At 43.7% G+C, this 144,179-nt stretch overlaps 2 protein-coding genes and 1 pseudogene across 3 annotated transcripts in view; 1 reads left to right on the forward strand and 2 right to left on the reverse strand.

The window, feature by feature from the left end:
- Positions 1 to 3: 3 nt before the first annotated feature.
- LOC311122977 (protein phosphatase 1 regulatory subunit 1A-like) lies at positions 4 to 70,602 on the forward strand (the record flags this gene model as incomplete). The annotated part of the gene is made up of 8 exons (XM_084197270.1): positions 4 to 60; positions 30,720 to 30,780; positions 54,796 to 54,833; positions 55,432 to 55,495; positions 58,377 to 58,421; positions 58,564 to 58,731; positions 69,279 to 69,419; positions 70,499 to 70,602. Coding segments are annotated over 8 exons (678 nt in total), but the record flags the coding sequence as incomplete, so codon positions are not given.
- Positions 70,603 to 77,360: 6,758 nt separating this feature from the next.
- LOC311122979 (dual specificity calcium/calmodulin-dependent 3',5'-cyclic nucleotide phosphodiesterase 1B-like) lies at positions 77,361 to 104,781 on the reverse strand (the record flags this gene model as incomplete). Its single annotated transcript, XM_084197272.1, has 14 exons — positions 77,361 to 77,461; positions 78,739 to 78,875; positions 79,104 to 79,221; positions 79,573 to 79,654; positions 79,841 to 79,961; positions 80,540 to 80,641; positions 80,891 to 81,016; positions 86,060 to 86,160; positions 86,552 to 86,692; positions 86,999 to 87,115; positions 89,268 to 89,334; positions 91,258 to 91,440; positions 93,451 to 93,564; positions 104,729 to 104,781. 14 exons carry the CDS (start codon positions 104,779 to 104,781, stop codon positions 77,361 to 77,363), a joined length of 1,563 nt encoding a protein of 520 aa, XP_084053398.1.
- Positions 104,782 to 119,364: 14,583 nt separating this feature from the next.
- The window catches only part of LOC311122980 (nck-associated protein 1-like), a 32,977-nt pseudogene continuing 8,162 nt past the window's right edge, over positions 119,365 to 144,179 (reverse strand). The window contains exons 5-22 of the transcript in view: positions 143,979 to 144,036; positions 141,657 to 141,781; positions 140,950 to 141,054; positions 140,267 to 140,376; positions 140,080 to 140,089; positions 139,752 to 139,833; positions 139,587 to 139,645; positions 138,867 to 139,012; positions 135,441 to 135,573; positions 135,001 to 135,112; positions 134,309 to 134,430; positions 127,961 to 128,131; positions 124,784 to 124,893; positions 123,879 to 123,972; positions 123,160 to 123,220; positions 122,753 to 122,812; positions 119,608 to 119,689; positions 119,365 to 119,372 (exon numbers count right to left, since the gene is read on the reverse strand). The product of the transcript in view is annotated as a nck-associated protein 1-like (transcript). The remainder of the gene's footprint in view (positions 119,373 to 119,607; positions 119,690 to 122,752; positions 122,813 to 123,159; positions 123,221 to 123,878; positions 123,973 to 124,783; positions 124,894 to 127,960; positions 128,132 to 134,308; positions 134,431 to 135,000; positions 135,113 to 135,440; positions 135,574 to 138,866; positions 139,013 to 139,586; positions 139,646 to 139,751; positions 139,834 to 140,079; positions 140,090 to 140,266; positions 140,377 to 140,949; positions 141,055 to 141,656; positions 141,782 to 143,978; positions 144,037 to 144,179) is intronic.

The raw sequence follows: 144,179 nt of genomic DNA on the forward strand, positions 1-144,179 counted from the left end.
AAGATCCAGTTCACAATGCCTCTCCTGGACTCACACCTGGACCCAGAGGCTGCTGAACAGGTGAGGAGTCGGGGGGGGGGGTCGCAGGGAGTGATGGTGCGGGACCTTACTCAAGCTGTTAGCTTTTCTAGGTGTTACTTACGGGATCAATGAGTTAAACTTTTACCGGTGCTATTGCAGCCAGTCTTCAATCTGAAAAGTCATAAGGGCAGGCTGGACAGGGGGCTAGGCTAGTGGGTCCCAGGGGGTTATGGCACAGGACCTCATAGTCTCTCAACAGTGTCCGTTCTGAGAGCATTCGGTGTGTCAGAACCAACGGGAGGTTATAGACTCCATGGTATTGGGAATTGTTGAGGTATTGTAGTTGCGCCCGTTGCCTTGAACAAGAAAGCCTACATAACCCTGTAGCTCTTCAAGGGAAATTGTGGCCATCCCTGAATTGTATGTACAAAGTTGACTATATCTGAGGAATCTGCTACGTATGTTTGATTATAAATTGTATATTTTGTAATAACTCACTATTGTTTACAGGTAATGCAGGACTAGCCCTTTCATCAGTAAATTTTTATGTACATTATTTATGTAAATAGTTCATGGGTACACGTTGATTATTTTGTGTATTTTCCATGAGCTTCTTAATTGTCTTGTTAAAAGAGATCAGGGATTTTTTTCCCCCAATTTACTCCATATTGGCTTAAATGGGTGTCTGTTTTTTTGCTTCCCTCTGGAAAATCCTCTCTTAATATTAAATAAATACTAATAACTACATTATTTCTGTTGCCATTTGTCATTATTGTGTACTTTTACTTTACTTTTATTGCTGTGTTATAATGTTGGATAATAATGTTGGATAATAATGTTGGATAATCATCTTTTGGTGTATCATGTGCATTAAAAAAAAATATAATAATAATATTAATAAATAAAAGTAAGCATTGGCCTGAAGCCGAAAAAGAAAGGAAATTCACATGAGCGTCACAATGCATACTTCACCCATGCTCTACCAAGGTTTCCCAGCACACAGCTTTGACCTTCTACAGTAGCTATGTTGGTTTATTGTACTTCAAACAATGTGTATGCAGGTTGCTTAGAATTCAAACCTTCTCAAACAGCCTACTTCATACTCTTCAGTTCTTAATGTTTTATACACTACCGTTCAAACGTTTGGAGTCACTTAGAAATGTCCTTGTTTTCTAAAGAAAATAACATCAAATTGATCAGAAATACAGTGTAGACATTGTTAATGTTGTAAATGGCTATTGTAGCTGGAAACTGCTGATTTTTAATGGAATATCTACATAGGCGTACAGAGGCCCATTATCAGCAACCATCAGTCCTGTGTTCCAATGGGACATTGTGTTTGCTAATCCAAGTTTATCATTTTAAAAGGCTAATTGATCATTAGAAAACCCTTTTGCAATTATGTTAGCACAGCTGAAAACTGTTGTGCTGATGAAAGAAGCAATAAAACTGGCCTTCTTGAGACTAGTTGAGTATCTGGAGCATCAGCAATTGTGGGTTCGATTACTGTTGAAGACTGTTGGAAAAGCATTCCTCATGAAGCTGGTTGAGAGAATGCCAAGAGTGTGCAAAGCTGTCATCAAGGCAAAGGGTGGCTACTTTGAAGAATCTCAAATACAAAATATATATTGATTTGTTTAACACGTTTTGGTTACTACATGATTCCTTATGTGTTATTCCATAGTGTTGATGTCTTCACTATTATTCTACAATGTAGAAAATAGTAAAAATAAAGAAAACCCTTGAATTAGTAGATGTGTCCAAACTTTTGACTGGTACTGTAAATACAATGAGGCTGTATGTATTTTTTAGATATAAGCCTATTGTAAATGTGTATTTTTGTAGCGTCATTGTCTTTATTGCAAAAATAAATACAAATACACACACACAACTTTAAGCAACATACTCATTTGACAGAGGTAATGAACTGTCCATTGTTCAGTACAGCAATTGATAAAACAGGACCATGTTTGAAAAAGCAAGTGGTTCTGAGCTTACGTCAAGGTAAGCTAACATCATTCTGCCACAGCTTCCCATGTTGATAGGGGTATTGCAAATAGTAATTTTGTGTCAGTTAATTTAATTTCCATTGAAAGCTCTGTTAGTTACCATACGGAACCCACTGTTGTTAGCGCCACCTGTGCAATTAATAGTCACATCAAGCTATCAGATTGCTAAATGTGCTCATAAGCATAGGGATATTATCAATAGTCATCTTGTGCACATTTACCTGAATTCTATTATTAGCTCTCCCACTTTGTATCCAATCAGGAAGCCCATTGTGGCTAGCTCATCCAGTTCTATTAACTCTTGTGTCACCATGGATACTCCTGCTGTTTTCAAATGGGCTTGGTCTGTTACATATAAATGTGCAAAGTCTGATGTTTCCTGACTTTCTGGATGTCTGGGTGCATGACACTAGCCCAGACGTTCTGGTCATCTCAGAGACCTGGCTGAATAATTTGATTATGGATAAGGACGTTGCCATTGCGGACTACAAGATTTTCAGATGTGAATGACAAAAAAGGGGGGATGGGGTGACTCGTTATGTACAATCTACTGTTATGGCATCATGCTCTCTTAGCATCTTTGTCCCCAAAATGTGTGAGCTGTTGGTTGTAAAAGTGGCCATAAGCCAAAATGTGTATTTATTGCTGAGGCTGTTGGTATTATTTCTGATTATTATTATTATTATTATTTAAAACCCTTTCTGGTATCTGAACTGGTTGTGTTAGGAGATCTAATTATTGATTGGCTTACCTTATCCTGACTAACCGTCCCCATAAGTATTTGGCTAGTGGTGTTTTTGCAAATGATATCACCGACCACTGGCCTATTGCTTGTATTAGAGATACCAAATGATATCAGCGACCACTGGCCTATTGCTTGTATTAGAGATAGCAAATGATATCAGCGACCACTGGCCTATTGCTTGTATTAGAGAAACCAAATTGAAAAATCTGACCCTCGTATAATTGTGAAGATATCTTTTTTTTCCCGCCCCAGGCATTCCTTCATGATCTATATTATTCAGAGCTTTTTTTTCTACTAGACCCTGTGTTGGCACTTACATTTTTCTCATCCATTTTTTATCTCTCTAGCTGAGCAACTCAGAGTCAAAAAACGGACTAATCCATGGTACTCTCCTGTACTCTCAGACCTCTTCTTGATAAGAAATCAACAAATATTATGCCTAAACTCAAATATACTAATTGATTAAAGAAATGTAATTTTTTTGGAAAAAATGTTTAAAAATGGTATAATCCTTGTAAATTATATCATAAATAGGACTGGTGGAGTTATGTCACACATGCAGCTAACAAAAATATTTGAAAATGTCTGCTCTACCCAAAATTACAACTAACTAATTGCAGCATTACTGTAAAAATGGAAGAGGCAAGCGGAAGGGGCAGAAGGTAAGGAACTTGTCTGTCAGCCCTGCATTAAAGACCAAAATTGGTTTAAAAAAATTGTGTTGAATAAAAAAGTATACCAGTTTCATTTAAGAACCAAGAAATTGACAGCTGTGCCTTATAAGTTGTAAAATAGTTGGGAAGAGATTTTCGATGTACAGATTCAATGGCACATGGTTTATTTAACGACGGCGATTTCAAAACTTAGAGTTTTTCTATTTAAATTATTCTACAACATTCTTACAACCAATAGAATGTTACATACAGTACCAGTCAAAAGTTTGGACACACCTACTCATTCCAGGCTTTTTCTTTATTTTTACTATTTTCTACATTGTACAATAATAGTGAAGACATCAACATTATGAAATAACACATATGGAATAATGTAGTAACCAAAAAAGTGTTAAACAAATCAAAATATATTTGAGATTCTTCAAATAGCCAACTTGATGACAGCTTTGCACACTCTTGGCATTCTCTCAACCAGCAGTCTTGAAGGAGTTCCCACATATGCTGAGCACTTGTTGGCTGCTTTTCCTTCACTCTGCCGTCCAACTCATTCCAAACCATCTCAATTGGGTTGAGGTCGGGGATTGTGGAGGCCAGGTCATCTGATGCAGCACTCCATCACTCTCCTTCTTGGTAAAATAGCCCTTACACAGCCTGGAGGTGTATTGGGTCATTGTCCTGTTGAAAAACAAATGATAGTCCAACTAAGCCCAAACCAGATGGTATGGCGTATCTCTGCAGAATGCTGTGGTAGCCATGCTGGTTAAGTATGCCTTGAATTCTAAATAAATCACAGACAGTGTCACCAGCAAAGCACCCCCACACCATAACACCTCCTCATCCATGCTTTACGGTGGGAAATACACATGCGGAGATCAGCCGTTCACCCACACCGCATCTCACAAAGACACGGCAGTTGGAACCAAACATCTCCAATTTGGACACCAGACATTTCCACCGGTCTAATAGCTAATGTTTCTTGGCCCAAGCAGGTCTCTTCTTCTTATTGGTGTCCTTTAGTAGTGGTTTCTTTGCAGCAATTCGACCACGAAGGCCTGATTCACACATTCTCCTCTGAACAGTTGATGTTGAGATGTGTCTGTGACTTGAACTCAGTGAAGCATTTATTTTAGGCTGCAATTTCTGAGGCTGGTAACTCTAATGAACGTATCCTCTGCAGCAGAGGTAACTCTGGGTAACCATTCCTGTGGCAGTCCTCATAAGAGCCAATTTCGTCATAGCGTTTGATGGTTTTTGCGACTGCACTTGAAGAAACTTTCAAAGTTCTTGAAATGTTCCGTATTGACTGACCTTCATGTCTTAAAGTAATGATGGACTGTCATTTCTCTTTGCTTATTTGAGCTGTTCCTGCCATAATATGGACTTGTTCTTTTACCAAATAGGGCTTTCTTCTGTATACCCTCCCTACCTTGTCAAAACACAACTGATTGGTTCAAACGCATTAAGAAGGAAATACATTTCATAAATTAACTTTTAAGAAGGCACACCTGTTAATTGAAATGCATTCCAGGTGACTACCTCATAAAGCTGGTTGAGAGAATGCCAAGAGTTTGCAAAGCTGTCATCAAGGCAAAGGGTGGCTATTTGAAGAATCTCAAATATAAAATATATTTAGATTTGTTTAACACTTTTTTGGTTACTACATGATTCCATATATGTTATTTCATAGTTTTGATTTCTTCACTATTATTGTACAATGTAGAACATATTCAATATAAAGAAAAACCCTTGAATGAGTAGGTGTGTCCAAAGTTTTGACTGGTAATGTATATAATCATTTTTATGCAGATACAGCGTTGTATTCCATTTCTCCATCAGTTGACCAAGCCTTTTCAAATTTGAAGTCAGATTTTCTAGCATTGCAGATGTCATTATTGAATCTAAAGTTAGTGCTAAATGCAAACAAAACAAAATGCATGCTTTTTTTCTAGATCCCATAAACCATATTTAAATAAATGTGAAAAGTACACAGATTTAGTGAGTTCCTTCCTACAATTATCGTGGTATCTGGCTTGATGACAAACTGTCATTTAAAAAACATGTCACTGTTGAAGAAGTTGAATTTCAAGGTTGGTTTCTTTGACAGAAACAAAGTATGTCTGACTTTAGTTAATAGGAAGGAAATTGTCCAGGCCTCTTGTACAGTGGGGAAAAAAAGTATTTAGTCAGCCACCAATTGTGCAAGTTCTCCCACTTAAAAAGATGAGAGAGGCCTGTAATTTTCATCATAGGTACACGTCAACTATGACAGACAAAATAAGAAAAAAAAATCCAGAAAATCACATTGTAGGATTTTTAATGAATTTATTTGCAAATAATTGTGGAAAATAAGTATTTGGTCAATAACAAAAGTTTCTCAATACTTTGTTATATACCCTTTGTTGGCAATGACACAGGTCAAACGTTTTCTGTAAGTCTTCACAAGGTTTTCACACACTGTTGCTGGTATTTTGGCCCATTCCTCCATGCAGATCTCCTCTAGAGCAGTGATGTTTTGGGGCTGTCGCTGGGCAACACGGACTTTCAACTCCCTCCAAAGATGTTCTATGGGGTTGAGATCTGGAGACTGGCTAGGCCACTCCAGGACCTTGAAATGCTTCTTACGAAGCCACTCCTTCGTTGCTCGGGCGGTGTGTTTGGGATCATTGTCATGCTGAAAGACCCAGCCACGTTTCATCTTCAATGCCCTTGCTGATGGAAGGAGGTTTTCACTCAAAATCTCACGATACATGGCCCCATACATTCTTTCCTTTACACGGATCAGTCGTCCTGGTCCCTTTGCAGAAAAACAGCCCCAAAGCATGATGTTTCCACCCCCATGCTTCACAGTAGGTATGGTGTTCTTTGGATGCAACTCAGCATTCTTTGTCCTCCAAACACGACGAGTTGAGTTTTTACCAAAAAGTTATATTTTGGTTTCATCTGACCATATGACATTCTCCCAATCCTCTTCTGGATCATCCAAATGCACTCTAGCAAACTTCAGATGGGCCTGGACATGTACTGGCTTAAGCAGGGGGACACGTCTGGCACTGCAGGATTTGAGTCCCTGGCGGCCTAGTGTGTTACTGATGGTAGGCTTTGTTACTTTGGTCCCAGCTCTCTGCAGGTCATTCACTAGGTCCCCCCGTGTGGTTCTGGGATTTTTGCTCACCGTTCTTGTGATCATTTTGACCCCACGGGGTGAGATCTTGCGTGGAGCCCCAGATCGAGGGAGATTATCAGTGGTCTTGTATGTCTTCCATTTCCTAATAATTGCTCCCACAGTTGATTTCTTCAAACCAAGCTGCTTACCTATTGCAGATTCAGTCTTCCCAGCCTGGTGCAGGTCTACAATTTTGTTTCTGGTGTCCTTTGACAGCTCTTTGGTCTTGGCCATAGTGGAGTTTGGAGTGTGACTGTTTGAGGTTGTGGACAGGTGTCTTTTATACTGATAACAAGTTCAAACAGGTGCCATTAATACAGGTAATGAGTGGAGGACAGAGGAGCCTCTTAAAGAAGAAGTTACAGGTCTGTGAGAGCCAGAAATCGTGCTTGTTTGTAGGTGACCAAATACTTATTTTCCACCATAATTTGCAAATAAATTCATTAAAAATCCTACAATGGGATTTTCTTGAATTTTTTTTTCTCTATTTGTCTGTCATAGTTGACGTGTACCTATGATGAAAATTACAGGCCTCTTTCATCTTTTTAAGTGGGAGAACTTGCACAATTGGTGGCTGACTAAATATTTTTTTTCCCTCACTGTATGTCTATTTTAGATTATGGGGATATTATCTATATGCATGCAGCAGCATCTACACTTAAACCACTAGATGCTGTTTTCCATTGTGCCCTTGGGTTTATTACTGGGGATGGTTATAGAACTCACCATTGTGTCTTGTGTTAAAAAGTGGGTTGAGCCTCTTTGTATGTAAGGAGAGAGCAGCATTGTCTTGTGTTTATTTACAAAGCACTCATGCAGGAACTTCCTATCTATCATCATAAATTCAATTTAGACTTACACGTTACCACACCCGGTCACAGGCTTGGATAACACTGGGTTATAGCTGCTTTGACATTTTGTTTGCAGCCTTTACATGGAACAACTCACAGAGATCTCTGAAATGAGATGTTCTGGTCCCCCTGGGTCAGTTCAGAGTAATGATGATCAGGGACCTCTTTGTTGAAAATGTGTCTGTTTTTCTTAATATGTTTTGTAATTTTGTATGTTGTTTATAGATTTGATGTATTTATGCAGGGCTCATCTGAAAAAGAGACCCTAGTATGACTTCCCTGTCCAAATAAAACTTTAATAATAATAGACCAAACTAGCTACTGTAATTGGTCAAAGCTGTGTGGTGGAAAACCTTGCTATAGCATGGGTGGAGTAGGCATTGTGGAATCATGAATTTCCTTTATTTTCTACTTCAGACCAATGCCTACTTCTCACTTAAAACTTTTTTGTTGTTGTTGTTTTTAATAGATTAATTAGTAGTGTTGGGATATATTAATAGTACTGTTATAAAACATTAGGGTTATGGTCATGGGAAGGGGCTCTTCATTTGTCCAATATTCATTTTACATTTGGCTTTTTGACAAATCAGGTGCACTGCCCTTTCTACCTGTGATTTATTTGTATGTAACTTTAGGATAAGTGTGTGTGTGAGAGTGTATGATGAGAGAGCTGTTGCTCAGGGATCACAGAGCGGTGAGCCTCTGGCTATGTCTCTGCCTGATGTACTGAGAGAGCGATCAGCCTGGCTATGTCTCTGCCTGATGTACTGAGAGAGTGGTCAGCCTGGCTATGTGTCTGCCTGATGTACTGAGAGAGCGGTCAGCCTGGCTATGTCTCTGCCTGATGTACTGAGAGAGCGGTCAGCCTGGCTATGTGTCTGCCTGATGTACTGAGTGAGCGGTCAGCCTGGCTATGTGTCTGCCTGATGTACTGAGAGAGCGGTCAGCCTGGCTATGTCTCTGCCTGATGTACTGAGAGAGCGGTCAGCCTGGCTATGTGTCTGCCTGATGTACTGAGAGAGCGGTCAGCCTGGCTATGTCTCTGCCTGATTTACTGAGAGAGCGGTCAGCCTGGCTATGTGTCTGCCTGATGTACTGAGAGAGCGGTCAGCCTGGCTATGTGTCTGCCTGATGTACTGAGAGAGCGGTCTGCCTGGCTATGTGTCTGCCTGATGTACTGAGAGAGCGGTCAGCCTGGCTATGTGTCTGCCTGATGTACTGAGAGAGCGGTCAGCCTGGCTATGTGTCTGCCTGATGTACTGAGAGAGTGGTCTGCCTGGCTATGTGTCTGCCTGATGTACTGAGAGAGTGGTCTGCCTGGCTATGTCTCTGCCTGATGTACTGAGAGAGCGGTCAGCCTGGCTATGTGTCTGCCTGATGTACTGAGAGAGCGGTCAGCCTGGCTATGTGTCTGCCTGATGTACTGAGAGAGTGGTCTGCCTGGCTATGTGTCTGCCTGATGTACTGAGAGAGCGGTCAGCCTGGCTATGTGTCTGCCTGATGTACTGAGAGAGCGGTCAGCCTGGCTATGTGTCTGCCTGATGTACTGAGAGAGTGGTCTGCCTGGCTATGTGTCTGCCTGATGAACTGAGAGAGTGGTCAGCCTGGCTATGTGACTGCCTGATTTACTGAGATAGTGGTCAGCCTGGCTATGTGTCAGCCTGATGTACTGAGAGAGCGGTCAGCCTGGCTATGTGTCTGCCTGATGTACTGAGAGAGTGGTCTGCCTGGCTATGTGTCTGCCTGATGTACTGAGAGAGCGGTCAGCCTGGTTATGTGTCTGCCTGATGTACTGAGAGAGTGGTCTGCCTGGCTATGTGTTTGCCTGATGTACTGAGAGAGCGGTCAGCCTGGCTATGTGTCTGCCTGATGTACTGAGAGAGTGGTCTGCCTGGCTATGTGTCTGCCTGATGTACTGAGAGAGTGGTCTGCCTGGCTATGTGTCAGCCTGATGTACTGAGAGAGTGGTCAGCCTGGCTATGTGTCTGCCTGATGTACTGAGAGAGTGGTCAGCCTGGCTATGTGTCTGTCTGATGTACTAAGAGAGTGGTCAGCCTGGCTATGTGTCTGCCTGATGAACTGAGAGAGTGGTCAGCCTGGCTATGTGACTGCCTGATTTACTGAGATAGTGGTCAGCCTGGCTATGTGACTGCCTGATTTACTGAGATAGTGGTCAGCCTGGCTATGTGTCAGCCTGTTGTACTGAGAGAGTGGTCTGCCTGGCTATGTGTCTGCCTGATGTACTGAGAGAGTGGTCTGCCTGGCTATGTGTCTACCTGATGTACTGAGAGAGTGGTCAGCCTGGCTATGTGTCTGTCTGATGTACTAAGAGAGTGGTCAGCCTGGCTTTGTGTCTGCCTGATGAACTGAGAGAGTGGTCAGCCTGGCTATGTGACTGCCTGATTTACTGAGACAGTGGTCAGCCTGGCTATGTGACTGCCTGATTTACTGAGATAGTGGTCAGCCTGGCTATGTGTCAGCCTGATGTACTGAGAGAGTGGACAGCCTGGCTATGTGTCTGCCTGATGTACTGAGAGAGTGGTCAGCCTGGCTATGTCTCTGCTTGATGTACTGAGAGAGTGGTCAGCCTGGCTATGTCTCTGCCTGATGTACTGAGAGAGTGGTCAGCCTGGCTATGTGTCTGCCTGATGTACTGAGAGAGTGGTCAGCCTGGCTATGTGTCTGCCTGATGTCCTGAGAGAGTGGTCAGCCTGGCTATGTGTCAGCCTGATGTACTGAGAGAGTGGTCAGCCTGGCTATGTGTCTGCCTGATGTCCTGAGAGAGTGGTCAGCTCTCTGTGAGCTTTACTGGTGAGCATGGTGGTCAATTAATTAGATTGTTATTTTAGCTGGTAGTGAATCGCTATTTAGATGTAATTACTGAGGAGTAAGTGAACCATGAATCACACTGTCCTCTTGTTAAGATATCAATATAAACTTTCTCTGTTCCAACTCTCTGTGGTGCTGTATGTGTGTGTTTGCGTGTGTGTGCTATTTTGCCCGTGCATACAGCTAGTGTGTCCACACATACAGCAGTAGTATGTTTTACTCTCCTACATTTACCTCTACTGCAATGATATAAGTTGTGGAAATCTCCTTCTCTCTCTGTAACAGTCAGACAGCACTGAGCACTGATCATGTAGCTCTCAGCAGCCCTGCAGAGAGAGCCTTGGCTGGGTGCCACTCAGAGATGACACTCTTATGAATCCCGAGATGCTGAGACCTGCATGGCTGGCATGGTGTGGTCTACCACAGAGCCTATCAGAGCAGAGCTGGCTGACTGACGTGGTGTGGTCGACCACAGAGCCTATCAGAGCAGAGCTGGCTGACTGACGTGGTGTGGGCATCACAGTATGACGACAAGAGGTTAGCTGATATGCTTCAGCGTGTCGTTGTTTGGGCATTTTAGTATTTTAGTGTTTAATTGTTAAAGTATTTCAGTGTCTCACTATTTCGGAGTCTCAGTGTGGGGCAGCAATGGAATTACTGTGTTTCAGTGTCGGTTTCGGTGTTTCAATGCTTAGGTGTTTCAGTGCTTAGGTGTTTCAGTGCTTAGGTGTTTCAGTGCTTAGATGTTTCAGTGCTTAGATGTTTCAGTGCTTAGATGTTTCAGTGCTTAGATGTTTCAGTGCTTAGATGTTTCAGTGCTTACGTAATTTAAGTGGTTTGTGTTTCAACGTTTCAGTGTTGTCTTGTTTCAGTGTTTCACAGTGTTAATTACTTTTTTTGTCATGTAGCAGTGTAGCTAACTACTGGAACTGCCCACTGGGCACACACTAGTTGAATCAACTTTGTTTCCACGTCATTTCAATGAAATTACGTTGAACCAATGTGGAAAAGACGTTGAGTTGACGTCTGTGCCCAGTGGATAAAATAAAATAAAATAAAATATGGTTGAAGTAGGTAAGAATTTCCTTTCTTTATTAGCATCAGACCACCCTAATTCTCACTTGAAACATATTTTTGGGGTTTAATAGGCTAACTTACACATTCTGTTAACATATGACCCCAAAGTAATCTGTTCTTGCGATTTGTAGTCTATGACATTTCAGATTTATATATGATAATTATTCATGAAGTAGTTTGGATGTAGTGAACAACTTTTTCAAAGTAACTTTAGTTTAGTAAACTATATTTTTCTTAAGGTTAGTTTTAGTTTAGCTGAACTTCTTCCAGTGTCAAGTAATTGGTAGCTTGATAAACTATATTTTCAGAGTAGCTTCCCCAACACTGGAGTTTCAGTATTTTCAGGGATTCGGCATAAAACATCCATGGCATCACAGTGTCTCAGTGTGCCTGTGTTGGTATCACAGGCCTTCCTCCATGCCTCAGTCATCCCTGTTGTGCCTGGACACCTCATAGTGTGTAGATCAGGCTCTGGAGAGAAACAGCATTCACTATCCATCAAACTATCTCTCTGGGGGATGGAATCCTGCGGGATGGAGTCCTGGGGGATGGAGTCCTGGGAGATGGAGTCCTGGGGTGGTGGAGTCCTGGGGTGGTGGAGTCCTGGGAGATGGAGTCCTGGGGGATGGAGTCCTGGGAGATGGAGTCCTGGGGTGGTGGAGTCCTGGGGTGGTGGAGTCCTGGGAGATCAATCAATCAATCAATTTTATTTTATATAGCCCTTCTTACATCAGCTAATATCTCGAAGTGCTGTACAGAAACCCAGCCTAAAACCCCAAACAGCTAGTAATGCAGGTGTAGAAGCACGGTGGCTAGGAAAAACTCCCTAGAAAGGCGAAAACCTAGGAAGAAACCTAGAGAGGAACCAGGCTATGAGGGGTGGCCAGTCCTCTTCTGGCTGTGCCGGGTGGAGATTATAACAGAACCATGCCAAGATGTTCAAAAATGTTCATAAGTGACAAGCATGGTCAAATAATAATCAGGAATAAATCTCAGTTGGCTTTTCATAGCCGATCATTAAGAGTTGAAAACAGCAGGTCTGGGACAGGTAGGGGTTCCATAACCGCAGGCAGAACAGTTTAAACTGGAATAGCAGCAAGGCCAGGCGGACTGGGGACAGCAAGGAGTCACCACGGCCGGTAGTCCCGACGTATGGTCCTAGGGCTCAGGTCTCTCAGTTGGCTTTTCATAGCCGATCATTAAGAGTTGAAAACAGCAGGTCTGGGACAGGTAGGGGTTTCGTAGCCGCAGGCAGAACAGTTGAAACTGGAATAGCAGCAAGGCCAGGCGGACTGGGGACAGCAAGGTGTCATCATGCCCGGTAGTCCTGACGTATGGTCCTAGGGCTCAGGTTCTCAGAGAGAAAGAGAGAACGAGAGAATTAGAGAGAGCATACTTAAATTCACACAGGACACTGGATAAGACAGGAGAAGTACTCCAGGTATAACCAACTAACCCCAGCCCCCCGACACATAAACTACTGCAGCATAAATACTGGAGGCTGAGACAGGAGCGGTCCGGAGACACTGTGGCCCCATCCGAAGAAAACCCCCGGACAGGGCCAAACAGGAAGGATATAACCCCACCCACTCCGCCAAAGCACAGCCCCCGCACCACTAGAGGGATATCCCCAACCACCAACTTACAATCCTGAGACAAGGCCGAGTATAGCCCACAGAGGTCTCCACCACAGCACAAACCAAGGGGGGGGCGCCAACCCAGACAGGAAGATCACGTCAGTAACTCAACCCACTCAAGTGACGCACCCCTCCCAGGGACGGCATGAAAGAGCACCAGCAAGCCAGTGACTCAGCCCCTGCAACAGGGTTAGAGGCAGAGAACCCCAGTGGAGAGGGGAACCGGCCTGGCAGAGACAGCAAGGGCTGTTCGTTGCTCCAGCCTTTCCGTTCACCTTCACACTCCTGGGCCAGACTACACTCAATCATATGACCTACTGAAGAGATAAGTCTTCAGTAAAGACTTAAAGGTTGAGACCGAGTCTGCGTCTCTCACATGGGTAGGCAGACTGTTCCATAAAAATGGAGATCTATAGGAGAAAGCCCTGCCTCCCGCTGTTTGCTTAGAAATTCTAGGGACAATTAGGAGGCCTGCGTCTTGTGACCGTAGCGTACGTATTGGTATGTACGGCAGGACCAACTCGGAAAGATAGGTAGGAGCAAGCCCATGTAACGCTTTATAGGTTAACAGTAAAACCTTGAAATCAGCCCTTGCCTTAACAGGAAGCCAGTGCAGGGAAGCTAGCACTGGAGTAATATGATCAAATTTCTTGGTTCTAGTCAGGATTCTAGCAGCCGTATTTAGCACTAACTGAAGTTTATTTAGTGCTTTATCCGGGTAGCCGGAAAATAGAGCATTGCAGTAGTCTAACCTAGAAGTAACAAATGCATGGATTAATTTTTCTGCATCATTTTTGGACAGAAAATTTCTGATTTTTGCAATGTTACGTAGATGGAAAAAAGCTGTCCTTGAAACAGTCTTGATATGTTCGTCAAAAGAGAGATCAGGGTCAAGAGTAACGCCTAGGTCCTTCACAGTTTTATTTGAGACGACTTTACAACCATCAAGATGAATTGTCAGATTTAACAGAAGATCTCTTTGTTTCTTGGGACCTAGAACAAGCATCTCTGTTTTGTCCGAGTTTAAAAGTAAAAAGTTTTCAGCCATCCACTTCCTTATGTCTGAAACACAGGCTTCTAGCGAGGGCAATTTTGGGGCTTCACCATGCTTCATTGAAATGTACAGCTGTGTGTCATCCGCATAGCAGTGAAAGTTAACATTATGTTTTCGAATAACATCCCCAAGAGGTAAAATATATAGTGAAAACAATAGTGGTCCTAAAACGGAACCTTGAGGAACACCGAAATGTACAGTTGATTTGTCGGAGGACAGACCATTCACAGAGACAAACTGATATCTTTCCGACAGGTAGGATCTAAACCAGGCCAGAACTTGTCCGTGTAGACCAATTTGGGTTTCCAGTCTCTCCAAAAGAATGTGGTGATCGATGGTGTCAAAGGCAGCACTAAGGTCTAGTAGCACGAGGACAGATGCAGAGCCTCGGTCTGACGCCATTAAAAGGTCATTTACCACCTTCACAAGTGCAGTCTCAGTGCTATGATGGGGTCTAAAACCAGACTGAAGCATTTCGTATACATTGTTTGTCTTCAGAAAGGCAGTGAGTTGCTGCGCAACAGCTTTTTCTAAAATTTTTGAGAGGAATGGAAGATTCGATATAGGCCGATAGTTTTTTATATTTTCCGGGTCAAGGTTTGGCTTTTTCAAGAGAGGCTTTATCACTGCCACTTTTAGTGAGTTTGGTACACATCCGGTGGATAGAGAGCTGTTTATTATGTTCAACATAGGAGGGCCAAGCACAGGAAGCAGCTCCTTCAGCAGTTTAGTAGGAATAGGATCCAGTATGCAGCTTGAAGGTTTAGAGGCCATGATTATTTTCATCATTGTGTCAAGAGATATAGTACTAAAACACTTAAGTGTCTCTCCCGATCCCAGGCCCTCGCAGAGCTGTGCAGATCCAGGACAGCTAAGCCCTGGAGGAATACGCAGATTCAAAGAGGAGTCCGTAATTTGCTTTCTAATGGTCATGATCTTTTCCTCAAAGAAGTTCATGAATTTATCACTGCTGAAGTGAAAGCCATCCTCTCTTGGGGAATGCTGCTTTTTAGTTAGCTTTGCAACAGTATCAAAAAGAAATTTTGGATTGTTCTTATTTTCCTCGATTAAGTTGGAAAAGTAGGATGATCGAGCAGCAGTGAGGGCTCTTCGGTACTGCACGGTACTGTCTTTCCAAGCTAGTCGGAAGACTTCCAGTTTGGTGTGGCGCCATTTCCGTTCCAATTTCCTGGAAGCTTGCTTCAAAGCTCGGGTATTTTCTGTATACCAGGGAGCTAGTTTCTTATGACAAATGTTTTTCGTTTTTAGGGGTGCAACTGCATCTAGGGTATTGCGCAAGGTTAAATTGAGTTCCTCAGTTAAGTGGTTAACTGATTTTTGTCCTCTGACGTCCTTGGGTAGGCAGAAGGAGTCTGGAAGGGCATCAATGAATTTTTGTGTTGTCTGAGAATTTATAGCACGACTTTTGATGCTCCTTGGTTGGGGTCTGAGCAGATTATTTGTTGCGATTGCAAACGTAATAAAATGGTGGTCCGATAGTCCAGGATTTTGTGGAAAAACATTAAGATCTACAACATTTATTCCATGGGACAAAACTAGGTCCAGAGTATGACTGTGGCAGTGAGTAGGTCCAGAGACATGTTGGACAAAACCCACTGAGTCGATAATGGCTCCGAAAGACTTTTGGAGTGGGTCTGTGGACTTCTCCATGTGAATATTAAAATCACCAAAAATTAGAATATGATCTGCTATGACTACAAGGTCTGATAGGAATTCAGGAAACTCAGAGAGGAACGCTGTATATGGCCCAGGAGGCCTGTAAACAGTAGCTATAAAAAGTGATTGAGTAGGCTGCATAGATTTCATGACTAGAAGCTCAAAAGATGAAAACGCCATTATTTTTTTTGTAAATTGAAATTTGCTATCGTAAATGTTAGCAACACCTCCGCCTTTGCGGGATGCACGGGGAATATGGTCACTAGTGTAACCAGGAGGTGAGGCCTCATTTAACACAGCAAATTCATCAGGCTTAAGCCATGTTTCAGTCAGGCCAATCACATCAAGATTATGATCAGTGATTAGTTCATTGACTATGACTGCCTTTGAAGTGAGGGATCTAACATTAAGTAACCCTATTTTGAGATGTGAGGTATCACGATCTCTTTCAATAATGGCAGGAATGGAGGAGGTCTTTATCCTAATAAGATTGCTAGGGTGAACACCGCCATGTTTAGTTTTGCCCAACCTAGGTCGAGGCACAGACACAGTCTCAATGGGTATGGCTGAGCTGACTACACTGACTGTGCTATTGGCAGACTCCACTAAACTGGCAGGTTGGCTAACAGCCTGCTGCCTGGCCTGCACCCTATTTCACTGTGGGGCTAGAGGAGTTAGAGCCCTATCTATGTTGGTAGATAAGAGGAGAGCACCCCTCCAGCTAGGATGGAGTCCGTCACTCCTCAGCAGGTCAGGCTTGGTCCTGTTTGTGGGTGAGTCCCAGAAAGAGGGCCAATTATCCACAAATGTTATCTTTTGGGAGGGGCAGAAAACAGTTTTCAACCAGCGATTAAGTGCTGAGACTCTGCTGTAGAGCTCGTCACTTCCCCTAACTGGGAGGGGGCCAGAGACAATTACTCGATGCCGACACATCTTTCTAGCTGATTTACACGCTGAAGCTATGTTGCACTTGGTGACCTCTGACTGTTTCATCCTAACATCGTTGGTGCCGACGTGGATAACAATATCTCTATACTCTCTACACTCGCCAGTTTTAGCTTTAGCCAGCACCATCTTTAGATTAGCCTTAACGTCGGTAGCCCTGCCCCCTGGTAAACAGTGTATGATCGCTGGGTGATTCGTTTTAAGTCTAATACTGCGGGTAATGGAGTCGCCAATGACTAGGGTTTTCAATTTGTCAGAGCTAATGGTGGGAGCCTTCGGAGTCTCAGACCCCGTAACGGGAGGAGTAGAGACTAGAGAAGACTCAGACTCAGACTCCGACTCGCTACATAATGGGGAAAACCGGTTGAAGGTTTCTGTCGGCTGAATGAGCGACACCGGTTGAGCATTCCAACAGTATTTCCCTCCAGAAGCCATGAGAAAGTTGTCCGGCTGCGGGGACTGTGCGGGGGGATTTATACTAACGTTACTGTCTGTACTTACTGGTGGCACAGACGCTGTTTCTTCCTTTCCTACACTGATATTACCCTTGCCTAACGATTGCGTCTGAAGCTGGGCTTGTAGCACAGCTATTCTCGCCGTAAGGCGAGAATTCTCCTGTATATTATGAGTACAGCGACTGCAATTAGAAGACATCATGTTAATGTTACTACTTAGCTTCGGCTGTTGAAGATGTTGATGAACCATGTCCAGATAAAGCGTCCGGAGTGAAAAAGTTGAATAAGGGAAAAAAGTTGCGATGGAAAAAAGGAAAATAACGTAAAGTTGGCAGCTAAAACGCACAGGAAAATGACTCTTCTGTCTCGGGATAAACGTCCGGGGTGAAAAAGTTTAACGAAGTCCTGGGGGATGGAGTCCTGGGAGATGGAGTCCTGGGGTGGTGGAGTCCTGGGGTGGTGGAGTCCTGGGGTGGTGGAGTCCTGGGGTGGTGGAGTCCTGGGGGATGGAGTCCTGGGGGATGTAGTGGACCCCCCACTCAGGAAGTACACTCATCCATGTACAGATATTAATGCTTTATCCTTGTGTTAGGCACCACGGTGTGCCAAGGCAGTTGCATACTGTATGTAATTTTGTAGATACAGCTCAAATATTATAATATGCTGCTGACTAACAACTGTAATCAGTTTCAAGGAACTAAGTATTTGTTTGGATCTCTATCCCCCCAGTGTTAGAATGACAGTCTGTCAATTTCTACTTCCCTAATCTCTATCCCCACAGTGTTAGAATGACAGTCTGTCAATTTCTACTTCCCTAATCTCTATCCCCCCAGTGTTAGAATGACAGTCTGTCAATTTCTACTTCCCTAATCTCTATCCCCCCAGTGTTAGAATGACAGTCTGTCAATTTCTACTTCCCTAATCTCTATCCCCCCAGTGTTAGAATGACAGTCTGTCAATTTCTACTTCCCTAATCTCTATCCCCCCAGTGTTAGAATGACAGTCTGTCAATTTCTACTTCCCTAATCTCTATCCCCACAGTGTTAGAATGACAGTCTGTCAATTTCTACTTCCCTAATCTCTATCCCCCCAGTGTTAGAATGACAGTCTGTCAATTTCTACTTCCCTAATCTCTATCCCCCCAGTGTTAGAATGACAGTCTGTCAATTTCTACTTCCCTAATCTCTATCCCCCCAGTGTTAGAATGACAGTCTGTCAATTTCTACTTCCCTAATCTCTATCCCCACAGTGTTAGAATGACAGTCTGTCAATTTCTACTTCCCTAATCTCTATCCCCACAATGTTAGAATGACAATCTGTCAATTTCTACTTCCCTAATCTCTATCCCCACAATGTTAGAATGACAATCTGTCAATTTCTACTTCCCTAATCTCTATCCCCACAATGTTAGAATGACAATCTGTCAATTTCTACTTCCCTAATCTCTATCCCCACAATGTTAGAATGACAATCTGTCAATTTCTACTTCCCTAATCTCTATCCCCACAATGTTAGAATGACAATCTGTCAATTTCTACTTCCCTAATCTCTATCCCCACAATGTTAGAATGACAGTCTGTCAATTTCTACTTCCCTAATCTCTATCCCCACAATGTTAGAATGACAATTTGTCAATTTCTACCTCCCTAATCTCTATCCCCACAGTGTTAGAATGACAGTCTGTCAATTTCTACTTCCCTAATCTCTATCCCCACAATGTTAGAATGACAATCTGTCAATTTCTACTTCCCTAATCTCTATCCCCACAATGTTAGAATGACAATCTGTCAATTTCTACTTCCCTAGTCTCTATCCCCACAGTGTTAGAATGACAATCTGTCAATTTCTGAGACATTCCCTTCCTCTTGAATTTGAGCAACCCAAATTCTTTAGATAAGTGCTTCTCTGTGCATAATAAAACCATTCTGTCCCTGGTTAAAATGAGGAATCGTGGCATTTCAAGGTAATATAACTCCATTATGGACTTTGGTAGGCTTGAGTTAACATCTTGTATAAGCTGATGTCTTGACATATCTTTGTCCTTCACTGTGTCACCACTGTTAATTCCTAGTGCTTCTGAGAGTCCATTTCTGAGAGGCAGTCCAGAGATAATGTATTAGCTATCCCACCACTCATCTGTCCTAGATTTAAAAAGGTTCTGGAAGCAAATCTGTTTTAATAAATGTCTGAGATTACTGTAACTGAAATAAGTACATGCTCCAGGCCGATTCTATTCTTAGTAACTGTAATACTGAGAGAAGTCAGTACTGTATTTCATAATAACCTTGTTACTTTTAGACTAAAATGTATATATCTATATCTCCTATGACTGAAATTGCATTACAACTGCACTTCCTGGTGCCCAGTACAGTATGATTCTTGTTCATTTTAGGATACAGAAAATATAAAGGTGTAATGTTTTTTGTTGTTGCTATCTGTACAGATAGGAATGAAGGTAAACAACAGTAGTGATAGTGGAGTATCTGCCAGTAGATGTACAGCCTTGTCCTCTCCTTAATACAATTGTCCTCCCATTAGGTTATTTCATTCATCATCCACCTCAAAGTTTTTGGTCACCAGCCACCACTGACTTACACAGACACCAGAAGGAAGGAGAGTAGTTATAGTGGTGTATCCCTTGTCCTCTGAATTACTTCCTTCCTGATTCAGCTTCAGTTGTTTTTTTTAAATGAGTTTGAACAGCATCCATAACACCATAAAATGAAATTACAGGCTACTGTAAGTGTACTATGCTGTGACTGCTACTAAACCAGCTCTCTGCTACTGTTCATTTGTATAACACCACTGAGCCTCATATAGAAGAAGAATGAAGACTTATGACATGCTATAAAAGCAGATGGAGGCAGCAGGAGAAAGACTCAGGTTGGCGTCCCAAACAGCGCCGTGTTCCTTATACAGTGAGGGGAAAAAAGTATTTGATCCCCTGCTGATTTTGTACATTTGCCCACTGACAAAGAAATGATCAGTCTATAATTTTAATGGTAGGTTTATTTGAACAGTGAGAGACAGAATAACAACAAAAAAATCCAGAAAAACCGCATGTTAAAAATGTTATAAATTGATTTGCATTTTAATGAGGGAAATAAGTATTTGACCCCTCTGCAAAACATGACTTAATACTTGGTGGCAAAACCCTTGTTGGCAATCACAGAGGTCAGACGTTTCTTGTAGTTGGCCACCAGGTTTGCACACATCTCAGGAGGGATTTTGTCCCACTCCTCTTTGCAGATCTTCTCCAAGTCAACAAACAACAAAATCCAGAAAAACGCATGTCAAAAATGTAATAAATTGATTTGCATTTCAATGAGGGAAATAAGTATTTGACCCCCTCTCAATCAGAAAGATTTCTGGCTCCCAGGTGTCTTTTATACAGGTAACGAGCTGAGATTAGGAGCACACTCTTAAAGGGAGTGCTCCTAATCTCAGTTTGTTACCTGTATAAAAGACACCTGTCCACAGAAGCAATCAATCAATCAGATTCCAAACTCTCCACCATGGCCAAGACCAAAGAGCTCTCCAAGGATGTCAGGGACAAGATTGTAGACCTACACAAGGCTGGAATGGGCTACAAGACCATCGCCAAGCAGCTTGGTGAGAAGGTGACGACAGTTGGTGCGATTATTCGCAAATGGAAGAAACACAAAGTAACTGTCAATCTCCCTCGGCCTGGGGCTCCATGAAAGATCTCACCTCGTGGAGTTGCAATGATCATGAGAACGGTGAGGAATCAGCCCAGAACTACACGGGAGGATCTTGTCTATGATCTCAAGGCAGCTGGGACCATAGTCACCAAGAAAACAATTGGTAGCACACTACGCCGTGAAGGACTGAAATCCTGCAGCGCCCGCAAGGTCCCCCTGCTCAAGAAAGCACATGTTCATGCCCGTCTGAAGTTTGCCAATGAACATCTGAATGATTCAGAGGAGAACTGGGTGAAAGTGTTGTGGTCAGATGAGACCAAAATGGAGCTCTTTGGCATCAACTCAACTCGCCGTGTGTGGAGGAGGAGGAATGCTGCTTATGACCCCAAGGACACCATCCCCACCGTCAAACATGGAGGTGGAAACATTATGCTTTGGGGGTGTTTTTCTGCTAAGGGGACAGGACAACTTCACCGCATCAAAGGGACGATGGACGGGGCCATGTACCGTCAAATCTTGGGTGAGAACCTCCTTCCCTCAGCCAGGGCATTGAAAATGGTTTGTGGATGGGTATTCCAGCATGACAATGACCCAAAACACACGGCCAAGGCAACAAAGGAGTGGCTCAAGAAGAAGCACATTAAGGTCCTGGAGTGGCCTAGCCAGTCTCCAGACCTTAATCCCATAGAAAATCTGTGGAGGGAGCTGAAGGTTCGAGTTGCCAAACGTCAGCCTCGAAAGCTTAATGACTTGGAGAAGATCTGCAAAGTGGGACAAAATCCCTCCTGAGATGTGTGCAAACCTGGTGGCCAACTACAAGAAACGTCTGACCTCTGTGATTGCCAACGGGGGTTTTGCCACCAAGTATTAAGTCATGTTTTGCAGAGGGGTCAAATACTTATTTCCCTCATTAAAATGCAAATCAATTCATAACATTTTTGACATGCGGTTTTCTGGATTTTTTTTGTGTTATTCTGTCTCTCACTGTTCAAATAAACCTACCATTAAAATTATAGACTGATCATTTCTTTGTCAGTGGGCAAATGTACAAAATCTGCAGGGGATCAAATACTTTTTTCCCCTCACTGTATAGGCCCATAGTGCTCTGTTCAAAAGTAGTGCGCTATATAGGGAATACGGTGCCATTTGGGAGGCATCCTCAGACTCACTACTCTCACTGCTCAAAAGCTCATGAATAATTCTGATAATACAAAGTTGAACAGGGCTGCTGTTATAAGGACAGGGCTATGAATAGATGATGTGATGGATGTGGAAAGATACGCAATCCCTGTCTTGAATGTCATACAATATGCATCAACAGATGGAAAAACGTCAGGACATAGATGGATGGTGTTTTGTGATACGGGGAGCCATATTGTGTATAGCCCGTTGTATGAATCCGAGAGAGGAGTATGGACTTCGATGTGAATCAGCCTATTCTATTCATTTCAATGTGTTACTCTGGTCCCATCCATCAGAAGAGTTGAACTTCACTTCATATTGGACATGGGAATTATTTTACAGAAGCAACAATTACAGAATCTATAGCTTTCTCTCTTTTTCTTCTCAATTTGTAAGTTATGCAGTGTTGAATGTGAAGGAGAAGGAGCTGAAAGGAAAGTGGGATGGATTAAGGCTCTGGGGGCTGTGTGTGTGTGTGTGTGTGTGTGTGTGTGTGTATGTGTGTGTGTGTGTGTGTGTGTGTGTGTGTGTGTGTGTGTGTGTCAATGAGAGCAGCTACTGGGGGCTTGGTATGGTATTAATACAGTGTTTCCCAAACTCGGTCCTGGGGCCCCCCCTGGGTGCACGTTTTGGTTTTTGCCCTAGCACTACACAGCTGATTCAAATAATCAAAGCTTGATGATGTGTAGTGCTTGGCCAAAAACCAAAATGTGCACCCCTTGCGGTACCCAGGACTGAATTTGGGAAACCCTGTATTAAGGTATGGTATGGTAAGATATGGTATGGTATTAAGGTTATGGTATGGTAAGATATGGTATGGTATTAAGGTATGGTAAGATATGGTATTATGGTATGGTATGGTAAGATATGGTATGGTATGGTATTAAGGTATGGTAAGATATGGTATTATGGTATGGTATGGTAAGATATGGTATGGTATTATGGTATGGTATGGTAAGATATGGTATGGTATTAAGGTTATGGTATGGTAAGATATGGTATGGTATTAAGTTTATGGTATGGTAAAATATGGTATGGTATTATGGTATGGTATGGTAAGATATGGTATGGTATTATGGTATGGTATGGTAAGATATGGTATGGTATTAAGTTTATGGTATGGTAAAATATGGTACGGTATTATGGTATGGTATGGTAAGATATGGTATGGTATTAAGGTTATGGTATGGTAAGATATGATATGGTATTATGGTATGGTATGGTAAGATATGGTATGGTATTAAGGTTATGGTATGGTAAGATATGGTATGGTATTAAGTTTATAATATGGTAAAATATGGTACGGTATTATGGTATGGTATGGTAAGATATGGTATGGTATTAAGGTTATGGTATGGTAAGATATGGTATGGTATTAAGTTTATGGTATGGTAAGATATGGTATGGTATTATGGTTATGGTATGGTAAGATATGGTATGGTATTAAGGTTATGGTATGGTAAGATATGGTATGGTATGGTATTAAGGTATGGTAAGATATGGTATTATGGTATGGTATGGTAAGATATGGTATGGTATTATGGTATGGTATGGTAAGATATGGTATGGTATTAAGGTTATGGTATGGTAAGATATGGTATGGTATTAAGTTTATGGTATGGTAAATTATATGGTATGGTATTATGGTATGGTATGGTAAGATATGGTACGGTATTATGGTATGGTATGGTAAGATATGGTATGGTATTACGTTTATGGTATGGTAAAATATGGTACGGTATTATGGTATGGTATGGTATGGTAAGATATGGTATGGTATTAAGGTTATGGTATGGTAAGATATGGTATGGTATTATGGTATGGTATGGTAAGATATGGTATGGTATTAAGGTTATGGTATGGTAAGATATGGTATGGTTTTAAGTTTATAATATGGTAAAATATGGTACGGTATTATGGTATGGTATGGTAAGATATGGTATGGTATTAAGGTTATGGTATGGTAAGATATGGTATGGTATTAAGTTTATGGTATGGTAAGATATGGTATGGTATTATGGTTATGGTATGGTAAGATATGGTATGGTATTAAGGTATGGTAAGATATGGTATTATGGTATGGTATGGTAAGATATGGTATGGTATGGTATTAAGGTATGGTAAGATATGGTATTATGGTATGGTATGGTAAGATATGGTATGCGTGTGTGAGCGGAGTGATCAGTGAAGGCTTCATCAGTCCTGCACAGACTCATTGTGTTTGTGAGCCAACTCCATGGTGCACACACACACACACACACATACACACACACACACACACACACACACACACACACACACACACACACACACACACACACACACACACACACACACACACACACACACACACACACACACACACACACACACACACACACACACACACACACACACAAGCACAGGTTAATGTAATCACTCAGCACACACACTATAAACATACACAAATTGACACACACACATGCTGGATGAATATCAATGGAATGAGTAGGAGTAGGGGAGGGCTGGAGGGAATCTTGAGGAGAGAGGTACTGGAGTGGCTCTTAAGATGTGAGGTGGGTGAACATGAAAAGGTATTGACACAAACACACAAAAGAGAGAAACCTTTTAATATCCTCGACAGACAGGATATGAGGTGAGCAATGTTCCTGTATACATGAAAACAACACTGACCTCACTGGACACAGACGTCAATTCAACGTCTATTCCACGTTGGTTCCATGTCATTTTATTGAAATTACGTGGAAACAACGTTGATTCAACCAGTGTGTGCCCAGTGGGACACTTCTAATAGCAATAAAAATACATGGGTTTTATACAGTGCTTTTCACTGACCCAAATATGCTTTCCTAGTCTCTGCATCTGGTATGAAAGATAGACCGAAAGAAAGAGAGAGAGAAGTTGCTTCTTATACACAGTCTTTCTCTGGCTGTGTGTGAAAGGAAATTAAGCCTCTTTAGGTCTGAATACCCAATTAGCAGTGTGTCATCAAGGAGATAACATTGACTACTGAACAGCAGTGTGTCATCAAGGAGATAACATTGACTACTCAGTAATCTCCTCCATACAGCCTAACTCTCACCCACTCACATGCACAAATGCACACACACATAAAGCAAATGAATAATAATAATTTCTACATTTATAATTAGTAGGTTTTGTTATCTGTTTTAACAAACCTTTTTTATTTTTGTACTCATGTATTGTATATTGTTTTTTTGTGGTGTGGTTTTCATGTCAGCCCTTGGGCTTCCAACCTGCACACCATTTCTTTAAAAATCTGTATTGTTGTTTATCACTTGTTTTCTTTGGTGCAAGTAATAAATAAATAAAATGACTAGTGAGCAGCAGTGTGTCATCAAGGAGATAACATTGACTAGTGAGCAGGGTGTCATCAAGGAGATAACATTGACTAGTGAGCAGGGTGTCATCAAGGAGATACCATTGACTAGTGAGCAGCAATGTGTCTTCAAGGAGCTAACATTGACTAGGAAGCAGTGTGTCATCAAGGAGATAACATTGACTAGTGAGCTAGCAGTGTGTCATCAAGGAGATAACATTGACTAATGAGCAGTGTGTCATCAAGGAGATACCATTGACTAGTGAGCAGCAGTGTGTCATCAAGGAGCTAACATTGACTAATGATCAGCAGTGTGTCATCAAGGAGCTAACATTGACTAGTGAGCAGGGTGTCATCAAGGAGCTAACATTGACTAGTGAGCAGGGTGTCATCAAGGAGATAACATTGACTAGTGAGCAGCAGTGTGTCATCAAGGAGATAACATTGACTAGTGAGCAGGGTGTCATCAAGGAGCTAACATTGACTAGTGAGCAGCAGTGTGTCATCAAGGAGATAACATTGACTAGTGAGCTAGCAGTGTGTCATCAAGGAGATAACATTGACTAGTGAGCTAGCAGTGTGTCATCAAGGAGATAACATTGACTAGTGAGCAGCAGTGTGTCATCAAGGAGCTAACATTGACTAATGATCAGCAGTGTGTCATCAAGGAGCTAACATTGACTAGTGAGCAGGGTGTCATCAAGGAGCTAACATTGACTAGTGAGCAGGGTGTCATCAAGGAGATAACATTGACTAGTGAGCAGCAGTGTGTCATCAAGGAGACAACATTGACTAGTGAGCAGCAGTGTGTCATCAAGGAGACAACATTGACTAGTGAGCAGCAGTGTGTCATCAAGGAGACAACATTGACTAGTGAGCAGTGTGTCATCAAGGAGCTAACATTGACTAGTAAGCAGTGTGTCATCAAGGAGATGACATCGAAAGCAGAGCAAGACTATTTGAAGTCAAAAATATTTGAAGATAAATACACAAAGCAGAGGACTAGAGGTCAAGAGGGAATTAACGATCAATGGAAATAGTTGTTTTTCAGTTCAACATCTGTTTGGAATCTGTGTAGGGGTTCCAACCAGGGACTCATAGCTACATGTGGCAAGTTCTCATTGGTCCAAATTGTCTATACGTTGAGCCTGAAATGGGATACTTGGTATTTGGCCATTTGCCCAATTTTATTACAAGGAATTATAATTGGTCAGCCACATGCTAGGCTTGAGGCTATAAACTAAATCCTGTCTCTTTGTTCAGTGGAGAAACATTGAGGACAGGGAAGAATTAACATACAGTGGGGAAAAAAAGTATTTAGTCAGCCACCAATTGTGCAAGTTCTCCCACTTAAAAAGATGAGAGAGGCCTGTAATTTTCATCATAGGTACACGTCAACTATGACAGACAAATTGAGGAATAAAAATCCAGAAAATCACATTGTAGGATTTTTAATGAATTTATTTGCAAATTATGGTGGAAAATAAGTATTTGGTCACCTACAAACAAGCAAGATTTCTGGCTCTCACAGACCTGTAGCTTCTTCTTTAAGATGCTCCTCTGTCCTCCACTAGTTACCTGTATTAATGGCACCTGTTTGAACTTGTTATCAGTATAAAAGACACCTGTCCACAACCTCAAACAGTCACACTCCAAACTCCACTATGGCCAAGACCAAAGAGCTGTCAAAGGACATCAGAAACAAAATTGTAGACCTGCACCAGGCTGGGAAGACTGAATCTGCAATAGGTAAGCAGCTTGGTTTGAAGAAATCAACTGTGGGAGCAATTATTAGGAAATGGAAGACATACAAGACCACTGATAATCTCCCTCGATCTGGGACTCCACGCAAGATCTCACCCCGTGGGGTCAAAATGATCACAAGAACGGTGAGCAAAAATCCCAGAACCACACGGGGGGACCTAGTGAATGACCTGCAGAGAGCTGGGACCAAAGTAACAAAGCCTACCATCAGTAACACACTACGTCGCCAGGGACTCAAATCCTGCAGTGCCAGACGTGTCCCCCTGCTTAAGCCAGTACATGTCCAGGCCCATCTGAAGTTTGCTAGAGTGCATTTGGATGATCCAGAAGAGGATTGGGAGAATGTCATATGGTCAGATGAAACCAAAATAGAACTTTTTGGTAAAATCTCAACTCGTCGTGTTTGGAGGACAAAGAATGCTGAGTTGCATCCATAGAACACCATACCTACTGTGAAGCATGGGGGTGGAAACATCATGCTTTGGGGCTGTTTTTCTGCAAAGGGACCAGGACGACTGATCCGTGTAAAGGAAAGAATGAATGGGGCCATGTATCGTGAGATTTTGAATGAAAACCTCCTTCCATCAGCAAGGGCATTGAAGATGAAACGTGGCTGGGTCTTTCAGAATGACAATGATCCCAAACACACCGCCCGGGCAAATGAAGGAGTGGCTTCGTAAGAAGCATTTCAAGGTCCTGGAGTGGCCTAGCCAGTCTCCAGATCTCAACCCCATAGAAAATCTTTGGAGGGAGTTGAAAGTCTGTTTTGCCCAGCGACAGCCCCAAAACATCACTGCTCTAGAGGAGATCTGCTTGGAGGAATGGGCCAAAATACCAGCAACAGTGTGTGAAAACCTTGTGAAGACTTACAGAAAACGTTTGACCTGTGTCATTGCCAACAAAGGGTATATAACAAATTATTGAGAAACTTTTGTTATTGACCAAATACTTATTTTACACCATAATTTGCAAATAAATTCATTAAAAATCCTACAATGTGATTCTCTGGATTTTTTTTTCTAATTTTGTCTGTCATAGTTGACGTGTACCTATGATGAAAATTACAGGCCTCTCTCATCTTTTTAAGTGGGAGAACTTGCACAATTGGTGGCTGACTAAATACTTTTTTCCCCCACTGTATACAGTGAGGGAAAAAAGTATTTGATCCCCTGTTGATTTTGTGCATTTGCCCACTGACAAAGACATGATCGGTCTATACTTTTAATAGTAGGTTTATTTGAACAGTGAGAGACAGAATAACAACAAAAAAATCCAGAAAAACCGCATGTCAAAAATGTTATAAATTGATTTGCATTTTAATGAGGGAAATAAGTATTTGACCCCTCTGCAAAACATGACTTAGTACTTGGTGGCAAAACCCTTGTTGGCAATCACAGAGGTCAGACGTTTCTTGTAGTTGGCCACCAGGTTTGCACACATCTCAGGAGGGATTTTGTCCCACTCCTCTTTGCAGATCTTCTCCAAGTCATTAAGGTTTTGAGGCTGACGTTTGGCAACTCGAACCTTCAGCTCCCTCCACAGATTTTCTATGGGATTAAGGTCTGGAGACTCGCTAGGCTGAAGTGCTTCTTCTTGAGCCACTCCTTTGTTGCCTTGGCCGTGTGTTTTGGGTCATTGTCATGCTGGAATACCCATCCACGACCCATTTTCAATGCCCTGGCTGAGGGAAGGAGGTTCTCACCCATGATTTGACGGTACATGGCCCCGTCTATCGTCCCTTTGATGCGGTGAAGTTGTCCTGTCCCCTTAGCAGAAAAACACCCCCAAAGCATAATGTTTCCACCTCCATGTTTGAAGGTGGGGATGGTGTTCTTGGGGTCATAGGCTGCATTCCTCCTCCTCCAAACATGGCGAGTTGAGTTGATGCCAAAGAGCTCCATTTTGGTCTCATCTGACCACAACACTTTCACCCAGTTCTCCTCTGAATCATTCAGATGTTCATTGGCAAACTTCAGACGGGCCTGTATATGTGCTTTCTTGAGCAGGGGGACCTTGCGGGCGCTGCAGGATTTCAGTCCTTCACGGCGTAGTGTGTTACCAATTGTGTTCTTGGTGACCATGGTCCCAGCTGCCTTGAGATCATTGACAAGATCCTCCCGTGTAGTTCTGGGCTGATTCCTGACTGTTCTCATGATCATTGCAACTCCACGAGGTGAGATCTTGCATGGAGCCCCAGGCTGAGGGAGATTGACAGTTCTTTTTTGTTTCTTCCATTTGCGAATAATCGCACCAACTGTTGTCACCTTCTCACCAAGCTGCTTGGTGATGGTCTTGTAGCCCATTCCAGCCTTGTGTAGGTCTACAATCTTGTCCCTGACATCCTTGGAGAGCTCTTTGGTCTTGGCCATGGTGGAGAGTTTGGAATCTGATTGATTGATTGCTTCTGTGGACAGGTGTCTTTTATACAGGTAACGAGCTGAGATTAGGAGCACTCCTAATCTCAGCTCGTTACCTGTATAAAAAACACCTGGGAGCCAGAAATCTTTCTGATTGAGAGGGGGTCAAATACTTATTTCCCTCATTAAAATGCAAATCAATTTATAACATTTTTGACATGCGTTTTTCTGGATTATTTTGTTGATATTCTGTCTCTCTGTTTAAATAAACCTACCATTAAAATTATAGACTGATAATTTCTTTGTCAGTGGGCAAACGTACAAAATCAGCAGGGGCTCAAATACTTTTTTCCCTCACTTTACAATCTACTTTCCAGCATAACAACTATGATTTGTTCTCTTTGAATACATATATTTTTCTCCCCTTGATTTGCTTTGGGGTCTGTGTTATTGAAGAATAACATCAACTGCCAACAACTCTTATTAGGGAAGCATTTTCTTTAGTGGTAACATATGCATTTCAAAGATCACAAAGGCTGCGTTTACACTGGTTTCCCAATTATGATATTTTGACCAATCGGATCAGCTCTTTTGCCAATAAAAACATCAGAATTTGGCTGCCTGTGTAAACGCAGCCTCAATTGCTTGTTTCTGTGTGTAGGCTGTTTTGCAACTCAACCTCGGTTGGGTTAGGAGTTTTGCAACTGTGTTGTTTTGTGAATGCCATCTTGTCTTCCTTCTTACCTGTAGGCTATATTTAATAGTGATAACAGGGGAAGAAGCCTACTAAGTCTGGCTGTAAAACTATCATCAAGGTGCTGACTGTCTTTGTCACTCCAGTACAGGATACGCATAAATAACACTGTGTGGGATACTGGCTGTGAACAGAAAGCAGACTAGACTGTTTTGTAATTGCAGATTTCAGCATTTAGAAACAGTAGGATTGGACCTCACATGTCTTTCGTCCTTACTCAGCAAGGCTGGCAGCTACAGCTCAGAACTGCTGCTGCTGTGTGTGTGCGTGTGTGTGTGTGTGTGTGCGTGTGTGTGTGTGTGTGTGTGTGTGTGTGTGTGTGTGAAACTGAGGGAGTTGAGGATGAGGTGAGCTGTTCGTGTGGGTGCAATACGGTTGTTGGAGTCTTCTTGAACCTCACAACACATCTTAATTCAAAGCAAACACCACCAGCACAAAATCTTATTGTGTTTTTCTTGGTTTCTTACTTTACTTTTTCTTGATTTCTTGAATACTGATGGCAGTTCCGTCTGTTTCTCTTCAGATCAGAAGACGTCGGCCCACCCCTGCTACCCTGGTAGCATCTAGTGACCAGTCTTCTCCAGGTAACTGAATAGTATCGCATTCACTTTAATACATAGGACTATTATAGTGTCCATTAATACATAGGACTACTATAGTGTCCTTTAATACATAGGACTATTATAGTGTCCATTAATACATAGGACTATTATAGTGTCCATTAATACATAGGACTACTATAGTGTCCATTAATACATAGGACTACTATAGTGTCCTTTAATACATAGGACTACTATAGTGTCCTTTAATACATAGGACTACTATAGTGTCCATTAATACATAGGCCTACTATAGTGTCCATTAATACATAGGACTACTATAGTGTCCATTAATAAATAGGCCTACTATAGTGTCTTCTGCCCGTCTTCCGTCTACTGGTCCACTGGCAGCGGATCAATCAATCAAATGTATTTAGAAAGCCCTTTAATATCAGCAGTCATCACAAAGTAAAAAGTACTCAGCGTAAAACTCCAAAGAGCAGCAATGCAGAGGCAGATGCACAGTGAAGCAATTTATTATGTATTATAATCTAGTTATATTATACATCCCCTAACCTCCTACCTTTATATTATACATCCCCTAGCCTCCTACCTTTATATTATACATCCCCTAACCTCCTACCTTTATATTATACATCCCCTAACCTCCTACCTTTATATTATACATCCCCTAACCTCCTACCTTTATATTATACATCCCCTAACCTCCTACCTCTATATTATACATCCCCTAACCTCCTACCTTTATATTATACATCCCCTAGCCTCCTACCTTTATATTATACATCCCCTAACCTCCTACCTTTATATTATACATCCCCTAACCTCCTACCTTTATATTATACACCCCCTAACCTCCTACCTTTATATTATACATCCCCTAACCTCCTACCTTTATATTATACATCCCCTAACCTCCTACCTTTATATTATACATCCCCTAACCTCCTACCTTTATATTATACACCCCCTAACCTCCTACCTTTATATTATACATCCCCTAACCTCCTACCTTTATATTATACATCCCCTAACCTCCTACCTTTATATTATACATCCCCTAACCTCCTACCTTTATATTATACATCCCCTAACCTCCTACCTTTATATTATACATCCCCTAACCTCCTACCTTTATATTATACATCCCCTAACCTCCTACCTTTATATTATACATCCCCTAACCTCCTACCTTTATATTATACATCCCCTAACCTCCTACCTTTATATTATACACTCCTACCTTTTTACTCCTACTGAGTGACATAAGATGTCCAGGTTGCCATGGTTAGATCTGCATCATACATACAGCATGTACAGCATGTCATTTCCATATCCATAATGTAGTGTGTCCGTACTCCCACTTGGTGCTTCCTATCCTCACTGACTACTGAATCTAGGTTCCCCAGCCCCTTCTGGCTCTAGTCTATCTGTCCTTCTGTCCTTTCTTACCATAGGAACTAACCCCCTAATCCTCATATGGCTCTATTATTGCTGTCCTTCCTGACATTAGGAACCAAACGTATCCCTCTCTTCTCCCAGTGGGATATCTCCTCTCCTCTCCTCTCCTCTCCTCTCCTCTCCTCTCCTCTCCTCTCCTCTCCTCTCCTCTCCTCTCCTCTCCTCTCCTCTCCTCTCCTCTCCTCTCCTCTCCTCTCCTCTCCTCTCCTCTCCTCTCCTCTCCTCTCCTCTCCTCTCCTCTCCTCTCCTCTCCCCTGTCTCTCTCTGTCTCTCTCTTCCCCCTGGTGTGCCAAGAGAGTGGGACACCTCTGGCCTGATTCCTGTTGTTGACATTCAGAGCCTATTCTGCATGAACAAATAAATTATTGTTTATTTTTGTGTGAAATCGTCAATTGGCAACCCATCCCCCAATGGGATGATTGACACATAAACAAACATTACAATAATTCACTGTGGTAATTCAGTGATAATTCTTCTTCTGGTGTTCTCTGCATTGCACATTGCATAAAGAGTGAACAAATGTAAGGTAAAAATCAATACATAATAATTATTAAGGTTATTCAAACAATAATTATATCCCTCGAGTAGTAAGATAATATACATACATACATACATACATACATACATACATACATACATACATACATACATACATACATACATACATACATACATAACATATACAGATAGATAAAAACAGAAAAATGAACCCAGCCTGGCACAAAGAGAAGATTCATATGGGAGACAAGCCTATACACAATCTATGTACACACGTACCATTTACCACATAGAAGCTAAATATTTTTACAATTTAATGATAGGAAGACCTTTTTCTTTTATTCCAGGCTTTATCTAAATATTCCGCAAACGGAAATACACAATGGACAAAAAAACAGTTCAGTTTCTCCTCAACGCTCAGCCACATAATGTCAGGGTATATGTGGTGTCCTTTCTGGTGTAAGAGCAAGTGTATATCGTGGTAGAAGGGACACAATGAGTTTCATTCTCTATTTCTTCAAGGTCACAATAGTTACATAGTCTTTCCTCCTCCATTTCACCACAATACCAACCTGTTTCAATACGCAGAGGCAATATCCCTGATCTTACCTGTGCACATAGTGATCTCTTGCTTTTAGGTAGGTTATACATAATACATCTCTCACACACAAATTCACCCTTAATCAAACAAAAGGTTCTCAATTTGGGTTTATGATTCATCTCCTTCACCCATTTTTTTTTCATATTGCATCAACAGTTGTTTTTTAATAATATCTATGTTGTGATGAGTGTGATAGAAGGAGTCAGGCGCAGGAGGGTAATCACCGAATGCAGAGTTTATTCCGTCGTACACAAATAGCGCTGGATAGCGACAAACGAAACAGGCACAGGGGAAAATCTACCCTGGCAATACAAGGTAAAGGTAGCTCCAACAATAACAGGCACATGGGAAATATCTACCCCGGCAATAACAAGGTACGAGTAGCTCCACCGAGCTACACTACTCTCACAAATAAACAATCACCCACAAGGACAAGGGGGCAGAGGGAACACTTATACATGTACTAATGAGGGGATATGAACCAGGTGTGTGTAATTGACAAGACAAGACAAATGGAATGATGAGATATGGAGCGGCAGTGGCTAGAAGGCCGGGGACGACGAACGGCAAAGCCTGCCCGAACAAGGAGAGGAGGCAGCCTCGGAGGAAGTAGTGACATAAGACTCCCTTAATTCAATCAATCAATCAATTTTATTTTATATAGCCCTTCTTACATCAGCTAATATCTCGAAGTGCTGTACAGAAACCCAGCCTAAAACCCCAAACAGCTAGTAATGCAGGTGTAGAAGCACGGTGGCTAGGAAAAACTCCCTAGAAAGGCAAAACCTAGGAAGAAACCTAGAGAGGAACCAGGCTATGAGGGGTGGCCAGTCCTCTTCTGGCTGTGCCGGGTGGAGATTATAACAGAACCATGCCAAGATGTTCAAAAATGTTCATAAGTGACAAGCATGGTCAAATAATAATCAGGAATAAATCTCAGTTGGCTTTTCATAGCCGATCATTAGAGTTTAAAACAGCAGGTCTGGGACAGGTAGGGGTTCCATAACCGCAGGCAGAACAGTTTAAACTGGAATAGCAGCAAGGCCAGGCGGACTGGGGATAGCAAGGAGTCACCACGGCCGGTAGTCCCGACGTATGGTCCTAGGGCTCAGGTCTCTCAGTTGGCTTTTCATAGCCGATCATTTAGAGTTGAAAACAGCAGGTCTGGGACAGGTAGGGGTTTCGTAGCCGCAGGCAGAACAGTTGAAACTGGAATAGCAGCAAGGCCAGGCGGACTGGGGGCAGCAGGGTGTCATCATGCCCGGTAGTCCTGACGTATGGTCCTAGGGCTCAGGTTCTCAGAGAGAAAGAGAGAACGAGAGAATTAGAGAGAGCATACTTAAATTCACACAGGACACTGGATAAGACAGGAGAAGTACTCCAGGTATAACCAACTAACCCCAGCCCCCCGACACATAAACTACTGCAGCATAAATACTGGAGGCTGAGACAGGAGCGGTCCGGAGACACTGTGGCCCCATCCGAAGAAACCCCCGGACAGGGCCAAACAGGAAGGATATAACCCCACCCACTCCGCCAAAGCACAGCCCCCGCACCACTAGAGGGATATCCCCAACCACCAACTTACAATCCTGAGACAAGGCCGAGTATAGCCCACAGAGGTCTCCACCACAGCACAAACCAAGGGGGGGGGGGGCGCCAACCCAGACAGGAAGATCACGTCAGTAACTCAACCCACTCAAGTGACGCACCCCTCCCAGGGACGGCATGAAAGAGCACCAGCAGGCCAGTGACTCAGCCCCTGCAACAGGGTTAGAGGCAGAGAACCCCAGTGGAGAGGGGAACCGGCCTGGCAGAGACAGCAAGGGCTGTTCGTTGCTCCAGCCTTTCCGTTCACCTTCACACTCCTGGGCCAGACTACACTCAATCATATGACCTACTGAAGAGATAAGTCTTCAGTAAAGACTTAAAGGTTGAGACCGAGTCTGCGTCTCTCACATGGGTAGGCAGACTGTTCCATAAAATTGGAGATCTATAGGAGAAAGCCCTGCCTCCCGCTGTTTGCTTAGAAATTCTAGGGACAATTAGGAGGCCTGCGTCTTGTGACCGTAGCGTACGTATTGGTATGTACGGCAGGACCAACTCGGAAAGATAGGTAGGAGCAAGCCCATGTAACGCTTTATAGGTTAACAGTAAAACCTTGAAATCAGCCCTTGCCTTAACAGGAAGCCAGTGTAGGGAAGCTAGCACTGGAGTAATATGATCAAATTTCTTGGTTCTAGTCAGGATTCTAGCAGCCGTATTTAGCACTAACTGAAGTTTATTTAGTGCTTTATCCGGGTAGCCGGAAAATAGAGCATTGCAGTAGTCTAATCTAGAAGTAACAAATGCATGGATTAATTTTTCTGCATCATTTTTGGACAGAAAATTTCTGATTTTTGCAATGTTACGTAGATGGAAAAAAGCTGTCCTTGAAACAGTCTTGATATGTTCGTCAAAAGAGAGATCAGGGTCAAGAGTAACGCCTAGGTCCTTCACAGTTTTATTTGAGACGACTTTACAACCATCAAGATGAATTGTCAGATTTAACAGAAGATCTCTTTGTTTCTTGGGACCTAGAACAAGCATCTCTGTTTTGTCCGAGTTTAAAAGTAAAAAGTTTTCAGCCATCCACTTCCTTATGTCTGAAACACAGGCTTCTAGCGAGGGCAATTTTGGGGCTTCACCATGCTTCATTGAAATGTACAGCTGTGTGTCATCCGCATAGCAGTGAAAGTTAACATTATGTTTTCGAATAACATCCCCAAGAGGTAAAATATATAGTGAAAACAATAGTGGTCCTAAAACGGAACCTTGAGGAACACCGAAATGTACAGTTGATTTGTCGGAGGACAGACCATTCACAGAGACAAACTGATATCTTTCCGACAGGTAGGATCTAAACCAGGCCAGAACTTGTCCGTGTAGACCAATTTGGGTTTCCAGTCTCTCCAAAAGAATGTGGTGATCGATGGTGTCAAAGGCAGCACTAAGGTCTAGTAGCACGAGGACAGATGCAGAGCCTCGGTCTGACGCCATTAAAAGGTCATTTACCACCTTCACAAGTGCAGTCTCAGTGCTATGATGGGGTCTAAAACCAGACTGAAGCATTTCGTATACATTGTTTGTCTTCAGAAAGGCAGTGAGTTGCTGCGCAACAGCTTTTTCTAAAATTTTTGAGAGGAATGGAAGATTCGATATTGGCCGATAGTTTTTTATATTTTCCGGGTCAAGGTTTGGCTTTTTCAAGAGAGGCTTTATCACTGCCACTTTTAGTGAGTTTGGTACACATCCGGTGGATAGAGAGCTGTTTATTATGTTCAACATAGGAGGGCCAAGCACAGGAAGCAGCTCCTTCAGCAGTTTAGTAGGAATAGGATCCAGTATGCAGCTTGAAGGTTTAGAGGCCATGATTATTTTCATCATTGTGTCAAGAGATATAGTACTAAAACACTTAAGTGTCTCTCCCGATCCCAGGCCCTCGCAGAGCTGTGCAGATCCAGGACAGCTAAGCCCTGGAGGAATACGCAGATTCAAAGAGGAGTCCGTAATTTGCTTTCTAATGGTCATGATCTTTTCCTCAAAGAAGTTCATGAATTTATCACTGCTGAAGTGAAAACCATCCTCTCTTGGGGAATGCTGCTTTTTAGTTAGCTTTGCAACAGTATCAAAAAGAAATTTTGGATTGTTCTTATTTTCCTCGATTAATTTGGAAAAGTAGGATGATCGAGCAGCAGTGAGGGCTCTTCGGTACTGCACGGTACTGTCTTTCCAAGCTAGTCGGAAGACTTCCAGTTTGGTGTGGCGCCATTTCCGTTCCAATTTCCTGGAAGCTTGCTTCAAAGCTCGGGTATTTTCTGTATACCAGGGAGCTAGTTTCTTATGACAAATGTTTTTCGTTTTTAGGGGTGCAACTGCATCTAGGGTATTGTGCAAGGTTAAATTTAGTTCCTCAGTTAAGTGGTTAACTGATTTTTGTCCTCTGACGTCCTTGGGTAGGCAGAAGGGGTCTGGAAGGGCATCAATGAATTTTTGTGTTGTCTGAGAATTTATAGCACGACTTTTGATGCTCCTTGGTTGGGGTCTGAGCAGATTATTTGTTGCGATTGCAAACGTAATAAAATGGTGGTCCGATAGTCCAGGATTTTGTGGAAAAACATTAAGATCTACAACATTTATTCCATGGGACAAAACTAGGTCCAGAGTATGACTGTGGCAGTGAGTAGGTCCAGAGACATGTTGGACAAAACCCACTGAGTCGATAATGGCTCCGAAGGACTTTTGGAGTGGGTCTGTGGACTTCTCCATGTGAATATTAAAATCACCAAAAATTAGAATATGATCTGCTATGACTACAAGGTCTGATAGGAATTCAGGAAACTCAGAGAGGAACGCTGTATATGGCCCAGGAGGCCTGTAAACAGTAGCTATAAAAAGTGATTGAGTAGGCTGCATAGATTTCATGACTAGAAGCTCGAAAGATGAAAACGTCATTTTTTTTTTTGTAAATTGAAATTTGCTATCGTAAATGTTAGCAACACCTCCGCCTTTGCGGGATGCACGGGGAATATGGTCACTAGTGTAACCAGGAGGTGAGGCCTCATTTAACACAGCAAATTCATCAGGCTTAAGCCATGTTTCAGTCAGGCCAATCACATCAAGATTATGATCAGTGATTAGTTCATTGACTATGACTGCCTTTGAAGTGAGGGATCTAACATTAAGTAACCCTATTTTGAGATGTGAGGTATCACGATCTCTTTCAATAATGGCAGGAATGGAGGAGGTCTTTATCCTAATAAGATTGCTAGGGTGGACACCACCATGTTTAGTTTTGCCCAACCTAGGTCGAGGCACAGACACAGTCTCAATGGGTATGGCTGAGCTGACTACACTGACTATGCTATTGGCAGACTCCACTAAGCTGGCAGGTTGGCTAACAGCCTGCTGCCTGGCCTGCACCCTATTTCACTGTGGGGCTAAAGGAGTTAGAGCCCTATCTATGTTGGTAGATAAGAGGAGAGCACCCCTCCAGCTAGGATGGAGTCCGTCACTCCTCAGCAGGTCAGGCTTGATCCTGTTTGTGGGTGAGTCCCAGAAAGAGGGCCAATTATCCACAAATGTTATCTTTTGGGAGGGGCAGAAAACAGTTTTCAACCAGCGATTAAGTGCTGAGACTCTGCTGTAGAGCTCGTCACTTCCCCTAACTGGGAGGGGGCCAGAGACAATTACTCGATGCCGACACATCTTTCTAGCTGATTTACACGCTGAAGCTATGTTGCACTTGGTGACCTCTGACTGTTTCATCCTAACATCGTTGGTGCCGACGTGGATAACAATATCTCTATACTCTCTACACTCGCCAGTTTTAGCTTTAGCCAGCACCATCTTTAGATTAGCCTTAACGTCGGTAGCCCTGCCCCCTGGTAAACAGTGTATGATCGCTGGGTGATTCGTTTTAAGTCTAATACTGCGGGTAATGGAGTCGCCAATGACTAGGGTTTTCAATTTGTCAGAGCTAATGGTGGGAGCCTTCGGCGTCTCAGACCCCGTAACGGGAGGAGTAGAGACTAGAGAAGACTCAGACTCAGACTCCGACTCGCTACATAATGGGGAAAACCGGTTGAAGGTTTCTGTCGGCTGAATGAGCGACACCGGTTGAGCATTCCAACAGTATTTCCCTCCAGAAGCCATGAGAAAGTTGTCCGGCTGCAGGGACTGTGCGGGGGGAGTTATACTAACGTTACTGTCTGTACTTACTGGTGGCACAGACGCTGTTTCTTCCTTTCCTACACTGATAATACTCTTGCCTAACGATTGCGTCTGAAGCTGGGCTTGTAGCACAGCTATTCTCGCCGTAAGGCGAGAATTCTCCTGTATATTATGAGTACAGCGACTGCAATTAAAAGACATCATGTTAATGTTACTACTTAGCTTCGGCTGTTGAAGATGTTGATGAGCCATGTCCAGATAAAGCGTCCGGAGTGAAAAAGTTGAATAAGGGAAAAAAAGTTGCGATGGAAAAACGGAAAATAACGTAAAGTTGGCAGCTAAAACGCACAGGAAAATGACTCTTCAGAGGCTGCCGTTCTATCCTGCCGATTACCAGAGGCTTGTCTTACCAGAGGCTGCCGTTCTATCCTGCCGATAATTTGGTTTTCGTACAGATGTTCACAGTCAGACTGTTGAAAAAGGTCAGACATAACAGTTGCCCAGGATCCCCCTATGGATAGATCCCATTTAAAAACTTTACTAGCTATTCTGGCAGTTGGCATATCCAACAGTCTATTCCAAAGTCTCACCATACACGCATTCCATCTATCCCCGCAGGGTTCCCAGCCCATGTCCCCAGATATTGCAAGTATAGGCGCAAACTTGTGGACACCTAAAAAGTAACATACTGCTCTGTTATGGACATGTTCATTTTTGAGATACCTCTTAAGACCCCATTCCTGCTGAATAGTCCAGAAAAGGACACCCGCATGTCTGATACAGTTTAGAATACGTAGCATAACCAATATCTTTGAGTGTTTTTGATTTTCCTATAACTCACCCAAGAGCTCTTCTTGCTGAGTCGGCCAGGGCAGATGTTCCGTATGGAAAGGTAATATGTTAATCAATAAAAATACCCAAATATTTATAATCGCTAGTAAACTCAAGAATGTCTTCACCAAAACAAAACCGAAAAACACTTCTCTTAGTACCTGGTTTTCTAAAATGCATTATCTGTGTTTTTGTCTGGTTGATCATGAGTCTCCATCTTTTACACCAATTGACTGCACATAATAACAGGACTGCACATAATATCAGGAAGCACACTGTTCAGCCGATACCTGGGTGACCAGAGGAGTGGGACGTGTGTGCCCAATAGATCAGACGATCACGGACAAGAAATGGCATGTACTGCAGCCCAGCTGGGCACTGAGGTGGAGATGGCTCTGTGCGTAACGCCCGCTCTATGTCCGCGTCCACCGCCCACACTACCGGCGCCCCAATGCAGGAGGCCGGGAGTATGGGGGTGTTGTCTATGGGCCTCTCCTCTGTGTCGTACAGCCGTGCCTTCACGTTCTTCGTACCTGGTATGTATGACAACGTGAAATCAAACTGGGTGAAGAACAAGGCCCACCTGGCCTGGCGAGGGTTCCAGTCCAGATGAGGAAAGGGTGTTTCGTCCCCTCGAGCCAGTGCCTCCACATGGTCAGGGCTCTGACAACAGCCAACAGCTCCCAATCACCAACGTCGTAGTTCTGTTCCGTCGGGCTGAGCGTCTTAGAGAAGAAGGCACAGGGGCGGAGCTTGGGTGGAGTGCCCGAGCATTGAGATAGGACAGCGCTTATCCCTACCTCGGACACATCCACCTCCACTACGAACAGTAATGATGGATCGGGATGGGGCAGTACCGGGGCTGTGGTGAACAGAGCCCTCAGGTTACTGAAAGCCCTGTCAGCCTCAGCAGACCAGCGGAGCCGGGATGGCCCACCCTTCAACAGAGAGGTGATGGGAGCTGCGACCTTGCCAAAGCACCGGACAAACCTCTGATAGTTATTGGCAAAGCCAATAAAGCACTGCACCTCCTTTACCGTGGTTGGAGTCAGCCAATTACGCACGGCTGAAATGCAGTCGCCCTCCATCTCCACACCTGAGGTGATAATGCGTATCCGAGGAAGGAGACGTACTGTTGGAAAAACAGACACTTTTCTGCCTTGGCATAAAGGTCATGTTCCAACAGTCGGCCCAGCACTCTGCGAACCAGTGACACACGGTCGGCGCACGTAGTGGAATACACCAGAATGTCATCGATGTAGACCACCACACCGTGACCAAGCATGTCCCGAAACACCTCGTTCACAAAGGACTGGAAGACGAGCATTCATCAACCTGTACGGCATCACCAGATATTCGTAATGTTCCATGGTTGTGCTGAATGCTGTCTTCCACTCGTCCCCCTCCCAGACACGCACCAGGTTGTACGCACTCCGGAGATCTAATTTCGTGAAGAAGCGCGCCCCATGCATTGATTCTATAACAGAGGAGATGAGGGGTAGAGGGTAACTATAGCGAATGATAGTTTGATTAAGTTCCCAGTAATCAATGCAAGGGTGCAGACCTCCGTCCTTCTTCTTCACAAAAAAAAATAAACTAGAGGAGGCAGGTGAAGTGGAGGGACGTATGAACCCCTGGCGCAGGGACTCGGAGACGTATGTCTCAATTGCCTCCGTTTCAGCCTGCGACAGGGGATAGACATGACTCTTTGGAGGCACAGCATCTTACCAGAGGTTTATCACGCAATCCCCCGCCCGATGAGGTGGTTATTTGATCGCCTGCATTTTGGAAAACGTGTGCACTAAGTCTAAGTATTCAAGGGGGAATGCGCACAGTGGAGGTAGTGTCTGGACTTTCCACTGTGGTTGCACCAACGGAAACAGCTAGACACCTACCCTGACACTCTCATGACCATTCCGTGAGAACCCTCTGCGGCCATGAAAAGGTGGGGTCGTGTAGTGAGAGTCAGGGATGACCCAACACAACAGGGAAATTAGGGGATTCAATAATATAAAAAGTGATTTGCTCCCTATGGGTTTCCTACATAATCATTGTGACTGGTGCTGTAACCTCCCTAACAAAACCTGACCCTAATGGTTGACTGTCAAGTGCTTTGATGGGAAATGGAATGGGTAGGGGAACCAATAAGATACATAACCTATTAGCTAAAGACCTGTCCATAAAGTTCCCAGCTGCGCCTGAATCGACCAGTGCCTTACACTGGGGAACTATCTTGTGCTCAGGGAAGTTGACGTGTATGGTGAAGTACGCAGCAGAGGGCTCTGAACGAGTGTGGGTTTGCGCTACCTAGGGTGACACGAGAGTGCCCTGCCTGCCGCCTCCAAACCCAGAACAATGCTGACGACAGCGTGCAGCAGAATGTCCTCTCTTGCCAGAAGAGTGACACTGGATCTGTTGTCCTCCGTTCTCCCGGATCGCTGCACCACCCAGCTCCTTCGGCACGTGATCCGGGTGGCAGGGGGGTGAAACTGGCAGGCCCCTTCCAGAACGTCCTCTGGAAGCCAAAAGGTTGTCCAACTGGATGGCCATGTCCACTAGCTGGTTGAAGGTCAACGTGGTATCCCAGCAGGCTAGCTCCCTTCGGAAGTCCTCCCGCAGGCTGCACCGGAAGTGGTCGATGAGGGCCTGCTCGTTCCACCCAGACCCCGCCACTAGAGTTCTAAACTCCAGGGCAAAGTCTTGCACGGTCCTCGTCCCCTGCCTAAGATGGACCAGGCACTTGCCGGCCTCTCTTACTTCGGGGGGATGATCGAAGACTGCCCGGAAGAGGCGAGCGAACACCCCGTAGTTGTCCAACGCATCTCCTCCTTCACTCCAGACCGCGTTGACCCACTCCAGGGCTTTCCCCGAGAAGCAGGAGACGAGTGCGGACACCTTCTCCCGCTCCGAGGGAGCTGGGTTGATGGTGGAAAAATAGAGGTCCAGCTGCAGGAGGAATCCCTCGGTCGGGATAGGTGAATCCCTCTGGGTGCTGGAGTGTGGGTGGCTGGATCCGGTCGCTCAGCTGTTCCCGAAGGGTCGGGTCCTCTCCTATCCAGGCGTTGGATGACCTGGAGAACCCGATCCATCGCTTTGCCCAAGCTGGCTAGCATGTTGGAATGCTCCCGGACCTGCTCCACGACTCCAGGCATATTCCCGTTTCCTGCTGACTCCATGCTGTTGGGTGTGTGATTCTGTGGCGGGTGATTTAGACGGAGTCAGGCACAGGAGGGTAAATCACAGAATAATTGGTTTATTCGGTAAAACAGCGGTACGCAGCAATGTGTAAAACACTCCAGTGTGGTAAATACGGCACAATGGAGAAAACAAGGCACATGGGTGAATATCCCGGCGAGACAAAATACAATAGCTCCACCGAGCTATAATAAACTCCACAATAAACAATCACACACAAAGACAAGGGGGGCAGAAGGAATACTTATACATGTACTGATGAGGGGATATGAACCAGGTGTGTGTAATAAACAAGACAAAACAAATGCAATGATGAGATGAGGAGCGGCAGTGGCTAGAAGGCCGGTGACGATGAACGCCGAAGCCTGCCCGAACAAGGAGAGGAGGCAGCGTCAATCACCTTCTTAACTTCTGCCACAGACAGCTCCTCGTTTGAGTACAGGTTACATATATAAGAGGGTTCTAACATTGTATTTTCCATTTTAGTTCTCAGGGAACTTATGTCTTTATAAAATTATTCCTAAAAATATGCCACATTTTCGTTACATGAGAACAAACTAGCAAACCCCTTCTCCTACTCCTTAAGTACCTGTGTAATATCAGAGTTCAGAGAGAGAGAGATTGTGTGTGTGTGTGTGTGTTTGTGTGGTGGTTGTGTGGTGGTTGTGTGGTGGTTGTGTGGTGGTTGTGTGGTGGTTGTGTGGTGGTTGTGTGGTGGTTGTGTGGTGGTTGTGTGGTGGTTGTGTGGTGGTTGTGTGGTGGTTGTGTGGTGGTTGTGTGGTGGTTGTGTGGTGGTTGTGTGGTGGTTGTGTGGTGGTTGTGTGGTGGTTGTGTGGTGGTTGTGTGGTGGTTGTGTGGTGGTTGTGTGGTGGTTGTGTGGTGGTTGTGTTATAGTAAATGTTGCTTAGTCATTGTAATAGTTATTTATACAATTCTCTCTTTTCTGTCTTTGTTCTTATGGATTTTTCTCCCAAGAGATTCACAGGAGATTAACTGAGTCTTTGATTTTCTCCTGAAGACAAAGAACAGTTCCGTACTACACACACACACACACACACAGGCACATACACACACACACACACACACAGGCACATACACACACACACACACCACTCCTCTGATGTCTGTATTACAGTGAGCTGTAGCTGGATGCCTGTCAGTCGAGAGAGAGAGAGAGAGAGAGAGAGAGAGAGAGAGAGAGAGAGAGAGAGAGAGAGAGAGAGAGAGAGAGAGAGAGAGAGAGAGAGAGAGAGAGAGAGAGAGAGAGAGAGAGAGAGAGAGAGAGAGAGAGAGAGAGAGAGAGAGAGAGAGAGAGAGAGAGAGAGAGAGAAGAGAGAGAGAGAGAGAGAGAGAGAGAGAGAGAGACAGAGAGACAGAGAGAGAGAGAGAGAGAGAGAAGAGAGAGAGAGAGAGAGAGATAGAGGAGAGAGAGAGAGACAGAGAGACGAAGAGAAGAGAAGAGAGAAGAAGAGAGAGAGAGAGAGAGAGAGAGACAAAGAGAGAGAGACAAAGAGAGAGAGAGAGAGACAGAGAGAGAGACAAAGAGAGAGAGACAAAGAGAGAGAGAGAGAGAGAGATCTGAGAGACAAGGCAAGAAGGGCTATAATAATAAAGATAAGTCTCTATTGGCTATAATAATAAAGATAAGACTATTGGCTTTAATAATAAAGATAAGACCCTATCGGCTATATTAATAAAGATAAGACCCTATGGGCTATAATAATACAGATAAGACTCTATTGGCTATAATAATAAAGATAAGACCCAATGGGCTATAATAATAAAGACAACACCCTATTGGCTATAATAATACAGATAAGACTCTATTTGCTATAATAATAAAGACAACGGTTCAACAGACTTTTAGCCATAACTGGCTATGAGACTATTGCAGCTCTGTGGGTTTAACATTTATGGACAATTTTGATACCTTCTGGAAACAAAGCTAATATTATAAGGAGGATGGGATCCACCCAAATCCTTTTGGGTTCCTGGATCCTTTCACATCATTATAAGGCTGCGTTGAGACAATGACTTATCAATGACCCAAGTCCAGCTCATTTAATCCCTGCCATTGTGTCGCTGAGTTATCATAATGCTTAAGCAAATGTACATTATCCTAGGGGCGTTGGAAGACACATAGTAAATAACCTAATTGATGTCCCTCTTACTGCCCGGAATGCCTCCTTTAGCTATTGTATGCAGTAATCATATGCCTATGAACCAGAGTAATAGTGTTAGCACTGAGGTGGTGTCCACTGTGTGCAGCTCACTCTGCACTAATAAAAATAACCTGAGTATGTTTACCTCTGCTAAGCTTCCCAATAAAGCAAGACAAATAATCAACCATCCCAGAAAAGTGCTAAAAATAGCCCACGTTTACATATGTAGCTTTAGAAACAAGGTTCATGAAATCAATAATTTGCTAGTAACAGATGACATTCATATTCTGACAATCTCTGAAACTCACTTCGATAATACCTTTGATGATACAGTGGTAGCAATACAAGTTTATAACGTTTACAAAAAAAAGACAGAAATGCCAACGTGGGCAGTGTTGCAGTCTATATTCAGAACCACATCCCTGTCAAGCTTAGAGAGGATCTCATGTTAAATACTGTTGAAGTAATATGGCAACAGGTTCATTTGCCTCACCTAAAGCCCATTCTGGTGGGAAGCTGCTATAGACCACCAAGTGCTAACAGTTAGTATCTGGATAACGTGTGAAATGCTTGATAATATATGTGATATCAATAGAGAGGTATACTTTATGGGTGATTTAAATATTGACTGGCTTTCATCAGGCTGCCCACTCAAGAGAAAGCTTCAAACTGTAACTACTGCCTGTCTGTCAGCGTTGATGTGGATGCGGTTGAGGAGTCAGACGCAGGACGCATAGGCTGAGTCAAACAAGACTTTACTAACTGTATAACAATACAAAATAAAGGACCTCAACAACAAGGAGGCGAGCGACAACGCAAACACTGTGCGTCACTATACACAAAGTCCAGAGTACAGCACAAGCAACACCAACTGACAGGCGGAAAATAACACACAAACTAACAAACACAAAGCAGGAAACATATAGGACACATAATCAGACACAAACGGAAACAGGTGCAACAGACAGACCAAACCAATCAAACATCGAAACATCTAACGGTGGTAGCTAGTACTCCGGGGACGACGAACGCCGAAGCCTGCCCGAGCAAGGAGGAGGAGCAGCCTCGGCAGAATCCGTGACACTGTCTTTACTTATGCTACAGAAATGTGTTTGAAAGCAGTATCCAAATCCATCAGATGTAGTGACCACAATATAGTAACCATATCTAGGAAAACCAAAATTCCAAAGGATGGGCCTAATATTGTGTATAAGAGGTAATACAATACGTTTTGTAGTGATTCCTATGTTGTTGATGTGAAGAATATTTGTTGGGCCGTGGTGTGTAATGACGAGCAACCAGACGCTGCACTTGACACATTTCTGAAATTGCTTATCCCATTTACTAATAAGCATGCACCAATTAAGAAAATGACTGTAAAAATGGTTAAATCCCCATGGATTGAGGAGGAATTGAAAAAGGGATGAGGCAAAAGAGATGGTAAATAGGTCTGGCTGTTCAACCGATTGGCAAACGTACTGCAAATTGAGAAATCATGAGACTAAACTGAATCAAAAGAAGAAGAAACTACACTATGAAACAAAGATAAATTACATAAACTTTGGAGCACCTTAAATGAAATTTTGGGCAAAAAGGCAAACTCCGCTCCATCATTCATTGAATCAGATGGCTCATTCATCACAAAACCCACTGATATTGCCAACTATTTAAATAATGTTTTAATTGGCAAGATTAGCAAATTTAGGCATGAAATGCCAGCAACAAACGCTGACACTACACATCTGTTATGATGATTTTCTCCTGTATCAAGTAATTCAGCATGCAAGAGAATAGTTAAACACTTACATGGAGAGTTGATTCAAAGTATTTCATATTGCGGTACCGGGTTCACGTAGCAAACGGCACGTGGGTGGCCCATTGCTATATGAACTAACTGAACAAAGGAAATCTCTTAGCTTATACAGTTGAAGTCGGAAGTTTACATACACTTACATAAAACTCGTTTTTCAAACACTCCACAAATTTCTTGTTAACAAACTATAGTTTTGGCAAGTCAATTGTTTACACACAGATTATTTCACTTATTATTCACTGTATCACAATTCCAGTGGGTCAGAAGTTTACATACACTAAGTTGACGGTGCCTTTAAACAGCTTGGAAAATTCCAGAAAATGATATCATGGCTTTAGAAGCTTCTGATAGGCTAATTGACATCATTTGAGTCAATTGGAGGTGTACCTAGGGATGTATTTCAAGGCCTAACTTCAAACTCAGTGCCTCTTTGCTTGACATCATGGGAAAATCAAAAGAAATCAGCCAAGACCTCAGAAATAAATTTGTAGACCTCCACAAGTCTGGTTCATCCTTGGGAGCAATTTCCAAATGCCTGAAGGTACCACGTTCATCTGTACAAACAATAGTACGCAAGTATAAACACCATGGGACCATGCAGCCGTCATACCGCTCAGGAAGGAGACGCATTCTGTCTCCTAGAGATGAACGTTCTTTGGTGCGAAAAGTGCAAATCAATCCCAGAACAACAGCAAAGGACCTTGTGAAGATGCTGGAGGAAACAGGTACAAAAGTATCTATATCCACAGGAAAACGAGTCCTATATCGACATAACCTGAAAGGCCGCTCAGCAAGGAAGAAGCCACTGCTCCAAAACCGCCATAAAAAAGACAGACTACGGTTTGCTGTCACGATCGTTGAGAGACGGGTCAGACCAAGGTGCAGCGTGATATGCGTACATGTTTATTAATACGAATAAACACTTGACAAAATAACAAAAACAACGAAAACGTGAAGTCCTATGGGCTATACACACAACAAGCCTAACAGGAACACAAACAAGATCCCACAACTAAGGTAGGCAACATGGCTGCCTAAGTATGATCCCCAATCAGAGACAACGAGCGACAGCTGCCTCTGATTGGGAATCACACCCAGCCAAACATAGAAATGCAGTGACATAGAATGTCCACATAAAAATTCCCACACATAGAATATTCACACCCTGACTCACCAACTAGCCCTGTCTGGACCCTGGTGTGGGAGACCCCGAACCTGGAGAGGGGCTGACGTCTGGGCCTGGATCGGCAATCCTCCCGCGATGCACCAAGCCCTGTCTGGACCCTGGTGTGAGAGGCCCCGACCCTGGAGTGGGGCTGACTTCTGGGTCTGGAGTGGAGCCGCTGACTGGAGCTGAACTGGACCCCGGTGGAGTGGACTGCTCTGGCTCCGGAGTGGAACGGCTGACCGGAGCTGGGCTAGGCACCGGTGGAGCGGACTACTCTGGCTCCGGATTGGATCCACTGACCGGAGCTGGACTGGGCACCGGTGGAGCGGACTGCTCTGGCTCCGGAGTGGAGCGCTGACCGGGACTGAACTGGACCCCGGTGGAGAGGACTGCCCTGGCTCCGGAGTGGTGCAGTGGTCTAAGGCACTGCATCGCAATGCTAGCTGTGCCACTAGAGATCCTGGTTCGAATCCAGGCTCTGTCGTAGCCGGCCGTGACCGGGAGACCCATGGGGCGGCACACAAGTGGCCCAGCGTCGTCCAGGGTAGGGGAGGGAATGGCTGGCAGGGATGTAGCTCAGTTGGTAGAGCGTTCGATTCCCACGGGGGTTTAGTATGAAAAAAATTTAAACAATACAAAAATAATGTATGCACTCACTAACTGTAAGTCGCTCTGGATAAGAGCGTCTGCTAAATGACTAAAATGTAAATGTAAATGTAAAACCGCTGGCCGGAGCTGGACTGGGCACCGGTGGAGCGGACTGCTCTGGCTCTGGAGTGGAGCCGCTGACCAGAGCTGGACTTAACACCGGAGGAGCGGAATGCTCTGGCTCCGGAGTGGAACCGCTGACCGGAGGGGGACTGGGCACCGGTGGAGTAGCCTGCTCTGGCTCCGGAGTGGAACCGCTGACCGGAGCTGGACTGGGAACACGCACCACTGGTCTGGTGCGAGGAGCAGGTACGGGGCGTACTGGACTGGATACACGCACCACTGGTTTGGTGCGGGGAGCAGGTACGGGGCGTACCGGGCTGGCGACACGCACCACTGGTTTGGTGCGGGGAGCAGGTACGGGGCGTACCGGCCTGGCGACAGGCACCACTGGTTTGGTGCGGGGATAGGTATGGGCCGTACTGGACTGGATACACGCACCACTGGTTTGGTGCGGGAATCAGGTACGGGGCGTACCAGGCTGGCGACAGGCACCACTGGTTTGCTGCGGGAAGCAGGTACGGGGCGTACCGGGCTGGCGACAGGCACCACTGGTTTGGTGCAGGGAGCAGGTACGGGCGTACCGGGCTGGCGACAGGCACCACTGGTTTGGTGCAGGGAGCAGGTACGGGGCGTACCGGGCTGGATACACGCACCACTGGTTTGGTGCAGGCCGTACCGGGCTGGCGACAGGCACCACTGGAGGTCTGGATCTTAGAGCTGGCACAACCCATTCCTGGCTGGATGCCCACTTTCGCACGACACGTGCGGAGCGCTGGCACAGGACGCACCTGGCTGTGAATGCGCACTGGCGACAGTGCGTATCTCCGCATACCTAGGTTCCTCAATGAACACACGCTCCTTTTGTTGCCTGACCAGCTCCTCTCTCCGTGCCTCCACTACTTCCTTCTCCCTACGGGCCTCCTGCAGCGCCTCCTCTTTAAGGGAGCTCTCCTGCTCTATTCTCCCTATCAGCCCCCGTAATGTGGTGGCCTCCTCTCTTAAACTCTCGATCCGCAGGTCTTGGAGGACCTCTAAAATAGCGGCCTCTTCCTCTACAGTCAGCCCTTTCACGGCCTCCTGCTGCCTCGTCGTCCACCCCGTGCCCCCCCCCCCCCAAAAAAAAAAAATGTTTTATTGGGGCTGCTTCTCGGGCTTTCTTCTTGACGAGTCCTTTTAAGTCGCCGTTTCTCCTCCCTTGCTGCCTCTGTCTGCTCCCAAGGAAGGCGATCCATCCCAGCCTGGATCTCTTCCCATGTCCATGATCCCTTACCATTTAATATCTCCTCCCAAGTCCATGATTTCTGCTCCTCCTGGCCACGCTGCTTGGTCCTTGTTTGGTGGGATCTTCTGTCACGATCGCTGAGAGACGGGTCAGACCAAGGTGCAGCGTGATATGCGTACATGTTTATTAATACGAATAAACACTTGACAAAATAACAAAACACAACGAAAACGTGAAGTCCTATGGGCTGTATACACAACAAGCCAAACAGGAACACAAACAAGATCCCACAACTAAGGTAAGCAACATGGCTACCTAAGTATGATCCCCAATCAGAGACAACGAGCGACAGCTGCCTCTGATTGGGAATCACACCTGGCCAAACATAGAAATGCAATGACATAGAATGTCCACATAGAAATTCCCACACATAGAATATTCACACCCTGACTCACCAACTAGCCAACTCAATTTCAGGGCGTGACATTTGCAAATGCACATGGGGACAAATATCGTACCTTTTGAAGAAATGTCCTCTGGTCTGATGAAACAAAAATAGAACTGTTTGCCCATAATGACCATCATTATGTTTGGAGGAAAAAGGGGGTCGCTTTAAACAATTTAAAGACAATGCTACCAAATACTAATTTAGTGTATGTAAACTTCTGACCCAATGGGAATGTGATGACAGAAATAAAAGCTGAAATAAATCATTCTCTCTACTATTATTCCAACATTTCACATTCTTAAAATAAAGTGGTGATCCTAACTGACTTAAGACAGGGAATTTCTTTGTGAAAAACTGAGTTTAAATGTATTTGGCTAAGGTGTTTGTAAACTTTCGAATTCAACTGTATACTTGTTTGCAAGCTAATTCTATCCAACAGCTGCCAACCATTATTGAGTGTCACTCCTCGCCACATATAGGATCACACTATATGGTATCGTGTTGCACCCTAGTCAGGATATTCCATCACATACTCCTTCTAAGATTAGCACCAGTGGCCCCCCAGCTATCTTGGCCCGCATACCTTCTGGCACCCACCAGTGACATAAATAAATACATGGAATGTCCTCATCCTCCAAATCCTTATGCAGCACTCAATTATCAAACATGAACTAATCCTTTATAAAATACGTACTATCAATCCCCCCCATTTTCATTCTTTTTTTGATGTAAGTATTCCACAGATATAACATTACTTGAACCAAACAAACCAAACATACAAATGAATTCCTAACCTCATGACATCATCCCAGAAAATACATTGATTCATGTCAATTTCTAAGTTACATGTAGACTACAATATAGGAAGATGAATATATCCCAATAAAAATAACTTCAAATACATTCTCAATTTCTTCATTCAGAGGACCCGCCAAGCTTTCCTCTGGCCACTTGGGGCGCTATCTGATCGACTGAGGTCCACATTTCCAATCCTGTAAACCTTATATCCACCGTTATACAGTTCCAACATCACATTCCCCACTCCTCAATCAACATTATCAATGGACTCTACACTCATGATATAGATGAAGATTTTGTACTTTCCCTCCTTGCATTAATATTGACTGATACATCTCTAGCTGTAATCACTAATCGCATCCTGTATTTCTCTAATATTTCCCATAGCTTTAGCTAAATTTCCAAAACCTTCCTATTCTGATGTACAACATGCATCTCCCCCTATAATCGCAAATAGCATAAACATTCCTATGTCACACACACCAAACCCCACGATAGGAACCAATTAAGTTTTTGCCTAGCAACAGAGATATGGACCACTCTAAAAATCCACATCAATCACCCCCTTTGGGAATTAATAGTCCCATATCAACAACTCCAAATACTTCAAATGTATATAGTGACTAATATGTGAATACGGTAACCTAATAATTAGCATGTTCATGATATCAGGCACAATCCTTGCATTAACCTTATATGTTTCAAACAGTAAGATTCAAAAATGTCTACCTGAAATAAATAATATAAGTGTATCCTAACACATTAAAATAATGTATCGCTGTTTTAACCATAATATCTATTTAAGACAGTTATCTCGCAATTGTACAAGCAATACCAGGCATGTGAAAAATACATATTGATACAACAGTAGCTAGGATGGGGAGAAGTCTGTCTATAATAAGGCACTGCTCTGCCTTCTTAACAGCACTATCAACAAGGCAGGTCCTACAGGCCCTAGTTTTGTCGCACCTGGACTATTGTTCAGTCGTGTGGTCAGGTGCCACAAAGAGGGACTTTGCAACTGGCTCAGAACAGGGCAGCAAGGCTGGCCCTTGGATGTACACAGAGAGCTAACATTAATAATATGCATGTCAATCTCTCCTGCCTCAAAGTGGAGGAGAGATTGACTTCATCACTACTTGTATTTGTGAGAGGTACATGTTGAATGCCGGACACCCATGCATACCCCACAAGACATGCCACCAGAGGTCTCTTCACAGTCCCCAAGTCAAGAACAGACTATGGGAGTTGCACAGTACTACATAGACCCATGACTACATGGAAATCTATTCCACATCAAGTAACTCATGCCAGCAGTAAAATTAGATTTAAAAAACAGATAAAAATACACCTTATGGAACAGCGGGGACTGTGAAGCAACACAAACATAGACACATGTATACAAACACACGATAACATACGCACTATACACATGTATACATGGATTTTGTGTTATAGATATGTGGTAGTAGAGTAGAGGCCTGAGGGCACACTATGTTGTGAAATCTGTTATGAATGTATTGTAATGTTTTTAAAATGTATAACTGCCTTAATTTTGCTGGACTCCAGGAAGCGTAGCTGCTGCCTTGGCAGGAAGTAATGGGGATCCATAATAAATACAAATACAAATACACCCTATGGGCTATAATAATAAAGTAACACCCTTTTTTTGGGTGTACGGCAGCTCCTGTTTTTCACTAAATAACACCCTATCCCCTACAATGTACTCCACTACTTTTGAACCATAGCCCCACAGGAGAAAGTGCATTACTTTTGAGCATAGGCTCTTTGCAGTAGGGTTCCATTTGAGATTCACTCCTAGTCAGTTTGGAGAACATGGATTTGAAACAAAAAACGTGACGGCCAGACCCTTGGGATTTGCTAAAAATATGAATGTTTGATGCATCATCACAAACACACTTTAATAAAAATGAAAATGGGCTGGCTTGTTGCCTGCTGTGTTTTTATGAGACAAGTTGTTTCTTATTTTCATTCAGTTGATGTAGCTGTTAAACCCTGCTGAGTTGGTATTTGGTGCAGAGAGGAGTGATGAAACAGATACAGGCTCATCACAGTTATGTTGAAGAGCTGTTCACATTTCATATGCAGACACACACTCAGACATAGACACACATGTACACACAAACACGCAAGTGTACTCACACATGAAGGTCGCATGGACACACACACAGACACACACACACACACACACACACACACACTGAACTGTAGTGGTGTCTGGGGATGTTTAGGTTGCTAGGCAACAAGGTGGTGGTGTCCTAGAAAAATACTGTGTGTGTGTGTGTGTGTGTGTGTATGTGTGATGGTTGTATTATAGTACATGTTGGCTCAGTCCAGTGGTTGTTGTTGTAGTTATTGTCAGCATCGTGACTACCCCGTGCCACTTGTTCTGCTGACGTCAGGCAGAGGTCTGAGGGGGGTCATTAGACCATCTGGACTGACTGGAACAAGGTCACACACACACACACACACACACACTGGCACACACACACACACACTGGCACACACACACACACTGGCACAAGGTCATCTTAGTCACCATTCATCTTCAGGTCCCTCTGGGGTCTGGGAACACAGCTGTAGTCTGGAAGAGCTATAGGACTATATACTGCTATAGGACTATAGGACTATATACTGGAACACAGCTGTAGTCTGGCAGAGCTATAGGACTATATACTGGAACACAGCTGTAGTCTGGCAGAGCTATAGGACTATATACTGGAACACAGCTGTAGTCTGGCAGAGCTATAGGACTATATACTGGAACACAGCTGTAGTGTGGCAGAGCTATAGGACTAAATACTGGAACACAGCTGTAGTGTGGCAGAGCTATAGGATGATATACAGGAACACAGCTGTATTCTGGCAGAGCTATAGGACTATATACTGGAACACAGCTGTAGTGTGGCAGAGCTATAGGACTATATACTGGAACACAGCTGTAGTGTGGCAGAGCTATAGGATGATATACTGGAACACAGCTGTAGTGTGGCAGAGCTATAGGACTAAATACTGGAACACAGCTGTAGTGTGGCAGAGCTATAGGACTATATACTGGAACACAGCTATAGGACTACATACTGGCACACAGCTATAGGACTACATTCTGTCCTGTTAAGTCTGTTTGTGGGTTTATCATTTATTTACTTTTTAATTTGAGTAATTTAGCAGACACTCTTATACAGAGCGATTTACAGGAGGAATTAGGATTAAGTGCCTTGCTCAAGGGCACATCGACAGGTTATTCACCTAGTTGGCTTGGGGATTCGAATCAGCAACCTTTCGGTTCATGGCCCAACGCTCTTAACCACTAGGCTACCTGCCACCCAGGACATTTCATCACTGTTGTTTATCTTACAGTTTAATTCACAACCCATCTCTTATTTTCCCTCCTACAGAAATAGACGAAGACCGTCTTCCAAACCAGTTATACAAGGTAATCAACTGTGTCCTTCATATGGAATGTATATATAGAGAATTCATTAGTAACTAGAACCAATAGACGAATGAACTGCAAAAATCTCTGAAGCTGGAGACTCTTATCTCCCTCACTAACTTTAAGCATCAGTTGTCAGAGCACCTTACCGATCACTGCACCTGTACACAGCCCATCTGAAATTAGCCCATCCAACTACCTCATCCCCATATTGTTATTTATTTTGCTCATTTGCACCCCAGAATCTCTATTTGCACATCATCTCTTGCACATCTATCATTCCAGTGTTAATACTAAATTGTAATTATTTTGCACTATGGCCTATTTATTGCCTTAACTCCATAACTTGCTACATTTGCACACACTGTATATATATTTTCTGTTGTATTTATGACTTTATGTTTTGTTTACCCCATATGTAACTCTGTGTTGTTGTTTTTTATCGCACTGCTTTGCTTTATCTTGGTCAGGTCGCAGTTCTAAATGAGAACTTGTTCTCAACTGGCTTACCTGGTTAAATAAAGGTTACATTTTTTATTTTATTTTTTATCTTCTGGCCGGCTTACCTTTTTTAACTTCTGCTGACATGTTGTTGCAGGCAGCCCTGTTGAACTCTCCCAGGCAGAGGAGGAAGGCAGCAAGAGGCACGCCCACCATGAAAGGTGAGGTCCTATGGCTTAAAATTGTAGAGAAGGTAACGCATGAGCATCAAGTGTGCATCAACATAGTCATTTAAGATAGGCTCCTTTATTTAAATTGCGGTGTGACTTTCTTCAGTTTAATAATATGTTAGTCCGCCCAAAGTTTTGATTGTGTCCTCAGTTTGCACACTCTTCACTTCCAAAACAGAACACATATGAGAGTGAGGTAAGTTGAGCAACCCTTGTTTCTAGGAAACCATACATAGAAAATAATAATTTTACCAAATATTTAAGAAGAGGTCATAATTTCATGGAGTCTGTGAAGGAAGACACAACATGGAAAAAGTGGTAAGCAAGTTAGGTCCAAAAAACAGATATTCACCAAGTCAAATGAGTTTATTGTGTTAGAGGTTTCATGATGCTCTAAACCAAAGTAGATCATTTTAAGATTGTTCTATACATCAGTTGGGGTCTCTATAAGCTTCAATATGAAAGTGCATCATTTTAGCTGTGTGGGCTAATATAGTCAAAATGTTTGCCTTGGGGTAAGTTTAGCCAATGGCCATAAGGTAAGTTGAGCCAATGGTTGAGCCAATGGTAAGTTGAGCAAATCGTGTAATTTTTTGCATTACGCCTGGGAAGTGTTTTCTTCCCAGGAGTAATGTAAGGCATTATCTCTGGGAAATGAGTTAACACCAGGGCCTGGCTTATGTTAAAATTGTTACAAAAAGTACAAAGTGTTTGTAAGGTGTTAAGCCTTAGACAAAAAAAGCGATTGTGATTGTGTTGAATTTTGTTTGGGAAATAAAGATGGACATGGTTTGAAAACGGTAGTGGTGATTTTTAATTCAGTAAAGACATTTGTAGACGGCTTAATTTACCATGTCCCATGGCTCAACTTACCCCATACCCGGGGTAATTTGTGCCAAGAGACCACTTTTTTTGGACAAGCTATATTTTCAAATCTGTAATGTTTACATGAATTCGGATTATTTCCAGGGATACACAACATCCTGAAATATATCTAGATTTCTTTGGTAGAAAAAATACTATATTTCCCTTGACGGAGTGATGCTGAATGTAAAAAATGGCTCAACTTACCTTACTCTTCCCTACTGTTAGTTTCTCTGATTCACACCCCTTGACTTGTTCCACATTTTGTTGTGTTACAGCCTGAACCCCTTTGTTATGGCAAGTTTAAATAAGTTCAGGAGTAAAAATGTGCTTAACAAGTCACATAATAAGTTGTATGGATGCAATAAGAGTGTTTAACATGATTTTTGAATGACTACTTCATCTCTGTACCCTACACATACAATTATCTGTAAGGTCCCTCAGTCGAGCAAGTGATTTCAAACACAGATTCAACCACAAAGACCAGGGAGGTTTTCCAATGGCTTGCAAAGAAGGGCACCTATTGGTAGATGGGTGAAAATATAAAAAGCAGATATTGAATATTCCTTTGAGGATGGTGAAGTTAGTAATTGCACTTTGGATGGTGTATCAATACACGCAGTCACTACAAAGATACAGGCGTCCTTCTTAACTCAGTTGCCGGAGAGGAAGGAAACCGCTCAGTGATTTCACCATGAGGCCAATGGTGACTTTAAAACAGTTACAAAGTTTAATGGCTGTGATAGGAGAAAACTAATGATGGATCAACAACATTGTAGTTACTCCACAATACTAACCTAAATTAGTGAAAAGAAGGAAGCTTGTACAGAATAAAAATATTCCAAAACATGCATCCTGTTTGCAATAAGGCAATAAAGTAAAACTGAAAAAATGTGGCAAAGAAATTCACTTTATGTCCTGAATACAAAGTGGTAAGTTTGGGGCAAATACATCATTGAGAACCACTATTCATATTTTCAAGCATAGTGGTGGCTGCATTATGTTTTGGGTAATCGTTAAGGACTGGGGAGTTTTTCAGAATAAAAAATAAACGGAATGGAGCTAAGCACAGGCAAAATCCTAGAGGAAAACCTGGTTCAGTCTGCTTTCCACCAGACACTGGGAGATGAATTCACCTTTCAGCAGGACAATAAACTAAAACACAATACCAAATATACAATGGAATTGCTTACCAAGAAGACAGTGAATGTTCCTGAGTGGCCATGTTACAGTTTTTGACTTAAATCTATTTGACAATCTATGGTAAGATCTGAAAATGGTTGTCTAGCAATGATCAAAACCAATTTGACAAAGCTTGAATAATTTTGAAAAGAATAATGGGAAAATGTTGCACAATCAAGGTGTGGAAAGCTTTTAAAAACATACCCAGAAAGACTCAAAGCTGCAATCGCTGCCAAAGGTGCTTCTACAGTATTGATTGAATACTTATGTAAATGAGATCCTTTTGTATTTCATTTTCAATAAATGTGCAAAAATGTCTAAAAACATGTTTTCACTTGATCATTATGGGGTATTGTGTGTAGATGGGTGAGAAAAAAAAAAGATTTAATTAATTTTGAATTCAGGCTGTAACACAACAAAATGTGGAAAAAGTCACGGGGTGTGAATACTTTCTGAAGGCGCTGTAGGTATATTCAACACATTCATCGCCCACATAATAATATGGGATAAGTCACTTCTATTACATTACAAGCAGCTTCAACTCTAATGAATCTGCTTAAGAAGGCTGTGTTGGTAGATTAGAGCTAATGATGGCTGGATAAAAGCACTAATTGTGTTCTTCATCTACCTAATCAGTTTGTTCTGGTCTTTATAAATGGATATGTTATACACTTAGAGCAAGACGGTGAAGATGTCATGAGTTCATAATGGCATACAGTGTATTACAACTATGACGTTTGATTTGTTAACACTGACATTGACCCCTACACCTTTAATTATGTATTTTTCCCTCTACCTCGCTCGCATTCTCCCTCCCTCCCTGCAGAGTTGCAGTTCATGGTAGAACACCACCTGTACAAGCAGCAGCACGGTATGAGAGGAGTTTATACCTTATTGTCTGCTTGCACAGACGCTGTGACAACAGAATACAATACACTGCAACTTTATTGTCCATAAGCTATAGTGAACAACATACATTAGTCTTCTGCATATTATCTCAACACAATATATAGGTGGAGATGATGAGTGTTCCTCAGAGAGCTGTCTGTCAGACAGACCCAGCCCGGACGCTCTGCCCACCGGGGAGGAGGATCTGGGGCTACCAGAGGACGAGGAGGCCTGGGGAACCGACGACAAGGTTACTGCGGAGGACTTCGAGAAGCTGCGCTGCCAGATGGAGGGTAAGGATGGAGGGAGGGAAAAAGGGAGAGGGGTGAGAGAGAGAGGGGTGGAAGAGAGAGAGCGGGGTGGGAGAGAGAGAGGGGTGGGAGAGAGAGAGGGGTGGGAGAGAGAGGGGTGGGAGAGAGAGAGGGTGGGAGAGAGAGGGTTGGAAGAGAGAGAGGGGTGGGGGAGAGAGGGGTGGGAGAGAGAGAGGGGTGGGAGAGAGAGAGGGTGGGAGAGAGAGGGGTGGAAGAGAGAGAGAGGGGTGGGAGAGAGAGGGGTGGAAGAGAGAGGGGTGGAAGAGAGAGAGAGGGGTGGGAGAGCGAGAGGGGTGGTAGAGAGAGAGGGTGGGAGAGAGAGGGGTGGGAGAGAGAGAGGGGTGGAAGAGAGAGAGGGGTGGGAGAGAGAGAGGGGTGGGCGAGAGAGAGGGGTGGGAGAGAGAGGGGTGGAAGAGAGAGAGGGGTGGGAGAGAGAGGGGTGGAAGAGAGAGGGTGGGAGAGAGAGGGGTGGGAGAGAGAGGGTGGGAGAGAGAGGGGTGGTAGAGAGAGGGGTGGGAGAGAGAGGGGTGGGAGAGAGAGGGGTTGGAAGAGAGAGGGGTAGGAGAGAGAGGGTGGGAGAGAGAGGAGAGGGAGAGAGAGGGGTGGGAGAGAGAGGGGTGGGAGAGATAGGGGTGGGAGAGAGAGCGGTGGGAGAGAGAGGGAGAGGGAGAGGGGTGGGAGAGAGAGGGAGAGAGAGAGAGGGGTGGGAGAGAGGGGTGGGAGAGAGAGGGGTGGTAGAGAGAGAGGGGTGGGAGAGAGTGGGAGAGAGAGAGAGAGAGAGAGCGAGAGAGAGAGAGAGAGAGAGAGAGAGATGGGGAAGAGGCATTGGGAGAAAAAGAGGGAGAGTGAAAGGTAGATCATAATGGGAAAAGAAAATACAGTCCTGGCAGCAGTCCTGGCGTGGCAGCAGTGTTCACCTCTTACCGTGCCAACTGCTTTAAATTCAGTAGTAAAATAGACCCTAGAGCTGTGCTCAGAGTCCCTGCTGTGGCTGGATGGAGCCAGGTTTACTGGATATGTAGGTTACAATATGGACTCAATATTGGTGCCTTTGATACTCTATGCTGGGTAACATTTTCCTCTCACAAAGACACACTATTTTTTTGTCCCATAGTCCCATTTTAGTATAGAGTATTGAAAATCAGAACGGAAAAATAGATTAAACCACAACGTCTAGAAAAAACATTAGAAAACCAGTGGTTGAAAATAATCAATTGGAAAGGGAAAGGGGGATACCTAGTCATGCATTCAACTGAAATGTGTCTTCCACATTTAACCCAACCCCTCTGAATCATTACCATAAATAGTCAATCTTGGACTTTTAAAAATATCAGCCTTTAAAACTCACTCAGCATCAGTAATAACATGCAACTACAGTGGGGAGAACAAGTATTTGATACACTGCCGATTTTGCAGGTTTTCCTACTTACAAAGCATGTAGAGGTCTGTAATTTTTATCATAGGTACACTTCAACTGTGAGAGACGGAATCTAAAACTAAAATCCAGAAAATCACATTGTATGATTTGTAAGTAATTAATTTGCATTTTATTGCATGACATAAGTATTTGATACATCAGAAAAGCAGAACTTAATATTTGGTACATAAACCTTTGTTTGCAATTACAGAGATCATACGTTTCCTGTAGGTCTTGACCAGGTTTGCACACACTGCAGCAGGGATTTTGGCCCACTCCTCCATACAGACCTTCTCCAGATCCTTCAGGTTTCGGGGCTGTCGCTGGGCAATACAGACTTTCAGCTCCCTCCAAAGATGTTCTATTGGGTTCAGGTCTGGAGACTGGCTAGGCTACTCCAGGACCTTGAGATGCTTCTTACAGAGCCACTCCTTAGTTGCCCTGGCTGTGTGTTTCGGGTCGTTGTCATGCTGGAAGACCCAGTCACGACCCATCTTCAATGCTCTTACTGAGGGAAGGAGGTTGTTGGCCAAGATCTCGCGATACATGGCCCCATCCATCCTCCCTTCAATACGGTGCAGTCATCCTGTCCCCTTTGCAGAAAAGCATCCCCAAAGAATGATGTTTCCACCTCCATGCTTCACGGTTGGGATGGTGTTCTTGGTGTTGTACTCATCCTTCTTCTTCCTCCAAACACGGCGAGTGGAGTTTACACCAAAAAGCTCTATTTTCGTCTCACCAGACCACATGACCTTCTCCCATTCCTCCTATGGATCATCCAGATGGTCATTGGCTAACTTCAGACGGGCCTGGACATGCGCTGGCTTGAGCAGGGGGACCTTGCGTGCGCTGCAGGATTTTAATCCATGACGGCATAGTGTGTTCCTAATGGTTTTCTTTGAGACTGTGGTCCCAGCTCTCTTCAGGTCATTGACCAGGTCCTGCCATGTAGTTCTGGGCTGATCCCTCACCTTCCTCATTATCATTGATGCCCCACAAGGTGAGATATTGCATGGAGCCCCAGACCGAGGGTGATTGACCGTCATCTTGAACTTTCTAATAATTGCGCCAACAGTTGTTGCCTTCTCACCAAGCTGCTTGCCTATTGTCCTGTAGCCCATCCCAGCCTTGTGCAGGTCTACAATTTTATCTCTGATGTCCTTACACAGCTCTCTGGTCTTGGCCATTGTGGAGAGGTTGGAGTCTGTTTGATTGAGTGTGTGGACAGGTGTCTTTTATACAGGTAACGAGTTCAAACAGGTGCAGTTAATACAGGTATTGAGTGGTGAACAGGAGGGCTTCTTAAAGGAATACTAACAGGTCTGTGAGAGCCGGAATTCTTAATGGTTGGTAGGTGATCAAATACTTATGTCATGTAATAAAATGCAAATTAATTACTTAAAAATCATACAATGTGATTTTCTGGATTTTTGTTTTAGATTCCGTCTCTCACAGTTGAAGTGTACCTATGATAAAAATTACAGACCTCTACATGCTTTGTAAGTAGGAAAACCTGCAAAATCGGCAGTGTATCAAATACTTGTTCTCCCCACTGTAAATGCCAAGCCAAATCGACTGATGAGACGAAGAGGTGCTTCTCTCCTCAATACAATAAAAACAGGAATGGAACTGGAACAATGGAATTGGAATTAGAACATTCCAAAGAACATTTGGAATATAGAAATTGGAACATTTTAACAGTCAGTGCCATTCTATTCTTGGGTTGCACCTCCGTCACTCGATCGTGTCGTTGCCATTGTTATCAATGTCCTACAGATACCGCAGCATATTGATGTCTGACTGATGGTTAATGCCAATTCTTTCTGAACTGGGGCTAATGACAATAGTGGCCTGGAAATAGGATGGCAATGCTAAAGTAGACAAATAATTTGTAGAAAACAACTGCCATTATTGTGTTGTCATCAAGTTTACTTTAGAGAGATGGCAAAGCAAAGTTTGTCAGAAATAGCTAGCCATGCTAACGTTAGCTAGCTAAAATGTCTGTGCTCTCCCCTCAATCTTAGCTAGCTAGCTAAAGTTAAACTGCATCTATAGTCAATCTGGAGACATCACAATGATAACAAAAGCTTGTCCTACAAATTTTTTGCCTCCTTTTGAAATGTAATTGTGTTTCCAAGCCACAGTAATGCACTTTAGACAATCTTCATTAGCACCAATTGAGACTGCATTGAGTAGAATGTTCAGTTGGCATCAGTCCTAAAATTGAACCAAAACAATATTGTGTCAAAACGTGCAACCCATGAATAGATATGGTAAAGAGATCAATGGAACTCAACCAAAACAATGTAAATGCCATGGAAACGTGTGGGGGAATGATGCTTTTGTTTATGTGCATTTCACACTATGTTGATGTAAACATCTGATTATAATGCTTGTATGGAAGTGAACCCCAAGACATGTTCCTGTCATCATCAACAATCAATTCCATTACAGTTAAAAACAACTTTCACTACCACCAACAATTTCTCTATGCTAGCTATGCTACCAATTTATACAAACAGGAGTTAGCATTTAGGAGTCACTTCTTCTAAACCTGAAAAGGGACTACTTCTAAAACAGCCAAATACAGTGCATTCTGAAAGTATTCAGACCCCTTGACCTTTTGCACATTTTGTTATGTTACAGCTTTATTCTAAAATTGATTAAATTGTACCCCATAGTGACAAAGCAACAACTTGTTTTTAAAAATGCTTGCACATTTATAAAAAATAAAAAACGGAAATATAACATTTACATATGTATTTAGACCCTTTACTCAGTATTTTGTTGAAGCACCTTTGGCAGCGATTACAGCCTCAAGTCATCTTAGGTATGACGCTACAAGCTTGGCACACCTGTATTTGGGGAGTTTCTCCCATTCTTCTCTGCAGATCCTCTCAAGCTCTGTCAGGTTGCACAGCTATTTTCAGGTCTCTCCAGAGATGTTCGATTGGGTTCAAGTCCGGGCTCTGGCTGGGCCACTCAAGGACATTCAGAGACTTGTCCCGAAGCCACTCCTGCGTTGTCTTGGCTGTGTGCTTAGAGTCGTTGTCCTGTTGGAAGTTGAACCTTTGCCACAGAGGAACTCTGGAGCTCTGTCAGAGTGACCATCAGGTTCTTGGTCACCTTCCTGACCAAGGCCCTTCTCCCCAGATTGCTCAGTTTGGCCGGGCGGCCAGCTCTAGGAAGAGTCTTGGTGGTGCCAAACTTCTTCCATTTAAGAATGATGGAGGCCACTGTGTTCTTGGGGACCTTCAATGTTGTAGCCATTTTTTGGTACCCTTCCGCAGATCTGTGCCTTGACACAATCCTGTCTCTGAACTTTACGGACAATTCCTTCGACCTCATGGCTTGGTTTTTGCTCTGACATGCACTGTCAACTGTGAGACCTTATATAGACAGGTGTGTGCCTTTACACATCATGTCCAATCAATTGAATTTACCACAGGTGGACTCCAATCAAATTCTAGAAACATCTCAAGGATGATCAATGGAAACAGGATGTACCTGAGCTCAATTTCGAGTCTCATAGCAAAGGGTCTGAATACTTCTGTAAATAAGGTATTTCTGTTTTTTATTTTTAATACATTTGCAAAAATTTCTAAAAACCTGTTTTTGCTTTGTCATTGTGGGGTATTGTGTGTAGATTAATGAGGAACATGTTTTATTTAATCCATTTTAGAATAAGGCCGTAACGTAACAGAATGAGGAAAAAGGGAAGGGGTCTGAATACGTTCCGAATGCACTGTATATCCAATACATTGTTGTATTATTTGTTCTGTCTTTTCTGGTGGATTAAACTGAAATTGCAACCAACTTTCTATGGCTTGTTATAAAAATAGCAATATTTTTGGAGATTATTTCATTTTCAAATAACCGAAGGTGAGAGGTTGTAATCTGAATAAAAGGAAAAAGGCCATTCTTGAACACGGGGTCAGACATTCTTACTAATCTGCTAGAGAACCAATTTGGATTTGAGTAGAACTTTTGTATAACTGAAGCCTTTAGTGAGAGGTATAATACTTTAATATTTAATAATTTCTGCCCTCTGAATTCATATTCATTATATAAATAGGCACGTTTAATTTTGTCTGGCTTGACGTTCCAAATAAAATTGAAACATATTTGCTCATATATTTTAAAAAACAGGTCGCTAGGTGTAGGCAAGACCATAAGGAAACAGGTAAACTGGGATATTACTAAAGAGTTAATCAGGGTGATTTTTCCACAAATAGACAGATATTTTCCTTTCCATGGTAGCAAGATCTTATCTATTTTTGTTAACTTTCTATTAAAATGTATTGTATTGAGATCATTTCTTTCTGACGGGATATGTATACCGAGTATGTCCACCAGTGGAGGCTCCTCAGAGGAGGAAGGGGAGGACCATCCTCCTCACTGAATTTCATAAAAATTAAAATTTTAAAACATTTAAAAAGTGTTCCTTTTTAGATAAAACTATATTAAATATAATCACGTCACCAAATAATTGATTAAAACACACTATTTTGAAAATAAGGTCTACAGTAGCCTCAACAGCACTCTGTAGGGTAGCACCACTGTGTAGCCGGAAGACAGCTAGCTTCCCTCCTCCTCTGAGTACATTGACTTCAATACAAAACCTAGGAGGCTCACTGTTCTCACCCCCTTCCATAGACTTACACAATAATTATGACAACTTCCGGAGGACGTCCTCCAACCTATCAGAGCTCTTGCAGCATGAACTGACATGTTGTCCACCCAATCAAAGGATCAGATAATTAATCTAGTACTGAAAGCATAAGCTACAGCTAGCTAGCACTGCAGTGCATCAAATGTGGTGAGTAGTTGACAAATGAATGTATTCTTAAATGAAGGAGAAGCAAGAAAGAAATATATAGAGAGAGAGAGAGAGAGAGAGAGAGAGATTTCGTCAATTTCTTTAACTTTCAGTTTCATTTACTTAGGTAGCAAATGCAGCTAGCTAGTTTACTGAAGCCTCTAGCTCAAACAGAGGGATGATATGTTAGCTAGCTGGCTATGACTATCCAACACAACACTGGAAGTCTTCCTAGTCAAGGTAAGCTTTTGGTTTGACTAAGTTATTGTCACTGAGGCCCACCGGTGTAACTGCTTACTGACTGTACACTCTAACGTTACTGCATGATTGTAGTGGGTTTACTAACGCTTTAGTTATATTAGCTATGTTGACTATGACGTTACTTTAGTTAATATATTGACAACGATGTAGGCTGTGTGTAGCGGTTTGGTTTCGGAAGGTTTTTTCGCTTGGTCACATACAGTTGATGTGTTGTGCATTGAAGTCCACAAGCGAAGGGAAGTGGTGAAAGGAGGAGACCACATAACGTAGATACGAGAAGGAATACAACGTGGCTGCTATGAAACTGTGAACTGTGTTTACGCGTGATCAGGGGTGTATTCATTCCGCCGATTCTGTTGAAAAACGTTTCTTAAACAGAAGCAAACGGAACAAAATGGGGATAAACATACCTGAATTTGTCCAATAGAAACTATTGTTTGCAACTGTTGGACTAATGATTACACCCAATATCAGCTACATGCAGGCAAGAGTGTGCAAGGTGGTATTGAATGTCACTGTCTGTCCATGTGTTACTGTCTGTCACATCAAATTTGTCTCTTGACCTGTGTGCACCTACGTTGTAAACTTTCATTCATAGGCTAGGTTGTAGCAACCTCATGATGGGTATAGGGAAAATTCGAGTATCATGTAGTAGCCTAAATCTATTGCTGTTACATTTAACTGGGTGAATGGAATATGAATGACAGTCATCCAAAATGCTGTAATGGAAATTAGGCCAGGCTCATTATTTTATTTTTTGTCGTCCCTCATCTGAAACGGCACTGACCACCACTGATGTCCACATCACCGTCAGACCATTATAAGTTCCAGTCGTACTTTATCAAAAGCCTTTTCAAAGTCAGCTATGAATAACAGGCCTGGTTTCCCAGATTTTTCATAGTGTTCTGTTGTTTTTAGTACTTGTCTTATATTTTCTCCAATGTATAGTCCATATAAAAAACCTGTCTGATTAGGATGAATAATATCCGACAACTTCTTTTTAATTCTATACGCGATGCATTTTGCATTTTGCATTACAACACTGAAGTATAAGTGGCCTCCAATGTTTTTAATGGACTGGACCTTTATATTTACTACTTGGGTCCTGTTTCAGAAATAATGAAATCAGACCTTCTTGTTGAGTATCTGATAATCTACAATTTTTATAGGAATGGTTCAAACATGCTAGTAACGGTCCTCTGAGTATATAAAAACATGTTTGGTATACCTCCACTTGTAAGCCATCCAGCCCTGAATTTTTCCCAGACTTAAAGGCTTTAATTGCATCAATAAGTTCCTCCTCTGCAATTTGGCCTTCACATGAGTCTTTCTGTATGGCTGTTAATTTTACATTATTAATAGAAAAAGAATCCATATAATTATCTTTGGTTATGGAGGAGACTGAAACGAAAACATATGCTTAAAGTACGTTGCTTCTTCTTTCAAAATATAGTTTGGTGAATCATGGGTGAACTTATTACAATCATGGGTGACATGATAAATTCCTCCATTTCTTTTTGTTTTTCCTCTAACTTATTTTGTACCTCTATGTTAGTCCCTCTATTTCCTTTGTTAATATTAACTATTTTGACCTAAATAGTTTTGTTTTAAAGATGAGTATTGAATTGCATGGCCCCTAAAGGCACATTTAAAGTGTCCCATACGATAAGGAGATCTGCTGTACCTACTGTATGTTATGTCGGAAAAAGTCAGTTATAAATTATTCTGTCCTAGTTAAAAACAAGTTATCATCAAATAGGCATTGATTAAATGTAAAATATCCTCGCCCACATGGAAATTCTGTAAGAGTAATGTATATGCCAATTATTTGATGGTCCGACCGCATTCTGTCCCCTATCAACACTTTTTAAACTTTTGGTGCCAGTGAGAATGCCATAAGAAGGTAGTCAAGATGACTAGCTTGATTGAGCCTCCGCCATATATATCTGACTAGGTCAGGATATTTAAGCCTCCATATATACACTAGTTCCAATATATCCATTATATTCGTGATTCCTTAAGTGCATGAGGGTGATAGTTTGTAGTGTGATTTCCTTTACGGTCCATTGAGGTTTTTAAAACAGTATTATAATCTCCCACCATAATAATAGAGTATTGTATTGCTTGTAGGTTTGATAAATTATTATATATATTTTCAAAGAAGTGTGGATCATCATTATTTGGACAGTATAGATTAATGAGCCATATCTGTTTATGGTCCAATAACATATTTAAAATCATCCATTCACCTTGCAGATCTGTTTGGACAATTTGCACATTCGGATCAAAATTATTGTTAATTAATATCATCACCCCTTTTGAGTTTCTTTGCCCATGGGAGAAGTATATTTCACCCCCCCCCCCCCCCCCCCCAGTCCTTTCTCCACACAACTTCATCTAAAATTGTTGAATGAGTTTCCTGTAAACAATATATATTATATTCCTTCTCTTTTAGCCAGGTAAATACTGATAGTATTTTCTTATTATCTGTTAAGCCATCACAATTACAACTGTCTATACTTATTTCACAATTTACCATAATGAGAAACAAGTTTCAATTCAATTCATCATAATATATGTTTGTAAACGTACCATTGTTGGGTTGTCATCCCAGTGACCGGCAGACCACCCCCGTCCCCCCAGATCCCAGGGCCCCTGAGAGACCGGGACCCATCCTTCAAAAAGAACACACAATGCCACCCACAGAACAGAAGCAGATCAACTGCCAAAAGCCTTTCCAACGCCCTCACCTCGATTTGTATTATATATAGTTATAAAAATATATATATACAGTGAATTCGGAAAGTATTCAGGCCCCTTGACTTGTATATGGACTGTATATACTGTAAACAAATCGTGCATATATTAATTTCCACAATTAACTAATAATATGCGTAATAAGGAATGCAGTTAATGTGAAGGATTGTTACCTATAACCAGGATTGCCATTACAAAAATTTTTTTTTTTGCAAGTAAACAATTATTGTGATTCATCCTATGTTGTCCCTAACATCATTACCCCATAGCAACAGATGTGGGATACATTCACACACACACACACATACTCATACAAACTCGATCCCTATCCCCCACAAAAAAACACAAGCTCAGATGTTCAACACTTGTTCCATCCCGAGCCCAACTCAAGAAATAACTTGATGTGCCAATGCATATACAGTTGCATCTGTTTGAGAAGGTAGTCAAAATTTAGCAAAAAAATACACCCCCTTCCCCTGAAACACACCCACGCTGGTCCTCCGTTGTGACCATTTTCCCAAGCATCTCTGTCAGACCTTTGATTATTTTGTGCCACCAGGGCCACAATAATTTGTCCCCTGTCTGATTGTTCGAGTGTGACCCCCTCCACATGGGTTACTGAAGCTAGTGTTGCCAGCACTGCCACTACCTGGGTAGGGGCACCCCACCGGAATCTCCACCAGCTAGGTACAAGGTCGTCAAGGTTCTCATTAGCAGCTTTGAGAATTTCCTTGTATATTATGCACCCATCAGGGGGCTTTGGCTTTGTAGGACCAACCCTGCTTGGCAGGCTCTGAATCTTGAGGGGGCAGGGCTGCTTTAGTGGGTCTCTGACCGTATTTATCTTTCTGTCTTGGCTGCATATAGGCTACTTACAATAGGCCTATAAAACACATAAGGACTTCTCCTTAGTGTGTGGGTCACTCAGGTTGGTGTCTAGGGTACAGGGTTGGGGACCGTTCCATCATGATAAGACAATAAATAAATAAACAATATTTATAATTTATTTTAAAATGTATATCCCATATCTGCACAAATTGAAAGCTCTCTCTCACAACCCCTGCTCGCAGACACACATATCCAATGAATTAGTAACCACATTGTGGGCCTGTTACAATCATAGCAATCATGACGGATTTGAAGAATATCCACTTTGTTAGATCAGATTGGTTGAATGTGCATCAATCCGGCATCATTCTTCTATCTCCCACGGTCTGCATTCCATTGACCTGTTTACCACATCTATTCTATAAAGGACACTTTCTGTGTTTCCAGCAGAGTTTTCACAGGACAGTCTATCAGAAGCCGCAGGGGGATATGAGTGCTCCGTCTCCAAGGAGGAAGTAGGATGTTCCACCGTTCCCATGGCAGCAACATCATCACCACAACAACAACAACAACAACACACAGAAGCAGGTAGGTCGAGTCCCTGCAACCATGGCAGACAGTAGTATCACACTATCCTAATCCCTTTGATATCATCAATGGGAATCTTTAGAATTCAGCCAGACAGTGTTTATTTTCATCTGTTAAACTATTTGGCTTCATTTTGGATAATAATGAAGCAAACATCTGTGATAGTGCTTTGGAACACAGCAACTTTCTACAATATGCCTGCAATAGTTTGAATTTTTTGCCAACATTGGAATATAAAATAAAGAAAATACTGCATACTAACTCTAAAATTGAACGTAGATCAATATTTTTGAAATACTGTAGGAATAAGATCACAAGCTCTGAAATATATAGCCTTATCTCACTGATTGATCTCTCTATCTTCCTTTCTTTCTCTCTCTCCCTCTTTCTCTCCCTGTGTGTGTGTGTGCGTACGTGTCCAATATTTCAGCCGCAGACACAAAAGCTGCACCCACAGCGAGTCCACTGGCAGAGGAGAAAACAAAGAAACCCAGCCAGGAAAAACAAGACAAGTAGAACCATGGAACAGTCTCCATACCAACCTGTCTTGCGTCCCAAATGGCAACCTATTCTCTACATAGGGCTCTGGTCAAAAGTAGTGCACTATGTAGGGAATAGGGTGCCATTTAGGACCTTACGTTCAGTCAATAACTACAGTCAACAGACAGACAGCAACTGATCATCCTTTCGATAGACAGACACACTGTAGATATGGAGACATCAGGGTGTCTGTCTGGCCAGGCATTACACCGTGCAGGTGGAGAGATGACTAGGCCTTTATTTACGTTAGTCCAAATCCTATATAAAGGGATAACAATGAGTTTATTATACAGTTTATTGTTTCTATTGCTTTATTCATTTGATTGCCCCCACTAACATGTAACCCATTGTCTGATGTGAAGTTCCAAACCAGGACAGGAAATATTTGGCTATTTTTCATGAAAAGTTTTTATTTTTTTTGTATACACAAACTGTAACAGCTTAGCACTCAAATGTCTAATATGCATAATACTCATAAATCTAAATATTGTTTCAAGGTTATTCTAAGATTGATTTGATGTTTTACACATTCCGTCCAGGACTCTTGAAGAGACTAGACCTTGGTGGGCTAAAAGAGACTCTCATTAACTACAACAACAACAACAACAACAGCATGCAGTCCTTATTGATATTGGTGCCATGATGCCTGGAATATTGTTCCATTGAGACGCAATAACATTGTCTATTTTTAGTCACAGGGCAGTCAGAGTCTGCATCACTATTCCTCATACAGTGCACTACGTTTGACCAGAGACAAATGGGGTAGTGTACTACTGTATTTTGGGGGACATGGTGCTATTTGGGATGCATCCTTGGAATCATCAATGATCAAATCTGGAGCAGAGATCAGAGTGTTTGAGTCCAAATTAACAGCCATACAGAAAGACGCATGTGAAGGCCAGGTTACAGAGGAGGAACTTCTTGATGCAATTACAGCCTTTAAGTCCGGGAAAAATCCAGGGCTGGATGGCTTACAAGTGGAGGTATACCAAACATTTATTTATATACTCAGAGGACCGTCCATTTGAGTCCCTGAAGTCCCCATGACAGATCTGATGAAGGGACCTTTCATTGGACAGGACTCTGGCTAAACTTTGACCTTTTAAATTAAAACAACATTTATTTACGTGTCTACTGACAGACCACTCATGGCATGACTTTAGCACTACCCACCCCTTAGTTCTGTACTCCCCCCACTACATACAGTGAGGGAAAAAAGTATTTGATCCCCTGCTGATTTTGTACGTTTGCCCACTGACAAAGAAATGATCCGTCTATAATTTTAATGGTAGGTTTATTTGAACAGTGAGAGACAGAATAACAACAAAAAAATCCAGAAAAACAAATGTTATAAATTGATTTCCATTTTAATGAGGGAAATAAGTATTTAACCCCCTCTCAATCAGAAAGATTTCTGGCTCCAAGGTGTCTTTTATACAGGTAACGAGCTGAGATTAGGAGCACACTCTTAAAGGGAGTGCTCCTAATCTCAGCTTGTTACCTGTATAAAAGACACCTGTCCACAGAAGCAATCAATCAATCAGATTCCAAACTCTCCACCATGGCCAAGACCAAAGAGCTCTCCAAGGATGTCAGGGACAAGACTGTAGACCTACACAAGGCTGGAATGGGCTACAAGACCATCGCCAAGCAGCTTGGTGAGAAGGTAACAACAGTTGGTGCGATTATTCGCAAATGGAAGAAACACAAAAGAACTGTCAATCTCCCTCGGCCTGGGTCTCCATGCAAGATCTCACCTCGTGGAGTTGCAATGATCATGAGAACGGTGAGGAATCAGCCCAGAACTACACGGGAGGATCTTGTCAATGATCTCAAGGCAGCTGGGACCATAGTCACCAAGAAAACAATTGGTAACACACTACGCCGTGAAGGACTGAAATCCTGCAGCGCCCACAAGGTCCCCCTGCTCAAGAAAGCACATATACAGGCCCATCTGAAGTTTGCCAATGAACATCTGAATGATTCAGAGGAGAACTGGGTGAAAGTGTTGGAGCTCTTTGGCATCAACTCAACTCGCCGTGTTTGGAGGAGGAGGAATGCTGCCTATGACCCTAAGAACAACATCCCCACCGTCAAACATGGAGGTGGAAACATTATGCTTTGGGGGTGTTTATCTGCTAAGGGGACAGGACAACTTCACCGCATCAAAGGGACGATGGCCGGGGCCATGTACCGTCAAATCATGGGTGAGAACCTCCTTCCCTCAGCCAGGGCATTGAAAATGGGTCGTGGATGGGTATTCCAGCATGACAATGACCCAAAACACACGGCCAAGGCAACAAAGGAGTGGCTCAAGAAGAAGCACATTAAGGTCCTGGAGTGGCATAGCCAGTCTCCAGACCTTAATCCCATAGAAAATCTGTGGAGGGAGCTGAAGGTTCGAGTTGCCATACGTCAGCCTCGAAACCTTAATGACTTGGAGAAGATCTGCAAAGGGGAGTGGGACAAAATCCCTCCTGAAATGTGTGCAAACCTGGTGGCCAACTACAAGAAACGTCTGACCTCTGTGATTGCCAACAAGGGTTTTGCCACCAAGTACTAAGTCATGTTTTGCAGAGGGGTCAAATACGTATTTCCCTCAATAAAATGCAAATCCATTTATAAAAATGTTGACATGCGTTTTTCTGCATTTTTTTGTTGTTATTCTGTCTCTCACTGTTCAAATAATCCTACCATTAAAATTATAGACGGATCATTTCTTTGTCAGTGGGTAAACGTACAAAATCAGCAGGGGATCAAATACTTTTTTTCCTCACTGTACATCTAACCAGAGTTTTTATTTCACTACCAGTATATAACTATATCATATTGTTTTCTGTACCATAACAACGTCCAGAAACATACGTAATTTATTTTATCTTTAGTCATTGTATTTATTTTCCACAGGATCGATCCCATACTCTGGTTCACTGATGTGACATTAGGGTCCTGATTGGGTGACATTTTAGACAAAATACTCTTCAGTGTCATCATGTCATTTTGATGACAGATTAGGCCTGTTACGTCAGTGATGACAGATTAGTCCTGTTACGTCAGTAATGACAGATTAGGCCTGTTACGTCAGTGATGACAGATTAGGCCCTTTACGTCAGTGATGACAGATTAGTCCTGTTACGTCAGTGATGACAGATTAGGCCTGTTACGTCAGTGATGACAGATTAGGCCTGTTACGTCAGTGATGACAGATTAGGCCTGTTACGTCAGTGATGACAGATTAGTCCTGTTACGTCAGTGATGACAGATTAGGCCTGTTACGTCAGTGATGACAGATTAGGCCTGTTACGTCAGTGATGACAGATTAGGCCTGTTATGTCAGTGTACTGTATGTATAGTACACAGCAAATGAACGACATTATGTAAAGTAAAGAGGTGTACTGAATTTGACAGGTGTAATGATTTCAACATAATAATAATATACTTACAGTCATGTGTTCATACATTTTATGTATGTGTGGTCCCGGGAATCAAACCTGCTTTTAGAACGTTTCCAGTTATTTAGCAATGAACACTCTACATTTGAAAAAACATTAACTTGTAATTCATTTTCAATGTATGAACACCATAAATTATTGTGTATTTATTTTATTAGTTATAAATTACTGTACATCAAATCCATCTATATCTGCATCTTGGTTAAACTTTGTTTGACTTGATAATGATTACAAATGTAATCCAAAAAAACATGTTTGATACAATAAAGTGTTGAAATTGGACAAGTGTTTGTGTTTACTTGTTTAAGCAAAATATCTTATTCCAATCACAATCCATGCTATAATTAAGCAATAAGGCCCAAGGGTGTGTGGTATGTATGGTAAGGGCTGTTCTTATGCACTACGCAACGCGGAGTGCATTGGACACAGCCGTTAGCTGTGGTATATTGGCCATATACCACAACCCCCCGAGGTGCATTATTGCTATTATAAACTGGTTACCAATGTGATTAGAGCAGTAAAAAAAATGTTTTGTCATACCCATGGTATAAGGTCTGATATACCACGGCTGTCAGCCAATCAGCATTCAGGGCTGAACCGCCCAATTTATATTCCATTATAATTCATGCCAAGAACCACCAATAGTAGGCCAACAATATGGCTCTGACATTAGTGTTGCATCACTGACCTATAGTGTTGAGTAAGTAAGGTTGACTCATAATAAAACCCTAAAATAGACCATAAATTATCAATTATTCAATAGACGTGGAGCTGCGAGCATAAAACACATAAATATTTCAAAACGTGACCAGTTTTCACCAATGCATTTCTGAATACCACTTTAGCCCTGTTGTCTTCCTCCTCAGAGGACCAGTGAACAGGGCTATGCTGAAGGATTAGACTGATATCTCAGTCTGTCCCAGATCCGCAGTGCTTCAACCAACTCCTCTGACTATTACTGTCTGTCATGCCTTTAATGTACAGTGTCCACATCAGGACGGCCTCAGAATCACAACATTAAAGACACAAGACTTGTACAGTATGGCAGTTCTGGGTTGCCTGATGTCATTATTCTGCTCTGTGACCGTGCCATCCTGAAACCTGAAACTGCCATCCTATAAGTAATTTGTGCTGATGTCAAAATGAGGGGCATTGTACAAAACAAATTAATCAGTGATTGGATCGTCTCTAACCAATCTAACCAATCAGAGTATCAAAATTGATAAGGTCATCATGTAGGCCGGCTCTGGCCCAACCCACCGGTTTTAGGAACCAATCAGAACGGTCAGAATGTGTCCGCATTCTACAAAACTTCAGGGAGGCAAGCAACTCCAGACTCATTGTGGAGAAGAATCGCTAGTTTGCCTGTGGTTGGGATGCCAGGCTAAGTTCCCGGCTGATAGTCAGAAGAGTTGGCTAATGATCCAGGAAAATGGCAACTGATATCCTGTATGTTCAGTATAGTTCATGCTTCCAATTCTTTGGATTCAAAGAAAGCAGATGAAGAAATAGATAAAGAATCACTCTTCGTGGTTTAGATATCATGTGAGTATTTAGAACATCAACATATCCTCAACAATCTGTACAATCTGTAGAAACAATGAGAATAGTAGGGTTCAGAACCTTTGTGAAACATCACAGTACAGTTGAAAAATATATGGCAAATAGAAATCCAATATGGATGGTGTTAAGAGATAGATGGGAGGTGTTGAATGGAGCTGAAGGATGGGACTAATAACAACTAACAACAACTAATAACAACAAGATAACTAATGTAAAGCATACTGTGTCCATAATAAGTATATAGGTTATAGGTTGAGAGCTTTTGTGAAAGAGCACAGTTAGAAATATATGGCATATAGAAGCAAACCGGATGGTCATCATGAAAATTATCAGAGAGGTTGAGGGTAGAGGAAGTTCAGGAGTAAAAACAAACAAAATAGAATTGTTGTAAAATTGACAGTGTCCATAAAATGTATATTTACATTTTTTACATTTTAGTCATTTAGCAGACGCTCTTATCCAGAGCGACTTACAGTTAGTGAGTGCATACATAATTGTTTTCATACTGCCCCCCTGTGGGAAACTAACCCACAACCCTGGCGTTGCAAACACCATGCTCTACCAACATCCCTGCCGGCCATTCCCTCCCCTACCCTGGACGACGCTGGGCCAATTGTGCGCCGCCCCATGGGTCTCCCGGTCGCGGCCGGCTACGACAGAGACTGGATAAATTACTGTACATCAAATCCATCTATATCTGCATCTTGGTTAAACTTTGTTTGACTTGATAATGATTACAAATGTAATCCAAAAAAAATGTTTGATACAATAAAGTGTTGAAATTGGACAAGTGTTTGTGTTTACTTGTTTAAGCAAAACATCTTATTCCAATCACAATCCATGCTAAAATTAAGCAATAAGGCCCAAGGGTGTGTGGTATGTATGGTAAGGGCTGTTCTTATGCACTGCGCAACGCGTAGTATATATATATATATATATATATATAGATATATATATATATATATATATATATATATATAGTATGTATAATCTGGAAGTAGAGGCCTAAGCGTTGTTGTTCACTAGTTTACTCCAATTAGGGAAGGGGTGGTAGGGTTGGAAAGTAATAAAGGGAAATATATTTTTGAAAAGGATATGTATATATATGTATGTATATGTATTTATATATATGTATGTGTATATGTATGTGAATGTATGTATATGTATATATATATATACATATACATATATATATATATTTGCGAGAACAAAAAACATATGGGGGATTGGAAGTGATGCAGACACTTACATTGATGTAAGTTACAATCTATCTGCAATATTAAAGCTGATCTACCCCCCCCCCCCCCCAAAAAAAAACAAAATACATTAAAATAAAATTTAAAAAACAACAACAAAAAAACAACAAAAAACATCTCCTCGGTGGTAAGGTAGAATATAAAGCAGTAGAAACTCTTCGTCTTGTTGTACTTTACATCAACAACAACAGTCACATGATTACATCGCACATCTGCCACATGTTAAGGCCAGCCTTTCACTGCTGGAACCTCTGACATCACCCATGTATTCCATTTAACATACAGTACATGCTCCCCATGTTACCCATGATTCATGTTGTTTGCTAAGTTTCTCCATGAAAGTTTTCCTATCTGGTTAAACAATGCGATTGCTAGCAAACCATTGTAAAAACATGTTTGGTAATTAGCATGTAACATGAACAGCATGTTTTGGTAATCTTCATTAAATTACTATAATTTACACAGGGTTGGAGAGATTACAGTTACTAGTTACCTGTCCAAAATTGTAACCAGTAACTTAACTTTTGGATACCCAAACTCAGTAACGTAATCTGATTACTTTCTGTTACTTTTGGATTACTTTCTCCTTAAGAGGCATTAGAAGAAGGCGAAACGGATCCATCAAACACATTTGGTGTGTCATCATAGTGGTCTCTGATTGGTGGTCATCATTTGGTGTGTCATCATAGTGGTCTCTGATTGGTGGTAATCATTTGGTGTGTCATCATAGTGGTTTCTGATTGGTGGTCATCATTTGGTGTGTCATCATAGTGGTCTCTGATTGGTGGTCATCATTTGGTGTGTCATCATAATGGTCTCTGACTTGTGGTCAGACTCGCTCAGGTGGAACAAACTTAAATTGGCACCTTTTTTCAATGCTGAATTGAACGTCATTGAGAAAACAGAAAGGTGGCATAATGTATTTTTTTCACAAACATCCTTTCTGAATTTAAATGTAATTGATGAAGTAATCATCTAGTTTTTCAAAAGTATCTGTAATCCATTTACACTATTTTTGCTGGTAATGTAACTGATTACAGTTACAGTTTTTTGGGGTAATCAGATTACATGTAAACAGTTACTCCCCAACCCTGCATTTACATAGGCATCATACTACATGAGAGGCCTCTCTACTGTTTAGTATCATTAGAAGGGGACTGCAGCTGTCGTTCAGAGAGCTCAGCATCTTCACCAGCCGACACCTCCTTCGACGCGATCTGATCCAAGAGCCCTGAGAGGGGAAAAGGATTAAAATATATTTAGTATGATTATAGTATGATAGTATGATAGCATGATAGTGTGATGGTATGATAGCATGATGGTATGACAGTATGATGGTATGATAGCATGATGGTGTGATAGCATGATGGTATGATAGCATGATAGCATGATGGTATGATAGCATGATTGTACGATAGCATGATGGTATGATGGTATGATATCATGATGTATGATAGCATAATGGTATGATATCATGATGGTATGATAGCATGATGGTATGATAGCACAATGGTATGATAGTATGATGGTATGATGGTATGATATCATGATGGTATGATAGCATGATAGCATGATGGTATGATATCATGATGGTATGATAGCATGATGGTATGATAGCATGATTGAATGATAGCACGATGGTATGATACAATGATGGTATGTTAGCATGATAGTATGATAGCATGATGGCATGATAGCATGATGTATGATAGCATGATAGCATGATGGTATGATAGCATGATTGTATGATATCATGATGGTATGATAGCATTATGGTATGATAGCATGATGGTATGATAGCACGATGGTATGATAGCATGATGGAATGATAGCACGTTGGTATGATAGCATGATGGTATGATAGCACGTTGGTATGATAGCATGATAGTATGATAGCATGATGGTATGATAGCATGATATCATGATAGTATGATAGCATGATGGTATGATAGTATGATTGAAATACAATAGGTTGGAAAGGAAATCATATCTATATTCTTCCTGATCTTACTCGTTTACACTTATAAGATCTGATCGAAATCAGTTCAAAATGCTTATTTTATTCATCTAAACCTGGCTGAAAATGTGGGCACAATCAGAATGTGAACATGATCCAGACACAGGATGGATGTTAGCACCAGGTATAAATGGGGCTTACTGTATGTCTGTTCATCTCCCTGGTATCTCCTAAAGCTTTTATGAGATCAAAGAGAGACACTGGCTGCGTCCCAAATGGTACCGTATTCCCAACATAGTGCACTACTTTCAACCAGAGCCCTATGGGTCTAAAGTAGTGTACTACATAGCGAATAGGTTGTCATTTGGGATGCAACCACTGATTATTCATAGAGCCAAGCCAAGGGGTGGGCAATCAATAATACACTGCGACAGCTGGTGTCGGGCTTCCAGCCAAGCGTCAACACACCACCCCAACCAGCCCTGCCTGGCAAGGTAAGATTGCCCACCCCTGAGCTACAACAAGGTGTTAATAGAAGTCTGTCACATTACCGTTGGAGCCTCTCTCCTTCCATTTGAACTTGTTGTCTTCTGTGTGTCGTGTCCAGGTGGATCTGAAGCTGACCAATTCTGAGCTGATGTGAGACAAGCTCCACTGTAGTCCTCTGGAACTCTCCTTCCACAGATTACTGGAGGGAGATAAAAAAAATTAATCAGACCTGAGTCAAACACATATGTCAAACGTAATTGGGGTGTGCTTGATTTAGATTTGGGTTTGTGCTTTTGGAACTATTCCATTGGTTCCATTGGACAGCAGCCCACGTGTTCGAAAGTATTTGTCGTGTGTAGGTACAAGTGTTAAGAAACCAACTAGCTAACTAATGTCTAGGCTGGGGTTCTCATAAACAAAATGTCACCTGTGTTGATTGCAGGGTTCTGGAGGTTTTGGGTTGTCTCCCACCAGGGGAATGACTATCTTCTCAGCCACGTCAGTCAGTAGGGAAAACGTAGGGTCCACTATGAAGTCTATGAAACCTGCATACAACAAAAGTATTGTTAGCTATATAATACAAAAAAATTGCTACATAGTACAAAAAAATATGAAAATGTATGCACTTACTACTGCAAGTGGCTCTGGAGAAGGAAGTCTACTAATTGACTAACATGTATATCTAATAATATTAATATTGTACATTACGTAACAACCCTGTTTTTTTACATGTTAAAGATCACATCTTCATACACAACCTGCATGTGTACTTTAGACAGTAGGTTTTGTGTACACACTGTCCAAAGTATTTAGAATGAGAGCTTATGTATTGATTGTTGATGATGACTCAGTGATGACTCAGTGATGACCATGTGCAGTAATGTCTTATAATTTGCCTATTTGTGACTCTGCGACCAGGGTGCTGTTCCGATCACACAGTGGAGAGAAGGGAAGGCCAAGCTCTGCCTCTCTGTCACCCTCAGAGAGACAGAAAGAGAGAAAATATGTTTTAACAGGCTTTCAAAGACAATCAACAACAATGAGCAAGATAATCCAGGTATAGTCATATGACGATCCAGGACTGACACAGTACACAAGACTATCCAAGACTGACACAGTCAGGAAAACCCTGTACCTAGTTGTAAGTTCCTCCGGGGGTCCTACCTGTCTGAAGAACTCGTCCATGAGGGCTTTGGTCCAGCGAGAGTGTAGACCCCAGGGCTTGCAGGGGTGACTGATGTCTGCAGTGTGCAGTAGTAGGGACAGCGCTTTGGGTTTGTCTATGCTGTTAACCACAGGAAACAAACGACCAAGAGATATGGACCAGAACAAAACTTAAGCTTCTTTGGCTTTCATGTTAATAATACATTGGCGTCAATGGGAGAGTTACATAGCACATTCATTTTAAGTTATGAAAAATTGCTCTTCAAGTAATAACAGGAATGAAATCCATCAACATAACAAACAACATAAATAAATTATGATGACATTTCAAATAGTACCTTTCTCATAGTACCTTTCTCACAATGTGCTATCTAGTAGGCCTACAGTTAATTTGATCACTCTTTTGTTGCTGAGAATGTTCCTGCACAGCAGGAAATGCAAACTTGTAATGTATTTGAGGTTTAAAAAGACTTCTAAAGTTTGTAATTTCCACTTTAAAATGTCAGACTTGATTTGCCCTAACGAAAAAAAAATGTATCAATCCCTACAAAAAATGTCCATTCATTATAATCCACATAATAATTCACATCTCCTGTTGCTGCAGGATTATTTACCTGCTGTAGCAAATTGCCTCAAATTAAGATCCTAGCATAATCTACATCTCTGATGATGGGACGTGGGTAAAATGTGGAGCTGTACCCTTCCTGCTGCTGCAGACACCCCTTCATGGCTTTGACCTGGACGAGGTGAGACGACATGTCTGTAGCCAACACCATCTCTATCACCAGGGCTCGCACCTCCCTGTCACACACACAGAAACACACCCATGTAACCTTTCCAGACTGTCCTGATGGGTTTCCCTGTTCCCATGGTAACATAGATTTGTGCTGCTCAAAGCAGAGTTGTTGTTGGGTTTGCTTGTGTCTGTCTGTCTGTCTGTCTGTCTGTCTGTCTGTCTGTCTGTCTGTCTGTCTGTCTGTCTGTCTGTCTGTCTGTCTGTCTGTCTGTCTGTCTGTCTCACAGCATATTGATATAGTACATCACTCCTACATCCACTGTTCTCTGGAGAGGTTCATGAAGATGTTGGACTCGTCGTCCTGTAGAAGTTGGAACGCAGCACTGATGTGATGGCTTTCCTGGACTGACCGGTCGTTGTAGATCATAGCAATGTCTGACCTACACAAAACACACACACAGATGGATTGGTCCTAGTACAATGATCGGTGTGTGCTTTAGCTAAATCATCTGACTACTGTTGTCATGCCTTAGCTTTAACCCTAACCCTACAGATCTGGGACCAGGGTATAATGTGTCCTTTGTCTGTCTTACAGAAACACGTATGGCATGACAATGACAGTCAGAGGGGTTGGCAAAGCACATTCATAGCAGGCTCATATCAATAGAGACAGCACCATATACTGAGATTCTGGGTGGTGGAACTATATAGCAATAAAGAGATGTGGTAATGAGAGAAGAGAACAGATGGATATAAATTACTCAGGAGAAAGGAGCAGGAGTTAATTGAGTCACTTCCCTTATCAAGCCCCCTGTCTAAATTAATTTGCATACATGTTTACTAGGCACTTAGGAATGGATAATAAACAGATATCAGCGCTACACTGTGAATGGGAATCCCCTCGGGCTAAACACCGTATAGAAAACCTAGGCAACGGCAAAAAAAGGAGACATTTTATTCTCAATGTTTTGGCAACCCTTTTACAACCCTTTTACAACCCTTTTACAACCATTTTTCAAGACTGCAGCAAGAGCTTAGTATGTGTTTTTAGAATGAATCTGCTTCCATTTACAAGCAGAAGAAAAAGATCAGAATGCTAATATATGTAATTAGTCAGAACAGTATAATGAAGCACTGCAATGCAACTGAATAATCCCAATGGAGGAGTAAAAATAACATTTTACTGTGGAGTAAAACTGTCTGAAATCAAATTAAAACATGAATCTTTGCACGCACACACACACACACATCAAAATCAAGTCAACGTTTATTGGTCGCATACACAGATTTGCAGATGTTATCGCAGGTGCAGTGATATGCAGTACAAAACCATACACATATCATCCACAAGTTAAAAAATATCTGAAATATTAGAACAAGCAATGTCAGAGTCCGGAATAGAAATAAATGGTGTGTATAGACAGTATGGACAGCATGTGAATAGAAAGGTATGTACAGCAGTAGTTATCTAGGATAAGCCATGTCTAGAATACAGTATATACATATGAAGTGGGTAAAACAGTATGTAGATATTATTAAAGTGACCAGTGTTCAATTACTATTTACATAGGGCAGCAGTCTCTAAGGTGCAGGGTAGAGCACCGGGTGGTAGCCGGCTAGTGACAGTGTCTGAGGTTCAGGGCAGGGTGCTGGGCGATGGCTGTTCAACAGTCTGATGACCTGGGGTGAACAGGCCGTGGCTCGGGTGGCTGAGGTCCTTGTTGATCTTCTTGGCCTTCCTCCGGGTGCTGTAGATGTCCTGGAGGGCAAGCAGAGTGCCCCCGGTGATGCGTTGGACTGACCACACCACCCTCTGGAGACCAATGCGGTTGCGGGCGGTGCAGTTGCCTCACCAGGCGGGGATGCAGCCCGACAGAATGTTGTTGATGGTGCATCTGCCAAATTTATTCAGCCTCCTGAGGTTGAAGAGGTGCTGTTGTGCCTTCTTCGCCACAGTGTTGGTGTGGTGGTACCATTTCAGGTCGTCAGTGATGTGCACGCCAAGGAACTTGAAGCTTTTCACCTTCTCCACTGTGGCCCCCTCGATGTGGATGGGGGTGTGCTTTCTCTGCTGTCTCCTGTAGTCCAGGGAGAGGTTATTTCCCCGGCACCACTCTGCCAGGGCACTAACCTCCTCCCTGTAGGCTGTCTCATCGTTGTTGGTAATCACTGTTGGTAATCACCACTGTTGTGTCGTCAGCAAACTTGATGATAGAGTTGGAGTAATGCGTAGCCACGCAGTCATGGGTGAACAGGGAGTGCAGGAGGGGGCTGAGCACACACCCCTGAGGGGCTCCGTGTTGAGGGTCAGCGTGGCAGAGGTGTTGTTTCCTACCCTCACCACATGGGGCCGACCCGTCAGGAAGTCTAGGACCCTGTTGCACAGGGAGGGGTTCATTCCCAGGGCCATGAGCTTAGTGATGAGCTTGGTGGGCACCATGGTGTTGAAAGCCGAGCTGTAGTTGATGAACAGCTTTCTCACATAGGTGTTCCTCTTGTCCAGGCGGGATAGGGTGGTGTGCAGTACAGTACACACACACACACACACACAATTTATTGTATATTATGCCTACTAACATCTAAAAAAAAATGTCTGTCTATAATGTCCCAGTTAAAACAAATAAACCAGTCAAGTTAATTTAATGAGATGAACAGCTAGGTCACACTCTATAGAGAACAATGGGGGAAAACACTGGAAATCTGTGTCCCAAATGACACCCTATTCTCAATATAGTACACTACTTGTGACCAGGGCCAATAGGGTGCTATTTGGGACACAGTTGAATTCCTGTGTTATGGTTTTACGTGGTTTTGTCACATGACCTCACAATAGCTGTGGGGTGTTTCATCATTTCGTGTCAAAAGTTTATTTGTCTAAAATGCAAACAATAGATCTGAACAGACTCTTCCGAACAAATAATATTTTCTGATTGAATAGGCATGTCCGTGGCAGCCTGCTTTTCAAGCTCTGAAGATGGCAGTGAGGTGCGGGCCCCCTTAGTTCAAACTTTAGCCCCCTCAGTTTTAGTTTCACGTCCCTATATAAAAATATAAAAAAGGTTTCAATGATTGAGTGACAGGTTGGCGCAAAAAAGATCTGTATTTCCGCTGCGCTGTGTCAGCACAATGGAGTGTAGGAGGGCTTTGGAAAGCCACTGGGGTGGTTAGGTAGGACACCTTTGGGTTTCTATAAAAGCGGGAAAAAAACGCATGCGTTCCTACAACGCAGAAGTAAGACTCGAGTCTACAGGGCTGCTGAAGGCAGTGATGGACCACAGCTTTAACTTTACAGCCACCATGGTGCACATAATCCTCAGTCTTCTCAATCATTCCAAAGAAATGACTGCAGGCAAAAGCAACGGAGCTTGACACTGGAGTCAAAGTGGTCCGCACTGCGTTGGAGAGCGCCGAGAAGCTGAGGTGCGACAGCGAGTTCGAAGCCATTTGGTCACAGTACTGACGCACCACCACCACCAGCTCCAAGCAAACAATGACGTTATGTACGTACACGTCTCCAGAAATACCTGGTGGACAGTACAGCAGGCCAGAGGAGAAGAGACTGAGTGTGAGACTGTTCTTCAGCACGTTGGATGCTGTCATTGGTGAAATGTCAGAACGATTCAGCGAACGCAACAGCCAACTGGTGGAGGCCCTGAGTGCCCTTTGACCCACAGGGACATGATTTTCTAGATGTGAAAAAGGTGAAACCACTGTTGGATCTAAGCAAAACAGATTAGATGGAAGCTGAGTTTAGTGTCGCTCGCCAGTTTTTGCAGACTGAAATCGCTCGCTCTGGCTCCAATGAGGACAAATGGATCCCACCTGATATCCTGCAATGATTCTCTGGGCCGCTCTCTGCTTACTTCACTTAAACATGGACTGACTTTTGGGACGTCCACAGCTACATGCGATAACTCATTTTCCACTTTGACAAACACGTTCAGTCAGCACAGAAGAGGCAATGCTACACCCGAGGAAAGCTCAACTAATCCAACTGGCATTTGAGGGGGATCTTACAAGAAGATTTAGGAGAGAATGGAGTAATCAATTACTCAGGAAGTTCCACAGAGAGTCAAGGAAGCTGCAACTCTTTGAAAAGGTAAGATTGAAACAAACTACCTATATGGCACAATGCAGAAGTGTATTGTGCCATATCACAACGTGTTGCTGAAGTAATGAGCGAGCGGCATGATTCTCCATGTTTGAAGCGGGCCTGTATAGGCCTATTTATTAGGCAAGACACCTGTACATGGCTGCATCTCACTGTAGTAGGCTGTAGCCTATGTTTTGGTTATTTGGATCTCCATTCGCCTTTTGTTTACTGTTAATGTAACTAGCCTGAACATAGATTGTGTCATGCCTTTATTGATCAGATATTTTGTTTACTAGGCCTACTACTTGGCACTGCTGTTTTGTTATGTTCTCATTCGTTGTGTCGGTATTCTAAACCAAACTGCATTTTGTTTGCGTCATTTTGGTAAGACAGCTGTGTGTACGGCTGCATTCAAATAGGCTGTTTGTAATAGGTGAATTACCCTATCTATCTTGTAGCCTATATTCATTACCAAAATGGCCTAGCTGTAGGGCAGAAGAAATAGGCTACAGATTTCGAAAGCACTCAATGATCTCGGAGTCTCGGCATTTGAACTTTATGTTTATTGTGGTATAGCGTGATTATATAAGCAGAATTCAATATAATTCCAATGCAAGAACCCCCAAAAATGTTTCCCCCTCGCCGATTTCAACTGCCCCCTTAGTCACTTTATCCTGGCGCTGGGTCTGGTGAAGTGTGATCACAATGTTATTCTTTGTAGTGTTGACAGGCCCTCATGTTTTTGTTCCCAAAATAAAGAGTTGATCTGTGTGCCAGGAGACAGAGTTCTTAGGTGCCTCTATGTCTCTATGTGGAAAATCTACTGCTAAAAATACCATCTTCCCTCCATAAGATATGTTTGCTTAAGAAGGAGTAGGAGCTCTCTCTCTCTCTCTCTCTCTCTCTCTCTCTCTCTCTCTCTCTCTCTCTCTCTCTCCCTCTCTCTCTCTCTCTCTCTCTCTCTCTCTCTCTCTCTCTCTCTGTCTCTGTCTCTGTCTCTGTCTCTGTCTCTCTCTCCCCCTCTCTCTACTCTCTCTCTCTTTCTCTCTCTCTCTCTCTCTCTCTCTCTCTCTCTCTCTCTCTCTCTCTCTCTCTCTCTCTCTCTCTCTCTCACGCACACACACACTCTAGCTCTCTGTCTCTCTCTTGCTCTCTCCCTCACTCTCTCTCTCACTCTCTTTCTCTCTCTCTCTCTCTCTCCCCCTCTTTCCCACTCTTTAATGCATTTTGAATACCTCAGTCATCTAATAGAATCAGAGAATAACAGCATACATATTATTGTTTTACCTTACTTGGTGTGAATGTGGATTCGATTCCACTCTCTCCCACTCACTCTGAAATCGAATGCATCTTTGAACCCCTCAGTAATTCTTACTTTACTTCATCTTACTTTGTGTGAACGTGGAAGTTGTTGGTAGTTCCAGTGTGTTCGTAGTCATGGATGGCCGCAGCAAACAGTGACGACAGGACCTCCAGTTCAGTCAACCAGTGCTGCATGTGAGACCCACACAGACACCCTTGTTACAAACATGTGAGACCCACACAGACACCCTTGTTATAAACATCACATATATAACGAACACATACAGTGATCGTATCATTATTATAGAGTAAACAGTGCTGGAGGCTAGACCAACACAGACACCCCTTATTATAAACAACTGTATTTCAAATGCAGTCATTTACATTGGCTTACAGTAAATAAGTAATATGCATTGGCTTCTGCTATTTCACACAAGTCCATACATACACTGTAGCTAGTGACCTGACGAGGCAGACACAATAGAGGGGAAATCTCCTTTCCTGAGCTATGGCAAACGAATACAACATGACAGGGATGACCTTGTTGTAAACTGAGAGGAGAAGACGAGCTGTACTGTACCACGAGTCCTGTGCGGAGGAGCAGACAGTGTAGGGTTTGTGTGACGTCGGCTGCGTGGACACTGCTGTGGTACGGGTTGCTGTGTTTACTGTAGCCTTTCTCCAGCTTCTCCAAGAAGGACATCAGACAGGAGATTGGGATCTGTGATACCACACAATATGAAACGGAAGAGTTCACATGGAGTTCATCTGTCGTGTTTGAGCACACTGCATCAGCTACCTCGCGCATGTGTCTGACTCTGCACCCTAGGGTACTACTTTATGGAAAGAGCTTTACACACTAGAAAAGGTGTGTAACGTGTGTGTTTGCTTCAGCTGTCAAAAAAAGTATGTCTTATGGCAACGAGATAAGTTTGAGTTTTCAGAGGCTAATGTAGAATTAAAGCTGTACAGAAACAGAAGGAGTTCCGGTAAAATAGTAAGGACGTGCAAAGTGATAGGTGGAGACCTTGAATTTGCTGTTGAGTTCGTATCGTGTCACCAGCTCGAAGAACAGGGTCTGTAGTGCATGGTCATCACTGGCTGTGTTCAGGGCAAACACATCAAAGGTCCACCGGTCAACGTCCTAACGATGGAGAGGATAGACACAAACAAATGACAGACATCTGTTAATGTCCAAAGCACATTGAGTTTTTCAAGAAGGTTCATAGCTCATACTGTAGTCATACGGTCAGGGAAACTCCTGGCTCTGCTCCTTATGTTGTACCCAGTTAAAGCCTTTAGAATGATAACAGATCATACGTTCTTACCCTGAGACAGTGAACTACTGCTGCGGGTTGGTCAGGCAACGTTCTTACCCTGAGACAGTGAACTACTGTTGCAGGTTGGTCAGGCAACGTTCTTACCCTGAGACAGTGAACTACTGCTGCAGGTTGGTCAGGCAACGTTCTTACCCTGAGACAGTGAACTAATGCTGCGGGTTGGTCAGGCAACATTCTTACCCTGAGACAGTGAACTACTGCTGCAGCTTGGTCAGGCAACGTTCTTACCCTGAGACAGTGAACTACTGCTGCAGGTTGGTCAGGCAACATTCTTACCCTGAGACAGTGAACTACTGCTGCGGGTTGGTCAGGCAACGTTCTTACCCTGAGACAGTGAACTACTGCTGCGGGTTTGTCAGGCAACGTTCTTACCCTGAGACAGTGAACTACTGCTGTGGGTTGGTCAGGCAACGTTCTTACCCTGAGACAGTGAACTACTGCTGCGGGTTGGTCAGGCAACGTTCTTACCCTGAGACAGTGAACTACTGCTGCAGGTTGGTCAGGCAACGTTCTTACCCTGAGACAGTGAACTACTGCTGCAGGTTGGTCAGGCAACGTTCTTACCCTGAGACAGTGAACTACTGCTGCAGGTTGGTCAGGCAACGTTCTTACCCTGAGACAGTGAACTACTGCTGCAGGTTGGTCAGGCAACGTTCTTACCCTGAGACAGTGAACTACTGCTGCAGGTTGGTCAGGCAACGTTCTTACCCTGAGACAGTGAACTACTGCTGCAGGTTGGTCAGGCAACGTTCTTACCCTGAGACAGTGAACTACTGCTGCAGGTTGGTCAGGCAACGTTCTTACCCTGAGACAGTGAACTACTGCTGCAGGTTGGTCAGGCAACGTTCTTACCCTGAGACAGTGAACTACTGCTGCAGGTTGGTCAGGCAACGTTCTTACCCTGAGACAGTGAACTACTGTTGCAGGTTGGTCAGGCAACGTTCTTACCCTGAGACAGTGAACTACTGCTGCGGGTTGGTCAGGCAACGTTCTTACCCTGAGACAGTGAACTACTGCTGCAGGTTGGTCAGGCAACGTTCTTACCCTGAGACAGTGAACTACTGCTGCAGGTTTGTCAGGCAACGTTCTTACCCTGAGACAGTGAACTACTGCTGCAGGTTGGTCAGGCAACGTTCTTACCCTGAGACAGTGAACTACTGCTGTAGCTTGGTCAGGCAACGTTCTTACCCTGAGACAGTGAACTACTGCTGCAGGTTGGTCAGGCAACGTTCTTACCCTGAGACAGTGAACTACTGCTGCAGGTTGGTCAGTCAACATTCTTACCCTGAGACAGTGAACTACTGCTGCAGGTTGTTCAGGCAACGTTCTTACCCTGAGACAGTGAACTACTGCTGCAGGTTGGTCAGGCAACGTTCTTACCCTGAGACAGTGAACTACTGCTGCAGGTTGGTCAGGCAACGTTCTTACCCTGAGACAGTGAAATACTGCTGCAGGTTGGTCAGGCAACGTTCTTACCCTGAGACAGTGAACTGCTGCTGCAGGTTGGTCAGGCAACATTCTTACCCTGAGACAGTGAACTACTGCTGCAGGTTGGTCAGGCAACGTTCTTACCCTGAGACAGTGAACTACTGCTGCAGGTTGGTCAGGCAACGTTCTTACCCTGAGACAGTGAACTACTGCTGCAGGTTGGTCAGGCAACGTTCTTACCCTGAGACAGTGAACTACTGCTGCATGTTGGTCAGGCAACGTTCTTACCCTAAGACAGTGAACTACTGCTGCAGGTTGGTCAGGCAACGTTCTTACCCTGAGACAGTGAACTACTGCTGCAGGTTGGTCAGGCAACGTTCTTACCCTGAGACAGTGAACTACTGTTGCAGGTTGGTCAGGCAACGTTCTTACCCTGAGACAGTGAACTACTGCTGCAGGTTGGTCAGGCAACGTTCTTACCCTGAGACAGTGAACTACTGCTACAGGTTGGTCAGGCAACGTTCTTACCCTGAGACAGTGAACTACTGCTGCAGGTTGGTCAGGCATGGCAGTAGTGTAGGACCTCCTGAACATCCTGGAACAACAGCACATGGAATGTTTGGCATTGGACAATCTCAGTAGTGAATCTGTAATGTCCTTGTTGTAACAGAATGTGGATCATGCATTCCACTGCTAATGAACCTAGATGAACTTAACACTATACAAACCCCATGGACCAGGGCGAGCCTCCTTTACATGTATAGTACCAGTCAAAAGTTTGGACACACCTACTCATTCTAGGGTTTTTCTTTATTTTTACTATTTTCTACATTGTAGAATAATAGTGAAGACATCAAAACTATGAAATAGCACATATGGAATCATGTAGTAACCAAAAAAGTCCAAATGTATTTTATATTTGACATTCTTCAAATAGCCACCCTTAGCCTTGATGACAGCTTTGCACACTCTTGGCATTCTCTCAACCAGCTTCATGAGGTAGTCACCTGGAATGCATTTCAATTAACAGGTGTGTCTTGTTAAAAGTTAATTTGTGGAATTTCTTTCCTTCTTAATGCGTTTGAGCCAATCAGTTGTGTTGTGACAAGGTAGGGCGCACAATTGGCCCAGCGTCGTCCAGGGTAGGGGAGGGAATGGCTGGCAGGGATGTAGCTCAGTTGGTAGAGCATGGCGTTTGCAACGCCAGTGTTGTGGGTTCGATTCCCACGGGGGACCAGTATGAAAAAATAAAAAATAAAAAAGAATGTATGCACTCACTAACTGTAAGTCGCTCTGGATAAGAGCGTCTGCTAAACGACTAAAATGTAAAAATGTAGGGTTGGTATACATAAGATAGCCCTATTTGGTAAAAAAACAAGTCCATATTATGGCAAGAACAGCTCAAATAAGCAAAGATAAATGACAGTCCATCATTACTTTAAGACATGAAGGTCAGTCAATACGGAACATTTCAAGAACTTTGAAAGTTTTTTCAAGTGCAGTCGCAAAAAACCATCAAGTGCTATGATGAAACTAGCTCTCATGAGGACCACCACAGGAAAGGAAGACCCAGAGTTACCTCTGCTGCAGAGGATAAGTTCATTAGAGTTACCAGCCTCAGAAATTGCAGCCCAAATAAATGCTTCACAGAGCTCAAGTAACAGACACATCTCAACATCAACTGTTCAGAGGGGACTGTGTGAATCAGGCCTTCATGGTCGAATTACTGCAAAGAAAAGACAACTAAAGGACACCAATAATAAGAAGAGACCTGCTTGGGCCAAGAAACACAAGCAATGGACATTTGTCCTTTGGTCTGGAGTCCAAATTTGAGATTTTGGGATCAAACCTGCCGTGTCTTTGTGAGACGCGGTGTGGGTGAACGGATGATCTCCGCATGTGTAGTGGGGGTGCTTTGCTGACACTGTCTGTGATTTATTTAGAATTCAAGGCACACTTAACCAGCATGGATACCACAGCATTCTGCAGCGATACACCATCCTATCTGGTTTGGGCTTAGTGGGACTATCATTTGTTTTTCAACAGGACAATGACCCAACACACCTCCAGGCTGTGTAAGGGCTATTTTACCAAGAAGGAGAGTGATGGAGTGCTGCTTCAGATGACCTAGCCTCCACAATCCCCCGACCTCAACCCAATTGAGATGGTTTAGGATGAGTCGGACGACAGAGTGAAGGAAATGCAGTCAACAAGTGCTAAGCATATGTGGGAACTCCTTCAAGGCTGTTGGAAAAACATTCCAGGTGAAGCTGGTTGAGAGAATGCCAAGAGTGTGCAAAGCAGTCATCAAGGCAAAGGGTGGCTATTTGAAGAATCTCAAATATAGAATATATTTAGATTTGTTTAACACTTTTTTGGTTACTATATGATTCCATATGTGTTATTTCATAGGTTTGATGTCTTCACTATTGAATGAGTAGGTGTGTCCAAAGTTTTGACTGGTACTGTACATTGCAAATGAATGTCCTCATTGAAGATAATCAGGTTTTCCATCTACCTTTCGACAAAGATCCCAGCCTGCACTGCGTGGACGATGCTGCGGAACTTTGGTTTGTCGTCGGAGTGGCGGGTAGGGAGGCGGGCCCTCTGAGTGAAGGTTGAAGCCAGCCAATCAGTGACCTCCGTGGGCACGCCATCAGAGTGCATCTTCTGGAGGTTGTCCTCTGCGTCCAGACCCTGTCTGAAAGGGCAGAGAGAGAAAGCAAATCAGACCTGCCTGAGGGGAGAGAGACAGGGACGGGGACGGGGACACAGTTTTATTTTGTTTCAATTATTTCTAAACGGTACAGAACTCACACTCTGTTGGATGACACATTTAAGTAGATGGAAACTTTACAGCCTTCATTACAGACTTCATCACAGCCTTCATCACAGCCTTCATCACAGTCTTCATTACAGCCTTCATTACAGCCTTCATCACAGCCTTCATTACAGTCTTCATGTGATGTAGTGGTGTTGAAGGAGTCAGGCGCAGGAGGGTAAATCACAGAATAACAGGCTTTAATCCGCAAAATACAGGTTTACGCAGAAATGCGTCAAAAACACTCCAGGGCACAAAACAGGTGCACTGGAAAATACAAGGCACACAGGAAAATACTCGAGCTCCACCGAGCTTCACTAACTACAGAATTCACACTCTGTTGGATGACACATTTAAGTAGATGGAAACTTTACAGCCTTCATTGCAGACTTAATCACAGCCTTCATCACAGCCTTCATTACAGTCTTCATTGCAGCCTTCATTACAGCCTTCTTTAAAGCCTTAATCACAGCCTTCATCACAGCTTTCTTTAAAGCCTTCATCACAGCTTTCATTACAGCCTTCTTTAAAGCCTTCATCACAGCCTTCATCACAGCCTTCTTTAAAGCCTTCATCACAGCCTTCATCACAGCCTTGATTACAGTCTTCATTACAGCCTTCATCACAGCCTTCATTACAATCTTCATCACAGCCTTCTTTAAAGCCATCACAGCCTTCATCACAGTCTTCGTTACAGTCTTCATCGCAGCCTTCATTACAGCCTTCTTTAAAGCTTTCATCAGAGCCTTCATCACAACCTTCTTTAAAGCCTTCATCACAGCCTTCATCACAGTCTTCATTACAGTCTTCATTACCGCCTTCATCACAGCCTTCATCACAGTTTTCATCACAGCCTTCATCACAGCCTTCATTACAGTCTTCATTGCAGCCTTCATTACAGCCTTCTTTAAAGCCTTCATCACAGCCTTAATTACAGTCTTCATTACAGTCTTCATCACAGCCTTCATTACAGCCTTCATCACAGTCTTCATCACAGCCTTCATCACAGCCTTCATTACAGACTTCATTACAGCCTTCATCACAGCCTTCATTACAGTCTTCATCACAGTCTTCATCACAGCCTTCATCACAGCCTTCATTACAGTCTTCATTACAGCCTTCATCACAGCCTTCATCACAGTCTTCATTACAGCCTTCATCACAGCCTTCATTACAGACTTCATTACAGCCTTCATCACAGCCTTCATCACAGTCTTCATCACAGCCTTCTTTAAAGCCTTCATCACAGCCTTCATCACATCCTTCTTTAAAGCCTTCATCACAGCCTTCATCACAGCCTTCTTTAAAGCCTTCATCAAAGCCTTCATCACAGCCTTATTTACAGTCTTCATTACAGCCTTCATCACAGCCTTCATCACAGCCTTCATCACATCCTTCATCACAGCCTTCATCACAGACTTCATTACAGCCTTCATCACAGCTTTCATTACAGTCTTCATCACAGTCTTCATCACAGCCTTCATCACAGCCTTCATTACAGGCTTCATTACAGGCTTCTTTACAGTCTTTATCAGGGTGCTTTGGGGTCATATCAAAGGAGAAAGGGTTGCCTTCGATCACCTTATGGCTTAGCGAAATACTAAATATAGTCACGTCTACACATAATGTGGAGCATTGTGTTCATAGTGGAAACAAGGATATGCTGATATTCTGTAGCTTGTGTGTGTATGTGTTTCTGGGTTTAAGCAGGCAGTAGGGGCATACAGTTTACATTTACATTTACGTCATTTAGCAGACGCTCTTATCCAGAGCGACTTACAAATTGGTGCATTCACCTTATAGCCAGTGGGATAACTACTTTCCAAATATAATTTTTATATTTTTTATTTTTTCCCATACAATATAATCACGCTAAAGTCCATACTGTACCTGGTCCCATCAATGTAAACGGCCTCCAGTAAGGATGCTGTGTAGTCCAAGTTCTTCTTCAGATCTTCAAAGTCCACATCTTTCTCATCCAGTTGCTTGACCATACACCTCAGCCTGGAAAATCAAATAGGAAGAGTCCCACTTTGAAAGTCTTGATAAGCACTTTATACATGATATAGGCAACATAAAGGATTTATGATGGTGCCATTAATAAGCTTTTAGAGGAAAGAAAATCCTGCACACTGCACTTGCTTAGTATCAGCCTCATGGCCTTCGTCAGAGCTTTTAAGCCTTAAAAGTTGTGTTTTATTAGCAGTTGTGTTTCAGTAGGAGTGGAGAAAGTCATTTTGGTGATGAATAACCTTGGTTCCTGTCATAACACAACACTATAATCAACAACAAGATATTCAGTAAGACAGCACTGTGGTCAAAACACAGCCAGGTGTGTGATGGCAGCAATTACTAAACAATTTCCCCTAAAAAAGCCTTGCGTTTGTATGTTACGATTCAATGTTATGAGCTGGCAGCTCAGCACTGACGTCCAAGAAATGCTTTGACAACAGGTTGAATTGTCTGGGAAACTGGGAGAGAGGGAAAGAGAGAGAGGGAGGGGGAGAAGAGCGAGAGAGAGAAAGAGAGAGAGAGAGAGAGAGGAAAACTGCCCAAACTTCCCCTCATTTGGTTATACAGCCACCGCATTGTCTTACAATGGCATGCATACAGAATTAGATACACTACATGACTAAAAGTATGTGGACATCTGCTCGTCGAACATCTCAATCCAAAATCATGGGCATTAATATGGAGTTGGTCCCCCCTATGCTGATATAACAGCCTCCACTCCTCTGGGAAGGCTTTCAACTAGATGCTGGAACATTGCTGCGGGGACTTGCTTCCATTCAGCCACAAGAGCATTAGTGAGGTCTGGCACTGATGTTGGGCGATTAGGCCTGGCAGTCCAATTCATCCCCAAAGGTGTTCGATGGAGTTGAGGTCAGGGCTCTGTGCAGGCCAGTCAAGTTCTTCCACACCGATCTCAACAAACAATTTCTGTATGGACTTTGCTTTGTGCATGGGGTCATTGTCATGCTGAAACAGGAAAGGGCCTTCCAACAAAGTTGGAAGCACAAAATATATATAAAAAAATATATATGGGGGATTGGAAATTATGCAGACAATTACATTGATGAAAGCTACAATCTATCTGCAATATTAAAGCTGATCTACCCCCTAAAAAATGTATAATGAATAAAAATAAAAAGTTGGAAGCACTGAATTGTCTAGAATGTCATTGTATGCTGTAGCATTAAGATTTCCTTTCACTGGAACTAAGGGGCCTAGCCCGAACCATGAAAAACAGCCCCAGACCATTATTCCTCCTCCACCAAACTTTGCAGTTGGCACTACGCATTGGGGCAGGTAGCGTTCTCCTGGCAGATGGTGAAGCGTGATTCATCACTCCAGAGAACGTGTTTCCACTGCTCCAGAGTCCAATGTCAGCGATCTTTACACCACTCCAGCCAACGCTTGGCATTGCACATGCTGATCTTAGGCTTGTGTGCGGCTGCTCGGCCATGGAAACCCATTTCATGAAGCTCCCAACGAACAGTTCTTGTGCTGACGTTGCTTCCAGAGGCAGTTTGGAACTCAGTAGTGAGTGTTGCAACCGAGGACAGACAATTCTTACGCACTACGCGCTACAGCACTCGGCGGTCACCTTCTGTGAGCTTGTGTGGCCTACCACTTCACGGCTGAGCCGTAATTGCTCCTAGAAGTTTCCACTTCACAATAACAGCACTTACAGTTGACCGGGGCAGCTCTAGCAGGGCAGAAAGTTGAAGAACTGACTTGTTGGAAAGGTGGCATCCTATGACGGTGCCACCTTGAAAGTCACTGAGCTCTTCAATAAGGCCATTCTACTGCCAATGTTTGTCTAAGGAGATTGCATGGCTGTGTGCTCGATTTTATAATAATAATATATAATATGCCATTTAGCAGACGCTTTTATCCAAAGCGACTTACAGTCATTCGTGCATACATTTTTGTGTATGGGTGGTCCCGGGGATCGAACCCACTACCTTGGCGTTACAAGCGCCGTGCTCTACCAGCTGAGCTACAGAGGACCACCTGTCATACACCTGTCAGTAACGGGTGTGGCTGAAATAGCCGAATCCATTAATTTGAAGGGGTGTCCACATACTTGCTGATAGAACGCTGTTAAAATCCAGATGGAACGCTCATAGAACGCTTATGGTGCTTCCGAGCAATACATACAGTAAGTGCTTTTCACCATATAACGTAAATCTAAACTTTTTCTCTGGTGCGTTACTAGTTGGTGCTTCAAACTGACTCTTGACACTGCAAGTATTGCACTACATTTCTGGTATATGGCTGCTATCCATTATGGTATACAGCTGCAATTTCAAAAGCATTAAAAAAAAACACATGTAGGCTATAATGCACTGGATCAAACACAGCACAGCCCAGGATAAAACTACAGCCCCCACAGGGCATAATACTTTCACAGGAAATAAAATAGACAGGGTAATCAGCAACACTAACTCACATACTATTGCTCTGACTTCATATCCCAATCTTAGAACATACAATACCCCCGAGTAGGCTACACTGCACTTCAATGGTTCAAAACCACCATTGACATTTGAAAATTTATTTAAGGGATAGTGATAATAAATTCTCATAAAATAGGGTTTATGAGGTTCAAGTCCTCGTGGTTAACAATTGAGCTGCTTGCTCATAATGCTCTATGAATGTTGTTATAGATGTTTATGAGCAGCTATTAAGATCTATCCTGCATTATAGTGCATTATGCCCAGCATGTACTTAGAATGCACTATGTAGAGAGTAGTCACAGCGTGACCACAATCACTTCATTTCTAATCACTGTCAGCCAACAAATGAAGACGGTGCCAACTCGGTGCGAGTGACATGAGACGTTTGTGTGTTTATCACACGTCGGCGAGGGGGTTCTGAAAGCTGTCCAGTCATAAAAACAGCAGGCATGGGAATGCTGCGAAGCAGCGGGAGGGCTTCATGATGACAGTGAATTTAGAGTAATCTGTTTGATAATGTGACTACTTTGTTGTTGTTCAAAGAGGAAGGAGAACACATGCGTTTAATGTACCCTCTCTCAGTTTCATGCAATGGTGGATTAAAGTAACAATGTCTAGTTACCATTACACTAAAACAGATCACACATTGCCATGATTGCCCCATTATGATTACCCCCATCATCGTAGAGTGCTTTGAACATCTGGAAACGTGCTATATAACTCAAATCAATTAATAATTATGAAAATGATTAGGCATTGTGCTTGATGACTAGTGACTGGAGCAGCTATAGAAGGCAATATAAGCAATACATGGTATCTCAATGTGTTAAAAGACATGGTAGGCCTGCAGTACATCAGTGTTGAATACATGGTATCTCAATGTGTTAAAGACACGGTACACACCAGTGTTCAACCTCAACAGAAACACATGATCCCTCTTGCCATTGGCTAACACCACACCCTCCTACAGCTACAGTACTGATACTGAAGACCCCTCCTACACACAAGCACACACACACACACACACACATACACACACACTACCAGGTGCACACACACACGGACACACACATGCACACAAGCACACACTACTGTTAGTGCGGTAGCGCCTGCATGTGTCATGAGCCTCTCACTCCACCGGGTTACCACCTTATTTTCTTCCACTCTGCTCACCACTCTCTCTACTCAGCCTAACTAGCTCCACCTGTCCCTGCTCTGCTCTGCTCTAATTACTCTGCCAGCTGCGCTGCATTACCCACTACCTCTCCCAGTATTTAAGGCCCTGTCTTTCAGCTCTCCGGTGTCAGATCGTCTGCAAAGCTCACACCCGGAACCTGTTTGCTCGCGCTTCTGGCTCACCCTGGTTTTGTGACCCCGGACCTGCCTGATTTTTGGATACTCGTCTGCCCCAGGAGATCCAGACCTGCTTCTGCCATTACGACTCCTGACTACTCTTCAATCCCGGTAACTCTGACCAGCCTTCTGCCTTGCTACTACGTATTTTGGATTTCCCTTGAACTGTACTGCTGCCTTGTTTCATTCCGCCCTGTTGTGTCTGTGTCTCCCCCCCCCCAGGACTTCTGGACCACCCACCACCGGCTTCATAGGACGCATCGCTGCCACTGGGGGGGGCACAGACCCAGCACATTGGACGGGATCCCTGTTACCCCTGGAGCCTTCATTCACTCCCTACTTCCCTTTTTCCCTTAAGTTTAATAAACTTTCTGGTGTGACGCAATTGTGGTCCTCTGGTCGTCTGTCTGAACCGTGACAGTACGATCTGACCATTATGGACTCAGCGCACACTTTCCCCGACATGGAAACCGATGAGCATGAGCAGCAGTTCCAGCAGCAGCAACAACAACTCGCCATGATCATTCAACTCCTCACCAACCTGACCCCAGCCAGTCTGCCCACCAGCCCTGCCCCCGAGTTACCTGCCCCGGTCATTGCAGCCGCTGCTCCGGAACCCAAGATTGGAAACCCCGAGCGGTTCAACGGCGATTCAACCCAGGTCCGGCCATTCCTGACTAGCTGCCGACTTCAGTTCTCCTTGCAGCCAAGGACCTTCGCCACGGAGGGGGCTAAAGTTGGGTATGCCATCACTCACCTGACGGGCCGAGCTCGACTCTGGGGAACAGCAGAGTTCGAACGTCAAACCCCCGCATGTGCAACCTTCGACCTGTTTGCTGAGGAGATGCTGAAGGTGTTTGACCTGGATTCACCAACCGCAGAGGCGTCTCGTGAACTGTTCAGTATTCGACAAGGCAGACGTACAGTCGCAGACCATTCCATCGACTTCCGAACCCTGGCTAGACGAAGTTCTTGGAACACACCATCGTTGGTGGACGCGTTCTTCCATAGTTTGGCTGACTATATCAAGGACGAGTTGGTCTCCCATGAACTGCCTTCCACTCTTGATGAAGCCATCGCACTGACTGTCAGGATCGACAGAAGGATACAGACCCGTCGTCGTGAGAGGGGGCGCCAAGGTCCACCTACTACCGGCATTCGGAGAGATCCGACTGGGCTCCTGTCATCTACTGCCACTCACCCAGGTCAGCTTGATCAGTCCGAGCCTATGGAGATTGGGCGAGCCTCTCTCACTCCTGCAGAGCGCCAGCGACGCTTCACCTCAAACCTCTGCCTCTATTGTGGAGGTGATGGACATCGTGTGGTAACCTGCCCTTTAAAGGGCCGAAGCTCACCGGGCATAGGGGGAGTCCGGTTGAGTTCAATGACTATCCAGTCCTCCGACCGCAAACCCCTGCTGCAAGTTCACCTCCGCCTCTCTGACTCAACTCACACCCTGGCTGCTCTGGTGGATTCTGGCGCCGAAGCCAACATAATGGACATCAAGCTGGCACGCCAACTGGGACTGGAGAACCTCCGTTTGACACCTCCTATTCCTGCCCGGGCACTGGACGGACACTTACTCGGATCGGTCACTCATGTCACGGCCCCGGTCTCGATGGGTCTGTCCGGAAACCATCAAGAAACTATCCAGTTTCACCTGCTCCCCTCTCCAGGCCAACCCCTCATCCTGGGTTACCCATGGCTCCGCCGGCACAACCCTCAGCTCGACTGGGTGACCGGGGTGATCAGGGAGTGGGGAGAGGACTGCCACCGAACCTGCCTGCTTGCTGCCGCACTACCCCCTCGGCCAGTACCTACTAACTCCGCTCCTGACCTCTCCAATGTCCCAGAATGCTACCATGGTCTCAGAGAGGTGTTTAACAAAGCAAGAGCCACATCTCTGCCCCCTCACCGACCGTACGACTGTGCCATCGACCTCCTCCCTGGAACAGCCCCTCCAAAGGGTCGTCTTTATTCGTTGTCTGCTCCTGAAAGAAAGTCCATGGAGGACTACATCAATGGCTCTCTGTCCGCAGGATTAATCCGTTCATCTTCATCTCCTGCTGGTGCTGGCTTCTTCTTTGTGGGGAAGAAGGACGGATCTCTTCGCCCCTGCATCGACTACAGGGGACTCAACGACATCACAGTGAAAAACCGTTACCCTCTGCCTCTGCTCACCTCTGCTTTTGAGTTGCTCCAGGGAGCCACTGTTTTTACCAAGTTGGATCTCAGAAACGCTTACCACCTAGTGCGGATCCGGGAGGGAGATGAATGGAAAACCGCATTCAATACACCAACAGGCCACTACGAGTATCTGGTTATGCCTTTTGGCCTCACCAATGCTCCTGCTGTGTTCCAGGCTCTAGTGAATGATGTACTGCGGGACATGTTAAACAAGTTTGTCTTCGTTTACCTGGATGACATCTTAATCTACTCCAGAAACCTGTCTGAACACACCCGCCATGTCCAGCAAGTCCTTCATCGTCTTCTGGAGAATTCCCTCTACGCCAAGGCAGAGAAATGTGAGTTTCACGTCAAGACAGTGGCCTTCCTGGGGTACATAGTGGCAGAGGGAAGTATCCAAATGGATCCTGCCAAAGTATCAGCAGTCACTTCATGGCCAGTTCCGGAGAACAGAAAGAAGCTGCAACAGTTTCTGGGGTTTGCTAACTTCTATAGAAAGTTTATCCGGAACTACAGTACCGTTGCTGCCCCTCTCACTGCTCTAACCAGCACCAAGCAACCCTTCACCTGGACCCCAGCAGCCGACAAAGCCTTCAGTACCCTCAAGGTGAGGTTCACCTCCGCTCCCATCCTCCAGATGCCTGATGTGGACCGGCAATTCATTGTGGAGGTGGACGCCTCGGATGTGGGAGTTGGTGCTGTGATTTCTCAGTGGGCTGCGGAGGATAGGAAGCTCCATCCCTGTGCCTTTTTCTCACGTCGGTTGTCCCCCTCTGAGTGCAATTACGACATAGGGAACCGTGAGCTGCTGGCTGTGAAGCTTGCCTTGGAGGAGTGGCGTCACTGGCTGGAGGGGTCCACCATTCCATTTCTCGTTTGGACCGATCATAAGAACTTGGAGTACATCCGCACGGCCAAACGGTTGAACTCCAGGCAGTCCCGCTGGGCCCTGTTCTTCACCAGGTTTAATTTCACTCTGTCATACCGGCCTGGATCACGCAACACCAAGCCAGACGCCCTCTCCCGTCAATTCCAGAAGGATGACACCCCCTCCAAGGACCCTGTGTCGATTCTGCCAAGTCCCTGCATCGTTGCAGCTCTGACTTGGGCTGTTGAGGAACAGGTGCTGGAGGCTCTCCGTAACCAGCCAGGTCCCAGCACTTGCCCAGCTGACCGCCTTTTTGTCCCCGAAGACCTGAGGTCCCAGGTCGTTCAGTGGGGACATGACTCCCGCCTAGCTTGTCACCCTGGCTCCACCCGCACTTACAACCTGCTCGCCCAGAGGTTCTGGTGGCCCTCTCTGAGGAAGGATGTACGGGAATTCGTCCAAGCCTGCCCCATCTGCAACCAACACAAGTCGTCCTGCCAGCCCCCAGCCGGATTGCTGCAGCCCCTGCCTGTGCCCAGACGTCCCTGGTCTCACATCGCCCTTGACTTTGTCACGGGGCTGCCCCCTTCAAGTGGCATGACCGTCATTCTCACCATAGTTGACCGTTTCAGCAAGATGGCACACTTCATTCCCCTCCCCAAGCTCCCAACCGCCAAGGAGACCGCCCAGGTGGTCCTGGAACACGTCTTCCGGATCCACGGACTGCCAAGGGATGTAGTTTCTGACCGTGGTCCACAATTCTCCTCCGTTTTTTGGAAGGAGTTCTGTCACCTGCTGGGAGCCACAGTCAGTCTGACTTCCGGATTCCATCCCCAATCCAATGGGCAGTCAGAGCGGGCTAATCAGGAGCTCGAGAAGGCACTGCGATGCATGACTTCACGCAACCCCCACTCCTGGTCGCAGCAATTGACATGGGTGGAGTACGCACACAATTCTCTGACCTGCTCTGCCATCGGTATGTCCCCTTTCCAATGTGTTTATGGATACCAGCCTCCTCTATTTGCCAGCCAGGAAGAGGAGGTTACTTGCCCATCTGCACTTGCTTTTGCCCGTCGATGTCGCCGCACCTGGTCACAAGCCCGAGCCACACTCCTCAGATCAGTTGCCAGCTACACTACCGGGGCCAACCGTCGGAGAATTCCTGCTCCCACCTACCATGTTGGTCAAAGGGTGTGGTTGTCATCGAAGAACCTGCCACTCAGGGTGGAGTCGCAGAAGCTGGCACCTCGGTTCATTGGCCCATTCCCTATCATAAGAGTGATTAGCCCAACTGCTGTCCGGCTCCAACTGCCTAATTCCCTGAGGGTGCACCCCACTTTCCATGTGTCTAAGATTAAGCCCATCCATGAGAGTCCGCTGGTCCCTGCTGCGCCTTGTCCTCCTCCTCCACGGCTCGTCGATGGTGGTCTGGTTTACACCGTCCGCCGCCTGCTTCGGTCCAGACGGAGGGGTAGGGGTCTCCAGTACCTCATTGACTGGGAGGGCTATGGACCTGAGGAAAGGACCTGGGTGCCAGCTAGTCGGATTGTGGATAGGACTCTCATCACCGCTTTCCACCAACGGCATCCTGATCAACCTGCAATCCGTAGGGGCCGCCCCAGAGGGGTCCCTAACCGTCCTGCCCGCTCGGCTTCCTGTCCTGTGCCTGATCCTGTCTCGGGACCTGTCCCATCTCCCGACCACGGCCCTCCGGCTTCCTCCGAGGATGAGGACGTTCACTCGGACCGTTCGGAGGAGTTCTAGCCCTCCTCCGGCTCCCCTCCTCCCGCCCGGCGTGGTGTTGCTCTTGGGACTTCTGGGGCCGTCCCTTGGGGGGGGGGTTCTGTCATGAGCCTCTCACTCCACCGGGTTACCACCTTATTTTCTTCCACTCTGCTCACCACTCTCTCTACTCAGCCTAACTAGCTCCACCTGTCCCTGCTCTGCTCTGCTCTAATTACTCTGCCAGCTGCGCTGCATTACCCACTACCTCTCCCAGTATTTAAGGCCCTGTCTTTCAGCTCTCCGGTGTCAGATCGTCTGCAAAGCTCACACCCGGAACCTGTTTGCTCGCGCTTCTGGCTCACCCTGGTTTTGTGACCCCGGACCTGCCTGATTTTTGGATACTCGTCTGCCCCAGGAGATCCAGACCTGCTTCTGCCATTACGACTCCTGACTACTCTTCAATCCCGGTAACTCTGACCAGCCTTCTGCCTTGCTACTACGTATTTTGGATTTCCCTTGAACTGTACTGCTGCCTTGTTTCATTCCGCCCTGTTGTGTCTGTGTCTCCCCCCCCCCAGGACTTCTGGACCACCCACCACCGGCTTCATAGGACGCATCGCTGCCACTGGGGGGGGCACAGACCCAGCACATTGGACGGGATCCCTGTTACCCCTGGAGCCTTCATTCACTCCCTACTTCCCTTTTTCCCTTAAGTTTAATAAACTTTCTGGTGTGACGCAATTGTGGTCCTCTGGTCGTCTGTCTGAACCGTGACAGCATGGTGCTGTTATGGTGCTGTTATGGTGCTGTTATGGTGCTGTTATGATGCTGTTATGGTGCTGTTGTGGTGCTGTTATGATGCTGTTATGGTGCTGTTGTGGTGCTGTTATGATGCTGTTATGGTGCTGTTGTGGTGCTGTTATGATGCTGTTATGATGCTGTTGTGGTGCTGTTATGGTGCTGTTATGATGGTGTTATGATGCTGTTGTGGTGCTGTTGTGGTGCTGTTGTGGTGCTGTTATGATGCTGTTGTGGTGCTTTTGTGGTGCTGTTATGGTGCTGTTATGGTGCTGTTATGATGCTGTTATGATGCTGTTATGATGCTGTTGTGGTGCTGTTATGACGCTGTTGTGGTGCTGTTATGATGCTGTTATGGTGCTGTTATGATGCTGTTATGATGCTGTTGTGGTGCTGTTATGGTGCTGTTATGATGCTGTTGTGGTGCTGTTATGGTGCTGTTATGATGCTGTTATGATGCTGTTGTGGTGCTGTTATGGTGCTGTTATGATGCTGTTATGGTGATGTTATGGTGCTGTTATGGTGCTGTTATGATGCTGTTATGGTGCTGTTATGATGCTGTTATGATGCTGTTATGATGCTATTATGGCGCTGTTGTGATGCTGTTATGGTGCTGTTGTGGTGCTTTTATGGTGCTGTTATGGTGCTGTTATGATGCTGTTATGGCGCTATTATGACTGACACAAGTGTTGAGGCTAACATCTAGTCCAACAGAGAGAGCTGATAGTCATAGTTTATGGCCACCGGCCCAGGATCAGGATGGTTCAGGATGGATCAGGATGCCCATGATGGTCCACAGACACTTATTTCATCAACATTGAGTGCAGAGCAGTGAGGAGCAGTGAGGAGCAGTGATGAGCAGTGAAGAGCAGTGCGGAGCAGTGAGGAGCAGTGAGGAGCAGTGAGGAGCAGTGAAGAGCAGTGAGGAGCAGTGAAGAGCAGTGAGGAGCAGTGAGGAGCAGTGAGGAGCAGTGAGGAGCAGTGAAGAGCAGTGAGGAGCAGTGAAGAGCAGTGAGGAGCAGTGAGGAGCAGTGAGGAGCAGTGAGGAGCAGTGAAGAGCAGTGAGGAGCAGTGAGGAGCAGTGAGGAGCAGTGATGAGCAGTGATGAGCAGTGAGGAGCAGTGAGGAGCAGTGAGGAGCAGTGAGGAGCAGTGAACAGCAGTGAAGAGCAGTGAGGAGCAGTGAGGAGCAGTGAGGAGCAGTGAGGAGCAGTGAGGTGCATTGCAGAGAAGCGTGGCACTTCCTACCACTCCGAACTCCAAACTAAACACGTCAAGGGCATGCATACCCACTGTTAAAATAAAGGTCTCACAATCACATTACAAAGCGCAGAACAACCTATTGTGGAGCAAATAGACGGACGGACCGACAAAGAAACCAACAAGCAGACAGATTCATGAAACAAAAGTAGTAGAGTGTTTCAGTCCGCATGCCGTACAGCGAGAGATGTGTCCTCGGACCTTGACGCAGTAAACTCAGTATGTACAGTAACCTCAGGATGTTACAGTAACCTCAGTATGTACAGTAACCTCAGTATGTACAGTAACCTCAGTATGTACAGTAACCTCAGTATGTACAGTAACCTCAGGATGTTACAGTAACCTCAGGATGTTACAGTAAACTCAGTATGTACAGTAACCTCAGTATGTACAGTAACCTCAGTATGTACAGTAACCTCAGTATGTACAGTATAATCTCTTACTTCCTACCTTATCACAGACAGGAAAAGTTCAGAAATGAATTGCTACTCACTTTGTCTTCCCCCTTCTCTTACCTGGAGATAGGCGTCTGAAGATGTTTCTTCCTCACTCTCACCAGCTCAGCCATCCTGCCCTCAGTAAGGCAAAACCTTTACAACCCTGCACAGCCCACAGCTAGACACTGCCTGCACAGCCCACAGCTAGACACTGCCTGCACAGCCCACAGCTAGACACTGCCTGCACAGCCCAAAGGTACTGTCCCTTACAGCCCTAAGCACAGAACTCAGGCGCGGTGACACAGAGAACCGAGAGAGAGAGTAGACTCTCCAGAAAATACTAGAAAGCAGAAAGTTCTCTCAGATAGCCTACTGTTCAACTGAACCACCCAAAGTTCTCTGTCCCGAGAAAGTCTTCTGGTACACCCCAGCCTGCGTAGCCTGCACCCACTTCTGAGGGGACCTGGCTGAACTGTGATTGGTCCAGGCCAAAGTGTGTCAGTTCTGTCAGTTCTGTGAAAGGAAGCAGGGCTGGAGGGAGAGAGAGAGAAAGAGAGAGAGAGAGAGAGAGAGAGAGCGAGAGCCAGAGCGAGAGCGAGAGAGAGAGAGAGAGAGAGAGAGAGAGAGAGAGAGAGAGAGAGAGAGAGAGAGAGAGAGAGAGAGAGAGAGAGAGAGAGAGAGAGAGATGGGGGCCGAGAATTGCATTGGCAAATCACAGACCAAAGCCTTGTTCACTACAGGGCCTGTGTGATAGAATGACCAAAACTAAATAAACCAATCAAAACTGTCCTCGAAAGTCACCCACAACAATTCTCCGCAGGCTAACTACTACTTGACTACCCAGAAAAACAACAACCTTACAGGCCATATCAAATGAAAACATACAACCATAACCTGAGTCAATAACCAAGGGTTATGTTAAAAATGACATCTCAAGGTTACATTCTCCAACACATTACAACAACACAGTATGGCAATTTGTTTGAATTCTGCACATTTCTCAAAACAACAACAACAACATGGCAGATGTGGAGGCTGAAACTACAGTGCTATCTAGTTTGGTGTAGTCTTCTCTGTCCACCTTCATCTCCTTCTCTTTCATAGCTTTCATGCAAAAAATCGAAGAGATTCTAGTCACTTATAAGATCAGAGATGACATTCAATTCATTTTTAACTTGAGCACTGCAGGGGCGTACATATGTCATGTATATCTTCAATTAATTTAATCCTCATTTTATAACTGTGAGAGCTGTCTGGCGACGTCATTAGGGAAATGCAGCAGAGTGACTTTCCCGGGTTGCTTGTCTTGCTTGGTGGCTGGGTCACTCCCATGCTCCCAAGCTCTTTGACTTGCCTCTTCAATTCAGAGTGCATGACTGCATTTAATTCAGAGGATTGTCAAAATGTTTCAATAATCCTCAACTCAATCACTTTAAAAAGGGGTGGGGGGGTGGGGGTTCTGCTAATCGAACAAATATAATTGTTTTAAGATGGTCATACCATGGATCATTTAGCTATTTGGTTTTTAATTGTATGACCCCTTTAGGTATAAACAAATATAGATAAAAACATTATTTGATAAAATATTGAATTTGGCCTTCAGAAACACCATTTAATAACACATTCATATATGCCAAAAAAGACAGTCAAAACATTTATCAGAAGGAATAAGGTTTTGAAGTATCTGTCCTTTACCTATGAGATGTAAGAAAGCTCAGGAAATAATTATGTTTTTTGGGACACATATTTAACCCCTTATTTTTGTTGACACAAAACTACCTCCATACTTCCATTCATTTGTATGGGTTACCTTCAGACGAGTCCCGTGACACTTGTGGGGAGCAAAATGGAGAACAACCAACGGAGAACACCAAATGGTACGTTTTCGTGAGAAGACATATTTTCGGTCTGACAAACACCGCTCATGGTCTGACAAACAGCGCTGTAGCTCGGCCACCTTCCACTTCAGATGCGGAAGGCCAATATCGCTTAAACGAACAGATTTTGATAGGGATTTTTTATTGTGTTCCTGAGATTGACGCACAACCAACTGAGATAAGTTGTTTTTTATAAATGTTTGACATGTTGCCAAAAATTATGTTTACGATTTGGCATCAGGGTGGTAGGGGAAAATCTTTACCATCGCAAGGGGAAAAAGTGCTAAAAAATGATAATTAATCTTTACCAGATATAATTACTTAGTTGAAGTATTAGCCCACTGGCCAAAAACGGGTTGAATCAACGTTGTTTCCACGTCATTTCAACAACAACAACAAAATCTATGTTGAATCAACGTGGAATTTCGTATTTTCAACATTTAACCTAAATCCAAAGATATGGTTACATTTTTTGTTGATTTCACGTTAGTTAAAAACTAAACCAAATGTAAATCAAAACTAGAAGTTGAGCTGACCTCTGTGCCCAGTGGGAGAATTAAAAACCGAAAACCAATCAAACAGCAGAGTGGAAGGAGTCTTCCAGTGTTCATTAGCCAAGGATTCTCAGTGTCTTTTGATTCCATTTAGAATTATTGATCTGATTTCATAATGACTGCTTGACATCCTCTTCATCTAGTCTGGATTAAACATGCTAGTCTGGCCCTGTCCACTCCTCTCCTCCCCCAGAGTATCTCTCTCCCTCTCTCCTCTATCTCCCTCTTTCTCTCTCTATCACTCTCTCCTTATTCACTCCTCTCTCTCTCCCCATTAACTATGTCAACTACCACCTCTGGTCTCTCTCTGCCCAGGAACTGACCTCAGAGCAGACGTAATTCGCTGACTATTTACTTTTATTGCAGAGACTTGAATTCATACAGTATCTCTATAAATCCCAGAGACATGGGAACCTTTAGTCCCAGTTCAAAAACGTTGTGAGGATTCAGCCTTATCAGGAGCAGTTTGAAGATCCAAAAGTAACTCTATGTGCAAACTGCAAACAGAAAATGCATTGTCTCATCTTGCATTTAAAAATGATTCACCAACAGATAATATAATTGTAATTTAACATTCTCTTATCTAACATTATCCATTACGAACCACTACCTACCACTTTGTCTACCATTATGAAACTATAACGTAGTTCTATTATGGCTTTGGTTCTTACTGTTTGAACTGTGTCTTCCATGTCTCCAGGCGGATGTCAGAGTTCAATATTCTAGGCTGCATAGCGTGGTTCCTGGCTGTTGGTTGGTGCTGCAGAGTCTGGAGTGTGTGTGGGATTGTGTGTGTCAGAGTATGTGTGTCAGAGGTCCTGCGCCTTGGAGATCTCCAGCTTTCAGCAGGTGAGCATCTCTACCAACTCTGTCACCAACACTACAAGCTGTGGCCCTTTATATAAAGCCCATTTTTCCACCAGTACCCGTCATCAGTGCCTCTGGACAGAGCAGAGCAGCCACTGTGGAGTACAATGGGAGGAGGAAGTTTCCTGAACAAGGCCTCACGGGGAGCTAGGCACAAGGCCCCACGGGGAGGATACACTGTGATAAGAGGGTTCAAGCAAGGTCATCCACCAAATGATCAAAAGCCTTGTTTACGCCTTGCGCTAATATGTGAGTTCTGTGATATGATCAACATGATCCAAACACTGTGTTAAAATGTGTCTCATATCCATCCAATGTGTCCACATTGTGACCAGATTATTTGGTTCCTCCCTGTATGCAAATTATTTGACAGATTTTCTTTCAAAATAATATGGATTTATGTATTTACCGATGCCATAAATCAATGGTGCCACCTGTCAAGGATTATAGAGGTCGGGTTAACGATGATTAAAATCCTTTGACCATCCAGTTCTGTTTACAGTTGATATCCAGAAACAATGCATGCCTGACTACCTCCGGAGGTGGTCAGACAAATCACAACCAGATCACAGTGTGTCTTTTAATCGTCTACACCTGTCAAAAAATGTGGGCTTAATCAGAATATGGCAAAGATCAGGACAAAGGATGCATGTTAGCACCAGGTATAAACAGGGCTTTAGATTTGGAATATACACCCTTATATATAACAATAAATGGACCATCAGAGCTAAACCCAAATATCTGCTTTGTAGCATTTTCATTTTTCAAGAGCCACCCTATTCTTATTTTGTCATTATCACCCTAACCCCCATTTACACCCCCTCCCCTTCCACCCCCCCAAAATGTACACCCCCCCTCCCCAGTTACACCCCCCCCCCCCCCATTTACACCCCTCCCCCTCCACCCCCCCTCCCCTTCCACCCCACCCCCCCCTTCCACCCCCCTCCCCTTCTAGGTATAAACAGGTCTAGTACTATGGGGAAGTAAAATAGTGATCAATAGTGATGTTCTGGAACCTGTGGGGTGTTCCTGTCCACTGGGATGTGAGGTGTCTTGGTTTGAGGCTACATTTGGCCCACCAACTCTCCAGCCAGTAGACTGTGTCCTTCCACTGAGTACCGTACATAGAGGCACTACCTAGAATTTCTAATCTAGACCATTGGGAGGCACAGTACAAATACACACACACACACACACACACACACACACACACACACACACACACACACACACCAGGATGTGAGCATCCACCTCTCCCCAGCCTAACAACAGAACACAGGGGAAGGTAGATACAGGATAGTGAGGTTCCAGTGGGCTGGAAATACACTCATATTACATTAATTTGCATGTTGTTGTTCTCCTTTACTGTAAACACATAATTTAATAAATGTTAGTCATCTTTATTCATAGAAAATTGAAGTACGAATTATTAGTCTGCATTTGGTCAAATCCTCTCCAAAAACTCTTAATTTCCTTTAATATACCCTTCAAAGACTAAATAAAGCTTAGATCATTTCTGAAAGGTTACAAAGCTAGATATCTTCCGTTAGCTGTGCATAGTATCAAATCAATTACCAATCAAATCAATCAATTCATGTTATTTATAAATCCCTTGTTACATCAGTAGTTGTCACAAAGTGCTTTTACAGGTACAGAAACAGGTACATGGCCTGGACCCCAAAGAGCAGAGACAGGTACATGGCCTGGACCCCAAAGAGCAGAGACAGGTACATGGCCTGGACCCCAAAGAGCAGAGACAGGTACATTGCCTGGACCCCAAAGAGCAGAGACAGGTACATTGCCTGGACCCCAAAGAGCAGATACAGGTACATTGCCTGGACCCCAAAGAGCAGAGACAGGTACATTGCCTGGACCCCAAAGAGCAGAGACAGGTACATGGCCTGGACCCCAAAGAGCAGAGACAGGTACATTGCCTGGACCCCAAAGAGCAGAGACAGGTACATGGCCTGGACCCCAAAGAGCAGAGACAGGTACATGGCCTGGACCCCAAAGAGCAGAGACAGGTACATGGCCTGGACCCCAAAGAGCAGAGACAGGTACATGGCCTGGACCCCAAAGAGCAGAGACAGGTACATTGCCTGAACCCCAAAGAGCAGAGACAGGTACATTGCCTGGACCCCAAAGAGCAGAGACAGGTACATTGCCTGGACCCCAAAGAGCAGAGACAGGTACATTGCCTGGACCCCAAAGAGCAGAGACAGGTACATGGCCTGGACCCCAAAGAGCAGAGACAGGTACATGGCCTGGACCCCAAAGAGCAGAGACAGGTACATGGCCTGGACCCCAAAGAGCAGAGACAGGTACATTGCCTGGACCCCAAAGAGCAGAGACAGGTACATTGCCTGGACCCCAAAGAGCAGAGACAGGTACATGGCCTGGACCCCAAAGAGCAGAGACAGGTACATTGCCTGGACCCCAAAGAGCAGAGACAGGTACATGGCCTGGACCCCAAAGAGCAGAGACAGGTACATGGCCTGGACCCCAAAGAGCAGGTAGAGATGAGTCGAGAATTATCCAAAAGGTGTCTTGTTACAAAAACAAGACATTTTGAAGACCAATGTATCCTTTCAACTACAACAACATTCCCAGTAACGGTTACAGATACCTTTCACTTGCTGTGACTGTGATATGTGTTTTTTTAATCAACCTTGGACGATTACACTGACTCTAAGTCGCTCTGGACAAGATTGTCTGCTAAATGACCAAAATGTAAATGTTAAAAATGAACATTTGCAAAGCACACTGCTGGGTATTATTCTAATGAGCTCCGCCCCCAAACAAGGCCAAATTTGATCAAAATACAAATAGTTTGAGGGTGGAGCTCATTAGAATAATACCCAGTAATGTGCTTTGCAAATGTTCATTTTTAACATTTACATTTTGGTCATTTAGCAGACAATCTTGTCCAGAGCGACTTACAGTCAGTACATTCAAGGGTGCCCCGTGGTACCCTGCAATCAATCAACCAATCAATACATTAATTAATTTAATCAATGAATCAGCTGGTTGACTGCTGTAGCCAGACAGTGGATGTTGTTGTGGTGAACTGCATATTGAAGACACAACCACACAAATATAGAGAAACCAAATGGGAGATCTTTGTTCTATTGACAAAGATCTCCCAGAAGACTACAGGAGACATTGGTGGATAGCATCAGCCACGGGCATCACAAGGAGGACCTTGCAGCTTCCATGAAGAACAAAACGTTATTTGATGCATTCAGTGCCACCTAAAGCAAGTAAGCAAATTAAACACAACACTTTGTGGTGCAGCAGGAAACAGTGCATTTCCTAGAACTCAGGTGTCATTTAACTCCTTTGAATAGCAGCCATGTTAAAAACAACCAGAAAACAAATGCTTTGATGCATATTTTATTTTCTTTATTTTTATTTCTTTGTCATTTAGCAGACGCTCTTATCCAGAGCGACTTACATGAGCAATTAGGGTTAAGTGCCTTGCTCAAGGGCACATCAACAGATTTTTCACCTAGTCGGCTCGGGGATTAGAACCAGCGACCTTTCGGTTATTTGATACTCTTGGAGTTTTTACTTCCGGCTCTGTGCCAAGTCACTCAGGTCAACAGGCTGTTGGCCAAGACTAATTTTATGAAAGCACGTCAGCGTTTATCTGTCTGTAAACAAAGTCTGCTATTCCCTACAGAGTGCACTACCTTTAACCAGAGCCTTATGGGGTGTGCTACCTCAAAGGTACTGCACTATTGGGGATTGGGTGTCATTAGGGACTATGGTAGAGACAATTACAAGATGATGTTTAATACTGTTTCATGCATCGAACGGCTGTTTTATGCATCGAACGGCTGTTTTATGCATCGAACGGCTGTTTCATGCATCGAACGGCTGTTTTAGGCATCGAACGGCTGTTTCATGCATCGAACGGCTGTTTTATGCATCGAACGGCTGTTTCATGCATCGAACAGCTGTTTTAGGCATCGAACGGCTGTTTCATGCATCGAACGGCTGTTTTATGCATCGAACGGCTGTTTCATGCATCGAACGGCTGTTTTAGGCATCGAACGGCTGTTTCATGCATCGAACGGTTGTTTTATGCAATAGAACAGGGTTCTTAGAACTCATCTTTGTCTGTGTGAACTGAGAGGAGCCTCTGGACCTTGGGCCGGCAACTGATTTAGGAATTGACTAGGTGATAAAACCAACAGCCACATTTCATTTCATGATTAGTGGTGTGTGAAAGGGTGATGTCTCCGGTCTGACTGAGCATGCATTTTCATAGACTGAATTGGTGTCTGCGTGTGTAAGGTACCAGGGACGAGATCTGTTATGAATAGTTGATATGAACCTCGTCTTAGGGGCCAAACTCTGGGTTTCATACAATAAGAACTGTCTTCACAGCAGATACTGTCTGCTGTGAATTATTCCTTTTTTTCATACAAATCCTAACCTTTTGACCCATTCCACACATCTTCTGTTTGTCATGAAGACTAAGTGGGTGGTATCGTGCTATATAAGATCTTTGTATTCTTTGTATGTCAGAGCTCTCGACCAGCCTCACTTACTTCCTCATTAGTACGTTTTGAATAAAGTACTATCCTGATTGGTGATTAACCTTGTCTCTCCTCATTATTGATTAGAATTTCCACGACAGGACACAGACAGAGTCCCTGGTAAAAACATGTCTCTTTGATGTGCGTCAGTTAAAGTCAGTGGGGAATTAATAGTATTCAAAGATGTCACTGTGCTACTGCGCTGATGTCACTGTGCTACTGCGCTGATGTCACTGTGCTACTGCGCTGATGTCACTGTGCTACTGCGCTGATGTCACTGTGCTACTGCGCTGATGTCACTGTGCTCATAGATTCCGGTAAACTGGTGTGGAATGTCAACCAGATTGAATCAGTTAGCATGATGGAGTCCAGACACATGGGCAATGCAATATTGGAGCAGATTTTGATATCCCAGAGTTTTTTTTGGAGTGAACAACATGTATCAAGGTAAGGTAAACATATGGCCCTCCAAGAAGAATTTCCCCAGGGGATAGTAAAGCCCTTACCTCACTACTGTCTGCTATAGTAAGAGCAGCAGGTGGAGTAGCGGTTAACAGTGTTGAGCCAGTAACCGAAAGGTCTCTGGTTCGAATCCCCAAGCCAAGTAGGTGAGAAATCTGTTGTTGTGCCCTTGATCAATGCATTTAACCCTAATTGCTCCTGTAAGTCGATTTGGATAACAGCGTCTGCTAAATGACAAAGATGTGAGAGTTGGACTTACCTGTCTCCTATAGTTACAGTTGGACTTACCTGTCTACTGTAGTAAGAGTTGGACTTACCTGTCTACTGTAGTAAGAGTTGGACTTACCTGTCTACTGTAGTAAGAGTTGGACTTTCCTCTCTACTGTCTACTATAGTAAGAGTTGGACTTACCTGTCTACTGTAGTAAGAGTTGGACTTACCTGTCTACTGTAGTAAGAGTTGGACTTACCTGTCTACTATAGTAAGAGTTGGACTTTCCTCTCTACTGTCTACTATAGTAAGAGTTGGACTTACCTGTCTACTGTAGTAAGAGTTGGACTTACCTGTCTACTGTAGTAAGAGTTGGACTTACCTGTCTACTGTAGTAAGAGTTGGACTTACCTGTCTACTATAGTAAGAGTTGGACTTACCTGTCTACTGTCTACTATAGTAAGAGTTGGACTTACCTGTCTACTGTAGTAAGAGTTGGACTTACCTGTCTACTGTCTACTATTGTAAGAGTTGGACTTTCCTGTCTACTGTAGTAAGAGTTGGACTTACCTGTCTACTGTCTACTATAGTAAGAGTTGGACTTTCCTGTCTACTGTAGTAAGAGTTGGACTTTCCTGTCTACTGTAGTAAGAGTTGGACTTACCTGTCTACTGTAGTAAGAGTTGGACTTTCCTGTCTACTATAGTAAGAGTTGGACTTACCTGTCTACTATAGTAATAGTTGGACTTTCCTGTCTACTGTCTACTATAGTAAGAGTTGGACTTTCCTGTCTACTGTCTACTATAGTAAGAGTTGGACTTACCTGTCTACTGTAGTAAGAGTTGGACTTTCCTGTCTACTATAGTACGAGTTGGACTTACCTGTCTACTATAGTACGAGTTGGACTTTCCTGTCTACTATAGTAAGAGTTGGACTTTCCTGTCTACTATAGTAAGAGTTGGACTTACCTGTCTACTATAGTAAGAGTTGGACTTACCTGTCTACTATAGTAAGAGTTGGACTTTCCTAACTACTGTCTACTATAGTAAGAGTTGGACTTTCCTGTCTACTATAGTAAGAGTTGGACTTTCCTGTCTACTGTCTACTATAGTAAGAGTTGGACTTTCCTGTCTACTATAGTAAGAGTTGGACTTTCCTGTCTACTATAGTAAGAGTTGGACTTACCTGTCTACTATAGTAAGAGTTGGACTTACCTGTCTACTGTAGTAAGAGTTGGACTTACCTGTCTACTGTAGTAAGAGTTGGACTTACCTGTCTACTATAGTAAGAGTTGGACTTACCTGTCTACTGTAGTAAGAGTTGGACTTACCTGTCTACTATAGTAAGAGTTGGACTTACCTGTCTACTATAGTAAGAGTTGGACTTACCTGTCTACTGTCTACTGTAGTAAGAGTTGGACTTACCTGTCTACTATAGTAAGAGTTGGACTTACCTGTCTACTGTCTACTATAGTAAGAGTTGGACTTACCTGTCTACTGTAGTAAGAGTTGGACTTACCTGTCTACTATAGTAAGAGTTGGACTTACCTGTCTACTGTAGTAAGAGTTGGACTTTCCTGTCTACTATAGTAAGAGTTGGACTTTCCTGTCTACTATAGTAAGAGTTGGACTTTCCTGTCTACTATAGTACGAGTTGGACTTTCCTGTCTACTATAGTAAGAGTTGGACTTTCCTGTCTACTGTCTACTATAGTAAGAGTTGGACTTTCCTGTCTACTATAGTAAGAGTTGGACTTACCTGTCTACTGTAGTAAGAGTTGGACTTACCTGTCTACTATAGTAAGAGTTGGACTTTCCTGTCTACTGTCTACTATAGTAAGAGTTGGACTTTCCTGTCTACTATAGTAAGAGTTGGACTTACCTGTCTACTGTAGTAAGAGTTGGACTTACCTGTCTACTGTAGTAAGAGTTGGACTTACCTGTCTACTATAGTAAGAGTTGGACTTACCTGTCTACTATAGTAAGAGTTGGACTTTCCTGTCTACTATAGTAAGAGTTGGACTTTCCTGTCTACTATAGTAAGAGTTGGACTTTCCTGTCTACTATAGTAAGAGTTGGACTTTCCTGTCTACTATAGTAAGAGTTGGACTTTCCTGTCTACTATAGTAAGAGTTGGACTTACCTGTCTACTGTAGTAAGAGTTGGACTTACCTGTCTACTATAGTAAGAGTTGGACTTTCCTGTCTACTATAGTAAGAGTTGGACTTTCCTGTCTACTATAGTAAGAGTTGGACTTTCCTGTCTACTATAGTAAGAGTTGGACTTTCCTGTCTACTATAGTAAGAGTTGGACTTTCCTGTCTACTATAGTAAGAGTTGGACTTACCTGTCTACTATAGTAAGAGTTGGACTTACCTGTCTACTGTAGTAAGAGTTGGACTTTCCTGTCTACTATAGTAAGAGTTGGACTTTCCTGTCTACTATAGTAAGAGTTGGACTTTCCTGTCTACTGTCTACTGTAGTAAGAGTTGGACTTTCCTGTCTACTGTCTACTGTAGTAAGAGTTGGACTTTCCTGTCTACTGTAGTAAGAGTTGGACTTACCTGTCTACTGTAGTAAGAGTTGGACTTACCTGTCTACTGTAGTAAGAGTTGGACTTAACTCCCTACTGTCTACTATAGTAAGAGTTGGACTTACCTGTCTACTGTAGTAAGAGTTGGACTTACCTGTCTACTATAGTAAGAGTTGGACTTTCCTGTCTACTATAGTAAGAGTTGGACTTACCTGTCTACTGTAGTAAGAGTTGGACTTACCTGTCTACTGTAGTAAGAGTTGGACTTTCCTGTCTACTGTAGTAAGAGTTGGACTTTCCTCTCTACTATAGTAAGAGTTGGACTTTCCTGTCTACTATAGTAAGAGTTGGACTTTCCTGTCTACTGTAGTAAGAGTTGGACTTTCCTCTCTACTATAGTAAGAGTTGGACTTACCTGTCTACTATAGTAAGAGTTGGACTTTCCTGTCTACTATAGTAAGAGTTGGACTTTCCTGTCTACTATAGTACGAGTTGGACTTTCCTGTCTACTATAGTAAGAGTTGGACTTTCCTGTCTACTGTCTACTATAGTACGAGTTGGACTTTCCTGTCTACTATAGTAAGAGTTGGACTTTCCTTTCTACTGTAGTAAGAGTTGGACTTTCCTCTCTACTATAGTAAGAGTTGGACTTTCCTGTCTACTATAGTAAGAGTTGGACTTTCCTGTCTACTGTAGTAAGAGTTGGACTTACCTGTCTACTATAGTAAGAGTTGGACTTACCTGTCTACTATAGTAAGAGTTGGACTTACCTGTCTACTGTCTACTATAGTAAGAGTTGGACTTACCTGTCTACTATAGTAAGAGTTGGACTTACCTGTCTACTATAGTAAGAGTTGGACTTTCCTGTCTACTGTCTACTATAGTAAGAGTTGGACTTTCCTGTCTACTGTCTACTATAGTAAGAGTTGGACTTTCCTGTCTACTGTCTACTATAGTAAGAGTTGGACTTACCTGTCTACTATAGTAAGAGTTGGACTTACCTGTCTACTATAGTAAGAGTTGGACTTTCTTGTCTACTGTTTACTATAGTAAGAGTTGGACTTACCTGTCTACTGTCTACTGTAGTAAGAGTTGGACTTACCTGTCTACTATAGTAAGAGTTGGACTTACCTGTCTACTATAGTAAGAGTTGGACTTACCTGTCTACTATAGTAAGAGTTGGACTTACCTGTCTACTATAGTAAGAGTTGGACTTTCCTGTCTACTGTAGTAAGAGTTGGACTTACCTGTCTACTATAGTAAGAGTTGGACTTTCCTGTCTACTGTAGTAAGAGTTGGACTTACCTGTCTACTATAGTAAGAGTTGGACTTACCTGTCCATTATAGTAAGAGTTGGACTTACCTGTCTACTGTCTACTATAGTAAGAGTTGGACTTACCTGTCTACTATAGTAAGAGTTGGACTTACCTGTCTACTGTAGTAAGAGTTGGACTTACCTGTCTACTATAGTAAGAGTTGGACTTACCTGTCTACTGTAGTAAGAGTTGGACTTACCTGTCCATTATAGTAAGAGTTGGACTTACCTGTCCATTATAGTAAGAGTTGGACTTACCTGTCTACTGTCTACTATAGTAAGAGTTGGACTTACCTGTCTACTATAGTAAGAGTTGGACTTACCTGTCTACTGTAGTAAGAGTTGGACTTACCTGTCTACTATAGCAAGAGTTGGACTTACCTGTCTACTATAGTAAGAGTTGGACTTACCTGTCTACTATAGTAAGAGTTGGACTTACCTGTCTACTATAGTAAGAGTTGGACTTTCCTGTCTACTATAGTAAGAGTTGGACTTACCTCTCTACTGTAGTAAGAGTTGGACTTAACTCCCTACTTTCTACTATAGTCAATGCAGGTAGCCCGGGTGGCTATTTGATTAACTACACTGAACTAAAATATAAACACAACGTGTTCGTCCAAAGTTTCATGAGCTGAAATGAAAGATCCCAGAAATGTTCCATATGCATAAAAAGCTTATTTCTCTGAAATGTTGTGCACAAATTTGTTTACATCAATGTTAGTGAACATTTCTCCTTTGCCAAGATACTCCATCCACCTGACAGGTGTGGCATATCAAGAAGCTGATTAAATGGCATGATCATGACACAGGTGCACCTTGTGCTGGGGACAATAAAAGGCCACTCTAAAATGTGCAGTTTTGTCACACAATGCAACAGATGTCTCAAGTTTTGAGGGAGTGTGCAATTGGCATGCTGACTGCAGGACTGTCCACCAGAGCTGTTACCAGATAATTGAATGTTCATTTCTCTACCATAAGCCGCCTCCAATGTCATTTTAGAGAATTCGGAAGTACGTCCACCTGGCCTCACAACTGCAGACCATGTATAACCACGTCATCCCAGGACCTCCACATCCGGCTTCCCTGTGGGATTGTCTGAGACCAGCCACCAGGACAGCTGATGAAACTGTGGACAACCGAATAATTTCTGCACACTGTCAGAAACCATCTCAGGGAAACTCATCTGCGTGCTCGTCATCCTCAACAGGATCTTGACTTGACTGCAGTTCGGCGTCGTAACAGACGTCGATGGCCACTGGCACGCTGGAGAAGTGTGCCCTTCACGGATGAATCCCGGTTTCAACTGTACCGGGCAGATGGCAGACTTGTGAGTGAGCGGTTTGCCGATGTCAACTTTGTGAACAAAGTGCCCCATGGTGGAGATGGGGTTATGGTATGGGCAGGCAAAAGCTACGGACAACCAACACAATTGCATTTTACCGATGGCAAGTTGAATGCACAGAAATATCGTGATGAGATCCTGAGGCCCATTGTCGTGCCATTCATCCACCGCCATCACCTCATGTTTCAGCATGATAATGCACAGCCCCATGTCACAAGGATCTGTACACAATTCCTGGAAGCTGAAAATGTCCCATTTCTTTCATGGCCTGCATACTAACCAGACATGTCACCCATTGAGCATGTTTGGGATATCCAGCAACTTCGCACAGCCATTGAAGAGGAATGGGACAACATTCCACAGGCCACAATCAACAGCCTGATCAACTCTATGCGAAGGAGATGTGTCACGCTGCATGAGGCAAATGGTGGTCACACCAGATACTGACTGGCTTTCTGATCCACGGCCCTACCATTCTTTTAAGGTATCTGTGACCAACAGATGCATATCTGTATTCCCAGTCGTGAAATTCATAGATTAGGGCCTAATGAATTTATTTCCATTGACTGATGTCCTTATATGTATTGTAACTCAGCAAAATCTTTGAAATTGTTGCATGTTGCGTTTTATATTTTTCTTCAGTGTATTTAACGAACTATTTAGCAGTCTTATGGCTTGGGGGTAGAAGCTGTTCAGGGTCCTTTTGGTTCCAGACTTGGTGCATCGGTGCCGCATGCCGTGCAGTAGCAGAGAGAACAGTCTATGACTTGGGTGGCTGGAGTCTTTCACAATTTTTAGGGCCTTCCTCTGACACCCCCTGTTATAGAGGTCCTGAATTGCAGGGAGCTCGGCCCCAGTGATGTACTCGGCCGTACGCACTACCCTCTGTAGCGCCTTGCGGTCTAATGTTGACAAGCAGTTGCCATACCAAGCGGTGATGCTGCCAGTCAAGATGCTCTCAATGGTGCAGCTATATCACTTTTTGAGGATCTGAGGACCCATGCCAAATCTTTTCAGCCTCCTGAGGGGGAAGAGGCATCATAAGACATTATGTCATTTTATCATAAAGCTTTATTGTACAGAGTCCAACTTTAAAGGGGAATAGGTTGCGTAATCCTCCCATCTTGTCATAAAGCTGTATTGGACTGAACGCATACAGTGGTCCTTCGAGCCGGATAGGATCAATTGTCTTGGACCATGACCAGTATGAACATTGACATTCCACCAGAGGCCATTGTATTTACCTATTGACATACTAGCGATGGCTGCCACCAGACCAGGGGCAATGTCACAAGTAAGACCTGCCGCAGCTGCCAACTCAAACACCCTTAAGGGTACCTGTATCATTTAATCAAGATAACCATTAGATGTCTTTAAAAATATACACTGCTCAAAAAAATTAAGCGAACACTTGTAACACAATGTAACTCCAAGTCAATCACACTTCTGTGAAATCAAACTGTCCACTTAGGAAGCAACACTGATTGACAATACATTTCACATGCTGTTGTGCAAATGGAATAGACAACAGGTGGAAATTATAGGCAATTAGCAAGACACCCCCAATAAAGAAGTGGTTCTGCAGGTGGTGACCACAGACCACTTCTCAGTTCCTATGCTTCCTGGCTGATGTTTTGGTCACTTTTGAATGCTGGCGGTGCTTTCACTCTAGTGGTAGCATGAGACGGAGTCTACAACCCACACAAGTGGCTCAGGTAGTGCAGCTCATCCAGGATGGCACATCAATGCGAGCTGTGGCAAGAAGGTTTGCTGTGTCTGTCAGCGTAGTGTCCAGAGCATGGAGGCGCTACCAGGAGACAGGCCAGTACATCAGGAGACGTGGAGGAGGCCGTAGGAGGGCAACAACCCAGCAGCAGGACCGCTACCTCCGCCTTTGTGCAAGGAGGAGCAGGAGGAGCACTGCCAGAGCCCTGCAAAATGACCTCCAGCAGGCCACAAATGTGCATGTGTCTGCTCAAACGGTCAGAAACAGACTCCATGAGGGTGGTATGAGGGCCGACGTCCACAGGTGGGGGTTGTGCTTACAGCCCAACACCGTGCAGGACGTTTGGCATTTGCCAGAGAACACCAAGATTGGCAAATTTGCCACTGGCGCCCTGTGCTCTTCACAGATGAAAGCAGGTTCACACTGAGCACATGTGACAGACGTGACAGAGTCTGGAGACGCCGTGGAGAACGTTCTGCTGCCTGCAACATCCTCCAGCATGACCGGTTTGGCGTTGGGTCAGTCATGGTGTGGGGTGGCATTTCTTTGGGGGGGCCGCACAGCGCTCCATGTGCTCGCCAGAGGTAGCCTGACTGCCATTAGGTACCGAGATGAGATCCTCAGACCCCTTGTGAGACCATATGCTGGTGCGGTTGGCCCTGGGTTCCTCCTAATGTAAGACAATGCTAGACCTCATGTGGCTGGAGTGTGTCAGCAGCTCCTGCAAGAGGAAGGCATTGATGCTATGGACTGGCCCGCCCGTTCCCCAGACCTGAATCCAATTGAGCACATCTGGGACATCATGTCTCGCTCCATCCACCAACGCCACGTTGCACCACAGACTGTCCAGGAGTTGGCGGATGCTTTAGTCCAGGTCTGGGAGGAGATCCCTCAGGAGACCATCCGCCACCTCATCAGGAGCATGCCCAGGCGTTGTAGGGAGGTCATACAGGCACGTGGAGGCCACACACACACTACTGAGCCTAATTTTGACTTGTTTTAAGGACATAACATCAAAGTTGGATCAGCCTGCAGTGTGGTTTTCCACTTTAATGTTGAGGGTGACTCCAAATCCAGACCTCCATGGGTTGATAAATTTGATTTCCATTGATAATTTTTGTGTGATTTTGTTGTCAGCACATTCAAAAATGTAAAGAAAAAAGTATTTCATAAGATTATTTCATTCATTCAGATCTAGGATGTGTTGTTTAAGTGTTCCCTTTATTTTTTTGAGCAGTGTATATTTTACACTTTAGTAGACGCTCTTATCCAGAGCTACATACATTTTCCATACTGGCCCCGCGTGGGAATCGAACCCACAACCCTGGCGTTGCAAGCGCCATGCTGTACCAACTGAGCTACATTTACTTACTTGACTTACTCCTTTTAGCCTCTGATGGAGAAAATAGACTCCATTTAAGTTAATATTTTTCCTAAACTGAGACAATAAATCATTGGTTAACTACCATGCCCTCTTTCTGGAGCACTCAGTGGTGGAAGCAGGGGATTTTGAGGGGCAGAATGACTCCGTTAAAGTTGTTATTTTAGCGGAGAGGTTTCAGAGCAGACAGACATGATATGTGTCTCTCTCAGGGAGGTCAGCATGATACTGCTTGGTGCCTGGTGATGCTGACATCTTAGGGGTTATCCTGGACCAGGCTGTGGCATGTTATGTTTGCGCTGCAGACCTGGGTTGAAATACTATTTGAAATCTGTCAAATACTTTGAGCGTTTGCTTTAGCCTGCCTGGAGTGTCAGGTGGGCGAGGTTTGCACTTTTGGGACTTTTCTAGTGGTTCCATTCTGCCAGACAAGTTCAATCAAGCACAGATACCATTTTTTTTATGATTTCCAATAGTATTTGAACCCAAGTCTGGCATGTCTGCTCGGTCTGTCCCACACTCAATCTCAGGGGAGTGACGTAAGTGGACCAGGGGGCATTTCAACGTCTGAGACAACTATTAAAATAAGTGTTCTCCTGCTCTGACTGCCTCTCAAATTAGAGAACATGCTGATGCTAAAAATGCTAATGCTGTGGCTATAAATCATACGTAAGTTCCATATACAAGTTAGCAATAATTTTATTCTAAGTTCTATTCTGTTCTGTTCTATTATGTTCTATTCTGTTCTATTCTATTCTGTTCTATTCTGTTCTATTCTGTTCTATTCTGTTCTATTCTGTTCTATTCTGTTATGTTCTATTCTATTCTGTTATGTTCTATTCTATTCTATTCTGTTCTGTTCTATTCTATTCTATTATATTCTATTCTGTTCTATTCTGTTTTATTCTGTTCTATTCTATTCTATTCTATTCTATTCTGTTCTATTCTATTCTGTTCTATTCTGTTCTGTTCTGTTCTATTCTGTTCGGTTCTATTGTGTTCTATTGTGTTCTGTTCTATTCTGTTCTATTGTGTTCTATTGTGTTCTGTTCTATTCTGTTATATTCGGTTCTATTGTGTTCTGTTCTATTCTGTTCTATTCTGTTCTATTCTATTCTGTTCTATTCTATTATGTTCTATTCTGTTCTATTCTATTCTGTTCGGTTCTATTCTGTTCTATTCTGTTCAATTCTATTCTGTTCAGTTCTGTTCGGTTCTGTTCTATTCTGTTCTGTTCTATTCTGTTCTATTCTGTTCTATTGTATTCTGTTCTATTCTATCTATTATGTTCTATAGACCAGGTCCTCAGACTCTCAACAGGCCCCATCAGGTAGGGACAATGCTTGTGCATGATCTGAAGACAGAAAACAGAGAGATTAGATTGGTCATACCTTGGGCCAGGAGATTTTCCTGACTAAGAAAAAAAAAAAGCGGTAGCACATACAAAAAATATGTCATGGCAGCTGGTGTCACCTTATGACAACTGACTTTACACTGTAATAACATGACTCAAACAATACACACAACAACCCTATACCCGAAAGAGGGGACTGAAATGAACAAACAACTACTGGTAAGTAATGGTAATTACCTAATAATAACATGGTTATTACCATGTTATTACCCTGTTATTACCGAGCTGTAATGTAAAGCGCTACCAAATTCTCCATTCAGTATATCATAAGTGGTAGTTTGTCTCACGTCTTCCAGTGTGACAGGGTCACTCCGATGATGGTCATCCTCTTCAGGACGTTCTCACCGGCTGGAAGAGGAGACAAGGAAAATCTCCATTACATAACTCTACAGTAAATCATGCAGTGATGTCAATGGGAGATTTCCACCAAAGCTCCAGTTACACATGCAGATCTCAAGCTAGTATTGATTCAATAATGTTTCAAGTTTAGATTCAGGTTATTATAATTTTTTTGATCAGTGTTCTTTAAATCAACTTATAAGGCATTCTGTTTGGAGTGATAGGTACGTCCTAACAGGACATGGATCTCAAGACAGGAATCAACCCTATTGGAGCCTGAGGAGTTTAATAATAATAAATAAAAATAAATTGGTCATTTAGCAGACGCTCTTATCCAGAGCGACTTACAGGAGCAATTAGGGTTAAGTCCCTTGCTCAAGGGCACATCGACAGATTTTTCACCTAGTCGGCTCGGGGATTAGAACCAGCGACCTTTCGGTTACTGGTACAACGCTCTTAACCACTAAGCTACCTGCCGCCCCACGTCATATTTCTCCTTGCAACTGTTAAAGCATTCCGTTTGGAGTGAGTGATACGTTTTGACTGTTTCCTCATCTTCACCCTGTTTCTCCTCCTCAGCTGGCAGTCTCTTTGGGAGGTTAGTGTGTCTCTCTCTCTCTCTCTCTCTCTCTCGCTCTCGCTCTCGCTCTCGCTCTCGCTCTCTTACCAGGCAGTCTCTTCTGGAGGTTAGCCATGGCCTCAGGCTTGTCAAAGTTAGCTCTCATCTGAACCAGCACGTCCATGTTCTCGATCACCAGTTTCTGACAGGAAGAGGAGAGGAGAGGAGAGGAATAGGATAGGGGAGGAGAAAGATAATAAGATGAGAGGGAGAGGGAGAGGAGAGGAGAGGAGAGGAAAGAGAGGATAAGAAGAGTTAGATACTGTCAACCAGGTTAAGAGTGCAATCACAGCATTGATGTCAAGTCCAATCTTATTGTCAACTTTCTATCATGTACTGCATGAGTTCTAACACATTGATCAAGAGGTCAGACTGTATGTGGATGGAGGATGTAACACTCTGTCACGATCGTTTACGAAGGAGAAGGACCAAGGCGCAGCGTGATATGCATTCATATTTATTTCACGACTAAAACAACAAACGAAACGTCCAAGGTAGACAAATAACATACCTCACACGGAACAAGATCCCACACCCCACTAGTGCCAACAGGCTACCTAAGTATGGGCCCCAATCAGAGACAACGAGCTACAGCTGCCTCTGATTGGGAACCACCCTGGCCAACATAGATCTAAACGATCTAGAAACTAACATAGACAAACCCAACACAGAAAATACACACCCTGACTCAACAAATACAAGTCCCTGGAGTCAGGGCGTGACACACTCCACTAAAAAGGGGATGTTTGGGTCACAATTACATAATTTTTTTGGACTAGGTGAGGAGAGTAGGACTGACTTCAATTACCTTCTCTTTTGGACTGTGTGAGGAGAGTAGGACTGACTTCAATTACCTTCTCTTTTGGACTGGGTGAGGAGAGTAGGACTGACTTCATTGTTCCACATCATAGATATTTATGAGCCATCTATAATTGTTTGAAACTTAATCCTACCGTGAGTTCTCCAATTTGTGAGGTGATATGCCACATCAGGTTCTCACTGAGGAATTAGAGACCGACTGTACGGACCAATCAGCTCGGCCAGGGCCTGCATCTCTGGGCAGATTAGGGATGAAGAGGAGAATATGGATGTTTAGTTTTAGACTGTAATTTATTCTGTAGTTTAGACTGTAGTTTAGACTGTGGCTTAATTCAATCCAACCTACATTTAGCTATTTATTTACCAAGTAAAGCTCTTGACTTACTGAACCACAGCTATTATAAAGGACTACCACCAGGGAGGCTATACTTAGGGTGACTACATGTGCCGGATTGTGCCGGAAAGTCCCACCTTTTGACCCTTTGTACCGCAACGAAACAATAATGTCCCGCATTTTACCAACAAATTCAATCACCACTTAAAAAAAAAAAGGTTAAAAACCTTTTTTCTGTTGTTTATTTTTTGACTTTATGGTTTTTTACCCCATATGTAACTCTTGTGTTGTTGTTTTTATCGCACTGCTTAGCTTTATCTTGGCCAGGTCGCAGTTGTAAATGAGAACTTGTTCTCAACTGGCTTACCTGGTTAAATAAAGGTTAAATAAAAAAATTAAATAAAAAAATTCAACATACAGTATTTGCTCCTACTTCGCTCAATCCCGTTTTATAAGTCTCCCTTCCTGTTTTACATTCCCTGAGACTAACCAGAAATATTTCCTTGGCCCAACATTCCCACATTTTCATAAAACGGCCACACACGTGGTCTCAATCGTTTCTGTATCACCAAATTTTGCGCGAAGCAAAAAAACGCAGGCTAGGTGCGCTTCAATTGCTTATTCGGTGCTGCGGACAGCACGGGTCCGTAGCACACAGAACATCGCTCCTTCACTTCTCACAATGGTGCTTGTTTAGTTAAGTAAGATCAAAGCTGAATCAATGTCTTGGAAGATCACATAATGATTAATTAGTATTCTACATAACATAATCAAATGTAATAGCATAGTATAACGTTACTGTCACACCCCCCCCAAACTTTTTTTTTTATTATGAGATTTTATGATTTTTTTTTTTTTTTTTAAAGCTAGTGGGGCTAAAACTCAACAGCGAGCACCACTAGGTCATTTGGGTATTTTAAATGTGGTCACCTTAGGTATACTCCCCTGGATATTTAGAAGTAATGTGTGTACATGGACAGCAGCTTGTAAACAAAGACACTGATTGAACAAATACTACTATGACAGTTCAATAGAACTCCAACCTTGGGGCGGCAGGTAGCTTAGTGGGTAAGAGCGTTGTGCCAGTAACCGAAAGGTCGCTGGTTCTAATCCCCGAGCCGACTAGGTGAAAAATCTGTCGATGTGCCCTTGAGCAAGGCACTTAACCCTAATTGCTCCTGTAAGTCGCTCTGGATAAGAGCGTCTGCTAAATGACTAAAAAAAAAATATATATATATATATATATATATTACAGTGAGCAGATAAATGACTTGCAAAATGTCAAAGAGTCCCACACAGAGAAGGAACACCGTACAGTACAGTAGGGTGCATCCTGTTCCCTATAGTGTCCTATTTATGATGCATCCAGTATATCTCATCATCAGTGAGGTACATATGCATTGTGATGATGAGTCTGTAGGTGTCTCGATAGGAGAGAGGATCTCCTAGGCCTCTCTGTGTCTGGTGAATGGAGAGAGGATCTCCTAGGCCTCTCTGTGTCTGGTGAATGGAGAGAGGATCTCCTAGGCCTCTCTGTGTCTGGTGAATGGAGAGAGGATCTCCTAGTTCTCTCTGTGTCTGGTGAATGGAGAGAGGATCTCCTATGCCTCTCTGTGTCTGGTGTATCGAGAGAGGATCTCCTAGGCCTCTCTGTGTCAGGTGAATGGAGAGAGGATCTCCTAGGTTACCTTGCCTTTCTTGCCAACTCAAAACCCAACAATGCAATAATCAATAACAATGTAATACTAGATGGAAGTGATGGAAGTAGATATGTATCTGTTCAATACCATATTTACAATGTGCAGGGATTCTGGAGTGATAGATGTAGATATGTATATAGGGGTAAGGTGAATATATATACAGGGTAAGTTCCAATACCATATTAACAATGTGCAGGGATACTGGAGTGATGGAGGTAGACATGTATAGGGGTAAGGTGACTAGGCATCAGGATATAAGATAAACAGAGTAGCAGCAGCTTGTATGTGAGTGGGTGTGTGGGTGATGGAGTGACAGTGTGTGTGAGTGTTGGAGTGAGTGTGTGTGTGAGTGTTGGAGTGAGTGAGTGTGAGTGTATAGGGCCCTGTGAGTGTGCATAGAAACAGTGCAAAACTCAAAATAAAAGGTCAATAAAGATACAAGGTCAACTCAAATAGTCTGTGTAGCCATTTTCAGTCTTATTGCTTGGGGATAGAAGCTGATAAAAAGCCTGTTGGTGCCAGACTTACTGCTCCGGTACCTCTTGCCATGCGGAAGCAGAGAGAACAGTCTATGGCTTGGGTGGCTGGAGTCTAACAATTTTCTAGGCGTTCCTACCACCCCACCTGATATAGAGGTTCTGGATGGCAGGGAGCTCGGCCCCAGTGATGAACTGGGCTGTCCGCACCACCCTCTGTAGTGCCATGTGATCGAGGGTGGTGCTAGTAGCAGTAGCAGTGATGCAGCAAGTCAAAAATGCTCTCAATGGTACATCTGTAGGACTTTTTGAGGATCTGAGAGCCCATACCAAACTTCTTCAACCTCCTGAGGGGGAAGAGTCCTTCTTCACGACCGTGTGTGTGTGTTTAGATCATTTTAAGTCTTTAGTGATTTGGACACCGAGGAACTTGACCTGCTCCACTGCAACCCCGTCGATGTGGATGGGGGTGTGCTCGCCCCCCCCCCCCCCCCACCCTGTTTCTTGTAGTCCACGATCAGCTCCTTGGTCTTGCTGACGTTGAGGGAGAGGTTGTTGTTCTGGCACCACACTGCCAGGTCACTGACCTCCTCCTCCTTGTAGGCTGTCTCATCGTTGTGTGTGTGTGTGTGTGTGTATGTGTGTGTGTGTGTCTGTGCCTGTGCATCCATTTGCGCAAGAATGTATACAACACACATGCCACAGAGAGTCAGCCTGTATGAGTCAGCCTGTATGAGTCAGACTGTATGAGTCAGACTGTATGAGTCAGTGTAGAATGTTGTGATGGACTGTCCCCTGTACGAGTCCAGTGGCTGTGTCTGCTGCAGCAGGACATTCTTGACCAGCCTAGTAACATCCAGACTGAGGTAGCGTGACAGTGAGTGCAGGCTGGCAGTGTAGGCCCCAATCCCGGCCAGATGGTCAGACGGATGCCTTATCTCCTGGGTGGTCTGGTTGTGATGGGTCATGATCCTGCAACAAGGACAAACCAACGACATGAGCATCAAACAGGACTGGCATGGCAGTCTGAATGTACAACAGTCAGGCTAAATGGACCATTTGGTGATTATGATACTCTGGACCGGCACGTTGGCTTGGTTGAAAGGTAACTCCGGTTCTGTCTGTTTTGTGTATAAACCGGCACAACCCCTCCTCTTTCATGTTCTCTTGTTCTCGTTCTCTCTCTTTCTCTCTCTCTCTCTCTCTCTTTCTCTCTCTACACTCTCTCTCTCTTTCTCTCTCTACACTCTCTCTTTCTCTCTCTCTCTCTCTCTCTCTCTCTCTCTCTCTCTCTTTCTCTCTCTACACTCTCTTTTTCTCTCTCTATACTCTCTCTCTCTTTTTTTCTCTCTCTCTCTCTCTCTCTCTCTCTCTCTCTCTCTCTCTCTACACTCTCTCTTTCTATCTTTCTCTGTCTCTCTCTATCTGTCTCTCTCTGCTGCCTGTATTTACGTTACAGAAGCAATTCTACTGCTGAGCTTCCACTCTGGAAACCTAATTTTAGGGGCAGCATGACGGAGAGATAATCATCTGGTAGGGACTTGGAGACGAAGCAGAACATGTACTCAGACCATTAGAGTCTCCTGCGTTGGTATGAATGTCAATTTTGAAATAGAGAAAATAGTAACCTAGCTATGATTGTCTGACTTCCTGAACTCTGTAATATACAGTGCCTTCAGAAAGTATTCACACCCCTTGACTTTTTCCACATTTTGTTGTGTTACAGCCTGAGTAAAAAAGTATGACATTTTTATTTTGTGTCACTGGCCTACACACAATACCCCATAATGTCATAGTGGAATTATGTTTTTAGAAATGTTTACAAATTATTTAAAAATGAAAAGCTGAAATGTCTTGAGTCAATAAGTATTCAACCCCTTTGTTATGGCAAGCCTAAATAAGTTCAGGAGTAAAAATGTGCTTAACAAGTCACATAAGTTACATGGACTCACTCTGGGTGCAATAATAGTCTTTAACATCATTTTTGAATGACTACCTTATCTTTGTACCCCACATATACAATTATCTGTGAGGTCCCTCAGTTGAGCAGTGAATTTCAAACACAGATTCAACCACAAAGACCAGGGAGGTTTTCCAATGCCTCGCAAAGAAGGTAGATGGGTAAAAAAAAAAAAAGCTGACGTTAAATATCCCTTTGATCATGGTGAAGTTATTAATTACACTTTGGATGGTGTATCAATACACCCAGTCACTACAAAGATACAGGCTTCCTTCCTAACGTAGTTGCTGGAGAGTAAGGAGACCGCTCAGGGATTTCACCATGAGGCCAATGGTGACTTTAAAACAGTTACAGAGTTTAATGCAATAATACTAACCTAAATGACAGAGTGAAAAGAAGGAAGCCTTACAGAATACAAATATTCCAAAACATGCATTCCATTTGCATTAAGGCACTAAAGTAATACTGCAATAAATGTGGCTAAGAAATTCACTTTTTGTCCTAAATACAAAGTTGTTATGTTTGGGGCAAATCCAACACGACACATCACTGAGTAACACTCTTCATATTTTCAAGCATGGTGGTGGCTGCATCATGTTATGGGTATGCTTGTCATCAGCAAGGACTAGGGAGTTTTTTAGGATAAAAAGAAAGGAATGGAGCTGAGCACAGGCAAAATCAGTCTGCTTTCCAACAGACACTGGGAGACAAGTTCACCTTTCAGCAGGACAATAACCTAAAACACAAGGCCAAATATACACTGGAGTTGCTTACCAAGACGACATTGAATGTTCCTGAGTGGCCTAGTTACAGTTTTGACTTATTATCGGCTTGAAAATCTATGGCAAGACGTGAAAATGTCTGTCTTGCAATGATCAACAAACAACTTGACAGAGCTGACAGAGAATAATGTGAAAATATTGCATAATCCAGGTGTGCAAAGCTTTTAGAGACTTACCCAGAACGACACACAGCTGTAATCGCTGCCAAAGGTGATTCTAACATGTAATGACGCAGGGGTGTGATTACTTACGTAAATAGAGAGGGATGGAGGAGTATAGAGATGGATGGGGGGATGGAGGGGTATATACAGTGGCTTGCGAAAGTATTCACCCCCCCCCCCCCCCCTTGGCATTTTTCCTAATTTGTTGCCTTACAACCTGGAATTAAACATGATTTTTTGGGGGTTTGTATCATTTGATTTACACAACATGCCTACCACTTTGAAGATGCAAATTATTTTTTGGGGTGAAACAAACAACAAATAAGACCAAAAAACAGAAAACTTGAGCGTGCATAACTATTCGCCCCCCAAAGTCAATACTCTGTAGAGCCACCTTTTGCAGCAATTACAGCTGCAAGTCTCTTGGGGTATGTCTCTATAAGCTTGGCACATCTAGCCACTGGGATTTTGCCCATTCTTCAAGGCAAAACTGCTCCAGCTCCTTCAAGTTGGATGGGTTCTGCTGGTGTCCAGCAATCTTTAAGTCATACCACAGATTCTCAATTGGATTGAGGTCTGGGCTTTGACTAGGCCATTCCAAGACATTTAAATGTTTCCACTTAAACCACTTGAGTGTTGCTTTAGCAGTATGCTTAGGGTCATTGTCCTGCTGGAAGGTGAACCTCCGTCCCAGTCTCAAATCTCTGGAAGAGAGAAACAGGTTTCCCTCAAGAATTTCCCTGTATTTAGCGCCATACATCATTCCTTCAATTCTGACCAGTTTCCCTGCCGATGAAAAACATCCCCACAGCATGATGCTGCCACCACCATGCTTCACTGTGGGGATGGTGTTCTCGGGGTGATGAGAGGTGTTGGGTTTGCGCCAGACATAGCGTTTTCCTTGATGGCCAAAAAGCTCCATTTTAGTCTCATCTGACCAGAGTACCTTCTTCCATAAGTTTGGGGAGTCTCTCACATGCCTTTTGGCGAACACCAAATGTGTTTGCTTATTTTTTTCTTTAAGCAATGGCTTTACTCTTACATAAAGCCCAGCTCTGAGGAGTGTACGGCTTAAAGTGGTCCTATGGACAGATACTCCAATCTCCGCTGTGGAGCTTTGCAGCTCCTTCAGGGTTATCTTTGGTCTCTTTGTTGCCTCTCTGATGAATGCCCTCCTTGCCTGGTCCATGAGTTTTGGTGGGCGGCCCTCTCTTGGCAGGTTTGTTGTGGTGCCATGTTCTTTCAATGTTTTAATAATGGATTTAATGGTGCTCCGTGGGATAATCAAAGTTTCTGATATTTTTTTATAACCCAACCCTGAACTGTACTTCTCCACAACTTTGTCCCTGACCTGTTTGGAGAGCTCCTTGGTCTTCATGGTGCCGCTTGCTTGGTAGTGCCCCTTGCTTAGTGGTGTTGCAGGCTCTGGGGCCTTTCAGAACAAGTGATAGACCATGTGACAACAAAATAGGAAAAATGCCAAGGGGGATGAATACATTTGCAAGGCACTGTAGATGGATGGAGGGATATAGACAGGGATGGAGGGGTACAGAGAGGGATAGAGAGGGATGGAGGGGTACATAGATGGATAGAGCGGGATGGAGGGGTACATAGATGGATAGAGAGGGATGGAGGGGTAAATAGATGGATAGAGAGGGATGGAGGGGTACATACAGTGGGGAAAAAAAGTATTTTGTCAGCCACCAATTGTGCAAGTTCTCCCACTTAAAAAGATGAGAGAGGCCTGTAATTTTCATCATAGGTACACATCAACTATGACAGACAAATTGAGAAAAAAAATCCAGAAAATCACATTGTAGGATTTTTTATGAATTTATTTGCAAATTATGGTGGAAAATAAGTATTTGGTCACCTACAAACAAGCAAGATTTCTGGCTCTCACAGACCTGTAACTTCTTCTTTAAGAGGCTCCTCTGTCCTCCACTCGTTACCTGTATTAATGGCACCTGTTTGAACTTGTTATCAGTATAAAAGACACCTGTCCACAACCTCAAACAGTCACACTCCAAACTCCACTATGGCCAAGACCAAAGAGCTGTCAAAGGACACCAGAAACAAAATTGTAGACCTGCACCAGGCTGGGAACACTGAATCTGCAATAGGTAAGCAGCTTGGTTTGAAGAAATCAACTGTGGGAGCAATTATTAGGCAATGGAAGACATACAAGACCACTGATAATCTCCCTCGATCTGGGGCTCCACGCAAGATCTCACCCCGTGGGGTCAAAATGATCACAAGAACGGTGAGCAAAAATCCCAGAACCACACGGGGGGACCTAGTGAATGACCTGCAGAGAGCTGGGACCAAAGTAACAAAGCCTACCATCAGTAACACACTACGCCGCCAGGGACTTAAATCCTGCAGTGCCAGACGTGTCCCCCTGCTTAAGCCAGTACATGTCTAGGCCCGTCTGAAGTTTGCTAGAGTGCATTTGTATGATCCAGAAGAGGATTGGGAGAATGTCATATGGTCAGATGAAACCAAAATATAACTTTTTGGTAAAAACTCAACTCGTCGTGTTTGGAGGACAAAGAATGCTGAGTTGCATCCAAAGAACACCATACCTACTGTGAAGCATGGGTGTGGAAACATCATGCTTTGGGGCTGTTTTTCTGCAAAGGGACCAGGACGACTGATCCGTGTAAAGGAAAGAATGAATGGGGCCATGTATCGTGAGATTTTGAGTGAAAACCTCCTTCCATCAGCAAGGGCATTGAAGATGAAACGTGGCTGGGTCTTTCAGCATGACAATGATCCCAAACACACCGCCCGGGCAACGAAGGAGTGGCTTCGTAAGAAGCATTTCAAGGTCCTGGAGTGGCCTAGCCAGTCTCCAGATCTCAACCCCATAGAAAATCTTTGGAGGGAGTTGAAAGTCTGTGTTGCCCAGCGACAGCCCCAAAACGTCACTGCTCTAGAGGAGATCTGCATGGAGGAATGGGCCAAAATACCAGCAACAGTGTGTGAAAACCTTGTGAAGACTTACAGAAAACGTTTGACCTGTGTCATTGCCAACAAAGGGTATATAACAAAGTATTGAGAAACTTTTGTTATTGACCAAATACTTATTTTCCAACGTAATTTGCAAATAAATTCATAAAAAATCCTACAATGTGATTTTCTGGATTTTTTTTCCTCATTTTGTCTGTCATAGTTGACGTGTACCTATGATGAAAATTACAGGCCTCTCTCATCTTTTTAAGTGCGAGAACTTGCACAATTGGTGGCTGACTAAATACTTTTTTCCCCCACTGTAGATGGATAGAGGGGTATAGACAGGGATAGAGGGGTATAGAGAGGGATAGAGGGGTATAGACAGGGATGGAGGGGTATAGAGAGGGATAGAGGGGTATAGAGGGGGATAGAGAGGGATGGAGGGTTACATAGATGGATAGAGAGGGTATAGAGAGGGATAGAGGGGTATAGAGAGGGATAGAGGGGTATAGACAGGGATAGAGGGGTATAGAGAGGGATAGAGAGGGATGGAGGGGGATAGAGGGGTATAGAGGGGTATAGACAGGGATAGAGAGGGATGGAGGGGGATAGAGGGGTATAGAGGGGTATAGACAGGGATAGAGGGGTATAGAGAGGGATGGAGGGGGATAGAGGGGTATAGAGGGGGATAGAGAGGGATAGAGGGGGATAGAGGGGTATAGAGAGGGATAGAGGGGTATAGACAGGGATAGAGGGGTATAGAGAGGGATAGAGAGGGATGGAGGGGGATAGAGGGGTATAGAGGGGTATAGACAGGGATAGAGGGGTATAGAGAGGGATGGAGGGGGATAGAGGGGTATAGAGGGGGATAGAGAGGGATAGAGGGGTATAGAGGGGTATAGACAGGGATAGAGAGGGATAGAGGGGTATAGAGAGGGATAGAGAGGGATAGAGGGGTATAGAGAGGGATAGAGAGGGATAGACAGGGATAGAGAGGTATAGAGGGGTATAGACAGGGATGGAGGGTTATAGAGAGGGATAGAGAGGCTATAGAGAGGGATAGAGGGGTATAGACAGGGATAGAGGGGTATAGAGAGGGATAGAGAGGGATGGAGGGATATTAGAGGGATGGAGGGATGTTAGATGGATAGAGGTATATAGAGAGGGATAGAGGGATGGAGAGAGGGATAGAGAGATATAGGGGGTTAAAGAGGGGTAAAAGCACTGACTTGGTGGCGATGGCGCGGTCTGTCCTCTGTCTGTCCTCGGTCTGTCCTCTGTCTGTCCGCGGTCTGTCCTCTGTCTGTCTGTGCCAGGTTTCTCTCTTTACCCCTCTCCTTTTCTCGGCGTCTGCTTCTTCTGATTCTTATTGCGAGCTGCGCTTACGGTCTGGTCACAGTGTTTGGGCAACAGCTAATAGGGAACATGATTAAGAGGACCACATAGAAGAAATAGTATTAGAATATACGTTTTCCATTTAAGTCTGTTATACATTGCTTGCGGTGTTTACAGAAAAATAAATTAGTGATTTTACTTTTTCCTGCTACGCTGCAACCTCTCAGGAGCCTAAACTAAAGTAAACACCCTCACAATGTTTTCCAGCATAGAGAAAAACAACCTTCTCTCGTTACACCATCTCCTCTTCACCTTCTCACTGTCTTTCCACTAGCACACTCCTACATTAAAGCTACAATCTGGGATTTGCTTCATTAACGGGTAAATATGTAGAATTCAAATGACCATTGAAAAGATTCCCAGATGCCAAATTGTACCTTTAAATCGAGCGCAGTGACCACGAGGGTGTTGCAATATAATTGGAAATACTGTCAATTGGCTGCATCAATCTTATAGTTAATTAGTTGTGTGACCTGTACCCTTCCCCCAGAATCCTGGTCATCGAGGTTGGATATCTCGAACACACAAACACACACACACACACACACACACACACACACACACACGCAGACACACACACACACACACCTGGTCATTGAGGCTGCACTGTTCAGCACATATCTCAAAGACGACAGAGCTGTTCTGTCTGGCGATGTCCTCCAGGAAAGTCACACAGACTCCTCTTCTCAACTGCCTCCGTCTAGACAACAACAAGAAACACAAAGAGATGTCTCTCAGACTTTACCATATTTATCGCTAAAATTAGTTTTTTCTGTTTTTTTTCCCCACAATTTACTGAGATGCTCCACACTAAAGTGATAATTTCACCATTCAGTACTTGATGTGATGTGACCTGACCTGAAAAAACTACCCAGCCGAAAATACAACCAACAATTTTCGTAGCCATGTAACGTGGTCAGGAAAAGTGCATTGGCTAACTTTAAATTTAGCATGACCAGTTTAAATATGTTATTACAGCAGGATACCCAGCTTGAGGCCAGATGGTGTCTCTGTAGCCCAATACCAACCTCTTCTGGATACTGCTGGTGGACACTATGGCTGGAGAGGGAGCAAACCAGAGGGAAAGACATGAGGTAGCGCCGTACAGAAACCTCCTCACTGCTCTGGGAGAACATCTTCTCCAACACCCGTGGGTACAAACTAGAGAAAAACACAACCATATCTCAGTCTAAAGCAGTGAAATATATAGGAGTCATATCTCAGTCTTTAGCAGTGAAATATATAGGAGTCATATCTCAGTCTAAAGCAGTGAAATATATAGGAGTCATATCTCAGTCTAAAGCAGTGAAATATATAGGAGTCATATCTCAGTCTTTAGCAGTGAAATATATAGGAGTCATATCTCAGTCTTTAGCAGTGAAATATATAGGAGTCATATCTCAGTCTTTAGCAGTGAAATATATAGGAGTCATATCTCAGTCTTTAGCAGTGAAATATATAGGAGTCATATCTCAGTCTTTAGCAGTGAAATATATAGGAGTCATATCTCAGTCTTTAGCAGTGAAATATATAGGAGTCATATCTCAGTCTTTAGCAGTGAAATATATAGGAGTCATATCTCAGTCTTTAGCAGTGAAATATATAGGAGTCATATCTCAGTCTTTAGCAGTGAAATATATAGGAGTCATATCTCAGTCTTTAGCAGTGAAATATATAGGAGCCACATCTCAGTCTTTAGGAGTTAACACGCACTGTATTGTCTGCGTCCCAAATGGCACCCTGTTGCCTATATTGTGCACTACCTTTGACAAGGGCCCGTAGATAATAGGGTGCCATTTGGAACGCAACCATGGTGTTACATACAGTACCAGTCAAAAGTTTGGACACACCTACTCAGTCAAGGGTTTTTCTAATTTTTTTTTTACAATTTTCTACATTGTAGAATAATAGTGAAGACATCAAAATTATTAAATAATACATATGGAATCATGTAGTAACCAAAGAAGTGTTAAACAAATCAAAATGTATTTTATATTTGAGATTTTTCAAATAGCCACCCTTTGCCTTGATGACAGCTTTGCACACACTTTTCCTGAATACATGTGTGGGCCCTAGTTCCTAGATCCTAGACCCTAGATCCTAGACACTAGTCCCTAGACCCTAGACCCAAATCCTAGACCCTAGTCCCTAGTCCCTAGACCCTAGTCTCTAGATCCTTGACCCTAGACCCTAGACCCTAGACCCTAGTCTCTAGATCCTAGACCCTAGACCCTAGTCCCTAGAGCCGAGACCCTAGTCCCTAGACCCTAGATCCTAGATCCTAGTCCCTAGACCCTAGTCCCTAGACCCTAGTCCCTAGATCCTAGTCCCTAGACCCTAGTCCGTAGATCCGAGACCCTAGACCCTAGTCCCTAGATCCTAGTCCCTAGACCCTAGTCCGTAGATCCGAGACCCTAGTCCCTAGACCCTAGTCCCTAGACCCTAGTCCCTAGATCCTATTCCCTAGACCCTAGTCCCTAGATCCTAGTCCCTAGACCCTAGTCCGTAGATCCGAGACCCTAGTCCCTAGAGCCTAGACCCTAGACCCTAGTCCCTAAACCCTAGTTCCTAGTCCCTAAATATTTTAGTCCCTATATCCTAGTCCCTAGTCCCTAGATCCTAGTCCCTAGATCCTAGTCCCTAGACCCTAGACCCTAGACCCTAGACCCTACACCCTAGTCCCTAGACCCTAGTCCCTAGATCCGAGACCCTAGACCCTAGACCCTAGACCCTAGACCAGGGGTGTAAAACGTCCGGCCCACGGGCCGGATCAGGCCCGCAAACGGGTTTAATCCGGCCCGCGAGATGATTTTGTAAAGTATAAAAATGGGCTGCAATTTTTAAATAAAATAAACTGCTGTTCCAATTGCGTCCACTGGATGGCGCAATAGCAATTGTGTTAAGCAAGCAAACTGTTTATACCGGGGCAGAGCAAGTAGGTCAAGCAACTGCAGCCAGTCCAGATGTTTTGCCCGCGATATTTATTACGGCTTCTACTTTTAACATTATGTGCTTTGGCACCCTCATTGCCCCAATATGTCTCTGTCAAAAAGAGAAAAGTGGACGCAGAATGCAGAGTGTTCCAAGAAAAATGGTCATCCTCCTATTCATTCACGGAATTGAATGGGAAAGCTCTCTGTTTGGTGTGTTCACAGCATATTGCAGTGCTGAAAGAATATAACCTTCGTCGCCACTATGTGAGTCTTCATGCCAACAAATATGACAACTTTCAAGGACAGCGGAGAAGAGAGAAGGTGAATGAACTGTTGGCGGGTCTGAAGAAACAGCAATCTGTGTTTACTCACAGCCGAGACATCAGTGACGCTGCAGTGAAAGCTAGCTACCTCATTGCTAATGAAATCGCAGTGGCTTCAAAACCATTTAGTGAGGGTGAATTTGTAAAAACATGCATGATGAAGGCAGCGGAGATTGTGTGCCCTGAAAAGCGCCAGGCTTTTGCAAATATCAGCCTGACAAGAAACACAGTTGCAGACAGGATTTCCGATCTTTCAGTGGATTTGGACAGCCAGTTGAAGCAAAACGTAAAGTCATTTATTGCGTTTTCGGTTGCAATTGATGAAAGCACGGACATTACAGATGTTGCACAACTGGCCATTTTCATCCGCGGAGTTGATGACACATTGACCGTCACCGAGGAGTTTGTGGAGTTGGTGCCCGATGACAGATACAACGACAGCAGCTGATATTTTCACCTCACTCGTCGGCGCGCTGGACAGGGTCGGAGTGGACTGGTCCCGCGCTGTCAGCCTGGCTACAGATGGTGCGCCCTCAATGATCGGGAAAAAAGCAGGCGTTGTGACAAAGTTCAGAGAGAAAGTGCAATCTGCAAATGGAGGACGTGATTTTTGGACTTTTCAATGTATTTTGCACCAGGAGGCTTTGTGTTGCAAGTCATTAAAGATGGATAACGTCATGAAGGTGGTCATCCAAACTGTTAATTTCATCCGATCCAGAAGCCTGAATCACCGTCAGTTTGACAGCCTTCTCAGAGAGAAAGACCACATCTATGGCCTGCCATACCACACTGAGGTAAGATGGTTAAGCCGAGGTGCTGTGCTGAGGCATTTCTTTGATTTACGAGAAGAAATTGAACAGTTCATGGAAGAAAAGGGCAAACCAGTGTTAGAATTTCATTCCGCAGAATGGATGCAGGACCTTGCATTTATGGTGGATGTTACAGAGCACCTGAATAACTTGAACAAACAGCTGCAAGGGTGCAACAAAGTTGTCACGCAGTATTATGACAGATGTACCTAGGGGTTGGTTCTGATCTACAGACGTACCTAGAGGTTGGTTCTGATCTACAGACGTACCTAGAGGTTGGTTCTGATCCAAATATATACCTAGAGGTTGGTTCTGATCTACAGACGTACCTAGGGGCTAGAGGTTGGTTCTGGATGCGGCCCATGGTGGAGTAGACTAGCACCACTGACCAGAGGATGGAGAGATCTGAGGTTTTGTGAAGCATCTCCTGCACGTTGTCCAACATCTTGGTGTGGAACTGGGTCATGTTCATCACCTTGGCCAGGTCTGGGTAGCCCTTCAGTAACCGAAGGGCTTTGGGCACACTAGTGTAGGCCTGTAACATGAAACATCACAGAAACCATGATACACTGGTGTAGGCCTGTAACATGAAACATCACAGAAACCATGATACACTGGTGTAGGCCTGTAACATGAAACATCACAGAAACCATGAGACAATGGTGTAGGCCTGTAACATGAAACATCACAGAAACCATGAGACACTGGTGTAGGCCTGTAACATGAAACATCACAGAAACCATGATACACTGGTGTAGGCCTGTAACATGAAACATCACAGAAACCATGAGACACTGGTGTAGGCCTGTAACATGAAACATCACAGAAACCATGATACACTGGTGTAGGCCTGTAACATGAAACATCACAGAAACCATGATACACTGGTGTAGGTCTGTAACATGAAACATCACAGAAACCATGAGACACTGGTGTAGGCCTGTAACATGAAACATCACAGAAACCATGATACACTGGTGTAGGCCTGTAACATGAAACATCACAGAAACTAGTGTATTTAATACATTGTGTTTACAGTGTAGGCTTATGGAACAGCATGTCCAATGTGATAAATGGAAAGTATTTATATGGACACTTAAGTGAAGTACCTGTAATCTTAAACAGTCCAGTCTCAGAGCCCTGAAATCAAACTCTTCTCAATGTTCCACTGTTGAGTTCCACACAGTACGGTGGTATGGTGGTAGAACACATAAAGTAAACGTAGTATCACACATCACTGTAATCGACAATGACATATTATACGTCTTGTTTACCTTGATTGATGTTCAGTGTAGACAGGGTTGAGACAAATGATGTCATCAGGACTGATTCCTCTTCTGGACAGACGTACATATTCTACATGGAGGAATAGTCAGAATGTTTTGCCTCATATTTGTCATAGTTCTTCGAGCCGGATACACCGTTCATATTCACCCTGGTAACTGTAACTCACTCACACACACACTCAAGCAAGCAAGCACGCACGCACACACACACACACACACATAAACACATGAACTTGTAACTACTGTATCAACAGTATGACTATACGTAAACACAGAAACTAGTGACTACTGTATCAACAGCACAGTAGGACTATACATCCAGATCACTGTTGTATAAGCATTTGCTACATTGTTTAGTTTTGTGACTAGAAAGCTGAAGTGGTAATATGGTAGTGTATATATTTGGTTGATATGGGAGATTGGTAGCGTGCAAAGTGGCATGGCAGGAAGGTACGTTTTATGTGGCAGGAAGGTCTGCTTTGTGTCTACCACTTCAAACTTACGAGTCTATGTAGTCCTCTGGGGTCTTGATCCTGGGGATATTGTCAGAATGTCTGACGAGCCACAGAACCTCGTCACGGGAAAACGACAGAGCCATGAAGACAAACAATGCCTTGGGGACGGATTGACAGAGAGAGAGAGAGGGAAGGATGGAGGGAGAGAGAGAGTGAGTGTATATATACATAATATGACATTTGAAATGTCTTTATTCTTTTGGAACTTCTGAGTGTAATGTTTACTGTTAATATTTATTGTTTCTTTCACTTTTGTTTACTATCTACTTCACTTGCTTTGGCAATGTTAACATACGTTTCCCATGCCAATAAAGCCCTTGAGAGAGAGAGAGAGAGAGAGAGAGAGAGAGAGAGAGAGAGAGAGAGAGAGAGAGAGAGAGAGAGAGAGAAGAGAGAGAGAGAGAGAGAGAGAGAGAGAGAGAGAGAGAGAGAGAGAGAGAGAGAGAGAGAGAGAGAGAGAGAGAGAGAGAGAGAGAGAAACTGGCCTGTGTTTCTTTCAGAGCTCTCTGTCTGTGTCTATTATAGTACAGAATAAGAGGTTGATGCTAAAAGTGTAAATACATAATTAAAGAATAGAATATGATCATATTCAAATGTACAGGGAAGCTGAACATGCAATAGATTGGCATTATTAGCCAGATTAAGTGAATGTGTGAGTGAGTGTTGTTTACCTTGAGTCCCAGGAGTCCAGGTTCATCCTCCAGGACTTTGACCAGTTCCTTCAAGGCATTCCTCAGGAAACCTCTTCTCTCTCTCTCTCTCCGTGCATCGCACCACTTACATAGACATGGCAAAAAACACACACACAGCTCTAGTCAACGTTCTCATTAGAAAGTGGACACACTTGTTTTTAACAGTTAAGCACATGGTTGCGCTGGCTGCTGATCCAAATCTGGCTCGAAGGACCATGAAAAAGACTTCACCTTGTGTCAAATGCACAGCCCATCCCTGTTTCGTTCCCTGCTATGTGAAAGCTGGGCTTTACGGTCAGGCTCAGTTTGAGGGGCTGTGCGACATGCTCTTAGAGGGTTTTATACAGATGCTAAAGAACTCACCTGTTGACTAGGGCATGCTCCCTGCATTCTTTGATGTTGGCAACACGCTTACTACACCTGACAGGAAACTGAATATATTGTCAGCAGTAAGATGTAAGATGTATTTAATACAACACAGTACAATACAAGACAGGGCCTTGTGTCCCAATAACATTTTGGTGCATTAAAACCTTCGTAGGAACATGGTTAAAACTGTTCACCAAAACCTTTGCCATCACTAATGGGAAACCATGCCCAGAATAAAATCACCTTGAGTCCCAGTCACATCACTCAGAGGACCTAGTATACTGTATATGGCATACTAATGTCATACCCTGTCAGACCTTGTGGATGTTAAGTGTCTCATCCCTGATGATGTTGAGATACAGGCCGCTGCAGAGGGCCGTCTTCCACAGCTCCTGAGACGACTGGTTTGTGTTCAGACTGCTGTGATGCAGCAGGAAACCCACTAGAGAGGAGAGGAGAGATTAGATTACATTAGATTAGATTAGATTAGATTAGAGGAGAGGAGAGGAGAGGAGAGGAGAGGAGAGGAGAGGAGAGGAGAGGAGAGGAGAGGAGAGGAGAGGAGAGGAGAGGAGAGGAGAGGAGAGGAGGAGAAAATTGACAAACAAACAAACCAAAACAAAGGCAAAGTCTTCTCATGCTTTGTTGATTTCAAAAAAGCTTTGACTCAATTTGGCCTCACCCTACTAGAATCTGAAGTCAAATGTCTACTGTTTGCTGATGATCTGGTGTTTCTGTCACCAACCAAGGAGGGCCTACAGCAGCACCTAGATCTTCTGCACAGATTCTGTCAGACCTGGGCCCTGACAGTAAATCTCAGTAAGACAAAAATAATGGTGTTCCAAAAAAGGTCCAGTTGCCAGGACCACAAATACAAATTCCATCTAGACACCGTTGCCCTAGAGCACACAAAAAACTATACATACCTCGGCCTAAACATCAGCGCCACAGATAACTTCCACAAAGCTGTGAACGATCTGAGAGACAAGGCAAGAAGGGCCTTCAATGCCATCAAAAGGAACATAAAAGTTGACATACCAATTAGGATCTGGCTAAAAATACTTGAATCAGTTATAGGACCCATTGCCCTTTATGGTTGTGAGGTCTGGGGTCCGCTCACCAACCAAGAATTCACAAAATGGGACAAACACCAAATTGAGACTCTGCATGCAGAATTCTGCAAAAATATCCTCCATGTACAATGAAAAACACCAAATAATGCATACAGAGCAGAATTAGGCCAATACCCGCTAATTATCAAAATCCAGAAAAGAGCCGTTAAATTCTATAACCACTTAATAGGAAGCGATTCCCAAACCTTCCATAACAAAGCCATCACCTACAGAGAGATTAACTTGGAGAAAGCTTTGACTATGTAAAAACTCAGTGAGCATAGGTATGACCATATTAGAGACACATATTTCCCTCAGATTACAGCGATCCACAAAGAATTTTGAAAACAAACCCAATTTTGATAAACTCCCCTATCTACTGGGTGAAAAACCACAATGTGTGCCATCACAGCTGCAAGATTTGTGACCTGTTGCCACAAGAAAAGGGCAACCAGTGAAGAACAAACACCATTGTAAATACAACCCATATTTATGTTTATTTATTTGCCCATTTGTACTTTAACTATTTGCACATTGTTACAACACTGTATTTGTACATAATATACATAATATGACATTTGAAATGTATTTTATTATTTTGGAACTTCTGAGTGTAATGTTTACTGTTAATATTTATTGTTTATTTCACTTTTGTTTATTATCTATTTCATTTGCTTTGGCAATGTAAACATACGTTTCCCATGCCAATAAACCCTTAAATTGAATTTAATTGAATTGATAGGAGAGGAAGAGAGAGGAGAGGAGAGGAGAGGAGAGGAGAGGAGAGGAGAGGAGAGGAGAGGAGAGGAGAGGAGAGGAGAGGAGAGGAGAGGAGAGGAGAGGAGAGGAGAGGAGAGGAGAGGAGAGGAGAGGAGAGGAGAGGAGAGGAGAGGACATAGTGACTAACATGTAGAGAGCCACAGGGCCCAGAGACTAACATGTAGAGAGCCACAGGGCCCAGAGACTAACATGTAGAGAGCCACAGGGTCCATAGAATAACATGTAGAGAGGCCACAGGGCCCAGAGACTAACATGTAGAGAGGCCACAGGGCCCAGGGACTAACATGTAGAGAGCCACAGGGCCCAGAGACTAACATGTAGAGAGCCACAGGGCCCAGAGACTAACATGTAGAGAGCCACAGGGCCCAGAGACTAACATGTAGAGAGCCACAGGGCCCAGAGACTAACATGTAGAGAGCCACAGGGCCCAGAGACTAACATGTAGAGAGCCACAGGGCCCAGAGACTAACATGTAGAGAGCCACAGGGCCCAGAGACTAACATGTAGAGAGCCACAGGGCCCAGAGACTAACATATAGAGAGCCACAGGACCCAGAGACTAACATTTAGAGGCCACAGGGCCCAGAGACTAACATGTAGAGAGGCCACAGGGCCCAGAGACTAACATGTAGAGGCCACAGGGCCCAGGGATTAACATGTAGAGAGCCACAGGGCCCATAGACTAACATGTAGAGAGCCACAGGGCCCAGAGACTAACATGTAGAGGCCACAGGGCCCAGAGACTAACATGTAGAGAGGCCACGGGGCCCAGAGACGACCATGTAGAGAGCCACAGGGCCCAGAGACTAACATGTAGAGAGCCACAGGGCCCAGAGATGAACATGTAGAGAGCCACAGGGCCCAGAGACTAACATGTAGAGGCCACAGGGCCCAGAGACTAACATGTAGAGGCCACAGGGCCCAGAGACTAACATGTAGAGAGGCCACA

This window comes from Coregonus lavaretus (genome assembly GCF_964263955.1).
Source record: "Coregonus lavaretus genome assembly, contig: HAP1_SCAFFOLD_445, whole genome shotgun sequence".
In the NCBI taxonomy this organism is placed as follows: domain Eukaryota; kingdom Metazoa; phylum Chordata; class Actinopteri; order Salmoniformes; family Salmonidae; genus Coregonus; species Coregonus lavaretus.